The 126034-nt window shown below is 49.3% G+C and overlaps 1 protein-coding gene across 3 annotated transcripts; it reads left to right on the top strand.

The window, feature by feature from the left end:
* Positions 1–13592: 13592 nt before the first annotated feature.
* GFRA2 (GDNF family receptor alpha 2) lies at positions 13593–111594 on the top strand. 3 transcript variants are annotated; one of them, XM_073325052.1, is made up of 9 exons: positions 13593–14440; positions 28002–28301; positions 40141–40224; positions 55648–55996; positions 90349–90458; positions 91920–92060; positions 98006–98181; positions 108343–108396; positions 110118–111594. In XM_073325052.1, the coding sequence occupies exons 1-9, from the start codon at positions 14401–14403 to the stop codon at positions 110244–110246; spliced, it is 1383 nt and encodes a 460-aa protein (XP_073181153.1). In that variant the 5' UTR covers positions 13593–14400; the 3' UTR covers positions 110247–111594. The 3 variants fall into 3 exon arrangements, with proteins under 3 accessions (XP_073181153.1, XP_073181156.1, XP_073181155.1); XM_073325055.1 differs by lacking the exon at positions 40141–40224; XM_073325054.1 differs by lacking the exon at positions 108343–108396.
* Positions 111595–126034: the final 14440 nt, after the last annotated feature.

The following is a 126034-nucleotide window of genomic DNA, read 5'->3' as shown; positions in this document are numbered from 1 at the left end:
ATAGCTCTGAGTGTGCTGCCGCCAAGCAGCCCTTGTTAGTTCTCCACACAATGAGAAAGGAACAAGTGTAAAAGAACTAGCGCTCTCGTCTTCCTCTCATCCCTGGTGTCTGCAAGGTGCTGGGTACAGGGCCTGAAGCATCTTGCCCTTGCTGCTGCTTTCCGATTCCTCGGCCCCTGCCCTGAGTAGAGGGGATGGAGGCCAGGCTGTGCCCTGTCCCATCAATCCCATCCGCTCTGAGGAGGGTGTGAACGACTGTCACGGGATAGCATTACTTAAATTGAGCTGGGAACTCGGTAGTGGGAGGAACAAGGGGAGTTCCCCTCCGGGACGAGCCATAAGTCAGGCTGAATTACCCACGGGGAGCAGAATAGCTTCCTGGCGGGGAAGCCTTGAGGTAGGGCCTCAGAGGCAAACTATTGCAGTCCCTGGCAAGGGAAGCAGTGGGAGAAGCCTGGTGGGGAAGAAAGCGAGAAAAGCTCTGGAGGGGCCCAGAAGCAGAAGATTTCAGGGCTGCCAGAGGGGGCAGAACTATTAGTTTATGCATTTGGTTTGGACTTTAAGTTGGACCTTTTTACCCAGGAAGGGGAGTGAATTGTTACATGGCTTGACTGAGGGAGCTGAGCTATGGAAAGATGTTGATGTTGACTGGGCTTGGCCTTGTGTCCAAGGAGGTGGCTACTGGGGGGTGCAGGTGTAAGAGGTGAAGTCCCCTGCAATGCTGCATCCAGGCATAAGGGGGTGCCCTTGAGGTAAGGATGCATGCCTACCCCCAACTTATTCATGCGCAGCTAGACCCATGCAGCCTCGGTAAGGGATTTGTGCTCCACTGTGTGGGTCTATGGTGCAAATCATGGTATAGCCCTCTGGGATCAATGACTTGTTATGATTATTTGCGTTGTGGTAGTGGCAAGGAGCCCCTGTCATAGACCAGCGCCCCGATGTACTAGGTGCTGTACAAACAAGAACAAACCGATGGTCCCTGCCCCAAGGAGCTTCCAATCTCCACATAAGACAAGAGGCAAAAGGTGGAGCCAGCCAGCCTGCTGGGGAATGGAAGGAAAGGATGAGACAATGGTGACAGTTGAACTGATTTTGTGTGTTGGGGAGAGACATTGTCCCACTTGTGATTTGGGGGTTCTTTTTATAAACACTGGGAGACTGTGTGGTCCAGTGGATGAGGCACTGACTTAGGACACCTGGGTTCTATTCCTGGTTCTGCTACTGACCCCCTCTGTGACCGTGGGGAAGTTCCTTCCTCTCTCTGCATTTGTCTGTTTAGAAAGTAAATTCTCTGGGACAAGGGCCACATAATACTGTGCGTCTGTACTGCACAGAGTGCAATGGGCCTCAAGCTGCTGCCATAATGTCGATAACTGGTTAGTTGTAGAGCACTTGGTTCCAGCCAAGCACATTGTTACAAAGAACGTATATTTGCGAAACTTTCTGAAGTGAACTATTTTGAACTTACAAGCCCTTAATACCAGAGGTGGGTTTGAGTGGCAAAACTTGGAACCAGATCTGGATTTTGGACACCCAGCTCTAGTGTGTGGGTTTAGTCCGTTGGTAATGCTCCTGTGGCTCTTGATGTTCAAAGCACTTCACCGACATTACTTAATCACTCCTCACAAAGTTCCTCAGAGGGGGGCCGGGGTTATAACTGCCATTGTATGGGGAAACTAAGGCACGGATATGTGACTTGACAAGGTCAATCAGTAGCTTGGTGGCAGGGCCAGGAATTGAACCCTGATGTTCTGACTCATGCTCTGATTTCTAGACTATGCTGGTCTCATTTCTAAAATTCAGATCCAGCTGTGGGTTTGGATTTCAAACACCTGTGATGCTCAGGTTTGATGTCAAACCCCCGCATCCAAATGCCCTCACCTCTAGAAGAGGTGAGAGGTTTGTGTGTGTGTGTGTGAGAGAGAGAGAGAGAAGGCAAAGGGCTAGATTGTGCTGAGCTTAACCTCAATTGGAGTCAATGAGAGCTGCTGGCTGAAAACTAGCCTCGGTCCGAGAAGGACAGGAGATGCTCTGAGGGCAAGTCTATGGGTGCAGTTGTGCACACTATGCTGAAAGGTGAGCGCTCTCCCGTTGGCGCAATTACTCCATCTTGGCCAGAAGCGGAAGCTATGTCAGCGGGGAGGCTTTTTCACATTCCTGAGTGACGTAAATTATATTGACTTAGGCTGTAGTGTAGATCTGCCTAAGTATACTCAATCCTGCCTCAGTGTGAAGAGATGGATTGGATGACTTCTTGAGGTTCCTTCGAGACTCATGTTTCTATGAGTCTGACATGATTGTTTCAAGTTTTGTGTGTGTGTGCGCACGCCCACTGCATGGGAGGTTTGGAAAGGAAAGCAGGAGAAGGGAAAGCAAAGGAGAATGACAGGAGTGACCTTGAAAGAATCTCGTCTCATAGACAGCGAGGGAATGACGGGTTCACGAGCAGCATCAGAGCTGAATTACTTTGCCTTAATTACTATCAGTCCGAGAGAATACAAAGCTGCTGGCTTGCTTAATGGAAACTTGTCCTGGTCAGATGTCTCTCTCTGAGCAAATTCTCCAGACAAGGACATTACCAAGCTGGCAGACACTGTTCCATCAACTTCATATGCAGGAGGTTTAACGTTTGACAAATAGAGGAGTGTTGACTCAAAGGGGTCAGACCAAGCAGGAGATTCTATATTTGCCTGTCTCCTCTGCTTGCCTTTTTTTTTTTTTTTTTTTTAAACCCGCTGCTCTTATCAAGCATCTTTTTCCACACTAACAATTACATCTGTAGAAAGACCTCAATTGTGTGAGGGAAGGCAGCAAGGTGGGGGGCATTCCCCCACAGCAGTTGAAGAGGGAGAGCTGGCTTGGAAAACATCAGTGGGGGTAGAAATAGCACATGCCCCTGTACAGCAAGACACCTTGCCAACCACTCCCAAGATCAGGCTATCTGCTGGCCACCACAGTTCCGCTGCCGTCAGCGGGACTGCAAACTCAAAGGGCTGCGGGGTCATGAAAGAGGCTAGAGCTCAAAACCTTCTGATCCAGCAACCATGGAAATCCATAGAAAAACTCCCATGGACTCTGGAATGGGCCCTGCAAGGACAGTCTCTTTCCACTCACCCTGAAGCAGAAAGGTTCACTGCCACAAAGATATTTAGGCTCCTAACTTTTATTGATTTCAGTGGAAGTTAGAGGCTAAATACCTTTGTAGACCTGGGTCTAAGTCCATTAGCTGCTCTAGGCTTAAAGGACAGGGCTTGAATCCTCTGTGGGCTGTAACTATTAGTAGCTGACAACCACCCATCCTGGAGCAACCCAGTATTTTATCTGACACAGGGACGTGTGCTCACCCCCCTCCAGCTGGCCTATCACAACACACAGGCCTTTGCACAAGCAGGTTGTAGGGTTGTAGAACATCCATGCCATAGGCCACCAATGAGATGGGCTTTGAGAACTTTGAGCCAAAGAGCAGCTCTGTGGGCTGGCAGCTGTAGTAGACTCTCTCTCTCTCTTTTTTCTTTTTCCCCCCTCAGACCAACCACTAGAAGTGGACAAAGACTCACCTTCCTCGAGAGAATTATATTGGCTAGTGCACTTTTAGTGCAAGTGGTGTCTCTGCAGGGCTTAATGCAATGGGGACTTGGCCCATGCCCGGGGGCTCCTAGGTATTGCTGCAATGTAAACCCTTAAAAGTAAAGACATAGCAATGGTCTCTTTCCAGCTGCCCTTTGCACATGCTTATTAATTGTACCCCTACCCCCACAACACACTTTAACTACATCACTGCCCTAGGATGTATGTTGCCAGCCTAACAAAGTGGCACCCATGTGGACGTAGATCTGATGTGCTTGTGAGCAATTTAAAATGAACCTCTCTCCACCTCTTGCGGTGTCCCCTGTGGTTTTTGTCCTGGCTCAGAGTTCCAGTTGGCAAGGAAAGCCAAGACTCCATCTGGTGGCTGCTTGGAAGGAGGGCTGTCACAGCCTCTTGCACCCAGGAATCCATACTGCAGTGCTCGAACTGGCCCAGGAGCTTCAGTGTAGGTGGGAAGGGCAACAAGACATAGAGTGAGCAGACCCCTAGTGACCACAGAGAGGAATGGATGGCTCCGGGCACCACCGACTCAGGGAGGGTGGAAGCTGAAAGCTGAACTGGTTGAATCCTGCTTGCTTTCCCATCAGCACAGTAAAGCTGTAAGGCCCTGCTCCCTGTGAAGTCAGTGGCCACACTCAATGGTGCCACATCCAGCAGGGTGCAATGAGAGGCTGTCCCCACGGCCAGGTGCCCTTTGGCAGTCGGAGTCAGCTAGATCTGATCCCTCTGCTTGCTAGGCTGCAATCACCATCCTGCGCGGGGCTCTGTGTACAGCGGCACCCTGGCAAACACTAGGCTTTATGCAGAACTCCCAGCCCCAGCCAGGCTCTGGGAGGGAGAGATGGAGACAGAGCACTGCTGCTCAGAGCTCCTCTTGTCTCCCCAGCCTCTGCCTAGGTCTGCCTGGCACTCACGTACCATTTCAGTGTCTCATGTATTGATCACTGGAGGCTATTCCGCAGGGCTGTAAGTAATGGGGGGCCGGCCCTGTGCCGTGCCAGGAAATGCAAGTAAGTTATGGCAGGGCAGCTGCGCAGGTAATGCTAGCAGAGGGTCTATTACCTCCTTGGCCTTGGGATTTTGTTCATTTGTTTTCCCTTCTGTCAGGCGCTTTTATTAACACGATGAAAAGGCACTTGTGTCAGGGACTGGAGCAAAGTCCTGGCTGGGAGCACTGACCCTGGCTCAGCAATGAGCTAGACTGAGACCACCAATAGTCACAGTTCCAAGATAACATGCTTCTCCGGTAAGGCTGCCAATTTTGGTTGGACATATTCCTGGAGGTTTCATCATGTGACAATCTTTAATTAAAGATTCATTTTTAATTTTTGGTGATTCCAGGTCAGTCCTGGAGGGTTGGCAACCCTACTCTCTGGGCAACCAGAGGCCAGGCGGACTCTGCATTCTCCTTTTTCAGGAGATCAAGGGCTAGGGAATGCCCCAGGGGTGACCTAGTCTAGCTCGAATGAGAGTCCAGAGCCTAAGGACCTTTGAGAATCTGGGCCCAGTCCCCTGGTAGGAATAGGAAGAACCAGGAGAAGAGAGCTAAGCCCTGTTCCTTCCTTGGTCTGGCTCTCATTGCCCGGAGCGTGAGATCCTCAGCTGGGAAAGTCTATCCTAGATGGTCAGCTGAGGAGCAACAGCTCTGCCCCCACCACAGGCCAGAGTCCAAACCTCAGTGGCAACTCATGTTGAAACCCAGCTGGTTCAGGTCTTGGCAGCAGCCAGCACTCACTGCAGATACTGGCTCCTGAAGGCTCTGCCTTACTGCTGTTGTGCAGAGCAGGTACAAGAATACTGCAAACTCCCAGGCATTAGGCACTTGGTGTACAGACAGAGTGCATTTCCATTAGCCTGAGAGAAGCAGTATGTCCTTTACTATAATAAATAATACAGTCCATTGTCCTTCTCTAACACCTTTCATCTGAGCATCTCCATCACTTTACACCCTCACAACAGCTCAGGGTGAGAGGCATTGTTCCAGGTCTTTTACAGAAAGGGAAACCGAGCCACAGAGCACTGAAGAGACTTGCCTAAGGCCACACAGAGGGTCCGCTGCAGAGGAGGAATGAGAATCCAGTTGCCTGCTCTAACCACGTGGCCAAGTTTCCCCCCCCCCCCCCCCAGAGCCAGGAGATGGAACGCAGGTGTCCTGAATGTCACTCCCCTGCTTTCATGAGTAAATCATCCTCCCATCAGAGCTGGGAGTAGAACCTGGGAAGCCTGGCTCTCCACCCCTTTGCTCTGACTACTAGGTACTGCCCCCCCAACATCAAAAGAAATATAGTGGTAGTAAAATTAAGCCACATCTTTGCCTCCTTATTCCTGTAACAGAAGGCCACCTGAACCTCTGCACTTCCAGCTACTCTCTTCACCAAGGCAGATGGGGATTGCTGGCTGTTCATCAGATTTGTAATTAACAAGTAATTCATTTGGTGGCTAATGAACAAATGATCAACCTGGCAAGGCATGTCCAGCATTCTGACTGGTGAGAGATGAAGTTGTTGTTAACCACTTGGGAGCATCTGTTTTCCAAAGGTAGTTGCTTCAGCGACAGCCGCTAAGGCCAAGAACTATGGCAGCCATCCACAGAGCAGAGCCGATGGATGGATGGAGGACAGCCATGCATCTCGGGGAGCTCATTAAAGCAAAGCAAAGAATGGATGAATCCACTCCATATCTCCTTGGTGGTCCATTGATGGTATCTATATGGCCCCGTGCTGGGCTGTATAGCCAATCCTGGCTCGGAAAGGGTTAATGGGATCTGAGAGGCCAATTAACATGTGCTGGAGCATAGGTGAGCCCCCCAGTGGGGGAAGAACTCACTGATGACTATGAAGGAAGGAAGCCCAGAGTAGAAGGGGGTTGGAGGGAGAAGCTCTGAGGTCATTCTCCAGGACTACAGAGTGGTGAGAAGCTGGGAAGTGTTCAGTGTAGGAACAGGCCAAGGGGACCTGGAGGTGGCAGTTGGTTTAATTTTATATTTTTGGCTTAGGGATTCGAAGGGCCAGCCCAGGTACTGTGAGGAGGGTGACCTTGGAGATCTTGCGGGAGAGGCCTGCTGACAGGCTATGTCACGAAGACGTTTAGGGAGGCAGCCAGGCCTGGAGTGGTCATTCCATTAGCTCATGCTTTTCCACTCCAACAGCCCTGTCTTGGGGCAAGATCATTGGGTGGACTGAGGTTTCTTTTGCATTGTGCTTCAGGGTTGGCTGACCATCCCATGGCCATACAGGGCCCAGAGCATCATCCATCACACTGGGAATGGCAGTCGCAGCCTTCCCGAGTTGTTCACAGTTGGTACCACTGAGGAGGTGTCTAGGGGCCCGACCTGAGATCAGAGCCCCTGCGGCTGAGATGCTGCACAAACAGTCCCTGCCTCAGGAAGTTCACTGAATGAACTGATGACAAAAAGACTAGGAAGGGAAACAGAGGCCGAGGCTCAGCCCCAGCCCTCAGAACGCTGCTGGAGGTGTTCTTAGCATTCCAGTAGCCCATTGAGCTGCCAGCACAGAGCTGGAACTCGTTGTGCTAGGTGCTGTATGTACATGGCTTCTGGCCTGAAGCGTTTACCCTCAAAACAGACAAGGCAGACCCTGGGTGGAAGGATGCTGGAATCAGCGCTGAAGCTTTGGGGTTTGGACAGTGCTCAGACCGGTCCCACCCGCCCGAGGATTACAGTGTTAATGAGTAATCCATCACTTTAACAACCTTGACGCTAGCTAATGTGGTAATTCCTTACAGAATTAGACTCCAAAGGCGAGAAAGTAAGCAAATTCAGCATGTATTAAAGGGACTTAAATGGAAATGGGGGGAGGGAGGGGAATCCTTTGGTCACATTTATCAGTTTATTCAAGAAATAAAGTGAGACCCAAGAAGAACAGTCCCTTCCAATTAGCATGGACTCCAGCATGGGGCTTGCCTATAGGACCATTAGAAGGCTGGGCCGGTTACACAAGGAGAGTAAAGGAACTGCATCCTGTGATCCTAAATATCAACTTCCAAATGGGGCCAAGCATCAAGTACTGCCCTGAATTTTGGGCTTCGTCAGTGGTATCTCTGAGGCACAGGAGGAGACTGGATGGAATATCCCAAAAGCAACGCCAGCATTCTGCCAGCCTGTGTTCGCTCTGAATTCGGCTTGTGTGATTAGTGTTGTCATTGCACAAAGGGATTGAAGTTGCCTGGCACACCTACAGAATAGTGTTACAAACATGTATAAATAGTTGTGGGGAAATGCATTGTCAGACGATAATGCCACCTACTGCAGGCAGGCACAGTGTGAGGTCCTATTGCACAGCAACACTTGCCAGTATGCATCACAGCACCCCAGCTATTCCAGCCCTGGGACCCTCCCTACGGCTCTGACCGTGCACCTCAATCCTGAACCCTTAAACCTCCAGCTATTGCAGGCCTGGGACTGCTACACAGTTCTGTAGATGCCTCTCAGTCCTGACCCATTTCACCCCTTCCTGGTCCAATCCCTCCTTTCTCAGCTCTGCCTGGCATCACAAAAGCAGGAATGCTTGGATCTAGGTTTTCAGTTCAGCCCATAGTAAAGAAAGGGCCCTGTTTGCACAAACTGCCCCAAGGTTCACAGGAAGTCATAGCTGCTTTTTGGTTCTGTCCATCTTTTTACATGATGAAAGCAGCTGGCGTCGGCTGGCACCCAGGCATACTAGCTCTTACCAGCAGGGTTGTGTAATGTAAAATGTTCCTCATCTGAAAGGCATGTTTTAGTCTATGCAGCACTGCTAATAAAGAAGATGGTCTGTTGATGTGCAAATGGTTATTTTTGGAATTAATCACATTACTTGCACTGTATGGTGCAGATACCTTAGTACAATTGCACTGTCAGCCCGTATCTGGTCATGCTGTGCTATTAATGTTCATCTTGCCTGTAAATTCAGCACATGATTTAGGCTTTGTGTATACAATTAGGGCCACAGTTGCAAATGCATCTTCTAAAGTTGCATATGCAAGATTCACTAACAGCAGGACCATATTTGGATGTACCCATAATCTCAGTGATGACCTGGGGACATCCCATTCCTGACGTCTTGCTAGGATTTTGGAATAATCGAAGAAGAGATTGGCCTTTACCTTGACCCCACTGGGTCAGGACCCTAGGAGATTAGGCAATGCTGTGCAGACAGCCAGGCAGTGCAGACGTGGTGCCTTATTTATGGATGTCCCTTTCAAGACTCAGTGCCTTGATTTAAAGAGCTCTCACTACATTGTTTTTGAAGTAAATTACAAATCAAAGTGCAGATTGCTGGATGCTCCATGTTAAATCGAAGGCAACGGAATCAGTGTTCTGTAATGCAAGTGCAGTTCATGTTCACCAGGATTTTGTGTTGCTACCTAGTAGTTGCTGTGCCTGCAGCAGGGTGGTCACTTAATGAGCTGGGTCCTTTAGCTCAGGCAGTGGACGCTTATATTTTTTTAAATATAGATCCTGAAGTCCCAGGTTCAATTCCTGCAGATGACCCAAGGGGAAAGGCATTGTTGTTCAAGCTAGCTGTGTTTTGGCACTAAAATCACACAGCGCCCCCTTAGCAGAAGTCCATCCCATTGGGAAAGCACTTTACAGCTAACAGGACTGTGAACCAACCTCTTGTCAACAACAGGTCACAACACTGCACTGATGCTCACAATATGCCCCGTGTTTTCCAAATTCAGAGAAGGAGGGCTTAGGGCCTGATTTGCAAAGGTACGTAGATGCCTAAAGATGAAGATGGGTGCCTAATGGGATTTGCAAAAACACACAGGCATCTAACTGCCTTTGAAATCTCCGGTTTTAACTGATAAAATCACCAGCTCTGGCTAGAACACTTGTTGCAACAATGTAATTGGGTTTTTTAAAATCTGTGCCCACAATAGACTAAGGAGCAAAGAGACTTGTCCTAGGTCAGCAGTAGGGGCTCCTGAGTTACAGTACAATGCCCCAGGCTCTTAACCAGTGTCTTTTCTTTTAATGTCTTCCACACATCATTGTACAATCCTGGAGGGCGCTGAGTGCTTTCAATCCCAGAAATGAACAGTACTCAGCAGCTGGCAGGATGGGTGCTCTTTGTGAAGGCTCACTTAGAATCATAGAATCATAGAAGGTTAGGGTTGGAAGGGACCTCAGGAGGTCATCTAGTCCAACCCCCTGCTTGAAAGCAGGACCAATCCCCAATTTTTGCCCCAGATCCCTAAATGGCCCCCTCAAGGATTGAACTCACAACCCTGGGTTTAGCAGGCCAATGCTCAAACCACTGAGCTATCCCTCCCCCCTCACCTGTGATAGATCTGATTGCAAGCACGCTGAGCCTGTCACCTCTGAACAAATGCAAGAAATGATCAGCCAAGGACTTAGTTCTCTGTGGCTAAAGGGCGATTTAGAGTTTCCAACTTTGCTCTGTCTTCACCCAGGCCCTGGTAACTGCAGATTTTAATAGGTTCTCTGAAATGCTCTTCTGGAGGGACCGAGTGTAGCTATCAGAACAGCTGGTAGAACATGACATTCTACAGGGCTTTTAATCCACACCCCTTCCTGACCAATGGAGAAGAGGAATCATATGGCATTAAAGAGCAGGGAAATGAGACCCAGCAGCCAGCCCTTCCAAGTCCTTCCACATGTGACAGGGGAGTGCCTGGCCGTGACAGGGAGCATGCAGCTTTCAAGGCAGCCTGCAGCACTCCCAGTCAGCGAGTGCCAAAGCCCAATGGAAAAGCCAAAGCTGCCTCTGCTGAGAGAAGCAGCAGCCACTTTGGGGGGGGGGGGGGCATATGTTAATTGCTCTGCACGCTAAAGAAACAAAAAAGCAGGAAGTGTGTGCTCCCGAGCCATGCCACCCGCTCCGGGGAACAAGCAGTGCGGAAGGAAGGACTTCAAGATTTAAACCCACAGGTGGCTTGGCTCCTGGGTCCTGCTGGTGCTGATGCCGATAAACACCCTTCAGTGGTGGCTATGAGAAGGCTCCTGAGTGGCCTGTCTGGACCTCACAACCATCTGTCCTGCTGGATTTTGGGTGCGTGTCACCTTTTAGGCCTCCATCATCACCCAGTACAGAACAGAAGCTAATGCTGCCCGCTGCACGGGGCAGCGGGTGAGCTGGACGCTTGCTCCTTAAGGGTCAAGGTGGAATTTTCCTAAGCAGACAGCTCATAATGACAGCCAGACTAACCCCCCTGCAAAGCGGCTGAATCTCTGCTCTAGGAGTCCCAGGCCTTCTGATTGCACCAGGGCTCATGCCACCTTGACCTCTGCATATCCATTATTATGTGGCGATAGAAAATCACCTCCCCTTGCCCCAGTCTGGAACACAGTGGGTTAATGCACTGGCCACCTGTCTTTGGAGACCCTGGGTCAGAGTTTGGTTAGGCTGGTGAAGAGGGATCTTTAGTGTTGCTATTGGACCACATCTCAGAACCCACTGCGTATTTCAGCATGATTGGCAGTCTCTGCTCAGGACTGGAGTAGGGGGGAGGATGGCAGTGGCAGGTCAGGATTGAAGGGCAGTGGCAGAGCTGTGTGTAGTAGCCAGAGGTGCTGTGTGTCAGGACTGTGTGTCAGTGTTGATAACTGCAAAGTACTGGGCATTGGAAAACATAATCCCAACTCTACGTCTAAAATGATGGGGTGTAAATTAGCTGTGACCACTCAAGAAAGAGATTTTGGAGTCATTGTGAATAGTTCTCTGAAAACATCCACTCAGTGTGCAGCAGCAGTGAAAAAAGTGAACACAATGTTGGGAATCATTAAAAAAGGGATAGATAAGAAAATATCATATTGCCTCTATATAAAGCCATGGTACACCCACATCTGGAATACTGCATGTAGATGTGGTCACCCCGTCTCAAAAAAGATATATTGGAGTTGGAAAAGGTTCAGAAAAGGGCAACCAAAATGATTAGGGGTATGGAACAACTTCTGTACGAGGAGAGATTAATAAGTCTGGGCAGCTTCGAAAAGAGACGACTAAAGGGGGATATGATAGACATCTATAAAATCATGACTGGTGTGGAGAGAGTAAATAAGAAAGTGTTATTTCCTCCTTCTCATAACACAAGAACTATGGGTCACCTAATGAAATGAATAGGCAGCAGATTTAAAACAAACAAAAGGAAGCATTTCTTCACACAATGCATAGTAAACCTGTGGAACTCCTTGCCAGAGGATGTCATGAAGGCCAGACTATAATAGGGTTCAAAAAAGAGCTAGATAAGTTCATGGAGGATAGGTCTATCAATGGCTATTAGCCAGGATGGGCAGGGATGGTGTCCCTAGCCTCTGTTTGCCAGAAGCTGGGAATGGGCGACAGGGGACGAATCACTTGATGATTCCCTGTTCTGTTCATTCCCTCTGGGGCACCTGGTATTGGCCACTGTCAGAGGACAGGAGGATATTGGGCTAGATGGACCTTTGGTCTGACCCAGTGTGACCGTTCTTATGACTGAAGGGCAGCAGCAGAGCTGTGAGTGGGGAGCCCAGGAGTGACACAAGAGAAGGGGTGCTGGCTTCAGGTCGCTACTGAGGGACATTGGCAGAGCTGCTGAGAGAGGAACAGGAGCAGAAGAGCAGGGGCTGCTCCAGGTGAGCAGAGAGGCATGCAGGGGGGCTGGCGCAGCACCTTCCTCTGCACTGCCTGCTCTGGACAGTCTCCTGGACTTCCCACCCAGCAGCTTTCACCGGTGCTCAATTCACCTGGGATCTCCCAGCTCTTGGCCGTTTGGGTCACAACCTCAGCGTGACTCAGACACACAAGTTGGTAACGGCTTCCGCCTTCGTACGCCTCTGCAGCCTTCGGCCCCCTGCCACAGATAGCAAGGCTCTTCCCCAGCCCCCATGTCTGGGCCACAGGGAGAGTCCAGGGCACCCTCCACATGGACATTCCCCTAGTGCAGAAACGGGGGCTGGTCACCAAGAGAGCAATGCAGAGCCAAGAACCATCAGGCACTGGAGCCTAGGCCACAGGCTCTCTCCAGACCAGAGGTACCCCAGGATCTGGTCCCCACAGCAAGGAAGAGGGCAGTAAAGCCAGCAGATCCAGAGCAGGAAAGTTGATTGCCTGTGTGCGCACCGGGAACGTTTCGGTGTCTTTCAGGAGGCTTGGGAGAATGGTAGGGGACATTTGGGGGAGGTACTCTTGCTTTGCAGGACCATTAAAAAAAAAAAGCCTTTTGTCCGTCTGTAAAAGGAGAAGAGAAGTAAAAGCCCAGGGCGAGGTCTGAGTTTGGCATTGGCTGGAGCTCGGGAAGATCGCACTGGCTGTGGGCGCTCAGACGTGTTTGTGACATTCCTCCTACACACACAGGCTGAGATCAGCTGGCACCTCTCTTCATTTCCCCCCTCCCCCAAGGAATCGGATCCTAATTAATTAATTTATTTAATGTTTAAAATTCCGATTACATGCAAATGTATAGTTCATGTCGCACCCTTCCCCCCCCCCCCAAAAAGAGGGGCAAGGCAATGCACTTTGCAGGGTGCATTGCGCATCTGCCTTGGGACAAACTGCCCCTCCGCCCCATGCCTTTCCTCCCTCCCTGGTTTCCTCTCTCTGCGTTCATCAAAGGCGCTCCGCGGGAGCCTGCACATTCAGGATCCCCGGGACTGCTGGCGCAGGAGAGGGCTGCTTCTCCCGTGCCGGGTTGGATGCAGCCACATCCCCTGCTGCCTGGGGGGGAGGGAAGCCCCATCCCAAAGCCCAGCGTTGCAGCTATGTAGCTCTCCTCGGGGGTCTCCCACTGTGGCACGGAAGGGCGAGAAAAGTGCTTAAGAGCCCAGCCGATGGGGACGCGGCTCCCAGCAAGGGTTGGAGCCAGCCAGCGCCTGCGTCTTTGTGCGGTGGCAAAGTTTTCTGGCTTCTTCCTTGGAGCGGGAGGGCTGCGTCTTGCCTGAGACCAAGGGGACCCTCCGCCTCTTTAAATAGTGTGTGTGTGTGGTGGTGGTGGGGGGAGCCTGCCTTATCTGTACACCCCCTCTCCGCCTCCCCAAGCAAAGGCACAGCCTCGACCCGCCCGCTGCGCTTTGCGAGGAGGCTGCTGGTCATCGCGGGCTGCCCTTTGTCTTCTCCCATCACCCGGCTTTGCCTCCCCACCCCACCGACCCCGGCCTCTCCGGATTGCTGCTGGCGGGGGGTGAGGAGCGGAGAATCAGCTGAGACAGGGAGGCGAAGTTGAGGGGAAGGGGCCGTTCTGGGCTGGCGCGTTTCACTCCAGGCTCTGGTCAGTTCCCGTCCCAGAGGCCAGCTGGTCAGTGGCCGGGCTGGAGGAAGCTGCCGCCGCTGCTCCCCGGTTGACGCTGCTGCTTTCCACCGCCGGGGATATCAGAGTCAGCCCCTTCTCTCCACCCTCCCCCAGAAGGCAGAGAGAGAGACACGCAAACATCCCCAGTTTGCAGAAATTTCCATCAGCAAACTGTGCGAGCCAAGGGGGGGAAGCAGGAGTCGTGAGCGCCCCACATTCCCAGCTGTCTCAAGGACCCCGCCGGATTGTGTCTACTCAGATCACGCTGTGGATATTCGTCTGTTCCCCCCCCCCCCTTTCCACCTCCTCTCGGCTACCCTTTCGCCCCCGAAAGATGCTTGGGAGGAATAGAACCAGAATTGTTCATCACTGGAAGAGCTAAAGAGAGAGAGAGAGAGGCTAGCTGGCTGGCTGGCTGCAGAGCTGGGGTGTATTTTTTTGGGGGGGGGGGTGGGCGCTGAAAGAAACCATTTTTTTGTAAGTTCATCAGAGAAATCTCAGGATTTCTTTTTGCCTGGATTTGGGAGAGAGATATAAATATATATTTACACGTGGGGAGCTATTGGATTTACTAACATGATTTTAGCAAACGTTTTCTGCATCCTCCTCTTTTTAGGTGAGTAATCCTGATTAGGATGCAAATCATTACTCTCTGGTTTGTTTGGTGGTTGTGAGTCCTTTGTCAAACCCCAGAAGCTCTGGTGCTTGGACAGCGTTTAAGAGCGGACATGTTTTATATTAAAAGACAAACCCAACACACAACGGCAAAGCTTGGCACAGACCCTCGCTTTAAAGTGGGCTACAGTCCGGAATGAAATACAGAGATTGAGAGACGCTTATAGGTTTCAATTCAGCTAATCGTCTCTGCAACGATTCCTACTGAGAAGGAATTGGGGTCCAGGGAAGGGAGGGGGATGAGCAGAAATCAGGCTCTTATCTAGGGGGCAACTTTTTAAACTATCAGATTTACGATGACACCCCCCCCCCTCGAAAGCCTCTCCTGTCCGCACAGCCTCACCTCTCCAAGTTGTGGAGGAATTGAGTCAGATATTCTGATCCTTCCGTCCGAAGAGGAGTATTACTGGTGAATTGGTAGGCAGCATGTTGCAGATAGCTGCCCGGCTGCGTGTTAATTCCCCTCTATCCCAGCCCTTATGGTAGCGGCTTTTTTGTATTATTATTTTTAAAAGAACCCCCGTGATTCAATCCCTTTCCAAAACCCTGTGATTCAAAGCTGATGTGAGGCAAGTCTCACGGGTTTTGCTGGCTGATTTTAAAGTGTGCATGGAGAACTGATTTAGAAAGTGAATTGTGTGTCGGGGGGGTGGGTGGGGGGGGAGGAATTGCCATCACTGTTGCAATCCAAGTGCCTGTTGTTTTAGATCATGTGTGACTTATTTAGCAGGCTATTTTGCCAAGTGGAAAGCTTGTATTTCTGGAGCAGCCTCATCCAGAGATGGGGAAGGTGCAGCCCTGGCAAGGGAGGAGTTGCAATGTATTTTAGGTGAAATAAAAGCAAAAAAGCTCCCCTTTCCCCCAAAGCACGTTATCACCTTGGCGAATTATCATCTGGGTTCTTCTCAGTATTCTCATCTGGCAGGTAATGTCCCTTGTGTTACAATTCCACTCGCGCATGGAGATACAGTTACAGACAGTACCTGCAGCTCTGTCTCTGGGTCTCACACACAACCCTGCAGCACTGGAGGGTTAGCACTGAACTCCTGGGGAACTCTGCTGAAATCCCCTTGGCTTTCGGAACTTAACCCTGCATGGAGTGGACTAGGGTTGGAAGACGAGAGAGGCAATGGGCAGAAAGATGTTCAGGGTCATGGGGGCGAAGAGGGATGAGGGAGACTTGGAGGTTGGCCATGGCACAAGTGGGAGTTCAGGAGAACACATCTGCTCCAGGAGCCTTCCCCCGGACTTTAGTTTTGACTGGGGGAGGTGGGGGGTACAGCATGGGAAGCCCCCAGCAAGAGATCTGTGTCTAGGTTTAATATTTCCACAATAAGTTCCTGTGTCCTTGGCTAGTAGGAGAATAAACCGTCTGCTCTTGGTCTCTATTGCTGCTGGGCACAGGTTTGCAAACACTTCAGTGACAAGAGCATGGCTTTTGAAAGGCTATTTTTGTTGATTGCCAGGGAAGGGTGTCGGGGAAGGATGTCATTTTGGACCCAGGCGGATGGGAGGATATTTTCTCATCTGCCGTAGGAGAGTCTGAATGGTTCCCTTGGGCAGGGGGTGACAGTCTCCTTTGCAATCAGTGTATTACACATCAAAGTGTCTTTGTAGCAGGGTCTTTGGGATAAGCTTGGGTATGAGGCGACATAGCTTGCTGCCTGGTTCTCTTTTGACAGCGAATGGGAGTGCCTGACTCCATAGAGGGTGTGTGTGTGGGGGGGAGGGGGGGATGACATGGCTCTGGGCTGAGGATGATGGAAGATGGAGTTGCCACTTATAGGGCATGTTGTCATTCCCAATGGCTTGAGGGCTTTGCGGGCAGCAAGAATGGGAGAGCGGGAGGTAGGAAGGGGTCAGAGAGTGAATGCACAGACCCCTCTGATGCACTGGCTCTGGCTGAGAGCAGGGGGTGTGGTGTGGACGCAGGCTCTGCTCACAGAAGAGGCTGGGGTGGGGGAAACATCAACCACCAAATTATTTTAGTTGTTAGGCATTAACTCCTTGTTTATTTGCATGCACATTTGGCTGGTTGGGAAGCTAAACATGAGAGTCTTGGGACGGAGGGAACAGTCCTAGAATCCGACCCCCAGCCCTGCCAACCCAGGACACTCCAGCTAAGCAGCAGGCTGTGATACTGAACAGCCACAAGCCCACTTCATTTCACCCCCACGAGGAGGCTGTTTAGAAACAGGATCTTTCTCCTTTGGGTCCTTATTTCTTTGTAAGGGTCCCAATCTTCTGTGGCTCAGCTGGGCCAGGAGAATTGCCTGGAGAGGAATCAGGGAGAGGTGCAAATTGAAGGACTAACAGACTCATTGCAGGCAAAGCTTACTCATGGTTCTAGACAGTGGGGCCAGAATTGCCATGCTGCATGTACACTAGGTGCTGAGCAGAGCCTTAGTTAGCTACCTAAAAGGGAGCTGAGTTCTTGTGAAAGCCTGGCTCCAGCTGCAGGTATTGAGCCCTTGATAATCTGTCCCCTCGATCCAGTGAGCAAAGAAAGCCATTGCTGTTGGGGCGAAACGAATGCCACCACCACGATGGAGCGCAGGGGTTGAATGTGTAGCAAGAGGAGAGAGCAGTACTGCTGAGTTAAGTTAGGGCAGTGAATATTTGCTTATAAAGCACCCCATGTCCAATGGGCTCTGCCAAGACCTTAGACCCATATTACAGGTGATGTGACCGAGGAAGCTGGGGGCAGCGAGGGGTATTCTGACTGAGGCCCGTGCTCCCATTGGAATATTTGCTGGCTCTATGACTGAGGTTTGTGCATCCAGCTACAAATCCTCCCCGTGCTCTGATGCCACGGAGATTGCTGGGGATTAGATGTAAATTCTCTGCAGATGTTTTATTGATATAAATTCAGTGTGTGCGTATGCGCCGGGTGCAGGAAAACACTAACCCTGCCCCTCCATGCAAACTCGCTCCTGGGGGCTCTGAGGAGCATTTCAATGCTATGAATGGGAGAGGAGCGCAAGGCACCATCAGATAACTTCAGGCTTCCTGATACAACAGCTGGGCCTGGGCTGCGGATGGTGGAGGGCAGGGCCCAATGTGTCACTGGAGTCAATGGAGTGAACTTGGCCTCATGTGTTTGGTCTGTGATTGTCCCAGACCTCCTCCTCCCTGGCAGGATGGGCTGAGCAGGGAGGGTTTAATCTGTGCTGGGGGCACAGAGCAGAGAAGCAGGCACCGTTGATGCTTGTGATGCAGATTCAGGTCGGCACTGGGATGACAAGTGGCACATTCTAAAGAAGGAGCTCATAATCTGGGGTGGAAGTAAGGGGGGCATGCAGGGATACCCAGCTTCCAGTCTTCTTCTGAAAGCAGAGGGAGGCTCCCTCTTGTCCAGCAGGCTTGGGGAACAGTGGTCCCCCATAGCTCCCCCTCCTGTTTCCGACCCCTGCTTGTAATGAGCTAAATGCACAAGCTCCATGGGATTTAAGAAGCAGGAGCTGGGTCATTATCTGTGTAGGGGCTATTTCAGAGGTGCCCACAACGGGAGCTCAGGGTGCTTGGTGCTTTGCTGGATTGGGCCCCAACATGGTGCCTCACTGGCTACCGGACCAGGACAGTCCCAGCAAATATGCCAGCCAAGAAGCCAGGCTGGGGTAGTATCTGGCTTGGGATGGTTGTGCCAGATGGAAAAATTCTGGCCCTAGCACTAGAGGGTGGGCAGACCAGGTAGCAGAGATAGGGCCACCGGAACATGCCCATGTCCAGCTCTCCATCTCTCCATTGGTAGATTTGCGGTTGCATTTCCCTTCATTGCCACTGGTGGGCATCTCTGCTCATGCCAGGGTCAGTGCAGGAGCAATGCCTTTCCATATGCACACTGGACCTCCCTCCCCATGGGCTCTTTCTGCAATCCCAGGCTCTCTTTTCATTACATCAGAACAAGGCTTTTTGTCTTTCTCATCTGCCTTGGCAGCATTTTCTGGAGCAGCGTGGCCTCCGGACCTGGCTCCCCCTTTGCCATGCCTGCCCTTCAGCCCCTGATGTAAACCAATCCCGTGCATTCACGCGTGCAGCTCAGGAGTCAAGCTGGAGGCTGGGCTGGGGTGTGAGGAGCATGGCTGAAGGGAATCCAGTGAGGATGGCAGGATGGAGAAGGCACTTCAGACTGAGCTGTGGAACCTTGTTGGGAAAGATTGGAGCATGGATTTCCCTTTGTCTCCTGAGAAAGGGGAGACCTGGGTCTGGATCTAGGCCTACTGGGGCTTAACTCAGCAGCGAGACCATGAGAAACTAAGGGCCAACGTCATCCCTGATGTAAATCTGAGTGTGTGCAGAGATGGGGCACTGGGAGGAAGAGCTAGCTTTGGGGAGATGGGCAGATCCCTCCCTCCAGCAGCCCTTTCTGGAGTTTTTGGTTGCCTGGGCAAAGCGTTTAGCTTTCCATATGTGAGGGGCTGGCTCAGAGTGGCTGCGGTTCTGGAATGGGGAGAACAAGCCCGCTCAGCTCTGAGATTGTGCATGGAACCGGAGGTCTGACAGCAATATTCCAGTGCCGTTCTGCCTCATGAATCCCTCATCCAGCCCACCTGGAGTATAGTATCAGCAGGACGAGAAGAACTTCCAGCAGGGCAAGGGTAAATTTGCTCCTCATCGCTCGGCTGGATGCGGTCTCGAGCTACGGTCTCTTACACCGACAGTGCCAGTTACCGGGACACCTTTCATGTCTGCCCAAATGGAACAAGATTCAGTGATGGCCCAAAAGGTCAGAGATCTGCTGAAATGAGAAGTAAATCTACTCTCTGCTCTTTGGCCTGAGGGCAAGTGATGGACACATTTCCAGTGAACAGCTCTGCAAAGGCATCTCGATTCAGACCTGGAATGCCCGCTGCTATTTCAGTCCCGGGCTCCCTCCCCAAGCTATGCCAGTGCCCCTCAGTTCTGACCTCCACCATCCCCTGTCCAGTCCTCTCCCCACACACAGCTCTGCCATGGCACCTCGCTCCTGACCTGCAGCACCCCCTGCTATTCTAGTTCTGGCTACTGCCTCACCCTCTAGCTCTGCCAATGCCCCTCCGTCTTGACCTGCAATCCCTCCTGCTATTTCAGTCCTGGACTGCACAATTCCCCTTCAAGGCTGGTTATTCCCAGTCCTTAGCTTTTTGTTCTCTCTGCCTGTGCACTGAATGGTGTACTAATATTCTCAAAGGACGCGCAGGATAAATCACTAACTTGCAACGTAAGTGAAGGTTTGATCTCAGGTCCACACATGAAAAGCTTGTGTTAGGTGCCGAACCTAGGGCAGCACTCAGCTTCCAGGACGGCACGTGTCTGAGAGTGGCAGAGAAGAAGAGCAAACCATGAACATAATAGCGAATGAAAAGGTCATCATCAGCCGCTATGCAGGTCGGTAGGAAAGCAGTGAGCACGGCTAAAGACACTCACAACAAAGCCAAGCGACCCTCACTGTCCTTGCTGCAGGTGGAATCGGATCTGCTCTCAGAATGAAGCTAGCATGGGCCTCCCAGCTGCCTCTAGGTGTCACTGTCTCACTTCCATACCTGGCCAGAGTGACCCTCCGCGGGGGATAAGATGAAATTGGTACACTGAGGCTAGACCCAGCCGGACATTTTCTGTTTATATCTAGTGTTTTTCGTTATCAGAGCACACGGCGGGAAAGAATCACTTCCATGGCGCAGTAGGCAGGGCTGTAAAATCAGGAGTTCACCTTTGAAGGCTGGGTGGGAGCAGGCCCATGGGCATTAGCAAGGACTGAAGTGTGTGTGTGGGGGGGTACAATCTGTCACACCCCAGGCACAGAGAAGAAGGGAGCCTTTCTGGCTGGGTATTTAAAGAGGCATTTTTCTTCCACCGTCACCTGTATGTTAGGCTCCAGCGTATGGAATCTTCGCCGCCAGTCCATGGGCCCTGCGGGTTTCATTTCCAACCTGTTGGTGAAAGGCCTGGTTTTAAATTCGGTGGAATATTGTTCAGTATAAAGAAATACTCCCTTCCCCCCCGAATAAATCCAGTGAAGCCCCTGCTTAGAAATGGAATGATTATGTCTGGATCCAATTATACTGGTTGGAGAAGGAGGAAAAGAGAGAGAGAGAGAGAGACGGGGGAGGCAGGGAGCCCAGGCATGACTCTGCTCAGGGGCAGGAGCTAAGTGGAAGGGAAAGACACACCGTTTTTAGTAGATCTCCTGCCAGCTCATGTGAAGGTCAGCGCTAGCTGTGTGTAAGCTGAGTATCTAGTATACCCTGCATGGCTGTATCCAATCTACAGCATCGCCAACTCCAAGTGTTCAAGAATCCTGAGTCCGATGCCCCAAAACTCATGAGGTTAAAAAAAAATCCCATTTGGGATTTGTTTCTTTGCCTTTGGTTTTTGAGCCTTTCCACATCACATCTTGAAGCTTTTTCTCCCAACCAGTAGGGCTAGCATCAAGCTTTTTCTTTTTATGGAAGCTGACATTCTTCTGTATTCACCTGACTCCAGAAGCTGGGGCTTTAAGAAAATAAAGCAATTATTGTGAGACTCCTGATAAAATCACAGGAGCTGGCCACATTGGCTAGGGATTACATTCCCTTCCCCTCAAATTCATTTGCTCACTTCAGTAACATTTTCCAGGACGAGGCCTATGGAGAGCCAATAAACCTCAGGGCTGCTCTAGCTTATGTTCTCCTTCCCATGAAAGCAGAGAATGGCCACAGTGCAATATGCAAGCCCTGCCCCTTCCCCGCCACTGTCCCATCCCCACCTTCCTGGGGAGCTGGGCTAGTATATTGCTTTTATGCTGCTCTACAGCACTACACCAACCGGGGGCTGTTTCCTGGCCCTTTACGCTGCCCCAACAGCATAACTAAGAATCAGGTCCTATACCTCCAAAGCTCGTTTAGTGGCCCAATGTAGACCTCCAGCATACTCCACTGATCAGCCGCGAGCCCTCAACATGGTTCAGCCGTGGCTTACAGCACCCCTGCTATTCCCACACTGCTAGTGCCCATTCCTGCCAACCCATAGCCCCCTTCCTCGCTGCTATTCCAGCTCTAGACTCCCCCACAGCTGTGCTGATGCCCCTCATTCCTGGCCTGCAGCCCTCTCTGCTATTCCAGTACTGGCAGCTGACATTTCCAGTGGCATGTTTTGGCACAAGGGGGACAAACTTTCACCTGGGCTAAAAATTAAACCTGCCAGACTCAATGCACTGGGGACCTGAACTAGAACTGGTCCCGAACTCTGCAGGGGTGAAAGGCTGGTGCTCTGCAGCTGCTGAATTTCTGGAATGGCTTGGTGGAGGACGGACTGTTTCCCATCTTTGGATCTGTGCTTTAGAAAGACTGCAGAGATGCTGGTCCAAGGAGATATATCCCTGAACACCAAAGGGAAGGAGCCATGTCCTGCACAATCTTCCCTAACAGAGCAAACCCTGCAGCCAAACTGGCCAGCATGACCTTGCTGTACAGTGAGCAACAGATGCAATACAGCTGCGAGACCCTTTAAAAACCTGCTGGAGGCTTGAGGTATTTAATGCCTGCACAGTCTGGAAGGAGGACCGGTCAGGGATGAAGCATGTGTGTGAATGTTTCAGTGAGGTCTGCTGGAATCGTACAGGGGAAACTACTTTGGGAGAGAGCTGCGACAGGGAGCACCAGATAGTTCAGCTGACTGATGGCCTATCTTGAATCCAGTTTGCACAACAAACCAGAACTTGGGCTGCTGGGGAATACATCTGGGAGCTGGCTGGATGAAGGGGAGGCTGGGGCAGGGAAAGGAGGTAGTGCTGAGCTCTGGACAGTGTTCAGTCATGGGGAAAGGGATGGAGGAAATGTCCCTAGTGATTCCCTTTTGTGCAAATATTTCCTTTGGTTACTGTCTGCTTGAGTTTTGCAGAGTCTTTACTGGTTTTTATTAGAGCCCCAAATAAGCTGTATCAGACCACTAGTCTTATTGGATAATTACATATCTCCTTACCTTCCAAGTTCCTGTGAATGTAATCACTATAAAAGCAGCTGGGCGCTTCAGGATTGCTCGTTGAAACAGGCGAGTTTTGTTCTCTCTCTTTTTTTTTTGGAAACCAGAGGGGAATTTCATGTAATTTTGATGTGAAACAGTTGCACATTCACTCGGCTATGTCTATACTGCAGCTGAGAGGTGTAATTCCCAGGTTAAGTAGACGTACATATGCTAGCTCCAGCCAGCCCACAAAAAATAGCGGTGTGACTCCGGCAGCACGGGTGGCAGCCTGGGTTAGCCGCCTGCGTATAACTCCATCTGATTTCCTAGGTGCATACTCTGACAGCTGGCTCGAGCCACTGCCTGAGCTGCCATGGCCAAACTGCTATTTTTAGCATGCTAGCTCAAGCAGAGCTAGCATGGGTATGTCTGCCAGAGCTGGGAATTACATCTCCCAGCTGCAGTGTACATATACTCTCAGAGGCTGCCTGAGCCTTAGTGAACTTGGCTGGGAGCTCCATGTTTGTGCTTTGATCCAAACAGAATAACCCAGTGCCCAGATTCCCAGCAGGGTTTTAACTTGCAATGTTCAGCACAGACTGCTACTGCTTGAGTGGTAGGTGCAACTCACTAGCTGGCAGCAGGAGTAGACTCTTATTTTCTATGTGGACCAGCCACTAGAGGGTGATTGGACGCACGCTTAGCCAGCGGGTTACCCAACCCTTTGCCTGTCTCTGGTTTAAGCAGAGACAGGGCTGAGCTGCAGGATTTGGAAGCAGAGCCAGGTTCCGAACCCCTTCAAAGCTAGAGGGTGTTGAATGCTTTCACCCACCAGTGACGTGCGGCTGAGAAAGCTCAGGGCATTACTCAGCCAGGCAAGAAGAGAAGCCAGGACTCATGTCCATCAGGGCCCGTTGGGTGGCCTGCATTTGAAGGAGATGGGTCATGTGAGATATGCTGTGTTCCATGCTCCAGAAGGTGAGAAGAGCCCCTGCGTGTTCTGGGTGTGGGGAGAGGAGCTGCTCCTTACTCCCAAATCGACTCATCAGTTACAACCAGTCAGCTTGAGCAAAAGTAGTTCTATATTTGGTACCACTGATACTCTGAGCTGCCCACCACAGCCGACTCCTACTGGGAACTCCAGCAGCTCCTGATTCCCTCCGGGGTGAGTGGGAGGAGAACCAGGCCCTGCATATTAACTGTTCCTCTTACCCCAGCACCCTGGGGAAGGTGGAATCTGCCAGCAGCTCCTGGGGCAGATTGCTCCAGACATCGGCTTCCCTCTAGAAACAGCATTAGGGTTTGCAGGAAGAGGGGCACTGCCTTCTGGGCTGTGGTCCAGTTCTTAGCACAGGGGGACTGCTCAGGGCCCTCTCTGTTGTTTGCACAAAAACTGCCAGGTCAAGACCTTCCATGAGCACAGAATACTCCAGCTTTATTTATTTCTTTTGGAATTTGCTACTTTTCGAGGCATTTCTTTTGGCGAGCTGGACTCTTCCCTCTTCTGCTTGCCCCTATCTGGTGCAGCCAGGCCACCGTCTGCTCAAGGATACAGTGCTACAAATCCAGAGTCACTTCAGCAGACTCATTCCAGATTCACAGAACAGGATGTTGGGCTCTCTCTGTGCGAGGGCTGGTTTACAAACAACTGGTCAGGACCCCTGTTGACTTTGGAATTAAACAGTGAGATACAGGAAGTTCTCAGCCACCACCCTGCATTAAAGTCACTGGGGATTTGCAGCAAGGACGGAATACAGGATCAGAGCTTAAATGGAAAAGAGGTGTGATCTAGTGGGTTGAACTCAGACTGGGGAGTCAGGAATCCTGGGTTCTGTCTCACAGTGACTCCCTGCAGGGGCTGGAATGTGTCATTTCACTTTGCTGACCCTCAGTTTCCTCCTCTGTCAGGGTGGGCCTATTACATGTGCCTGTCTAGCTCCTGGACAAGTTCATGAGCTATGTAAAGGCCACGTATGGGCTTTGGGAGTTATTGCACCTCTAGAGATCTGGCCACAGGAGAGAGGAGCCTGGTGGTTTCAACCTAGAAGATGAGAAATAAACTCCCACCGTATTCATAGGGTTTGCTTATCTTGCCTTCCCAGTATGCCTAAGTTGCAGGCTGTTCCATACTGGGGGACGTCGTAATAAGCAGCAATAGGATAGATTATTTATTACTATTATTTGCATTATGGCAGCACTTAGAAGTCTCAGTCAAGATTTGGACCGCATTGTGCTCGGTGCTGTATATACCTACAGTAAGAGACAGTCCCTAAGAGCTAACAATTTAGAAGACAGACAAAAAGCAGGAGGGGAAACTGAGGCACAGGGCAGTGATGTGCCTTGCCCATGGTCCCACATAAGCGCTGTGGTAGAGCTGGGAATAGAGTAAAGCTCTCCTGAGTCCCAGTCTGGCAGACCATCCACTAGTCCATAACCCGACGCTGGTGGGAAAGGGGGGGTCATCCCAATGAAGTCATTGCAGTCACCAGTGGGGGACTAAACCTCAACAAACCCATTGAGTTGGGAACCAGCGGATGTGTAATGGACACTGAGCTCTGTTGAAAATCTGGCCCTTAACTTGAATAGAGGTTACACATAATCAGGTGACAACATGGACCTTCCTTGACATATCAGTGCAGCCTGGGACAGGAGGGGCAGAGAGACCTGGAAGTGGAGTGTGACCAGATTTACAAGGATCCCCGTCCCGCCCTTATTTCAATGGGTGGCTGCAAGCTGAGAAGAAGATCCTTTTAGGTGGAACATCCTGGGTTCTGTGAACCTGACATTGGGACACACCTGGAGCGGAGTGCAATGGAGTCAGTGGGCTTTGTTTTATCCTGTGGATTGACAGCACATGATCCACTGAGACGGCCTTCATTTTTTGAGCTGTGTTGCGATCGGTTGCATAAGTCACATGGTATTTTTCTCCCCCCCCCCCGCCCCCAAGGTGGAAGAGTAAAACCCTTATAACCAGGAGGAGGGTGTTGAAGAGTCCAGTAGGAGTTTGACTCTTGCGAGTGAGTTCTGCTGTAGTGTCTACTGAGGGATGACTTACTGCAGGTTTGTGAGCTGATCTTTTCTTTCAGCGGGAGAGACTAGGCCTGCACCACCTCTTCTCTAAGCTCTAATAAGGCTAGTCAGTGACAAACATCGCAGCCCTGGAAAAGAGCTCTCTGTAGCTGATCAGTGATCCTGAGGACCTGCTAATGCTTCCCAATGTCTCATGCTAGCACAGTGCATGCTGCCTTCCCCTGTAGTGGCTGCTCCCCTGGAGGATAACAGTTTACTACGGCTGCCAGCTACTGGACGTACTCATCTAGCTCAAATGGCAGAGGTTGGTGTTGAAGGCAGGGAGTTCAAACCCTGATGATGGCCTCCATGGAAGGTTGTTGTCTAGGTCCTTCAGAGAGTGAAAAATTAACCCTTCTGTGACTGTCATCATAAGAGCTAAGCCAGATTTATTGCATGGTACATCTTTTCATTGCCTCTCATATTTTTAATATGCAGGATTTTCATTATATTGTAAGGATACTTCAGACTGAAAAGCAATGAAACTCATATTGATGTGATCACTGACTACAAATATACGGCTTTATATGTGCAGTGCAATGTTCTCTAGTGGCTAGAGCAACTGACTGACAGCAATGATTTCAGGCTTCTATTCCCCTCTCTGCTCCTAATTTGCTATGTGATGTTGCTTGAGTTGCTTCATGGTGTGGTGCCTCAGTTTCCCCACCTGGAAAATGTGGCTAACGGAGGGTTGTAAGGACCAATCTACTAGTGCTATGAGAGGTAGTGAACTCTGGGAACCTGGCCGCAGGAGAAATGAGGCTATGGCACCACTTAGTCTCTTATGAGCTAGGCATGACAGACAGCTTCTGCTCAAGAGAATCCCAGGTCTGAAAGAGCAGGTGGGCTGCAGAGCTGAACTGGGGTCATAGAAGATTAGGGTTGGAAGAGACCTCAGGAGGTCATCTAGTCCAACCCCCTGCTCAAAGCAGGACCGATCCCCAACTAAATCATCCCAGCCAGGGCTTTGTCAAGTCGGGCCTTAAAACCCTCTAAGGATGGAGATTCCACCACCTCTCTAGGTAACCCATTCCAGTGCTTCATCACCCTCCTAGTGAAATAGTGTTTCCTAATATCCAACCTAAACCTCCCCCACTGCAACTTGAGTTCTGTCATCTGCCACCACTAAGAACAGCTGAGCTCCATCCTCTTTGGAACCCCCCTTCAGGTATTTGAAGACTGCTATCAAATCCCCCCTCACTCTTCTCTTCTGAAGATTAAATAATCCCAGTTTCCTCAGCCTCTCCTTGTAAGTCATGTGCCCCAGCCCCTGAATGATTTTCTTTGTCCTCCGCTGGACTCTTTCCAATTTGTCCACATCCTTTCTATAGTGGAGGGCCCCAAACTGGACGCAATACTCAAGATGTGGCCTTACCAGTGCCTAATAGAGGGGAATAATCACTTCACTCGATCTGCTGGCAATGCTCCTACTAATGCAGCCCAATATGCCAGGAGCCTTCCCGGCTACAAGGGCACACTGTTGACTCATATCCAGCTTCTCGTCCACTGTAATCCTTGGGTCCTTTTCTGTAGAACTGCCGCCTAGCCAGTCAGTCCCCAGCCTGTAGCCATGCATGAGATTCTTCAATCCTAAATGCAGGACTCTGCACTTGTCGTTGTTGAACCGCATCAGATTTGGCCCAATTTTCCAATGTGTCTAGGTCACTCTGGACCCTATCCCTACCCTCCAGCATATCTACCTCTCCCCACAGCTTAGTGTCATCCGTGAACTTGCTGAGGGTGCAATCCATCCAATCATCCATTAATGAAGATGTTGAACAAAACCGGCCCCAGGACCAACGCCTGGGGAACTCCGCTTGATACCGTCTGCCAACTAGACATTGAGCCGTTGATCACTACCCATTGAGCCCGACAATCTAGCCAGCTTTCTGTCCACCGTATAGTCCATTTATCCAATCCATACATTTTTAACTTGCTGGCAAGAATACTGTGGGAGACCATATCAAAAGCTTTGCTAAAGTCAAGATATATCACATCCATCGCTTTCCCCATATCCATACAGCCAGTTATCTCATCATAGAAGGCAGTCAGGTTAGTCAAGCATGACTTGCTCGTGGTGAATCCAGGTTGACTGTTCCTCATCACCTTCCTTCCTCCAAGTGCTTCAAAATGGATTCCTTGGTCCAGGACTGGTATAGCTGAGAGTGTAGCAGAGCAGCACCGAGGGGAGTGGGGAACCCAGGGCTAATATAGGAGGAGGGGGGAGGGATTGCAGGTCAGGATGCAGCTGAAGAGGCAGAGCTCGGGGGGGTGCGGACCTGGCTGGTGGAGCAGTAGGAACTATGGGTCAGGATCATGTTGCATCAGCAGGATTGGGAGAGGGGGACCCAGGTCTAGCGGAGGCTGGCTGGGCGGGGGGCTATATGTCAGTATGAGGGGCTGTGAAAGGGCAGTGCATTGCTTTGCTGCAGGGCTCTCGTCCCTGCCCTGTGGCTATCATCACTCACCTCGCTCTGGTCTTTCTTTTCTTCCCCTCCCCGTCCCTTGTCCAGACAAGATCCTCCATTCCCTGGCATCTGGCCAAGACCCTCATGGCTGGCGTACCCCAGTGGACTGTGTCCGGGCCAATGAGCTGTGCGCTGCTGAGTCGAGCTGCAGCTCCCGTTACCGCACCCTGCGCCAGTGCCTGGCTGGCCGGGACAGGAACACTATGCTGGCCAACAAGGAGTGCCAGGCGGCTCTCGAGGTGCTGCAGGAGAGCTCACTCTACGACTGCCACTGCAAGCGGGGCATGAAGAAGGAGCTGCAGTGCCTTCAGATCTACTGGAGTATACACCTCGGGCTGACGGAGGGTAAGCGTCCTGCGTGGGGCGGGCTTGGTCCTCGGGGAGGGGGGTGCCCCATATGCAGTTGTTCTGATGGATTAGCCCCGTCGGAGCTATGTGAGGGTGAGGGCTGATCCCACGGGCCAGCGGTAAAGGGGCCCTTCTGCACCATTATGCGATGGTCCAGTCTGTTTGCTCAGGAGTAGCTGGGGGCTGTTCTGCTTCTGATCCATTTGATATGGCTGGAGGGGTGGTTTCGGCCCATTGGATTGTTGGTAGGTGGGTGGGTTCTGATCCGCTAGCTCAGTAGTGGTGTGTGTGGCTGGGGGTGGGTGGAGAGGGAACAGTTCTCATCCACTAGCTGTTCTGATCCACTCTGGCAAGGCCAGGAACCCCATGTGGCTAGTCCTGGAAGCTGATGAAGCAGGCGTGAGTTAGGAGATGTGTTCAGAGCCTGATTCTCTCTCTCTCTCTCTCATTGCCATTTACACCTGTGCAAAGGGGAAGTAAAACATTCCCGCTGGTGTCCTGATTTGGGAGCGATTCGTACCTGTTCTGCACAGGTGAGATAACGGGTGACACAAGTGCCAGGCAGCGAAGAATCAGATTCTTCATTAGTGTATTTGGGAGGAGGGTTTACTACGAGAGTGGCAGGGGGCCAGCCGGTCTGGAGTGAAGAGCATTAGTGGAGCAGTGTGTGTGTAGGGAGAGTCCAGGACTGGAACAGCAGGAAAGGACTGAGGGGCATTTTCAGAGCTGTGAGGGGAGTCCAGGACTGGAATAGCAGGGGGTGTTCTTCAGGTCAGGAATATGGGGCATTAGTGGAATTACATGGAGAATGTTCAAGGTTATTCTGCAGCACGGGCTGGTGTAAGCCTGGGTAGAGCTGGAGTGGTATCAGTAGGGCTGTCTTGGACTGGCATGTCTCAGCTTTCAACCCCCAAGGTTTCAGTGTTTAGATCCCTGGTAGATCTCTCACCTTGTTCATTATCAAACAGAAGCCAAATCGATGGGTGGGGATGGGGAAGAAAGAACCAAACTCGCCCCTTCCCCTCCAGACTCTTCTCCCTTTTCTCCACTCTCCCCCTCTAGATTCTTTCTCGCCATCCCCTTTTCCCAGACTCTCTCTTCCTCTAGACTCGGGCACATCCCATCCCTGCCTTGGGAATTTGCCAGACTTGGAGAGCCCATGAGGCTTCCTAGTGCCTGCACACACCCCCACCGCCATCGCCAATGGCAGGGGCTGAGAGCTCGGTGAGCTGCACCAACGCAGAGGGCAGTCCCAGGCTGACCGGCTTTGGGACTGCCTCTCTCTCCATGTTAAACAGCTGATTAGTATTCTGGAAGGAGCATCCTCACAAGAACCACACTGAGCTGGAACAGGGGCTGATGGGAGTGAGAGGAGTGTGGGGCTGGGCTCTTCTCTGGTGCGGCTGCCTTTTCATAACCAAGCTGTGAATGCCAGGCTGATCCTAGGCAGCCTCACCCCGGAAGGGGCTGCGCACGGTGGAGCAGTTTGGGCTGTAATGAGAAGACACGTCGGGGCATCGAGACAGGTCACGGAGAGGGGAGCTCAGCGCGCAGGGAGCGGGGAGTTAATTTCCAGTTTGCGTTAGTGGGGTCAAAGGGCCAGGTCTCCAGTTGGTGCCTGTGCATGGGCTGTTTGCCTGCCCCCCTCTCAGAGCAGGCTCCGGGCTGTCAATCTAGTCTCGTGTATCTATATGAGTGTCCCCCAGGCCTTGCTTGCGGAGCATTTCCCTCTCCTGCACTGTATTGGCTCCTGCTGTCTGTGTCCAGTGGAAGCCCAGGCTCACCAGGTGGGAATGGCACCTCATCCCCTTACTCGCTGTCTCTGGGAATTCTCATCTGCCAGGCAGGGTGGGCTCGTGGCTGGTGAAGCAGACTCCTAGTTGTCTTCTGCTCTGTTCCAGCCTGGATTATGGCAACTGCACTGGAGTTAGTGGAGTTGCTTCAGACTTATGCTGGCATCAGTGCGAGCAAACTATGGCCCTGGCTCCTGTTCTTGGCTCTGCCACTGATTCAATGAGTGACCTTGGGCAAGTTCCTTCCCCTTCTCTGTAAAGTGTCTTGAGATCCTCGGGTACAAGAGTCTATATAAGTGCAGAAAGGATTGTTCTAACAGTGCTATGTGCCAGTTCTGGTGGGTGGTGTTGGAACTGCGCAGTCATGTGCCACAGGCCCTGCACTGCTTGCAGCTTATGCAGACTCTCCTTTAGCTCAAGCAGCAGGGGCCTGTGCTCAGGGAGCAAGAGGGCTGGGGTTTGATCCCCGTTCTGGACAAGAAGCTTTCAGTGGTCCTGTATCTGTTACAATATGATTCCGGCTTCAAACCCTGTGAGTGCAGAACTCTTGCTTGAGTTCAGGATGGGACTGATCATCTGCTCCCCGTGCCTCAGTTTCCCCCAAAAGAAGAGTGAGGAAGGGGACTACAACTCAGGAGTTCCTGGCTTCCAAGCTACTGCTTTGGCCATTAGGTGTCATTGACTCTTTACAGGCCTTTGACGCTGCGTGCATGCCATAGAGGGGCATGTGCTGGGAACAGGCTGTAGGCTGTACTAAAGCCCCATGTGCAGTCTGTCAGCTGCCCTAAGTCTGCTCTCTAGGAGAAAACCAGGCACCTTCTTAATACTGGCCATTCTCTGGCAAGGGTGGGGTTTGAGCGAGAGCAGTGGAAAGGGCACGAGGGGATCTCGGAGCTGGCTGTTTCCATAGATGAACTGCCTCGAGATGCACCAGAGGCAGCTGTGATTGCAGGCCAGTGAGGGTGTAAATCAGAGAGGGGAGCGGTGCAGGTAATTGAAATTGGATTTTGTCAGCGCTGGGCCAGTTTGTTTATTGGAGAGAGGATTATCTACTCTCTCCTCCTCATCAAAGGGATGGGGGAGGAAGCTGTCTCTTCCCATCCCTCCCCTCCCTACATCAGCAAGTCGGGGGCCCTCCCCTCCCCCTTGCTATATATCACAATCAGTGGCTCAGCTGACTGGCTGTGCTAGGATGTGGAATTGGGGACCCCCCAGACCTGAGGGGCTGGGAGTGCTGGCTGGAATTTGGTGTATTGTGGGCAGGTGCTGGCAAGATTCCTTCTCGCAGCTCTGCCCATACCCCTCAATCCTGAGTCTGTAGCTGCCCCCCTGGTCATTTCCATCCTCTGTCTGCATGGAGCAGAGGCCGTAGTCATTTCTGACTATCCCCCAGTGGGTTGCTCTGTGATATGGGAAAATGTATCATTGGTGACTAGAATGAGCCTGAGTCTCTGCCTCAATCCCAGCTGCCACTGGGCTGCTATTTGTAGTGAGCAAATTGCCTCCCTCCCATTTCCCTTGCACCTGTGCTGCCCCTTGGACGATCTTTTCCAGCCAGAGGTGCATCATCCATCCTTGCTGTCCCACAACGATGAGCCAGCCAAGATACGTCCAGCCCTATCCGTACCGATCTCTGTAGCTTTTCCTTAATACGTTTGCCCACAATGCGGATTGCAGACCATTGGGTGCCTGGGAATGCTCCCGGTACATGCAGATGAAATGGTGGATGTTGCTTCCTTGTAAGAGAGAGGTGAAAAGTGGGTTATGTGTACTGGGGTGTCTCGCACACAAAAAGCAGGTGCTAGAGAGTGACTACATTCTAGTGCCCAGGGTCAGGTAGCATGTAGAGAACTCAGAAGAGCCCTGGGGAAATAATAATTGCCAGTTGCAAAGGACATTGGATCTGCAAGTGTTTTACAAAGTGGGGTGAGTTTCACTATCCCATTTTAAAGATTGGTGGGGAAATAGAATCAGCGAACATTAAATGACTTGCCCAGGGTTACACAGCAAGTCAGTGTCAGAGCTAGGATATACCGCATGTCTCTTGACTCCTAGTCAGATGCATCAGCCGCTGGACCATGCTGCCTCATTAAAGATTCAGGGCCAGGTTTTTCAAAGAGCTCTGTACCCGAAGGCTCCTGCTTGGGCACCTGAATGGAGCGACCAGCAGATTCAGTACACAGCAGGCCCCATGAAAAACTCAGCCCTTATTTAGGTGCCTCAGTGGGAACTGATTGTGGGGTGGAGGGAGGAAAAATTGGGGGAAGGAAGGATAAAGCAGAGAGGGTAGAACAGGAGAGAGAGGATGAAAGGAGCTGGGGAGAGAGAGCATCATAGGAGTGCATCCTGCAAGTGAAAGCAATTCATTTTTTCCTCTCATGTAATTAAGAGCCAAGGGAGTGTGGTGGGGAGTGAAAGGGGAATAGTTCCTCTTTCTAACCATGCGGCGCAACCAAAACTGTAACCCTCCTCTTTTCCTTACACGGGTCTCTCCTCCATCGGTGACTTCCTGGCGGCTCCAGGCTGGAGATAGAATAGAACGCGGCCTACCCACAAAGTGGCACCTGTTCAACTATCAGTGTGATTTTTAAACTAGTTTAGTTCAGTCAGTGAAACTTTGTGTGTGGACACTGTTCAGTGAGGTTAAACCGGGCTTGTGTCGTTTTAGAGTGTGTTGGTAAACGTACAGGGGTAAGCTCAACCAATAGAACCAGTTTTTAAACTGGAATAAGAGTGTCCGCCCAGAGGTTTGCACTCATTTAATTAAAGTGTTGTAAGTTTGTGTGCAGTCAACATTGGGACCAGGTTTCCAAAAGCACTCAGCACCCAACGTGCTGAAAATCTGGCCCTGACTGTGGGTGCTGAGTACCTCTGAAACCTTTGGCCCCTGGTGACTCCCTTAGACCTTCACCCATGCTTGGTTAAAACACACTTTTTTCTGATGTTAAATTGCAAGCGAAGATGAGGCAAGTTGTAGTTTTAACACGTGTCAGCTGGTGGAAGTAAACCCTAGCCTCTAGGTCAGCTCTGCTGCTGGATGGCCAGAAAGTCAGGCGGGAAGCAGGAATCTCTACTTAATGGTGATTTGCCCCTCAGCACCGTGCAGTCAGCAATTTCAAAGGGCTTTGCACACATGAATGAATTTAGCCTAACAACAACTTCAGGAGGGAGGGAAGAATACTAGCCCCATTTCACAGAGCAGAAAACTGAGGCACAGAAAGAAACTAAGAAACAGAAGGGAAAAAAAGGGTGTGTTCTTACCATGTGTTGGCTAACATGGGGTAAAATCCTAGTGAAGACAAGGAAGGCTGTAGCTTTCACACAGGTTAGCAGGGTGAGATGGCAACTCTGGCCAGGATCCTAGGTTTACCTCAACTTGTTAACTCACATGAGAATGGCACAGCTTTGCCTTCACTCAGATTTTACCTTGTCTTACCACATATTAGCTAACGGGGTAAGAACACACCTTTTCCCATCGTGATGACAAGGCCAAAGGGCCCAAATTCATGCACAGAGTCGGCGGGGAAGCCAGGAGTAGAACCCAGGAAGACTCCTGACTCCTCTCCTGTGGTCTAACCAGTAGGTAACAGACCAGCTGTAGAAGGTTGTGCTGATGCCCAGCAAGGAGGGGCATTGGCACAGCTATGTGGGGAACCCAGGACTAGGATAGCAGGGAGCTGCTGCAGGACCATCCAAAGCCATCATACAAAATCCCATCTTGTTTCAGAGACCTCGTTATGCAGGTAGACTCACTGTAGTGCAGCAGACCTTTGGACAATCTGTTCAGGTATCCCATCTCCTTCCATAACTAGATCTCTCAATGCAGTGATCCCCCACCTATCTCACTGGATCAGAGTGGTCTATCTAGCCAGTATCCTGGCTCTGACACTGTCAATATGTGATGCTTCAGAGAGGCTAATTCTCCCACAATGCATCTGGCCAATAGCCTGCTCTTCGCTCACCTTTCTCAAGTGAGCAAGTTTTGCATTCTCCTGGTGCATGGCAGCTTAGTTCCCTGCATTAAGCCTGGCTGGTTTCACCCCAGTGCCTTTCCCAGCGGTTAATTGCATCTCAGCCAGCTTAGGGGAAGTTCGATGCCCTTTTAATACTGGGTAATTTTCCTAGCGAGCAGCAAGGTTCAGCCGGTGTTTAATTATTTATTGCATTGGCAAAGCAATATAGAGAGAGGTTAGTGTTTCCTAAACACACTTTAATAAAGGTGCCATTTGTCATCAGAGCATTAGCAAACCCAGCATGGCGAACGTGTTGGCAGGATTTAAACGAGGGACTCTTACAGAATGATCGTAAGTGTTTCCTTTCCTTTTAACAGCCTTTCAATTTCACCAGCCCGTGGTAACAGGCCAAAATAACACAAGAGGAGGGTGGGGTTGTTGTTGTTTTCAATATTCGTTTGTAGTACTCTAGCAGAGGCTTCAACCGAGATAGTCAGAGACAGCCTCTGCCCTAAAGCTCTCACAATCTAGCTCGAGCAGACACGGGAAGGGAAGCACAGAGAGAAGTGGCTCCTCCGTGGACACAAAGCAGGGTCTGGGGCAGAGCCAGGAATAGCATTTTGGTCTCGTGATTCCCCAGTCCAGTGCTCTGTGCACTAGATGACACTGCCGTCTTGTAGCTTGCCTTTTCTCTGTGTTCCTTCTGCTCTTCTCCTTTCCAGCCTGGAGGCTGGAATTCTGTTCTCTCACATCACTGAGGCTCCTCTCAGTCTGCTTTGATCACCTCCAGGAGGTCAGTCCGTGGTCTCTAATTCCAGCAGGCGCCTTCTAGTTTCTCTTGTGGGCCTGCAGTGCTGCTGCCCCCTCCCAAAAGGCGATTGGCACCTTCCTCCTGGCTGCTGGGTACCCGATCGCGGGACTCCTCACGAGGCCCATTCAGCGGGCAGGGCAGGAGTCCATTGCCAAAAGGAGCCGGTCGCCATGGGAACAGCTTGGAACTGGGGCTGGCGTGTCTGTGCTGTGTAATGTGTATTCCTGGCGGCTTCGGCCGGGTTGGTCCCTGGGCCGTGGAGGTGAGGTAGGTGGACAGAGAGTGAGGCCATGGGACAGCCTGTGGGAGACTGGCTGTACTGTGTCTGAGCTGAGGTGATCTGGGCTCAGTTGAGATGGGGCGGTCTGGAGTGGCCAGCGTGAGCACGACACCGTCTGGAGGCTTGTGTTCCAGCTCACGGCGCGATAGCCGTGCTGTTGTCGCTCATGCTCGCTAAGCGTGAGTTACTCCTCCAGCTCCTTCGTGCCATGAAGACACCTGGCCAGGGGGAAGTGGACTGAGACCCACCAATTCATTTCTCAGAGGCCACCGAATGGCGGTGGAAGCTATTGGAGCCAGGTGGGAGCCTCTCTCTCTGTCCTCTTGCTGATCTCCCCACTATCCAGGTCCCATCCTGGTCTTGCTTCTGCTCTGCAGCAGGGAAGGAGGGTGGCTCAATCCCAGCTCCCTGGCAGCCAGTTTTGCCTCACGATCTTTTTGAACATTTCCTGTTGCGAAATGCATTTATAACCGTCCGTGGAGGAGCTGCTGGAAGGGGAGCCGGCCCTGCCTGATTGCTTCCTGCCTATTAATAGGCCTCTTTTCCAGCAGAAGGTTTTGAGTGGCTTCTTAATTATGGGGGACAAAAGCAGCCTTGCTCAGGCTAATAATATCCTGAATGATCCAGAAGAGCCTGGAAGAGCGGGCATGGGCCACAGTCTGTTAGGAGGCTTGTAAATCTTTTTAGAAACAGAAGCCTCTTGTCTCCTGTTCTGGCTGAGCATCTTCCCTGTCAAGGGAACTAACAGCTGGGTCACCGTGTGAGACCTCTGTTCATCCACAGAGTAGGTGCATCATCTGTGGGCCAGAGCAAGCTCACTTCATGTTCCCCTTCACTCGAGAGAGAGACACCCTCCTACCCCCAGGGCAACCGAGTCTGAGATAGGACAATTAGCATGATGAGTGTTCTTGTGGCGGCAAGGTCTGGAGAGATGGTTTAACAGCCAACAGTTGGAGAGATGGTTGAGGCTCTGGACTAGGAGCCCGGAGGTTTGGGTTCTATTTCCGGTTCTGCCACAGACTCCCTCTGTGACTTGGGCAAGTCACTTCGTCTCTCTGTGCCTTGTCCCCACCCTACAGATGGGAACAAATTCTGTGTTGTTTTACCTAGTGACACTGTAAGCTCTCTGGGGAAGGAAGTATCTTTTCCTTTGTATTTGTACAGCATCTAGTGCAATGGAACCCTGAGCTTGGTGCGGGATTGTAAATACTGTCGTACCAACAATTTAAAACACTAGGAATGAAATTGAATCCCACTCAAGTCACGTCACATACATCTCATGGGAGCGATTGCTTTTGGTCGCTATGGACCTAGGTTGGATTTGAATCCATGACCTGGTGGTAAAGGGCGGTATCCCAGCACTTCTCTCATGAGGAGAGGGCCCCCTTTTTTCTGCAGGTAGCCTTACTTTAGATCAGCCTTGCAAATTTGAATTTGAAGCAAGAGAAAGAAAAAGCAGATCCGAGAGTGTGGATATCGGTGTGTGTTGATGTTGGGGAGCAAGCGCGGAACCCCATATTGGAACTCCTGGGTTCTGATTTTGGCTCTGCCTTTGAGAATAGTGGGCAAATCACTTGAACTATCTGAGCAAAATCAGCTCTGGCACAAGAGGATGGAACTTCCATTGATTTCAAAGAGTTGCAGCTGCTTAGATCAGGGCTGATTTGAATCCTCCATGCCTCTCTTTCACCATCTGCATGGTCTACCAAAATTGACAGATTGCGAGGTTTGTTTTGCGAAAAAAAAATTGTGAAAAATCTCGATGTTTGTGTTTTGCTTTGAAGCGACTGTTTCAAAATTCTTTATTTTATTATCAAAGCAGTTTAAAGATGGTAAAGTCAAAACTCAAACGTTTCAAAATCAAGCTGTGTTTTGATTTGCTCAAAGTTTTGGTTCAGCTCAAAACAAACATTTTGGAATCACCAGCGAACTGAAAAGAGTTGGTTCTCTTCACATCTGTAGACCTGAAACCCAGGCGGAAGGTGGAATTTGGAGGTCCCCTGTTACTCCTGACACCCACTTGTCATCCCAACCCCAAGGCTTGGTCTGCTGTAGAGTCGCCCGTCCATACCCATCGCTTCATGCTTCACTTCCCCCTCTGTAAGCTCTGCCAAATCATGTTGTGTTTTCATGCTAGTGGCTGGCCCACCTAGGGGATAAGAGCCTGTTATTGCGGCTAGTTAATAGTGATTCCTTTAGCTCTAGTGATTGAGGCTTGTGCTTGCCATTGGAGGTGGTGGAGTCAGTCCCTGCTGACTGCACGTGGTGCGGGGTAATGTAGAATAGAGATGAATAATACCTACTTTCCTGGCAAGGACTGGGGAGGCTAAATCCAGCACTGATTCAAGTGTTTGGAGATCCCCATGATTATTTCTGGGGTCTGTTGTGGCGGGTGCAAGCCGAAGCCAACAGTGAAAAGTAGCTAGCTGTAATTTGTGTTACAGCAGTGCCCTCAGGGCCCAGTTGAGATCAGGGCCCTATTGTGGCAGGGGCTGCGTATACACATAGCAAGAGACAGTCGCGCCTCAGGAGCTTACAGTCTAAACAGCCGAAAGAAGAATGGTCATCCCTGCTTTACAGACATGGAGAGATTAAGGCTCATATTCTTAAAGGTATTTGGGCACCTAACTCTCCTTGACTGCAATGGGAGTTAGACAGCTAAATACCTTTAAGAATCAGGTCTTCAGTGTCTTGCTCCAGGTCATACAAGGAGTCTATGGCCAAGCCAGGAATTGAACCAGCTCCCCAGAGTTCTGGTACCATGCCTTACCCACAAGACACCCTCCCACTCTAGCATCACAGTTCCTAGTACTGGTTTGGGCAGACAGGACCAGATTCTCCTCTCCGCTATGCCGGCGTCAATGCCGCCGAAGACAATGGTCTATACTGATATAACCCCGAGCAGGCTCTGGGCCTGGCTGCTGGGTTTGGAAAAAGGCTGCTCTGTTTAATTATCTGCCCCTTTCCTGGAGAATCCCCTTTGCTGATCAGCAGAGAGCTAGCTTGGAAAGGAGCCATCCCCAGCCCAGCCTCCACCTCCAGAGAGCCGGTGTGGGCAGTGTGGTTAGACCCAGTGTCCTCCTTGGTTTATGGGTCCATGTGTGGCGTGGCAGTTCATCTGCTCCTAATCCCTCCACTGCAACCCCAACTCACTTATCACCAGGATGGGCACTTCAGCGTCTGCCAACCCTTCCTCTGGGCAGGAAATGTCTTCGGACAGGCCCTCTCCACAAGCCCTGGCTCTCTCCCAATCCACAGAGATGTGCTGGGAGCTCACTGAAAGCATGGCTAGGTACAATGGAAATCGATGCACAAGGCTGTTGGTCAGTCTTCTGCTGGGAGCTTGGAGTGGCCTTCCATTGATTTTTTTCTTTTTCTCTCTCTAGCAAGAGCCCCTGCACAATGGGAGCATTCAGGGGCCACGACTAATATTAATGGTCCTTTCACGAATCTCTCCTTAAGAGGGACAGATGCTCTCATGACCTATTCTGCTTGTCATCCCACCCTTAACTTTTGCTGACGGCTGCTCTTTGGGGTGCAGTTTGGTTTAGGAATTTGTGTGTGTGCGTGCAAGAGAGATCATCACCTGCAACTAATTTTAGTATCGCTCCTGGAGATGCTTGAAGGCAATTTAGTAATGGGCTCATTGCCCTGGAGAGAAATTCTCCAAATTCTGACACTATTAAAGTCAATGGGAGTGGTCCCAAGGTTTGGCCCCTAGTGTGGTGCTTTATGTATACTGGTCATACTGGCAGCTTTGCTCAGTTCCACAGAGTTGTGAAGCCGCCCTGGAGAAAAGCCACAAGCTCTTTAGCTCTCTGCATACCAATGCTCCAAGGGTTAATATGCCATGATCTTTGGCAGAGTTATGGTCCGTGGTTGGGGTTGTTAGCAAGGGGCTGCTGCGTTCTGCTGAGCCTGTTTAGGGTCTGTAGATGTGGGTTATTAAACCCCAATTAAGGTCTTGGAAGCAAAAAATTTGGATTTGTAATTAAAATACTCAAATTTCCCCCTTCCCCTGAATATACACCTTTCTGCTATGTGCAAAAGTGTTTGTGAGAAGATGGATTTGGAGTTAAGAGACTTGGGTTCTGTTCTGAGCTCTGCTACAAGATGACTTTGTTCAGTTCACACAAACCTCTCTGTGCCTCAGTTTCCCCATCTGTACAATGAGGATGACATCAGATTTATAGTGGGGCTCTGAAGGTAAAGTCATTAATGTTTGGGAGGAGCTATGATATGATGGTGCTGAAGGCTGCAAAATTATTTAGATAGGGACCCAATGATACCAGGAACTGTAGGGGGCTGCTTATCAATACAAATCAAGGTTGGAAATGCCCTTTCTTCCCCACCAAATCGGCCATAATTCTAACAAAGGCTAAGCCCTGAACGAGAGCTGTTCGGGGGTGAGAGGAGAATTCTGACATGTTGAAATAACTTTCTGTTCTGATTGGAAGGTACTGTCAAAATACTGACACTTTCTGCAAAGCAGGGGAGAAAAATCCCCCGAAGTTTTGAATCTGGGAAAACGTCAACAGGTTTGAGCGACATGGCAAAATGAGATTTTTTTGAACTGAAAAAAAAATTTTGTTTAGTTTTGAAGTGTCCATTTGCAATGAACATTTGTTTCAATTCTCCTGAAACAGGAAATCAAAAAGCTTTGGTGAAATTGACATTTTCCTGTGGGGAAAGTCTCAATTTTGACAATTACATTTTCCTATGGGCAAATTTTTATGGTCAAATTTTTTTGACCAGCTCTGCAGAAATGAATCATCAGAACATTCCAGGATGAATAGGATTTGTAGAGGAGTCAAAGGAATTTCCGTGGCTGGATCCTGCTGAAATTCAATGGGATTTAGCACCTATTCCCCTTCGTGTTTTATGACTGGCTTCCCCCACAGTGGCTGGGGGAGGCAGCTCAGTAATAGCATGGGTGGTTGTTGGGTTTATTCAGTGCGGGGTTTCAATCTCTTTTATTTTATTTTTTCCCCTACTCCAGGAGAAGAATTTTATGAAGCTTCCCCTTACGAGCCGGTCACCTCTCGTCTCTCTGATATATTCAGACTCGCTTCAATTTTCTCAGGTAATAAAAGCAAAACAAAACATGCTTTCACTGTTTTATATTCTCTTCCTCTCGCCTGTGAATAGACCTTCTGCCAACCTCCAGGGGAATGATAAAACATTAGCTCCCGTTCCCATTCCTCAATCCCTTCCTCTCCAGCCTATCTCCCACCCCATAATATCTCATATTGTGCCCCCCTTCCCCTGGCTGCCTTGCAATCATAATTCTGTGACTAAGATGTTGCAGCCTGGAGCTATGGATAACGGTGACATCTCTAGCGCTGCTACTGAGAATGCTTTGGGCCTCATTCTCAATTGCCCTGCACCTCACGCTGTTATTTCCACCCGTGCAAAGCAGGCGTGAAACACTACAGGGCAGATGCTCTTCACATAAAGCAGCAAGCAAGTAAAAGTGCAAATCGAGAGTAGCTCCAGTCAGGAGAGATTTCGATTGTGCTGGTGTGACTGAGAGCAGAATTGAGCCTTACTCTTCTCATTCGGTAGTGGTTCACACCGTGCACTGGTGATGCCATGAAATACGGGGCACCAGAAGCAGGCTCTTGGGGTTAGCGTGTATAGATATATAATTAACGCTTGTTGCAGCAGAGTCTAATCTCAGTGATGTTGGTGCCAATCTGGTGGCACTGCACTGATTTTTGTGGAGTTACTTGGAGTTTAAAACAGTGGAACTGAGAGCAGAGTGCTGGACCAACATGAGTTAACTAATAACACTTTGCTGCAGACTCCAATAGGAGGCAAATGCAGAGAGTAGTGCAGGGGTGACCCTACGTTGGGTCTCCTGGGTCTTTGTCCTGCTAATTTCTCTGAGCTGTGAGGAGTATTCTTTGCAACCACACAGTGGCTTTGGTAACTAACCGTTGTGGTGAGGGGGATTAGAAATGGCGAATGGCATTGTGCAGTTGTTGGAGCTGGTTACGTACCACCACCTGAGATCCCAGGGCTGGGTGAGACTTGGAGAGTTTGTAACTGGATCTTCTGGGGAGTGCTCTAGTCCTGAGAGACCTTGCAGAGATGGTGTCTGGGTGCAGTACGGGACCTCTGGGTGTTATTCTCTTCCTTTGGGTATTCAGGGTAGTTCTAATTTTGCAGCTCGACATTGCCTTCTCTCCTGGCCCTCAAGGGCTCCCTCTATCTCTGTGTCTCCTTTCTTCTTCCCTCTCTCTGCCCCCTCTGTATTGTCTCCAGGCCTGTGGGATCCTTTCCCAAGCCAGATGACCCATGTGCACGTGTGCATTCTGTGCTGCACCGTTTCTTCCTCTCTATTTGAAATGCATTCCTTGATTTATGCACCTCCAAGGGGCTCCAGGCTGCAGCTGTTCCTAGGAACTCAGTAACTGTGAGGCATCGCTTGCAGCTCCTCCCCTTTCTTATCTAGCTCCATTCCATTCAGACATTCAAGATTCCCATTTCAGAGTAACAGCCGTGTTAGTCTGTATTCGCAAAAAGAAAAGGAGTACTTGTGGCACCTTAGAGACTTCCTTTTCTTTTTTCAAGATTCCCATTGGCTTCCGTGAGAGCAGGGGTCTATAGCTGTGTCTGGTGCCTCCCATTTCCTGACATTGGAATCCATCTGCCAAATGCATCCAGCAAAGCAACATGTTCCTGCTTTCGCTGAAGTCAATGGATGACTAACAGATACTGACAGGTTTCAGGAGAGTGATCACTTTAGACCCACTTTAGTGCAGGGGTGACCCAATGTAGGGTCACCCCTGCACTACTCTCTGCATTTGCCTCCTATTGGACTCTGCAGCAAAGTGTTATTAGTTAACTCATGTTGGTCCAGTGTAAGGAGAGTGATCACTTTAGATAAGCTATTACCAGCAGGAGAGTGGGGTGGGGGGAGAGAAAACCTTTTGAAGTGATAAACACCCATTTTTTCATGGTCTGTGTGTATAAAAAATCCTCACTGCATTTTCCACTTTATGCATCCGATGAAGTGAGCTGTAGCTCACGAAAGCTTATGCTCAAATAAATTGGTTAGTCTCTAAGGTGCCACAAGTCCTCCTTTTCTTTTAACAGATACTGAGGAATCCTGGGAGAGGACAACTTGGGGAAATAGCCAGAAAGGTGCAATGAATCCAGGGCCAAATTCCCTGCTGATGGAAATCGCCAGGGCTCCATTAACTTCAGTGGAGATGTGCCAGTTTCCAGCAGCACAGAATTTTCCTGGTCTGTCTCTGTTAGTCTCTTACCTAGGGTCATGTCTAAGCTATGGGTGCCAGGAGCACAGATACGGTGGTGCTGCTGTGCTCTTGTAGTGCGGATGCTACCTACACCAATGGAAGGGGTTTTTCCACTGATGGAGGTAATCCATCTCCCTGAGTGGTGGTAGCTAGCCACATCAGCACCAGGGGTTAGGTTGGCTTAACTATGGCACTAGGGTGTGAAACATTTTACACCCCTGAGTGATGTAGCTAGGTCAATCTAAATTTTAAGCAGATGAGGAGAAATTGGCAAGACGGAACTGAAACTGGAACGTGCTACCTTCTCATCTTTTGTGGCATGACCATCAGCGTGAGGAGCGCAGGCTCTTCCTTGGAGTGGATTTCTTTCTTTCTTTCTTTCTTTCTTTCTTTCTTTCTTTCTTTCTTTCTTTCTTTCTTTCTTTCTTTCTTTCTTTCTTTCTTTCACAAAGCTGTTGTGGTTTGGTGTTTGACTTTTTTTTTCCCTTTGGACCTAGCTGCCTCCAAGCATCAGATAATAAGGAATTGATAAAGTGGGCTGGAGATCTTGTAATTTGCTCATTTGTCTCGTAGACACACAAAACGTGTTCCCTCGCCCAGCGGAGTGTCAAGTCCATTAAGCAAAGATTTTCCCAGAGGGAAACACTTAGACACAGCTCCCCTCTCTCTTGGGGGGGGGCTGACACCCTGCTGCCACTCCCATTCTTTGGGCAGGGGGGTCAGCAGCGAGGGGAACAGGAATGGGAATGAGTGACTGGGTAATGGGGCGACTGTGCTGGAGTTCCAGGAGGCTGTTTGACCAGGTGCCAGGCCTGGGTGGAGAGGGCAGATGGCCATTTGTGTCACCTGCATTTGTGTCAGTCTGGACACGCTGTGATTTATGAAAGAGTCCAGAGGTGGGGGCAGGTCCAGCTGGCAGGATTCAAAGCAAGAGGTCTGGAGAAAAAGCAGAGTTGATTTTTGGTTGGTTTGGTTGGGTTTTTTTTACCTGAGGGATCTTGATTTCCAGATGCCCAAAATAGACACGAAAGGACCTTATAGTGGTAGGGTTTGAAGAAGGGTACCAGTATGAACCCTAAGCCTTAAGTGTTATACTGGGAGAAAGGACTTCTTTTCTGCGGGCCAGCTTGTGCAGCCCTGTGTCCCACTGGTGAGCACTTGCCTATGGAAGGCTATAAGATCCCTTGTGGAGTTAGTGCTCACCTGTCTAAGGGTTGCCCAAATGCAGAGTAGGAGTGAGGAACATCCAGGCACATGCTAGTCCCATGGCAAAATCGTGAAAGAACAGGTTAAAGAACACTGGGGAGATGTATCTAGTGGGGTCCCACGGGGTCAGGCCTAGGTCTGGTACTAGCCAATATTTTCATTAATGATGTGGATCATGGAGTGGAGCACATGGGTATAAAATTTGCAGATGACACTACACTGGGAAGGGTTGCAAGCACTTTGGAGGGCACAATTAAAATTCAAAAGGACCTTAACAAATTGGAGAATTGGTCTGAAATCACCAAGATGAAATTCAATAAAGACAAGTGCAAAGTACTTCACTTAGGAAGGAAAAATCAAATGCACAGCTACACAATGGGGAATAACTGGCTAGATGGTAGGCCTGCTGGACAGGGTGTAGAGGTTATAGTGGATCACAAATTGGATATGAGTCAACAATGTGCTGCAGTTATGAAAAAGGCTAATATCCTTCTGGGGTGTATTAACAGAAGAATCATATGTAAGACCTGGGAGGTAATTGTCCCTCTCTAGTTTGCACCGATGAGGCTCTAGCTGGAGTAATGTGTCCAGTTCTGGGTGCCACACTTTAAGAAAGGTGTGGACAAACTGGAGAGAGAATCCAGAGGAGAGCAACAAAAGGTCTAGAACACCTGACCAATAAGGAAAGGGGAGAAAAACTGGGCGTGTTTAGAGAAAAGAAGGCTGAGGAGGGACCTGATGACAGCTTTGAATATGGTAAGGGCTGTTATAAAGAGGACTGTGATCAATTGTTCACCATGTCACTGAAGGTAGGACAAGAAGTAATGGGCTTCATCTGCAGCAAGGCAGATTTAGGTTAGATATTAGGGAAAACTTTGTAACTGTAATGGTAGTTAAACTCTGGAATAGGCTTTGAAGGGAGACTGTGTAATCACCATCACTGGAGGATTTTGAGAACAGGTTGATACATACCTGCCAGGTCCTGGTTTACTTCGTCCTGCCACAGCACAGGGAGCTGGACTTGATGACTTCTCGAGGTCCCTTCCAAGCCCAACATTTCTATGTTTCTATGAAAAAAACACGAATAGTGGAGCTGGTTGGGAATCTTCTGTTGAATGATTTTCCCAATAGAAAACAAAGTTTCTGCAAAATCAAAATTTTCTGCAGGCAATATTTCATTTCAGTTTCCCAGTGAGGACAATTAAAATGAAATATTTGTTGTGGATTAGTTTGACCCAGATCAGAATATTTTATTGAATTGATCCAAAATGTTTCATTTTGAATCAGTTAAACAATAACATTAAGCTGCATTTTTCTAGCTCATTGTCTTATGGGTGTTGAAATTTGGGTCCCTGTTGTCTCCTACGAGCAGGGCTCCCTGGAGGACTATATCTCACACAGTGCAATGCGGCTCCCTCAGGAATGTCAAAATGTTTTTCAAAAATGTCTAAATGAAAAGTTTCTACAATTTTTTTTGAATTTCCATTCCATCATTTTTTTTTTTAATTTCAACTTTTCATCCCATTTCGGGATGAAAGCAAATGTTGATGTGTTGGAATTTCCCAGGGAATGGAAATTCCACCTTTCGATCCGCTCCAGTCAATGGGTTTAAAAGCAAGACAGATCAGCTGTACACTCAGGATATAAACATCTGTATACACCTGGGTCTATCCTAGTGCTTAGTGGGAGCTCTCTGCCCTGACAGTGAGGGGAGAATGGACAAGAAGGACCAGGCACACAATTTTGTCTTGATTCCCAGGAGAAAAGCCCAATGCTGTATTTGGAACAGACTCTGGGTGCAACTGCTAAGAGGAGGGAAGACCCTTACCTGGGGTCAAGTCTGTCAGGACTCCTGGGTCTAGGTGTGCCAAAGAGATTAGTTGTAACTAGAGCTGTGTCAGTAACTAATTTTTCAGTTTGTGGCTGTCTTGTAAAATCGGGGTGGAAAAATAATTCTGGTCAACCTGAAACCAAAAAGTTGAAGAAAGAATGTATTTTCGGTTGAACAAAATGCTTCATTTTTGAGCTTTTTAAATGTATTTTTAAACTTTTAAAATATAAGATTGAAGTATATTTTGAAATGAAAAATTGTTTCAAATCAAAACACTTCAATTTTGGGGTGGTCTTTTTTCAGGTTTTTTTTTTTTTTTTTTTTACTGAAACAAGTCAGTGAATTTGACATGAATTTGTGAAGCATTTTGATGTCTCCTAATCTCCATTTTTTTCTTAATGAAAAAAGTTTTGGATGGATAAGTTCTCCTAGCTCTAGTTGTAACTCATGCTAACACCGTGGGGCTCTCTGCCTGTCACTGTGGGCCTGGAGTTAAGGTTGGCTGGGTGCTATAACTGTGCATTTCCAATCCTTAATAACCTTAACGCTGATTTCCTGAATATTTAATAGTTGGGTTTGGGATCACAACATCCTAGTAAGGATTTTTACTCTTAAGCTACTGATAGGAACTGTCATCTTACTTCCATCATAATGTAGGTCTCTGTCTTGAAAAATAGGTTTGAATTTGCTACTTGTTTCAGGTTTAGAGGTTCAGGCAGTAGCAGCTCATGGTTTTAGATACAGAGGTCCCAGGCTCAATGTCTACCGATAACCCAAACAAGGATGTTACATCTTTATTTTTTGGGGTGTTTGCAGTTTAAGACAACTTAAAGGGGCCTGACTTTTCAAACAAGGTTGAATGCCCTCCCTTGGAAAATCTTTAAACCCTTTAAAGAGTCTCAGGTTGGGACCCACAAGTCACTCATTAGCCCTGGCAACTGAAATCAAGTAAGAGCAGACTGGCTGTACAGAATTCAGTGGTCTGTCTGCCAAGGAGGAATCTGAGAACCTCAGATTTCTCTCTCTGTCTCGGTGTCTTTCCTTCAGTGCCACCCACTGAGCATCCTTTGGAACATCATCCCAGTCCATTTGTAACTTTTGGCCATCAGTTTTCATGACCACCCATCGGTGCTGCCTTTCCATTGGCTTCTCCCTCTTCTCAAGTCCCCTACATCTCCAGCCAGCTAAAACGAGGACTTGCAATGCCTTGACTTCTTTTCACCCATTCTCCTTTTAACCCTGGAGATGAACGCCAAGCCTGTACCATTTGCCTTCTCGCCAGCAGCCATGTCGCTATGGCTACGGAGTTCGGTTGTGGTAATATACGAGGCAGGAGAGGAGTGGAAGGGCCGGAACCTTATTACTCTTCAGAGGTACATTACATGGCTCATTGCACTGTCTGGAAGGTTAGGGCTTCTTTAAGAGTGTGTTCCTGCAATGGGGTAGGCTAATAGAAAAATGTCCCTTCAGACTCTTCCAAATAAAACCAGTTAAGGGCACAAGCGGCTGCTTTTGTCAGCAGTGAAGTGACATATTGCTCTGCTCCGGTGAGAGGTTAATGCTCTTAACTGCAGTGAAGTAGCTCGTGTGCCTATAATGGTTACACACTGTGCTGGCCATCTGAATGCTCCTGCCTTAGAGAGCTCACATGCCACAGCCAGGGCTGTAGCTCAGGGCATGGGTGAAGGAAAGGGGAGGCGTGAGCGCAGCCTGCCACCATTAGATTTTTGACTCTGCTGAACAGTGGGCAGATACTAACAAGTGACCGGTTACTCTGGGGTGTTGGTAATAGACCACAGAGCCTTATGCTTAGGGCCCTACCAAATTCACGGCCATGAAAATTGCGTCACAGACCATGAAATCTGGTCTTTTGTCTGCTTTTACCCTATACTATACAGATTTCACAGGGGAGAGCAGTGTTTCTCAAATTGGGGGCCCTGACCCAAAAGGGAGTTGCAGGGGGTTGCCAGGTTATTTTAGGGGGGTCGCGATATTGCCACCCTTTCTTCTGCGCGGCTGCCGGCCGCGGCTCTGCCTTCAGAGCTAGGCTCTCGGCCAGCAGCCACCGCTCTCCAGCTGCCCAGCTCTGAAGCCAGCCGCGCCATTGCCAGCAGCCGCGCAGAAGGAAGAGTAGCAGTAGTGCAACCCCCCATACAATAAACTTGTGACCCTCCCCCCCACATAACTCCTTTTTGGGTCAGGACCTTTACAATTACAACACCGTGAAATTTCAGATTTAAATAGCTGAAATCATGACATTTATGATTTTTAAAATCCTCTGACTGTGAAATTGACCAAAATGGACTGTGAATTTGGTGGGGCCCTATTTATGCTCTTTGGTCACAGGCTTAGAGAGATCAAGCTGTTATTGTCTGTCAGCTCAGTGGCCTGTGTGAAATGAGTTTGCCAGTTCTCAGTTTTATCCACCTCACAAAACATCCAGCATCATAACAGGGCAGGGGGAAGAGCTCAGCAGACAGGTCACAGATGAAGGGGATCATAGATCTCCTATCAGTGCCCTGCTCGGTTCAGCTCTGAAAGGGCTAACTGAAGGCAGTGGCTAGATTGTTTTCCCTGAAGTAATGCCCAGGCAGGATCAGGACCCCTATTGTGCTGGGTGCTGTACAAATGCCTTGGCTGACCTAATTCCTACCCTAAAGATTCCTCAGTCTAGTTGAGAGGTGGCTCAAAGGGAGGATCATATTATTGCTGAATCGAACTCCTGCTTTTAACTTCTGAAGCAAAGGTGCTCCAGGGAGCTCAGCCTTTGGGTTCCAGACAGCACAGCCATTTCTCCCCCCCCCACATTTTGGATTAAATTATCATCAAGGAAATATTTAGTTGGTGGAAAAATATGAAAAGTGAAGTGTCTGGAGTCAGGGATTATTAATTCATGGGCTGATCTATTCCGAAATCCAACCCCTGATTAACAGGAAATGTTTCTGGCAATTTGGTGGGGAGGGGGAGGAGTGACGCTTCTTATACCAAGGGGCGGCACTGCCAGCCAGAGGGGGAGGCTGGGATATAGGATGGGGAAATGCTCAGCAAAGGAGAGTGTTGCTTTCACGGCTGCATGGGGCATAATGTGATTATCCTCAGGTTGTCTCCCAAGCCAAATGCAGAAAACATGTTATTTAAATTTCAAAAAGATCCAATTCCTCGCCAAACAGCTGTCAGAGCTGCTAAGTGTCACGCAAAGCAGGTTAGAGCTGCTGCTTGGGCGTCTCTCCAAACTCCTGGAGGAATCACCGCTAGCTCCAGGGAACGTGAGCAGGAGGTGCCAGTTTGGGAACACGGGGAGTGGGTAGACATTTGTATGTTGGTCTTTTGCACCTCACTTATGCATAGCGTGGGATTCAGCCCTGGGTGGAGGAGCCTGGCTAGGCCTGTGTCCCAGTCAAGTCCCACTTTAGCCCTCTCTTGATGGATTAAGTGGTGCATATGTGACTGTCACCATCTTGGCCAACCCAGCGGGGATTGAACCAGGGACTGAAAAGCCTGAATCTCTAAAGCCTGAATGTCCTACACCCATCTGCCTGCACACATTCTTGCCTGCAGTTTCCTTTTCCCACCCCTTGCTCAGCTCCATCCCTTACCCTTCTGGTGCTCTTATTTTGTTATTGCAGATGATGCAACCATTCCTGCCCTGACTAGACTCCACCCCACCTGTCCTGCCTCAGACGCCACTCCATCACCATTCCTGCCCTGGTCCACCACCTTGTGTGCCCGTTTGCTGAGGGCTTCTCTCCTGTCCTGTCCTCCTGCCCAGGATGTTCCCTCTATCCTGCGCTCCTACAAGTTTCTTCTCCAGTGTCTTTTAAGAGCAGCTGAGGCTGTGGCTCAGTGCAGCTGCTTCTCCCAGCCCCTCCCTTTGTTCCTTCTGCCCTGCACCCTTGGTGCTGTGTCCATGCATGCATGGAAGTAATGAGGCTGCGAAGGGAGTGGGCGCTTCCCCCTGATCTGAAGCCGAAGCAACTGAAGCAAACTAGCTGTTACTGTTGTTTGTCGATAACGAGGCTGGGCCAGCCTGGCATTGATTGCCTGTGGGGATAGCCGTGGGATTACGGTAACCTTTTTAAAAGGGGCTGTGGAAGCAAAGAGGGAGATATTACATACGCCGCGCTTGCTGGCTGCAGAGCAGCTGACCTGATTGGGAACTCCTGAAATACCATCACCAATGGCTTCGGTGGTGTCTCCCTCTTCGCGTCTCCCTCTAGCCCCTTGTGTGTGTTTGTTTCCTGCATCAATAGAACCAGTGCCCAAGTTGGCACAATTAGCAGCCTGTGTTCTGAAGTGGAAGGGCAAGGGGGCTGCAGGGCGGGACTCAGAGGCCTCAGTAGAGCTGTTTGTGGAGAGCCCAGCAGGCCTGGAACAGCAGGGTGCTTGCAGAGCAGGTGAGAGGGCGTTGGCACAGCGATGTGGGGGAAGCTGCTAAATGCACTTCCATCATGGGGTCAATTTCAGCTCTGTTCTCCTCCATTTGTGCACACAGCTTCCCTTCTGGAGACCAGCTGGCTCCAGAGCTTTCTGTGTTTCTGGCTCTGGTATCCTTACTGTAGTGCCCAGTGGTCCCAACTTGGCTCAGAAGCCCCTTGCATTAAGCTCCGCAAGCACACATAGCGAGAGACAGTTCCTGTCCGAAAGAGCTCACAGTCTGAACAGATGAGGCAGACGCAGGGTGGGACAAAGGGAGGATTATTCTCCCCATTTTACAGATTGGGGTGGGGGAACTGAGGCCAGAAAGATGAACTGACTTGCCTGAGGCCACATAGGGGAGTCTGTAGCAGAGCCAGGAATTGCACCCACATTTTTTGAGTGCCCATCCAGTTCTTTAAGCACAAGACCAGCTTTCCTCTGTCTCTCTCTGTCCCAGATTCCATCTCTCCTCCCCTTTCATTAAAAGCTTGCTAGGTCTCCCTTGCAGTAGACACCATTACATTTTATTGGTACCCCTTTTGGCCTGAGCAGCTGCTTAAAATTTGGGACCCTGGCAGTTGTTCTAGTTGGGAGGAGAAATTGTTTCCCCAAACACAGGAGGAACAAAACAAACCCACAGACATTTTCTTTGTTGGTTGTCCCAGGCCTGCCTTTTCCAGTCAGCACTCTGTACCCAAAGAGCTTTGTCTCTTAGCTTTATCTCAGGACCACATTACTGTCCTTCCAGGCTAGGTCTACTTGGCTTTTTCTCTCTACTTCTGCCTTTTGTCTCCTTGTGTTGTGCCTCTTGCGTTTGCTCACAGACCAGAGAAACTGGTCCCCCAATCAAAGCCCTAGCCCTGCACTTGAAACCCCTCGAGCCACATGATTCAGCTTCTGCTCAGCCTTGCCATGTGCCTATGTTTTGGGTGCTGCTGCTGTAGCTTCAGTCACATGATCACAATGGATTCTTTACATTTATTCTGAATGAAAGGCAGTGCCCCTCTCTGACCCATAACAAGGCTTAGCTCAAGCCAGAACAGTGATCTACTGCCTGGTACTGTCTCTGCCCAATATTTGCAGTGAAGGGAACCCACGCTGGACAAGGTGGCGCTCTGAGCTCAGGCCGCAAGTTGGTGGTGAACGTTCATTCGTTTTGTGTGCTAGCAGCGTCTGGCTTTTGGCAAAAGTGTGAATAATGACACATCTGTCCCAAGAGCCAAAGGCAGACCCAGGGAGAGCAGGCATGGCTTCCGATGGCATTAAGGGACGTTAGCAGCGACTCATTCGAGACTCAGACTTTGTACCAGTATTTTGCCTCAAAATTCTCCTGGACCCCCCTGTCCTGGAGATTCTATGAAGCCTCTTTGTACAGGGGCTGATGGGGAGGGAGATGGATCTGGGGTACTGCTAAGCACCTAACTTCTGTCCTGGAGACCCTGATGCAGGCTCGAGCTCTTGTATCCCTGATCTGTGCACAGTGGGCAGCATACACAGGGGTTGCAGGTGCCCTGGAAGTCTCTGGATCATCTCCTGTCCCTGGAGGGCCCTGGGCCCTGTCCTACCTGTTGTGAGGGTTGGGATAAGCTCGGGGAGTTGGAGGGGACTGGAGTTGCCACTCTCCCAGAGCTCCCTCAGAAACCCCAGCTTCACAGACCCCATTGCCTTTCTGCCTCAGGAAATGTTAATGCTTCTACCTTATTAATGAGCTCCCCAGAAACTGTGCTTTTCCAAGTACAGGCTCTATTAAAATGCATCCAGGTCCCTGCAGGTCTCAGGCAGGACAGAAGCAGATGCTCACGAGGATTATACATTAAGCCAGCACTGTGCATCGATCCCACATGTATGCCAGTGCATCAGAATGCTGCACGCTCTGCTCTGTTAAGTATTCTGAGGGCTCTGAGGAGGGTCGGCCGGAGTCAGCATGATCCAGCTGCACCAGTGCCTTCTGGTCTAAACCAGATCTCAGATCAAATGCTCAGCGAGTGCGGGACAAGGTGAAAAAAGGCCCTGGGAGCTGGAGAGAAACAACTGCCATGTGTCTACCACCATACGTGCTGCCCCCAGGCATGTCTGCCTGCTTATCATCTGTCTATTGCTCCTCACTGTGGTATCTAGGGAAGGGGAAGTTGCAAGGTAGAACGTATGTAGCTTGGGAAGACAGGAATCTGGGCAAACTCTGTGCTCTGTAGTGTATTTTGCAGGGCAGGTTTTTAGCGTATATACTGTGTTAGTACTTAGCACTTGTCTAGAGCTTGGCAAGCAACTGTCCCAGCAGAGAACACTCCCCAAGCCACTGCTGGGGAAGGGTGTGGGATAAATAGCTGGCTGTGCATGCGTTGGGGGTGCGGGGATTGTAGCTGCTTCTGTCCCTTTCCTTTTCAAGGAGGGTGTGCGACATGGCACATCAGAGCCAGCTGCGAGTGCGATCACAGATACCCCAGTTCTAGCCTTCCTGAACAGGAGGCGCAGCAGGGAATGGTGCAGGTGGTCTGGCTGTCGGGAAACACCCAGTCATTCCAGTTTGGGCCTTTCTCAGCAGGCGGTGCTGCAGGGAGAGGTGTTGGAAGGCCTGAAATGCCTCAGTTGCAGAGATGGCTTTAGAAGCCGTCTGATTCTCTTAACAGCTGCTTCGGTAGGCTACAGCTTAGGAGGGCTGGCTGTGGGGGAGCTCTTGGTGGGGCCTGTGAGCACTGATGGAACAAAGCAGGGAGCGGAAAAAACAAAGCCAAGGTTTCCCACCTAGGTAGCTGCTTGCCATTTGCTAATTACCAGGGCTTTGCAAATATTTCTGTTAGGAAACCCTCCTGGGTGCTGCCGTCTGTCTCTGCCAGTGGAAACTGGGGAACAATGGGCGAATCCAGGATCCTGGCTGGTTTGCGGGGGAGGGGAAATTAGGGCAGAAATTACTGATGCAGTCAGATGACTTTAAAATAGCACCCCGCTCTCCTTGGGCAATTCATCCTTTTGACAAAAATTTCAGCCCATGTTCCTTCTCCAGGGTGTGTGTGTTTGTATATGTCTGTGTTTGGTTTTTGTTTTTGCTGATTGCTGGGATTTCGGGAGCAGATGCTGCACATCCAGCTGTGCACTTGGCAGGCCTGCATTTCCGCTTCTCCGGCAGCTCTCTTCACTTAACCGCTCCCCTTCTCCCTGGCCCTGCCGGGCTGCAAGCGGCCCTGCTGGGTCTCTAGCTCAGTGCTCTTGGCTTGGCTAGACTAGGGGCTGTCCGCGTCCATGGGACAATACTAGTGCAAGTGCCTAATGCAGGCAAAAAAAAAAAAAGAAAGGGCTGGTGCTGGAGTGGTTTACTCCAGATATGCCTCCCCAGAGCCAGCCCTGTCTTGCGCCAGGGCTGGGCACCCCTACTGGAGGGGTTGCACCCATGTAGCTGTTTCGCTGCAGAAGCACTGAGTATACACTGGGTCTATGGGCAGGGGTCACACGGCCCCCTGGGGGAACCAGAGGGGAAGGTGCTAGCTGGCCGGGACCGGGCCCATCACAGGAGGTGATTCTGTTCTAGAGCTGGGCAAATAATTAATCCCTATTCATTGAATAATGGACTGGAAAAATAGTGCAAATTCATGGCATAAATTATGCACTGAATATTATTTGATGAGTTCTGATCCCCCTGCTGCTTCTCGCCTGGCTCAGGTTAACCCCTTCCATGCCAGCTGCATACCTCTAGTCTGAGCAGACCTTAGGGAAATTCGTGGTGAATACAGGTCCTGTTCTGGCTGCAGATATACACACTGATCTGGTGGCAGCTGTCTGTGACCCTCCTAACAGGAATTGGTCATGCGAATCGCAGGGTGAATACGCCAAGGTCTCAGTTGGGTGACAGTGCCCATGTTTTCTGACTCAGATGCCTGAGAGCGCCTGGCTAAGGGGCTCTGAGCTCCTGTGACTCTCATTGAAGTCACTGGGGGAGTGGTGGTTGCTCTGGGTCTGGCCCTTTGTGATGCTGAGGGCTAGAGTTTGCCAGCAGATGGGGGCAGAGAGGGGTCCTGTGCCAAGTTGGCAAATATGTTTTCCTAAGTATTAACACACTTTAAAAAAAATGCCCCAACCTCCTGGTGTTTCCTCGGCAGAGAACAGGAAATGGCTCTGGGTTTGAGCTGCCCACAACAATGAACCCTGCAGCTGCTCATAGAATCATAGAAGCAGAGGTCTGGAAGGGACCACAAGAGGTCACCCGCTGCGCATGGGGCAGGACTTAGAATATAGTGTACCTAGTATACCTGTATCTTTGCCCTCAGTCTGGAGTTCCAGCGACAGGCTGGCTCGGAGGGTCTGGGTTAGGCCTCCAGGGTGCTGCCTTGGTGGATGGGTCTGTGAGGGGCAGATGGTTTGCTACAGTGCGTGACCAATCAGATGGACCATGCTCTCGTCTTCCCAAGCTCCATTTGCTCAACTGGGGCACCTTGCTGGTGGATGAAGGGTAAAATCTGTACCTGTTGGCAGACTTGTACCCTCCTAAGGGCTACCCTCTCTGGAGAAGTGGGTTCCAAGCATCTATTCATCCTTGGAAATCAGTTCTCTGTGCGAGACACCCTGACCTCGATGCTCCGCTGAGCCTGCCTTTGCATTCTTATTGACACGGCTTAGGCAGCGTAAAGGAGCCTGGGGCCTTAGTGTAAATAGGAACCAGGTTCCTCTTGTGATCAGTCACCAGTCCACTGTCTGTGCAAAATGCTACCAGTGTGGTAGCACTTTACACCCACGCTTTACTGGTGGGATTGACTGCGCCCAGTGCAGGGCACCGGATTGTCATCCCCTCTTCTTTGCATGAACGGTGCAATTCACCCCAAGGTAAATAACACAGGCGAGGTCCTTGCATCTCACTTCTGGCCGAAAGGGAGAATTTTGCCCTGTTACTTGAGGTGACCCCCTGCTAGTAGCAGCTGGCCCAGCACCTCTGGGTCAGGCTGCAGTGGCTTACACAGAGATCATAAAGTAGCACCAACTACCATGTCATTCACCACATGCCTCTCGCTGTGCAGCGATGCCAGCATCCCACACTCTCCCCGGGGGTTTATTTACCCAGTAGCTAGGCAGTGAGCCATTGCCACTGCTGCATTTTCACATGGTTTTTGTAGGAATTGTACCAATTTGTGCTATGCTCCTATGTCTATATACAGACACTTTTTTTTAAAAGCAAATATCTTCTGTGTTCAGGCTTTGATTGGGAATGAGCCAAGCTGTAATTACAGCGGCATTAGTGAAAGAATATGCTGGGAGAGGGGGGAGCAAAGCACCCAGGAAACCTAAAAACGGCCATAAATTCCTAGCTGGACCATTGTCTTCCCCACCCCTCACCCCTTATGGCACCCTAGCAGCTGCCCTCCTCTTGTCCTTGCCACAGGTACCTGCAATGCAGAGGTGTCTCTTCAAGGTATGGATTTTAAATGGAAGGAAGCGTTGCCAAATAACCAGCTCGGTGCCTCACCACATGCGGTTGCCACACTGCTGTGTGGCATCCCGGCTGGCAGGAACGTGGCTGATGACTGCTGCGTTGAATGAGTGGCTCAGCTGGGTTCTGGTGATGCCTATCCCATTCGTAGTGTAATAGGCACAGCGCGGTGTGTGCCTGGACACTGCAGCTGTGTCTTGGTGCGGGGGCAGGCCAGAATGCTGTAGCTGTGGCCACCCTGTTCTGGACCCCCTAGTTACATACACCCTCTCCTCTTCACCTCTAGTCTCGGGGGATGTCAGCAGCATCAGTCACTCTGCCATCCCTCTGAGTAACGCCCATCCCCTCTCCCTCTCCCTCTCTCTGCTTGGACAGGAATGGATCCTGCCACCAACTCCAAAAGTAACCACTGCCTAGATGCAGCCAAAGCCTGCAACCTGAATGACAACTGCAAGAGGCTGCGCTCAGCTTACATCTCCACCTGCAGCAAGGAGATCTCGGCCACCGAGCACTGCAACCGCCGCAAGTGCCACAAGGCCCTGCGCCAGTTCTTCGACCGGGTGCCCAGCGAATACACCTACCGGCTGCTCTTCTGCTCCTGCAAGGACCCGGCCTGTGCCGAGCGCCGCCGGCAGACCATAGTCCCCAGCTGCTCCTACGAGGACAAGGAGAAGCCCAACTGCCTGGATCTGCGGAACATGTGCCGGACGGACCATCTCTGCCGGTAAGAATTGTCCTCCCTCCCTCCCCCGCCATGTACACGTGCACGCTTTGTTCTTGGTTCTCCACCTGCATGGCATGATGGGGAGACTAGGACAGGGATGCCCCACAGACCCTCATGGGGCATTCCCTGCAGAGCTGGTGGGGTCCAAAGGCCTGATGGCAAATACTTTTCCATCTGCCTGGTCTCCTAACAAACCTGGATCCTTCCCGGTCCCTCCAAGGAGCCAGGATATTGGAGGCGGGGTAAGAGAAGCCTCCTCTTCCATTCACAACACTTCTCACCTCCCACCTGCACACGCCAAGCTAAGGAGTGGGCAGAGGGGATGTTGTGCTGGAGTGTGGAGGGAGGCAGAGAACAGTCACAGCACCGCATCAATACAATGATGCAGTGATTGTGTGGCCTCCTCTGGCTCCCTTGCAGTGCTGGGGTGTGCGGTTGGTCTGTGTACAGGTTTGCAGTGGTCTCTTCTGTACTATGCTCTGGCAGAGCTGGTTAGCTGCTGGCAGCTGGGTTTATGCTGGTTCTGGTTGTTTGGTTGTTCTATGGCTCCATGCTGCATTTGGCTGGTTGGCTCTCTTCTAGGTTTTTAAACTACTGAGTTTGGGTCAGATTGTGTGCTGGTGTGAATTGGTGCACGGTTCCATGGACTCAGTGACTCCAGGGACCCGGCATGCCCTTAGACCAGGGCGGTGCAACTCTAGTCTCTGACATGCTTGTCATGACATGGTGCTTCCATGTTCCACAGTAGCTACCTTGCTATGTAGTCCATCCGCTGTGGATTCCCTTTGCTGGTTTTAACTCACAGGAGCCTGTGATTTAAGAGATTAACTCAGATCCTTCTTGGTCACCCCTCTTGCTGTTGGATGAGTGTGTGGTGTTGTAAACAATCCCTGATGGCTGCAGCATTTCCGCTGATTGCTGATTGGTGTCTGGGGGATCCTGTACTGAGGTATAGCCACTCGGTATACAGTGGTACAGCCTGCGGACTGAGTGTTCCATTATACATTGGTGGGATACTAGAAGAACTCAGGCTTGATTGTGTAGTCCAGGCTCTGTCTGCTGCTGGAGAGGAGCTTTATTCCTTATCCAAAGACTTGGATGCTTAGAGGTGTCCCCTCTGCTGGTTCAATCATCGCCTTGGCAGTGATGTTCTGTCACAGCTGCTCAGATTCCTTCCTCTGTCTACTGGCATGTTTAATCTGTCTCTCTGTCTGCCTAGTCTACCCCGGCCTAACCTTTCTAGGTATTTACACCGGTCTCATCATCACGCCATCCGACCTTCCATGGGGAACGGCTACAACTGTACTTAGGAATTTGTCTTAAGTCTTTGTCTAATGTCATTGGCTTGTTGGAAGCGCCGGGGAATTTAGCGCCCAGAGCTAAAGAGGGTTTTACGGAATCTGCTCTATGCGGGGAGCTGATTGATGTATTTCTGTGTGTGACCGCCTTCCTCATTACATTTTGAATTTTGACAAACCAGGGAAAGACAGTTTTCCCTGTTGGTTTTTATTTCACTAGCACGACTAACAAGCCCAGTCTTGAGGGGAAGTACCGTCTAGACTCTAGCGGTTAAGGCCAGGGAGTGGGAGTCCAAAGATCTGGGTTCTATTCACCAGCTCAGCCAGTGACCTGCTGTGAGATCTTGGGCTGGTCACTTCCCCTCGCTGGGCCTCCCGTTCCCCTCCCACCCTTTCTCTGTCTTGTCTATATACACTGTGAGCATTTTGGGCCTGGGGCTGTCTCTGATTGTGTGTTTGTACAGTGCCTAGCATGCTGGGGCCTGGAGCTCTGTTCAGGCTCTTAGTCATTGCAGTAATATAAATAGTAAGACGTAGTAGGTAACAAGGGGTCCTCATTCGATGCTTTGTGCCTGGAGGATTGGGGTGTAGGGGAGCTGTCTTTCAGTGGCAGGTGGGTGTAGGGAGAAGGAAGACAGCCTGATGATTAGGGTGTTAGCTTGGGACCCTGGGCACCCGTGGTCAATTCCCTGCCCTGCCACTGACTTACCATAGACTTAGCCGGTCTGGGTATGTCTACACTGCATTTTAAAACCCGCGGCAGTGAGTCTTAGAGCCCAGGACTACAGACTCGGTCTCATGCTACGGCGCTAAATAGAGCTGTATAGCTTGGGCTCTGAAGCCCAGCCTGACTTCATTTTTAGTGTTGTAATGCGAACCAGAGTCTGTAGACCCAGGCTCTGAGACTCTCTGCGGCGGGTTTTAAAACGCAGGGTAGACGTGTCCACACGGCCTCAGTCTCCCAGCTGTAGAATGGGGATAAAGCACTACGTTGCCTCATGGGGGTGCTGTGGGGATAACCCCATGAAAACCTGTGTGGTGCTCACTGCTCAAATGCTACAGCAATGGGCACCATTTAAATACCACTCAGAGATGAGCTCTTGCTTTAAAAACCCACACCCATGTCTCCACTCTTAGTGAAGGCTCTTGGTTCCCCTGTGTACAAACCAAATCGAGAGTGCTCCGGACTTCCCTCTGAGCATTATTATTCATACAGCAAAAACTCCCCTTGCTCTCCCCAGTGGAAGATTGGCCCCGGAAAGAATTTGTTTAATATCGGAGGAGGGTCCACTTCCTGTCGCATGGCTGCAGGCTCTCGGTGGTTAGTGTCAAAATAGAATCATAGAACTGGAAGGGACCTTGAGAGGTCATCTAGTCCAATCCCTGCACTCGTAAAGCTGTATCTACTTCTCCTCTCCTTGCAAATGAGTCAGTTTGAAACTTCCGAATGTGGCTTTTAATCCACCAGTAATACAATACACCAGTGTCTATGAATAAATGATACGGGGCAGGCTCTATGCAGCGTCAAATTAACGGCAGTTCTTTGTCAGCAGGTCTGCAAGCCCGACACTTGTCAGAAGTTAAATGCTGTGGATGTGTCCGACTCGCAGAGGGAAATAACCTGCATTAGGAAAGAGTTGAGAGAGAGTGCCTGAGAGAATGTAGCTCTGTAGAGCACAAATTATAGACCCCTTCCAGCATGAAACAAAGTTTAGACTGAAAGGGGAGGGAGAGCAGCAGGAGTGCAGGAAAGTGTGCGACATTTGTCTTGTGTGTTTTCACTTTGAAATATGTTCCTGGCAAAGAAGAGAATGTACAATGGTGTGTCAGAGCCCTGGGGCTGGGGAAGCAAGACTTCTGGGTTCTAGCCTTAGCTCATGGAGGGCAGTGCAGGTCTAGTGCTTACAGCAGAGGACAGGGAGTCAGGACTGCAGGATGCTATGTCTGCCTCAGGGAGTGCAGTGGGGTCTAGTGGTTAGAGTAAGGGAGTGTGAAAGCAGGACTCCGAGGTTCCATTCCTGGCTCTGCCATGGGCTAGCTGGGTGGCCCTTAGGGCCAAATTTTCAAACTTGGGTAGCTAAACATGGGCACTTAAATTTTTATTTAGGTACCTATCTTTTGCCACTGAATTTGAAAAGTTTGGGCTTATCCTCTCTGCCTGTTTGTTCTTTTGGTAAAATGTAGATAGTGATAGCGGCCTACCTCACCAATAGCTGTGATTAATTAATTAAACACTTGGAGAACATTGCATGAACATGCTAGGAAAGTACAAAGTAGATGTTGAAGTCAGCCTGTACAGAACCCAGGAATTCTGGTTTCCGGTGCCCCTGCTCTATCTGCTAGACCCACACTGCCTTCCAGATCCTAGCATAGCACCTGGAGTTGTAACTCCCAGTCCCTTGCTCTAGCCCTGAGGGCACGTCATGCTTGTCTGCTTACTTAGACTCCTTATTGTCTGGTGGCCTTAGGAAGGGATAGCGCTGGTCTTGCACGGCAATGTCATGCCTTGCAAAGGGTTAATCTATCCAAGGCATCCCTAGCTACCAGTGAGGAGTAGCTGGTAGCCCTGTTCACATGCGATGGGATTCTGACATGCCTGGGCAGCTCACTTGACCTGCTTTTGTTTGCAGCTGTAAAGCTGTTTAAAAGCAGAGACCTGTCTGTGGACAAATGCGGCCCAACACCTGAGCTGTGTTTCCCTGCGGGATGCAGGCAGAAAAAAAACAAAGAATAATTTTCTTTTTAACTGTCAGGCTGAGAGCTAGAGAGGAGATTTCGTTCCTGGCGTTTGAAATGGAAATGGCTCGAGCAGATCCTCTGGCTGAGTTTATAGCTGGGGTGCGTGCATGGGTGGGTGTTTATGTGCACCACTCTGTGTCTGTGCACGACGTAACCTTTAATTAAAAATGAATCTTTAATTCCTGGAGACTTCAGGACCATGCTGGAGGGTTGGCAGCCCTAGAAAAGAAGAACTTTGTTTTGTGAAAAAAGTTGAGGTTTTGGCATTTGGCTTGATTCCACACTGGGACAAAACTGAGACCTTTAGAAAAACCAGAGAGAGAGAAACTTGTCTACACAGCAGTACCCACAGCAGCAAATTTCAGAGCCTGGGTCAACTGACTTGGACTCCCGGGGCCCATGCCCGAGGCTTAAATTAGCAATGTCAGCATTCCCACTTGGACTGTAGCCTGTCTCCCATCTTGCTGGGTTTCAGAGCCTGGGCTCCAGCCCGAACCTGAATGTCTACACTGCTATTTTTATCCTAGCAGTGCGAGCCTGAGTCAGTTGACCTGGACGCTGAAGTTTTTTAGCTGTGTAGACATAGCCAGAGTCCCACCCCAGAAAAGCAAGGTGGACAGGCACTCACCTGGGATGTGAGAGATCCAGGTTCAAGTCCCTACTCTCCCTGATTTGGTGCCCTTACCACTGGGCTATAGAGTCAGTCTTTCTGGCCCTGACCCAGTGCAACATGCAACAGCTCCAGCAGGAGAGACCCCCCCCCACCGCAGAATACCCTGGGGGTTAGGGCACCCACTTGAGATGGTGGAGACTCAGGGTTATCTCCCTGCTCCAAATCAGGAAGACAAAGGACCTGAACCTGGGTTCCCACATCCCTGCTGCATGCCCTGATCACTGGGGCTCTCTCATTTTGATGAGGAATTCCATCCTGGGCCCAAGAAACCTTCCAGGGAAAAGTTTTGTTGATCCTGCACCACTTCAGTGAAAAGTTTCGGTTTTGACAAATTGGCCTTTTTCAATTACAGTAAGTGTTGAAAAATTTCCTACCCGCCCGACTGCCCAGGTGCCTCAATCCCCATCAGCAGCACCCCTGGTTATTCTAGTTCTGGGGCCCTCCACAGCTCTGCCAGTGACCCTCAAACTGGCTCTGCTCCTCCCCCACCCCCGCCCAGCCTCGTAACTTGCTCTCCTATCCCGGGAACAAAGCTGGCGTTTGTGCCAAGCTGTGGAATTTGGTGATACTTGCTCTGGGGGCCTTTCTCGGGCCAGTTGGAGCCTGAGCATTAATGGTGCTGAGAGACTCTCTGTGGGTTCTGTGGTGCCAGCCATCAGTGTGGGATCTGAGCACTTTCCACTTAAAATCAATAGCAATAGTGAAGTCCCTGGTGGGTTTCCTGGAGTCTCTGGCACTTCTCCCCTTTTGGGATAAAAATCCCAACAATCTCTGCTTGGGGTTAGGGTGGTTGTTTCAAAACCGTTATTAATGTACTGGGCGGGAGGGAGTGTAGGTTGATTCGTTTCAGTGTTGTTTGTTTTGGGGGTGTTTTGGGGCTTAGGGCTAGAAGCAGGCGTCAATGTTGTGAGCGCCAGTCTTACGGTGGGAAGGCAGCAACCCAGCCAGTCCCACTGGGGACAAACAGCAGAGCAGAGCTGTTGGCAGTGTAATAAAAATCCCCTGATGGAGGCCAAGAGGCTTCTGGGTGTCAGGCACCATGAGTGCACAGGGCCAGCTGTGATGTGGGCATCAGATTACCAAAAGGAGGGCAAACCCTGCATTTACTGTCTCTCCCAGGGGTGTGTGTATGTTGGGGTGCATGTGTCTTAAGATAAATCTAGGTGCATATGTGTGGGTTAGGTGGTCTGTGTTGGGGTTATCTAGATGCTGGGGCCCTTTGGTGTGTTTGGGATGATTTGTGGGGGTTGGAGGATTTGGCGGGAATGCCATAAGGGGCACCTTGGGGTGAGCAATTTGGGGGTCGGGACAATGTGAGTGTTGTGTGACAGAGGCAGTTTGGGGAGGGGGTGTTTGGGGATGTGACCATTGAGGTTGGCACGTGGGGAGCTGAGTTGGTTTGGTCTGTGCGCTTTTGTTGTGTTGCGGGCTGGAGGAGAGTGTCATCTGAGATCAGAGAGAGGAAAATCTTGAGTGATGTTACAAGGATGCACGGAAGAACCGGCCAAGGAAAAACATCATTAGCGATAGACTTGTCCCAGTGTATCTGAGTCTCCCGCTGCCCCTGTCTATATGACTTTGTCTGTCTGTCTATCTAGCTGCTGAGACTCTCTGTCTATGGCATCTAACTACGGCGCTGTCCCTGCAGAAGGGTTAGGAACCTGCTGTTCCCATTGGAACGTGCACCCAGCCCTCTCTCTTTCTCTTTCTCACAGCTGTTGGAAAGGCTGACAAGTGAACACTTGCCTACAGGTTTGTTCCCAAAGCTATTAGCCTTTTGGTTGTGGTGGGCACTGGCTTATCCATTGCCAGCTAAGTCTTGAGCATCCAGGAATCTACTGGAGCTGCTCAGATGAGGTTTCTGCTCGCCGAGGGATGTCATTTGCATTTCCCACGATGGTGCAGTAAATTTGGAGCTGGGGAGAGCAGATTTCGGCATTCCTGGGGATACCACTTCTACTTCCCTATGCAATGCACTGAAGCTGGACAGAATCAATCTCTGCTCATATAGCACACATCTACATTGCAATTAAACACCTGCGGCTGGCCTGTGTCAGCTGCCTTGAGCTGCAGGGCTATAAAATTGCAGTGTAGACCTCTGGGTTTTGGGACCCTCCCTCCTTGTGGGGTTCCCCCAGAGTCCGGTCTGCAGCCCCAGCCCAGACATCTACACTACAATATTATAGCCCTGCAGCCCAAGCCCAAGTCAGCTGATATGGGCCAGCCATGGATATTTTATTGCAGTGTAGAGATACCCTATGGAGCTGGGGCAGCCCAAACTCCTTAAGGGACAGTCAGCTGTGCAGATATATAGTCCACATTTCCCTGGGTTTGCACTGAATTAAGAAGGTTCTGTGTGAGGGTTGTGCAGTCCATGTGATGGCCTTGTGTGGGCAGCTCCAGTGCGGCTGCCATTGATTCCTACATGCACAAGACGTAGCCAGCAACGGATGAACCAGTGCCCACTGCAGTTGTATGTCGCTAGCCTAGCTGTGCCAGCCTGTGAAACTAACTACAACTGTGAAACTGTTCCCAGCCCTCAGTGTAGGTGGAGCCATTTGATAAATATCAGCACTGACTTGTAAGGTCAGTCCGGGCTTCCCTGACCATCTCAGCAAGGCCATGCCCAATCTTTACAATCGTAACGAGTTGGCATCCAACCCAAATCAGACTCTTGTTAGCGATGGGCAGACAGGGTTCAGACACAGAATCTGCCCCGACCCTTTGCCCTAGAAGGCTGGACCCATCCTGGTTTTGAGATCTGAGAACATCTGCTTCATGTGGCTCCTACTAGTATGAGATGGACAGGGCAGTGGGAACACAGAGAGAGAGAAACTGCTTTTCCAGCTTGTGCTGGAGCCTGGGAGGCTCAGAAGGGAACCTCATGGGGCTGACTAAGCAGCCAGACTCTTATCTGAACGGAACCTCCCCAGTCACTTGCAGCCATTTCCCAGCAACCCATAGAGGATTAGAGCGTTATCAAGCTCTGGTGGGTTTGGTAGGGTAGCGAGATGCCATGCATGGTAACCTTTCCCCTGGTATCAGATGCATCCTCTTTGGCTCCAGGCAAGATGTGCTGGCAGGCAGGCTCTACACTCACTTGGGAGCATCAGAAAGAGCCTGATATTTGTTTGTAGTTCTGTTTGTTGCTGGAAAGGCGTCTCCTCTCCCTTGTTTGTCTCCAAGGCGCTGTACGTTTATAAATAACAAGGCATTGGCCGTGAGCCACCGCCAAGGCTGTAATTCCAACCTTAGCATGCTGGGAATGTGTATAAATAGAGCATGCCAGCTTTGCCCTCACTTGCTTTGCATCTCTCTCAATTGGGCTGCAGCCTCAGGCAGCCTGTATCAGCTCCCGGGTTACCCCTCCAAATGCAGTGATGGTGGCGTAGAATAGTCATGGCTCCAGAACCTCTGCCACAGTAACAAACTCTGATGACTTCCTTTGGAGGATGTCAACCTCATCGTTCCTCAGGACCAGCTGGCGTGGCTTCCTCTTAGATCCTCTGCGGGTAGCACAGAGGTGTCACTGTGGTGGCCAGACATTTGTGCTAGTTCTGGATACTCTAACAAACTGGGAGCTGCCCAAGACTTGACACAGATCTTCCTGCTTCAGAGGAAGCACAGAGCCCACCCTCTTGAGCTCAGAAAGAACCTCCGCCAGCTGTTTGCAGTACAGGGCTTGGGACACACAGTTGAGCAATTCAGATTCCATACAATAGAGGGCAGTGGTGCGCTTACACACTAGCCAGGCCAGTGTAAAGTAGTGCAAGTTAGTTTAGTGGAGCATCTTCTCTATGGGCTGTCTATTCCAAAACATGCTTTAAAGAGGTAATGAGATTGGAGGATGTGGGAAGAGGTTAAGAGGCACTACATAGGACTAGAGTGAAGGAAGGTGAAAAGAGACGGAGGGCAGTCAGAGAGGGTTCAGGGAGGCGGATGGCAGGAGCTGTAGAGGAGAAGGCCAGGAGGTGTCAGGGAAGGAGTCTGTAAGGAGTCTGTAAGGAGTCTTACAAAGAGGTCTGTAAGGTGGATACTCCTTCAGTATTATGAATAGATGCAGTCTTGGCCTAGTGATGTCTGGGTAGGTGCCTCTGTCCCTCTCCCTAATCCCCTTTTGGAAGTAGTGCAAGCTTTGGGTTATACCAAATAAAGTTGCACTGTCTTTTGGGACCAGAGCTCAGGGTCAGATTTCCAAGTGCTCAGCACCCACAACTGAGGCCAGATTTTCACAAGAGCTCAGCACATTGGGTGCTGGGTTTGGTTGAAAATCTGTCCATGAATGCGACAATGGGACTGCTGGGTGCTGGACCCTTTGGAGAACGTGACCTTTATTTAGATGTCCAAATGGAGCTACTGAGCACTTACCCCTTGTGAAAATGACCCAGCTAGGGTAGTGTGCAACACTACTTTCTGTACAGAATGGAATTAGAACCAGTTAACTGCCATTGAAAGTGGAGGGTAACTGGGCCACGTACAGTAAGTTCATTGACTGGACCGCTGAGAATCTGATCTGTGCATGTACTTACCAGTCCTGAGTCGTTGCATGATGCTCATCTTGTTAATCTTTACATGGGGCCAAGAGTGCTGATTGCACTCTGAAGCAAATCAACGAGCAGCAATGCTACCTAATAGCTACACAAGGAAGAGATAAAGCTTCTCTGCCAGGATGGGAGGTAATTAAGCCTCCAACTTCCACTGCTAATGCAAGGCAACATGAACTGTAATTGGAGAACCTTTAAGCAGAGATATCTCCTGTTATCTCACAGCAGTTGGTGCAAGAGGAAAAAGCCCAACAAACCAAAAAAAGCAGAGCCACCTGGAGAGACATGCTTTTCACGGAAGACTTTGGTGAATTTCATGCTGGGGAAGCCTCTCACCTTCTTGGACAGATGCTGTTCCCAAGTGACTAGGGCTTTTGAAGACCTCTGTTTTTTAAGATGATCAGCTCACCTGATTTTTTCAGCTCATGCTGAGCACCAGGCCTTGGGAAACCGGGCCCCTTTAAGCCAATTCCAGTTGGGGCCCCCCCCCAAATCAGATTTGAAAATCTTGGCCAGGAGGTCTGATCTAAAGCCCACTAGAAATCAGTGGAAAGTCTCCCACTGGCTTTAATGGGCTTTAGATCAGGCTCTGATGTCACGTTTTTACAGAACAAATCTAACATGGGCAACAGCAGGGCAAGATTCATCCTGGGCTTGGAGGGACTTTCTTCTAGGGTAAGAGCCAAGGGAGGAGTTCCCGCTCCAAGATCCATTCAGTCTTTGGCCTCTGCTGAGACTGCCCACAAAGGCATCCATTAAAATGTTTGGTTTTGTGACTTGTCCAGTTGAAACTGGTCTGGCTGAGACCCCTCAACTTATCACAGAGGCAACTCAACTGCTGTCAAGCAGTATTTATATCTGGCCTGGGCTAGATTCCAGTTGGCAGCTCAGTTTCGAAGGTCAGTCAGAATTTACAGCTCTGATGAGTTAGAATCAGAGTTCGGAGATTCAAAATGGCAACCGAGGGAATCCCACGTTCAGGATGGCCCAGTTCAAAACATCCCCAAGCCAGGAGAGTGGGATGTGCAGGTAAACACCCTCCAGTGTTTGGAGCAGGCCCTGATGCAACAGTTGGTGAAAGTGCTGCAACTCAGCTGATGAGAGAGGATTAGCGGCATTCAAAGAAATAGGCACACAGGAGCTGAACAGCTGGGAACCCAGTGCCGTTATTCAGTGTAGCCTGGGAAGCACTGGTGCTTCTCTATTCAGAACTCTAGTTTCATCTTTCACTGCCACTCAGGTCTCTGCAGACAGCAGGTCTCTGTTCCAGTCCCATCTTCCACCACAGCTCAGGCTGCCAAGAGTCAGCTCTGAGGTTTGTCACAGGGATTTAGATACTCGTCCCATGGAAATGAATGGAAGTTGTGCGTCTGAATCCCTTAGTCAGCTCTGAAAATCTCACTCCAATCCCTAGTCACTTGGGAACAGGCTGGGTTTTAGTGCTATGTGTGGCCCCAGTCCCTGAAAGGAGGGGCGTTTGCAGACTGAACGGGGTTGTGGTGGCAAAAGGCAGATGGGGCTGTTTGCTGCGGTGCCGGATGCCGTAGCCTGTGTTAGGAGATGAAGCATGTGTAAATTCTGTGCTAGTAGAAGGAGCGTACAGAATTAGATTACAGACACAAGCGGTGACCGCGAGCTGGTTATGGACACCGCTGTAGCTACAAAAAGGTTTCTGCCTATTCTCGGAGGGTTTGGTGCATAGCCACCAGCGAGAAAGCAGCTGCATGGAATCGCAGCGGAAGCTGTTCAGAGCCAATTGCTACAAAATAGTGAATGCATGCCTGCAGCATGGGTGGCCAGGAGTTCCTTATCCCAGAAATACCAGGCAGTCTGGCATGAGAGGCAGGCTCTGCTCAGGAAAGACCCAGGACTGTGGTTGCTGGGCAGGCTGGAAGGGCATTGGCAGACTTGTGTGCAGACCCCAGGAAAAGCTGTACTTCGGAACTGAGGGCAGAGTTTGGAAGAATCACATTGGGATGGTAGAGGATTCTGAGGGTCAGGATTGAGACCCATTGGTAGAGCTGTGTGGGAGGAGCCTTGAAATGGAGCATCAAGATAGATCAGGAGTGAGACGCTCGTGTGGGGGTGAACAGGTCAAGGGAACAGCAAACTGATTAGTTCTTGTGACCCACACTGAGACTTCTAGAGGTGATAAGTCTAGTGCACTGACTGGCTGTCTCCCAGCAGAAACTTGTCTCTCCAATTTGCTGGTTTTCTTAAATGTTGTGTTACATACTATTTGTGTCTAACATTATATATTGTAATACAAATTTAAAAATGTCAAAATCGAAACATTTTGATTGACCAGCAACAACAACAAAAATGGTTTGGAATTTTCTTTCCTTTGAAATTTTTACTCCAATTTAGAATGCAGCTAAACGTCCAAATCTCAAAATCCTGCAGAAAAATGAACTTCCGACCTATGCCCAGCAATACTTTTGGATTTGTTTTCTTTGCCGTCTGCTTTCTTACCCCCTAGGGTTACACTCACATTTTCCCAATTTTCTTCCCAACTGCTAAGGCTTGAAACTTAGTTTTTTAACCATAAAGTGAAATTTTCATGTAATGACATGAATCCAGGAACTGGAGCTTTAAGAAAAAACATCAAATGCTGCAAGCCTCATAATAAAACTGCAAAAGTGGGCAACTCTGAAGACTGAGCTGGGTGAGCCACTGGTCTGATTCAGTACAGCAATTCCGACTTTCTTAAACTCCCATCCTCCCCTTATGAAGCTTGGGCAGGCAGGATGGCTAACACCACGGGGCTGAGACTGACCTTGGAGAAGTAATGCTTGCAGAAGTCAATACTGGAATATTTTTTTTCTGATTCCCCTCCCCTGCCCCCAGATGGAAAGTTTTTCTTTTCTTTCTTTTTTTAGTTGCTTTGTTTACTGGATGTTGGTGCCATATGCTCAGCCAGACAATCATTCTGGAGATTTCACTGCTTTTTGCTGCTGCTCTCTGACTGCACAGGGCTGGCTTTTAAATGGTCGTCAGACACTGGCCTCTGTCCCATCAATAGTCATAAAGTTCGGGAGATAAAAGCTATCAGTTTTCCATTACAGCTGAAAGCAATACTGTAGACAGCTATTTTCTGAATGCTGGAGATGGAGGCATTTTAACTAGCAGGCAGTGTACCAGCCTGGAGGGCTGCAGCTCTTATAAACGGCCTTGTGGGTATGAGAGAAGGCGGTGAAATGAACGTGTTGCTTGCACTTTACCTCCAGTCTCCGCTAACGTTGCTCTATTGTGGGCTGGATTGCTGTTACCCAGAGACATCCACTGTGTTCAGTGGATGCCCCAGGCTGCCCCGAATGGGCAAGGGCAGGATTAGAAAAGTCCAAACTGTAGAGGGCCAAGAGGGCAGGGCCTCAAAACCAGTAACGGCTTCATCCCTGCACTGGTGAAGCCAAATACTGCCAGAGCAATAGGGATGCTGTTCACTCCCACCATGGCGTGATCAGCTATTCCCCTGCCTTAGACCATCGGAGGCTGTGCCAGCTGACGCAAACCTTGCCCAGGCAGTTAGCTCCCCCTCCATGGCTTTGCCCTTCACAGCTGCACTTCCTCCAGAGAGCTGCGGTAGGCTGCGCTCTCTACTGCTCTGCTAACCAGCCAGCTGGATGTAGGTCTGCGCCGGCAGTGAGTTTGCATACGCTACCATTGGTGTCTTGCCACAGCCACATACTCTACAAGAGCCACAGATTCCTGGCTGAGGGCTCAGGCAGCGCCAGAGGCATAACCAGCATCCATTCCTCTTGGGCACTAAAATCCACCCTGGGATTTACTTGCAACTGACGCAAGTGAAACATTGCGGCTGGATTTCTGTGCCCATCTGGAATTGGCTCTGGGTATAGTTTCCTGGTGGGAGGAGAAGGTTTGGAACTGATTTAGTTTGCCAGCTGGAATGGGCCTGCAAATGCAGCAGCCCCATTTTATAGTTGTGCTGCCCAGGGAGGCTGACATGGTGCACGGTCTTGGTGCTGGGGTGAATTGCAACCTGGTGGCCTGATCTTAAGAGGTGCTGAGCTGCATCTGCAGCCCCCGCTGACATCACAGAGCACTGCCTGGGTCCGGCTCAATGACCTAATTGTGATGGGTTTAGAAAGGGCACCCAGGCTGCAGAGCCTGGCCTGGATTTCCAAGCCCACCCCATTCTGGGAAGTTCTGATACGGGACTTGGCTTTAGACACAGGGCCTGCTGGACCATGTGCTTTAGCACCCCAGAGAACAGCTCACCTGGAAAATGAGTTTGGATTAAGCTAAAGCTTCCTGGGGCTCTATCTAAGCAAGAAGCCTCTCTGGGCCTGACTCTGCTCCCACACCTGTGCTGCCTGCACCCTGATATGACTCTGTGGATTTCAGGGGCGTTATGCCTGGTTTACACTAGGGTGAGCAACAAGGAGAATCGGTTCCGTTCATGCTACTTCTGGACACCGAACACCTGTAGACCGGCCTGAGTGCAGCCCCCAGGTACCGACACTGTTTCTGCATGTACAGCATGATTTTCAGAGGTGCTAAGCACCTCAAACTCCCATTGACTTCACTGGCAGCTGCAGGTCCTCAGCCCGTTTTAAAAAAAAATCCAGCCCCTTCATGTCCAATCCAAAGCCCATGGAACTCAGTGGAAAGGTTCCCAGGAACTCCACCAACTCAGGTACGTGGGGTCCTAGTTGTGTAACACCCTATTGCGTGAATGTTGACAGGGAAGTTTGCAGAAAGCTCCCAGGGCCCCTGGGTACAAGCCTAGGCTTTGGAATTAGCTGAAGCATGTTTATTTGCTTGCACTGTAACAGGGGCAATACAAACAGGTCACCTGTCTCCTGGAGTGCAATGGCCGTGCTACGTTTTTTTAGTTTACAGGCTGCAGATGTCTACTGAAATGCAAAATGCCCTCGGCATTATTATTAGCATTAATCCTGTTTATTACGGTAGTGCCTACGGACTCGCCAAGAATGGGGCCCCACTGTGCCAGGCGCTGCATGACACGGAGGAGCAGACAGCCCCTGCCCTGAAGAGCTGACAAACTAACTACGCAGGGCAGACTCAGGGCGAGGGAAGGGGCTGTAACACACAAGCAGAGGAAGCAATGGGATGGCAGCAGGTGCCATGATTTTTGGGCACTCCCTTGGTTCTGCCGCAATGACCTGATGCCAACACCTCTCGGATTGGTTATTCCTGAGGGTTGTCAATGGTTTGGGCAAGGGACTCTCCTGCCTGCTGTAGGGTAAAAGAAATCCTAAAGTCCCAGGATTCTGGGGTGGGGGAGAATGAGGCAAACGTGTCTCCCTAAGCCATGTGCTAGAACGGTTTCAAACTGCAGCTTCCAATGAAAGACCCGGAACAGCTGTGACCAATCCTAGCCAAATCCTAAAGGAGCAGGACTTTCTGCTAGCTGGGTCTCCAAGTTTCTGTAATTCACACACCACCTCTTCTTTAGTATGGGGCTCACAAACATAAAGGACTGTGACCTGGGCCAACGTAGATAAGTGCTGGGCAAGCTTCCTGCCCAAGCCCTCCACCTATCATTTCTGATGCCCTTCTCTCTGGAGTTGTAGCACCATCCTAGGCCTCGGCCCCTCACTCCTTCTCTGGCTCTGCCAGAGCCTTGATTTGCCGCCTGTCCTGGGTTGTTGTTCTGCTGATGTTGTGTAATCCTGACCTGCCTCCAGTGTGCTATCTGAGGCCCAACACTCCCAAATCCCTGTTCTGAGCACACAAACTATTGCACCGATTCTCAGCTGCAGCACCCCCTGGTAGTCTAGTCCTGGGCACTTCCACAGCTCTGCTAATGTACTTTAACACCAACCTGAAGCCACGCTGCTATTCCAGATCTGGGACCACCGCCTCTACCCGTCCAACTTTCCCAGTGCACTGTAATTGTGTTCTGCAGCCCCCTTGGCTATTCCAGCCCTGGTGCAATTTACCCAGTTTCTCAATGTGCCTTACTCTCATTTTCTAGCATCTATTGATTTTTCTAGTCTTCCTGCCCTGTCCCAGTAGCTCAGCCAATGCACCTTTTTCAACCTGAGCTGACCCCTGCTCCTCCAGTCTTGAGCTTCTCTCTCACTTCTAATGAGACACATCAGTCCTAGACTGCAGCATTCCTTACTAGTCTAGTCCTGGATCCCTCGCTGCAGTGTGGAGACCAGCAGTGCAAAGCTGGAATGCCTGGGCATGCACTAGGGTTACTACACTAACTGTTGCCCCCAGATACTTGGCTTGAAATGCTGGCCAGGGTACAGTGAAGTGAGCTGCACAATCTAAGCCCATTCCGTAAATCGACTCTGTTCAATCGACTCTGCCTCTTCATTGCTCAGTCTTATTGAAACTCTGTTCTTCCTCACCAGATGGTTGGATTCAAAGAAATTTGGGATGTGGAGAGGGGAGTTTGGAGAGGCCAGTTCTCTAGGTGCCTTAGCATGAAATCCTACTCCTCCTCCTCATTTATGTTATGATGCCTTTTGAAAGGCCCCTGAGAGACCCTCCAGTTCCCAAGCCCTGGCCCTCTCCCGTTCTCTGAGTGCTGAAGAGTGAGAGGAGGGAGCGTTATGATTTGCGAGGCTTTTTATGCCAGGAAGCCTTCCCCTCTGCCACTGAGAATTCTGACAAACTCCCTGTGCTGTGTGTCTGATTGCAATGGACAGGTTTTAGCTCCCAGAATATAAAAGCCTTTTGCAAAACAGTAACCTCAGCTAAGGGGAAAGGAAAGAGGGGGGAAAAAAGCTGATTTCAGCAGCTGCAGTTTGCTGTATTTTTCATCTTGCATCAGCAAGTCAAGACCACAAATAATCTGGTCTTATATGCTTCACTGATGCTGGTGCTTAAGAATTTCCCATCCTCTACAAACTGAATTTCCACAGCATCCAAAGGCAGGGAGGCTTTTAATTCTTCAGGTTCTTTCCCCTTTCCCAATCCTCTCCCCCTAAAACAATTGACTTATGGGATGGGGAGAAGGTGATTATTCGATTCTGGCACTGATTATAGTATTTAACCTGTGTCCCCAGCTTCATATCCTTTGCTAGTACAAGCAAAATGTCGTTTATAATGAATGTTTCCTTGATAAACAGCATCAGAGCAGCTCAACTTTTTCATTACAACATGTAATGAGAGTGGCTCAGTGCTGCTGTTTAGCTGTCAAGACATTCCCCCGGAAAGAAGAAGAAGGGAAAAAATATGTACATGGACTTACCTAGTGTTCTGAAAAATAAATGAAGAAATGAATAGAATAGATAAATCTCTCTATCTAGTGAGATGGGAAGCAGGCATTCCTGCTGACTGCCTGTTGGGGACTTTCTGGATTATGGCATGGTTTAACGTTATCATCTGAGCTTGACTAGATCTTATTGGGTTGCTTTCCCCACTCGGTAGGCTTGCATTTGGCTGAGTGTCTTTGGATGCTCATATCTGCATGGTGAAGGGGGAGGGAACTCCCCATTGCTCATTGTCATGCCACCAGGTTAGCACTCAGTTGTGCCTAGTTGCACTGTCGCTGAAATTCCGGTTGCCAAATGTTAGCCATTTCCTGTTGGCAACTAGAGTTCAGAATACTTGGGTCAGACTACTGGTTCCTCGGCCTTCTGCTTCATCAGTAGGGATCAGTAGAAACCAGTAGAAACCAGCTGACAGCAAGCCCACTGGAATTGCCACTACCGACGTGCTTTTCTGGTGGGCTGTACCTTTTGATCAAGGTCTCAAAGGGTGACTGTGAAGAGGGAATCCAAAGGGGTTCAGGCTGTTACCCAACCTGCTCTGTTTTACACCTGCACTGCTTTAGATGAAGGATGCTCCGACTGTCGTGTAAAATCTGTGTGTGATAAAGGAATCCTCCCTTTCCCGTTAAGGCCCCAGACTGAGGTTTAGATATCCCTGGGGGTGAGAGGGGGGCCTAGATGGTAGCTTCCTTCAGCATCACTCCCTGATTAGTCAGCCTGGTTTGGTACCAAGGGATGCTTGCTATGCTTGAAACCTCCAGCCTTCCTTTGGGCCTCACTCAATCCATCTGCAAGGATTGTTCCTTCCCTGCTGCAGATGGGTATATGGAAAACATGGAGGGCCAGATTCTCCATTGCCTTGCTCCTTGCCTTGCTGTTCCAAAGTAACTGGTCCCAAATGGGACAGGCCAAGGGGTCATTTATCCAGTCACCAGTTAAAATATTGCTCAATTTATATTTTCAGTTTACAGTCTTGTAGGGTGAATCTGGCACTGGGTTGACAGCTCTTGAGAGGGGGAAAAACCCCATTGCTCATCCACACAACAGACACAATGTGACATGCTTCCTTCATGCTTTGCCCCTACGAATGACTTCAGTCTCACTGGAGGGGTCTCTGCCATGGTGCACTGAGTCCTTGGCGTCTCAGCAGAGACTGCTAATGATTGCAGAGCTTTTTGCAATGCAGATGCCTGTGTGTTGGGAGCAGGACGGCATCCCACCACATGCACACTTCTGTACAACTGTCAGATGGCAGCAGAGTTGCACCAGTAATGACCTAGGCTGGGTTTGAATTCATGAGCTAGAGGTGAATGGTTCTACAGCCCATCATGCTCCTCTGAGCCAGCCAGTCACTCCTAAATGCAAATCTCCAATAGGAACCTAGGAATCTCCAGAGCAAAGCAGAGTAGAGCAGGGCTCCATCTAGACCAATATCCTGTCTCTGGTAGTGGTCAGCTCTAGCTGCTTCAGAGGGAGGTGCAAGGAACCCTGCAGTGATGGAATGACCTGCCCCTGGGGAAAATTCTCCTCCCAACTCACAGTAATTGATGATTTACCTAAATATGCTTTAGAAAAATGCAAAGTCCCTTCTTCACCCAGCATAGTGACTTCTGCATGGAGGTTGTTGGATCTGTCCTCCTGTGCAATGCTGAAGGGGAATAAAGAGAACCAAAGGAAGACGTGAGAGAGAGGAATAACAGAGACCTCTTCCCCTCCCCGCTAATTCATTCCTTTGCACAAGAGACGTGGCTGCACTAGTCGGAAAGATGATGATGATAAAAGACCTCAAATCTTCAGCAGAAACCAGATCAGCATTCAAAGAAAGTTTAAAGAAATCTTTCAGCTCAGTGGCTACCTTGCTTAAGGCTAACCACACTCTTAACACAATAATAAGTCAATTCTCACTGAATAATTAAATAGAGAACCTTCATAAGTATTGACTTAATGTGACAGCCAGTCTATACTGACTCAGGGTTTGCTTATGTAAACACAATCTCTTGTTCAGCTTAGTTAGCAGTTCAATGAAATAGAACATTCCTTCAATTAAAATCAAATGATGTGTGCATTTAATTCTTTCCGTCTCTTCCTGGGTAATAATAGGTTTTGAACATAGGTGAGTGGATAAAAAAATCTTTCAAGTGCACTTATCCGTGATGAATCAAAATGGAGTGTCCTTAAAAATATGGGTGACTTTATTTCCTAATTCAAAGAAGAAGTGGACTTATCTTTGCAGCCGACCTATTGGCTATCTGACCTAATTTATTTCTCTCTCTAATCTAATGTACCCAAAATCCTTAGTCCTCTAAATAATAACTTATCTTAAGTTTATCATCAAAGACACAGCTATTCACTGCAGCTAGGTTTAGCTGCTTTTACAGGGTCTAGTGTTTTTGTGCTCCTCTTCTTTCCCCTCCCCCTCTTTCCTTTTGTTCATCATCAGCTTCCATTATGACAGGAAGGTTTTTATAAAGTGGCAGGTGTGTGTACATTTGTTACAAGATATTCCCTGGTACAGATTCCAGAGCTAAGGTTCAGTTGAGATTTGCACTTAAAGCATGACTAAGATTCCTCTGTGTCACACTCTGAAACCTTAATGACTGACTTTAGTCTCCAAATCTGGGCCAATAGCTCTTCATGGGCCAAGTGAAATTTCCATATTACTTTTTTCAGTGACATAGTGATGAGGAAACATGTATAAATGCTCCTCTTGTGGATTTTTCTCCTGCTTCTCTCTCTTTTCCTTTGGACTCCTTTAGCTAACCAACCACAGTCCTAACAAACACCAAACTCTTCTGTGTCGCACACATGTTTTCACGGGCATGCATTCTTAACAACATCTCAGACATAAATCACTTCTGAACTTGAACAATTAAATGCAAAAAGAATCATCCTCCTTATTGGTCATACGTTTTGCCAGGGTCATCTGATGGAACTGCATCATCCATCTAGTGGTTTCTGTTTTCAATGGAAAACATATTTTTTGCCCTACAAATTTCATTTTTGTGTAAGTTATCCACCCAGCTCTGTTCCTATCTGTCTAGGGACTTATACTCACCCTGTTACAGTGTTATCTGAGGGCCTTGCACTCTTTATCCTCAACACACCTCTGTGAGGCAGGGTAGTACTGTTATCCCTGTTTTACAAAGGGGGAACTGAGGCATAGAGGGGCTAGGTGACTTACCCATGGTTACTTATCCAGTCTAAGTCCCGGGCTTGGGCCCTACCCAATCTGTCACCCTTCCTTTGACTCCCCACTTGTGCTCTGCGCACACACCCTGGTGGACCCAGGGTACAAACTGAGCATCATGGGCATGTGTCCTGGAGGACCTTGGAGAGGGGTGAGCAGAGGGGTGAGGGGTTGCTTGAGGAGCAGGCAGAATGAACATAAGGGAAGGGGATTGAGTGGCAATTTGAGGAGGCTATGCTGAAGGAACAGGCTAGTGAATGAGAGGGGCCGTTGCTGAGCTGGGGAAGGCAAGTGTCTGCATAGATACTGCATGGGAAGGTTTCCCCTGGCATGGCTTATTGGGCCCCAGGGCTCAGAGGGGGCAGCGTCTGAGGAGCCCGTTAAATGCTGCTGCAGAATCCCAGGGCTCCCAATACTCTCGGCCTCCCGTGCAGTCCTGCTCTTCCCGCTACAGATCCCTCCTGAAATCTCAGCCCAGCCTACCAGCTGCGAGTTTACTGTGTGCCCTGTTGGGTTTGTAAAGCTCTTGGTGAGCAGGGGCTTGTCTGTGTGAGGTGCACACTCCCGGGATGCTCTGACATAGCCCACCCTCCCCCTAACCAAACAAAGGCCGGGGGATGTGGCGCCAGAGGCCGAGCCGAGCGCGGAAGCTCTCTGGGTGCAGTGGGGGTATTGCTCTTTCTGGCACTTTCGTCCTGCCCACCCTATCAGGTCTCAGTTCCCCATCTGTACAATAGGGATAATAGCACTGCCCTGCCTCATGGGGTGCTGTGAGGATAAATATGTTACAAGATTGTGAGGGATCTTAGTTTTTAATAGGGGTAATTAGGAGCTTGGAGGTGCGGCAGGGTGGCCAATGGGAACAAGGATATGGAAGTAGAAATTACCATATCCGAGCTGGAAGCCAAATTCAAACAACTTAATGGGACCAAACGGTGCAGGGAGATAATCTTCATTCTTAAGGGAAATCTTCAATCTTAAGGGAACTGTTTTATGAAATTGCAAGCCCAAGAGCAAAGATTTTTAATGAATCTGTAAACTCAGGGGTCGTACCCTGTGACTGGAGAATTGCTAACAAAGTACCTATGTTTAAGAAAGGGGAAAAGAGTGAAAACTACAGACCTGTTAATTTGACCTCAATTGTATGCAAGGTCTTAGAACAAATTTTGAAAGAGAGTAATTATAGACATAGAGGTAAATGGTAATTGGGATAAAGTACAACATGGCTTTGCTAAAGGTGGATCATGCCAGACCAACCTGATCTCTTTCTTTGAGAAGGTAATTGATTTTCTAGACAAAGGAAATGAAGTAGATAGAATCTACCTGGATTTCAGTAAAGTTTTTGATACAGTTCCACATTATGGTCAGCGATGGATTACCAACACATGATGGTTAGAAACCTGCCTCTAATTTCAAGCCTAAACTTGTTGACGACCAGTTTATATTGATTTGTTCTTGTGCCAGAATTGGCCCTTATCTTAAATAACTCTTCCCCCTCCTTGGTATTTATCTCTCTGTTGTATTTATAGAGAACAATCATATCTCCCCGCAGCCTTTGTTTCGTTAGGTTAAACAAGCCTAGCTCCTTAAGTCTTCTCTCCTAAGGTAGATTCCCCATTCCTTTGATCATCCTGGTAGATGATCCCAGGTGTCTGGCTGATGGGTCTTGCCCACATGCTCTGGTTCTAATTGATCACCATATTTGGGGTCGGGAGGGAATTTTCTCCCAGGTCAGATTGGCAGTGGTTTGTTGTTACTACCTTGTCTCTGATATCAGTGACCGCAGGCCAAGATTTTCCAAAGTGACCAGTGATTTTGGGTGTCCAGGTTCAGATGTCTTAAAGGGACCTGAGTGCTCCATACTTTGACATTCAAGCCCCTTCAAGCTGTCCCATGTTGGTCATAATACAATGGAGGCACTCCAAATGACTAGTTACTTGGAAAATCTTGGCACTGCACCCTTCCCACTTCCCATGACTGGAACAGCTGCAGGTGACTTAGCTAACTTAATGTGGTCAAATTCAACAGCACTCTGCCTGTTTTCCTTTAAAGGGCACAAGGAAACCTTAGCCAGGGAATCCCGGCCAAATTGAATTGTCCTGGCCTTTTCGTCCAGAAGGAAAACACATTTCCGAGATGAATTCATCAAAGGAGAAACAAGCCGGAGAATTTTAACTTTGAAATTCAGCATTTGGGTTGGGCTCGTTTGTTCTTTTCTTTTAATCCTTTTTTGTTCCTTTTTTTCTTGGATGGATTTCAGGAAAAAAAACTTGACAGCCAAGATTTTTGGTGCACGCTCTCTCTCTCTCTCCCTCCTCCTCCTCCCTCTTTCATGGGATTTGACCTCAGCTGCCAGGGAAGCTGACTCCAAAGTAGATCTCAGATTTCTAGGCAAAGACTGGCCGGGCCCACCTGCTGCCTGGAGTTGTGAGCAGCAATTTGGCATGAGTTCCCCGCGTTGCTGCTAAAATGGACTTGGCTATGTCTCTATTCATCGAGGCACTTAAAGGCAGAAATCTGAGAAGCCATGGAACTATTCCAATAAGGTTTATTCCTGGCAGTTAGGATCTCATCCAATGACTGTGAACTCATTGTATATAATGGAAAGAGTGACATCTGGCTTGGATATTATGGAAAGATTACCAGCTGGCTTGTCATGTATTATGAAAAGAATAACATTTGCCTTAGAGGATTCTTCAAGCCAGGAGCAGGGCCCCGGGGAGTGGGCTGACAAATTTCCATCACGCTCGGTGATGAACTTGCCACAGTTTTTTAAGGGAATTGACATAACTTTGTCTCTAATTCTGGGAGAGGGAGATGCTGTCATGAACTTTATCTCCTGAGGAAGGGCAGGGGTGGGGGTGGGGGAAAGAAGGAGCTCAAGTACCTTCTTAGGACAAGGATGTTTAGAAAGCATCAGAGTTTTTCTGCAGTGGGGCAAGTCCCCCCTTGCCTGCAGATTGGCAAGAGATTATGTGGGCTTTTAAGGCCAGATCTAACCTCGCTGGTGTCAGTGGAAAGGGTCCCATTAACTTCAGTGGGAGCTGGATCAGGTCCTTAGCCCAGGACTACAGACTCCTAGGGTAGACTAGACTCTACGTTCTTAGTCTCCCTCCCTTCTCTCTGCCTTGTGCATGGGGAGGCATTGCTGCAGCCCCTAGAGACATACAACCTGCAGTGGGTATGAATGCCCTAGGAGGAGCATGCTCAGAAGTGGCCTCCTGTTCATGGGAACAGCACGCTTTCCAATGCATAGCGCAGTTGCACCAGCTGGTGTGAAAAAGAAGTGTGTGGGGGGGGCACACCTACTTTGGAGCATCTCACACCCCTGGCTGCACTAACACTCTCTCTGCTGCTTGCATTCATGCAGTCTGATTCTAAGCTTGCTTGCACTGGGTCCACACCAATGCAGCACCACTTCGGTGGTGTCACTCCTGATTTACACCAGCACATCTGCAAGGAGGATCAGACCCCCAGGGAGCTCAGGGACAGGGACTATTCCCTGCATCGGTGGGCAATGGGGTTAGAGCTTCTTACACCACCCCTTTGCCCATCCATTAGAGTCAGGACTCTGCAGCCCTCTGTCCCCTGCAGTCTAGCTGCAGCTTTGGCTGTCTCCTGCAGGGTGGTTCATTCCTTTGCAGCAGGGCAGGAATGTTTGGGATGGGCACCGAGGAAAGGGGTCAGGCAGAAGTAGAAGAGGCGCAGGCTGGACATCCATGGAGGTCAGTCTGGAGGTGGTAATAGCAACACCAAGGGCAATGGGTGCGAGAAGAGAGGTGGCAGTTGTGGGAGCTAGATCTCCCCTGCTCTGAATTCACATGGTCTGTGACTCATGTTGCATCATCAAAGATGGGCTCAAGCTGCCTTGATGCTGAATGGCCCAGAGCTGGGTGGCAACTGGGATTCAGGGATTTGGTCTGGCCCATTATGAAGCTAGGGCCCATTTGGGAAATCCAGATCTGGGTGCAGATTTTGCACAACGCCCGTAAGGCTGGTTTGGATCTAGATTTCTCTTCCAGGATCATCTCTAATAATAATTCTTTGCCCTTGTCTAGTCCCTGCCCTCTCTGGATCTCTAGGCACCTTGCAAGCATGCTATCTGTGCTTTTGCATTGGTGTCCATCACCATAGTACCTGAGCTCCACATTAATGAATTGACCCTCACAAATGCCCCCCATCCCACGCCAGGAGGTAGTAGTATCCCCATTTTGCAGATGGGCAGATTGAGGTGCAGAGAGGTGAAATGACTCGCCCAAGGTCACCCAGCAGATCAGTGGCATAGGGCAGGGAATAGAGCACAAGTCCTCTGAGTCACAGTCCCCCTGCTCTATTTATTAGACAGCACCCACTTAGCAGAGCGCACACTCCAGCTGTGAAATGTAAGTCCCACATGTAAGCGGTGAGTGGCACCCGGCCTTCTCAGGTGCCAGCAGCAGTGGCTTCCTGAGCAGCACCGTATTCTTTCCTCACCCTTGCCGATGCTCTTTCTCTGGGGAAGGCAGGCAGGGCTCTTCACACCCAGAGCTGACAAAACTCACAGCTGGTTGCATTCGATGTCTTCGACTCTGTGGGGTTGAGCAGATGCTCAGTAAGGTGGCTCAGCCACATCAGAATGATACAAACTGGTGTTCTCATTCCCCCCTGGGGTGCTGTATCCACAGGTTTCCATTCCATTCGTACTGGGCTTTGTTGCTTAACTTTCCCTTCAGCATCTATCCTGGCATCCCTTCTCCTTTCACATGCCACTTCTCAGCAGGAGCTGTTTCTGTTTGCAGCCTGCTTGCTGTTGTATCTCCAGTTGTACCACTAGCAAGAGCAAACCTTTCCTCCTGTTTCTCCACAGATGCTGCCTTTTCAGATTGATTTGTACCAAAATATGTATTCAGTGAGGGATAGAAACCCCCATGCTTCATGGCATTCACCAACCTCTAATTAATGGGGGTCAGGAAGAAACTTCTTGTCGGGGGAAGATTATCCCATAGTTGCCTGCTGCAGGGTTTCTTGCCCGTGCCTCAGAAGCAACTGGTCTTGGCCACTGAGAGAAATGGGGTACTGGGCTAGGTCGACCACAGTTCTGATCCAATCTGGCAATCCTTGTGTTCTTTCTTGTGAGTTTCCCTCTTACTTTTTTGTGTGTTTGTGAACAGACCCTTGTTCAACATTATTTGCAGAACAATTCTTGGTCTGTGGATTGTTGGTGAGCAGCTCTTCACGACCATTCCGTATTCAAACCTGAGGGTATGTCCACACTGCAGCTGAAGGGGTAACTTCCACCTCGGGTAGATGCACACACACTAGCGTTGATCAAGCTAGCATGCTAAAAACAGCAGTGTGGCTGGAATGGTGCTAGGCAGCAGAAGCAGCAGCTGGCCGCTCAAGTACAATCCCATCCAAGACCCTTGGTGTCTACTTGGGTGGTTAGTCCATGCCTCTGTCCACACCGTTAGTAGATGTGCATCCACCCAACCTGGAAATGACACCTGCAGCCGCAGCGTAGCCATAGCCGGAGATAGTGTTGTGCGCCCCTACGTCACATGGTGTTAACTCCATTCCCTGGTGGGAGGAGTGTCACCCTTTCAATCAGATTTCCAGCATGAATGGCTGTGTTTGCAAATTCAGTTTGCTTTATCCTCATCTGGGGCGAACTGGCGTCATCAATGGAGCTACAGTGGTTTACATCGGGGAGGTTCTGTCCCTCCACATTTGCTTCCTATGAATATTCTCCTAAATTTGGCTGTTTCCTTGAAAATACCTTCCTGCTAGGAAATTTGCAGAAAGGGTGAAATCTTTGCAGAGGGGTGGCACAACTTTCCTTCCCCTTTTAGGGTGTGTCTTCACTGCAGAGTTAGCCCAGTTGATCTGCATGGCTGTCTGAACACGTGTGTTACCTTCACTCGGGTGTGAGTACCCATGCTGCGCAAAGCCATATCTAAGCTACTGTGACCTCACTGTTTCTGCACCCACCGATGGTTCTTTGAGCAGAGATAGTCTGATTCTTTCCCAGCCAATTGTCAATTGTGGGAGAACTTGTCTGTCTTACCGAGGGAATTATGGGAAAATATTACAGGACTATCAGCACTCGCGTGATTTAGCCCGCATCCTCATTGCGAAGCAGGTGGGTTTTAGCCCAAGTGAAAGTGTAGCCTGGGTTCTACCCTGCACCCCCCAGCTGGGCCAGGTAGCCCAGGCTTGAAGCACCTCCAGACCTGGGTAAACGGTTTTTGGGTGTGGACGGGAGGGAGAGTTAGTCTAAAACATGGATAAGAGCCCGGATTAACTCCTCAGTGAAGACCCTGGGGGTACTCAATCCTGCAAGGTTCTGAGCGCTCCAAAGCCACTCCAGTAAAGCACTTCAACACGTGCTTGACTTTAAACACATGAGTTGACGTCATTGAGACTCTACAGGTGTGTAGGTGCTTTACTGGGTATGGGATGGAGTGCTCAGAGCCTTGTAGGCTGGAGCCCAGGGCGTCTGTCACTGTGTTGATTCTGCCGCAGGCTGTGGAAGAGTGTCTTTCCCTTTGGGAGCATAATATCACAGACCAGGGAAATAAACAAGCAGGTTTACTGAAGCCTAATCCGCTGCATTGTGAGGAGGAGTGGAGTGCTATCAGGGTAGCTTTGCCTTGGATTTACGAGTGGCACTAAAACAAAAGAGCTGAGCATGACAGGAAGGAGAGGTTTGTTTCCAGCAAGGAGTGGGAGCTGGCTCTGAACTGGGGGTGGGGGTGGGGGGGGCGGATGCATGCATTGACGTCCTTCCCTCCTGAGGGCTGACAACATGTACAGTTTGCATACTGAAGGGTGGGGGAGTTGGATCAGGGGCCAGGACGTTCCGATTTGCTTTTGTTCTCACATTTTCCACAAGAGAAGAGGGAATTAAAACCCACATTGGTGGCTCCTGAATAGAACACTCCTGCCACGCAAGCAGCAAGCACTCCTTTCTCTCAGAGTCTGTCCACACTGCAATCTGAAGTGTGATTGCTGCTTGGGTAGACATCCCTGCACTAGCTCTACACACGGTAGCATGGCTTAAAACAGCAACGTAGGTGTAGCGGCCCAGGCTGCAGTGTGGGCTGCACGAGCCCACCGGGAACGCTGGGTACTTATTCGCATTGCAAAGCCCATGCCGCCACATCTCCACTGCTAGTTTTAGTTATGCAGCTGTGGGTATGTCCACCCAAGCTGCAATCGCACCCCCAGTTGCAGTGTAGACATACCCTCGGTTGGTGTCTCTGCTTGCAGCATGTCGGGAGGCGTTAGCCAGGAGATGGAAGCCAGGGAATTGGTGGCTAAGGTGTAATAGAGAATCTCCTTTCCCTTTGCTGTTTCTCTCTCTCCCCTGCTGTCCTCTGTGCTGCCCATTCCCCCTTGCTCATTAAAGACAAATTTGTTATGCTGCTGGTTATTCAGAATACTTCTCTTGGGCAATCCCTTCAAACAGGAGAGAGGCACTTAGATCCTGTGGTGGCAAAGGCCATATAGGCACCTAGCTAGACAGAGGGCATAGGACAATTGAGTCTCAGAATAAAGCAAAGCTGAAATTTTGCATCCTGAATTCTTTACCATGCTTGCTGGCCCCCTGTAGGCCCTGGGAAGCAGAGAACAACTGTAATACACTGCTCTTTGGGGACACGTCCCTACCCAAGTGGGCTGGAAGCAGGCTCCATGTATGGACCTGATAAAACCAGCTATTCAACAGCCGGGGAAGACACTCTGCACAGAGGTTATTCTCATGGGGCCAGTTATTCCCACATTAAGTCTCCTTTCCACTCCCGAGCAGCACAGAACGGGCCTTAGCGACACTGAGAATCAGGACTGATCCATTTTTAAGTTCCTGCCTGAGCACTCGTGTCCTTTAGCGTCGCCTTGCCTGCTTAGGAGAATTGAAAACGCCAGGGGTGAGACATGCAGGAGGAAGTGATATCTGAGCTCATTAATTCTGGTGAGCTGTATCATACCTTGCTGTTTGTTTCCGGGCTGGTAATGAATCGAGGGAAACTATTGTTTTTACGCTGCCTAACTCCAGCGAGAGAATGTTGTATCCAGAGGAGGAGAAAGATTTCTTCATTGCCCTTTACCAGGGCTGCTCTGCAAATCCAGGAATCCCCTGGGACTTTTAGCTTTAGCAACTCCAGAATTCATGATCCAACTGGATAGTAGTGCATATCGTTAAGCCTAATGCTGAAGTCAGGGCTTCTCTACTCTCAGTACGGAATATCTGTGCCAGGCATGTTGGAAGCCACAAGAGTAGGGGTTCAGGATACCCAGTCCTGTAGTCTCCTGTGTTCTGCAGATAGAGATGTTCATGAGTTTATGGGAGACGTGGCAAATTGGGCCCAGGTTATGTAATTACAGTAGCAAAAGCCCAGAGCTAGGTGCTGTACAGACACAGTGAGAGACAATCTCTGCCCTGAAGATCTGACAGTCTAAATAGATGAGCAGTGGGAAGGAGGAAGATGAGTAACCCCATGTCACAGTGGGGAACTGAGGCACAGAGAGATTAAGAGTACGTCTGCCCTGCAGCTGGCAGCCTGCCTCCCAGCCCGGGTAGACAGAACTGTGCTATGAATAGCTGTGTGTATATTGCTGCCCTGGTGGAGATTTGGCCAAGCCATCGGAGCTCAGAGTTAGGGATTCAGGTGGATCTGAGCTGGGGTGGCTAGCCCAAGCCTCCACTAGTGCCACAGCATCCACACTGCTGTGGTTAGGGCACTAGCTCAGGCTGACCCTAGCCAGGCTGGGAGGCACACTCCCAGTTGCAGCGGAGGCGTTCCCTAAGTGACTTACCCAGGGTCACACAGGGAGTCTGTGGCAGAGCCAGCAATTGGGCCCCCTTCTCTCAGGTCCCAGTGTCTTAACCACAAGACCAGCTTTCTTCTCTGTCTAAAGGAGGTGCAGCTCCACTGCAGGTCTCTGGGCCAGATTTATCAGTGGACTAAATGGTGGTGTCCTCTGCATTATTATTATTACAGTTGTTATTATGTTATTATTTATTACTGTTAATTATTTATATTACCCTGGTGTCTAAAGGCCCCAATCCCATTAAGATTGGCACATCCCATTAACATAGCCCTGGAAAATGTAGTCTGTAGATAGGCAGTAAGTGGGTCAGCAAACTGGTGTAAGTGCTAACTCAGAGCCAAAATGACTGTAACTTACACATAAGGGCTTAATAAGCAGCAGGAGAAGGGTATAAGATACAGCACATGGGACGACTGTTTATCTTCCAGTTCCCTGGTGGCTGTTGCATGTTTCACTTCTAATCCTTTGGCATGTACAGCAGAGCCAGCCACACTTAGTTTTGGACACACATGGAATGCCAGACTGGCTCAAGTTACACCACTTTCCCTCTGACCCTTGTTTTCCAACCACTTGCATCCTGCCCTCAATTGTTATTGCTACGTGCTGGTAAACAACTGCTGTGTTCCACTCCAGGAGCGGCTGCATTTTGGCAGGGTCTGTCACTCATTCTGTAGAGGGCTTTGATATCTGTTGTGACGAAAAGCATTGTATAAATGGAGGGTATTACTGCAGATCCTTCCACTTCATTCAATCACGTCTTTGTTTGTTCCTCCATTTAATATGATCAAAAACCTGTGGAACCAAATCATTCGTATTTAAAAAATAACACAATTTCCGCCCTTTATTTTGATCCATTTGGATGGCTGTAGGCAGGTAGTATTGGATAATTCAATCACTGGTTGTAGAGAGCTGACATTTAATTAACAAGGAAGCAAAAAGAAAAAAATGGGAAAGAGGCAAGAAAAAATCGCTCAGGGGAGACTCCCCTGTAAAAGCCAAGGTCTTCTCTACACAGAGCAATATGATGTCAGGGGACCTGGCTACATTGACCCGGTTTGGCTGAGTCACAATTCAGTCCTCAATATGTTGCAAACCCTGATGAGGGAGATTCTGTTATTGTTTCTGAGTTCCACAATGTGGTGTTTTTTACAGTGCATATGGGGCACCTATTCCAGGTATTATGGTGAGACCGTATAATCTAGGTATTAGGGCACTGGACTGGGACTCAGGAGACTTAGGTTCTATTCCATGTTCTGCCTGTGACTGTGGGTCTGTCACATAGACTGCTTCCTCTGCTGGTCTTGTCTGTTTAGACTGTAAGCTCTTCAGGGCAGGAACTGTCTCTCACTAGGTGTATGCACAGTGGGGTATGCAGGTCTACTGCAATATACATAATGATAAGGCACCATGGGTTCGATGGTTGGAACTGACTAAACTGAATCGAGAAGAGTATTCATTTAGAGATGCCAAAGCTGTTCTATGCTTGGATTTATGTTTTTTTTCTGTTGACTCATCTCTTGTTCAACTATTACTTCTGTTCCTGGGAGGAAACCCCATTTCTTTCTTGGCCAGCTTTCCCAACTGTAGAAAATTCCCTGCCCAGCGCTGCCAGTTCAATTTTAGATTGAAATGATACGATTTGCAAGGCAGCTTTGATGTAACTGAGAAGAAAATCCCGATTGGCGGCAGCAAGCCTTACAGCTGTAAGGCTGTAATGTAAGCAAACTCCTTAACTCCATATGGAGCTCCTGGTTATTGGCCTTTCTGGAAATCTATCTATCTATCTATCTATCTATCTATCTATCTATCTATCTATCTATCTATCTATCTATCTATCTATCTATCTATCTATCTATCTATCCTCGTTCCTCTCACCTCCCTCTCTTCCTCCCTTTCTCTCCCTGTTTAGCCAACCCCAAGAAAACCCCATCCTCCAAAGGAAGGAAGACACCAATTGAAATGGTGGCACTAACGTGGCATTTGCAGACCATCACTGTGTTCGCTCTGCTTGTTTGTGCCATCCTTCCCCCCAGCCCTTGGTTCTGTCTTTGTAAGATCTATAGGGCAGGGACTGTCTCATTCTGTGTTTTTACAGCACCTCACGCAATGGTCTCAGTTGGGGTCCCTGGGTGCTACCATAACACACATAATAATAATAGCCATGCTCCCATGTGGCCATCATCACCTTGGTGTCTGAGAGCCTCCCATTACGTAACAAATATTCTGGTTGATGTCTCTCCCCTGCCACCGAGAAGCAAGAGAAGACAACAAGGGGTGTGAGGGAAAACAGAGGCAAAGTGACTTCTCCAGCAGTCTGAGGCCGGGCCAGGAATAGAACTGAAGTTGCCTGGCTTTCAATCCACTGACTTAGCCACTAGCCCCAGCAAAGGCACGGAAGAAAGGGAAGAGGCTTTATTTGCATCTTTATGTGATGCTCAGAAGCAGGATGTTCTGGTCCGTTCCCCCACTGCCCCTAGTCCCTGATACCGCTGTCATCCTTTCCCTTTCTTATGGCCTGTTTTTCACCTTCATTCTGCCTACCCTGTAGCTTAGAGCTACTGCCAGTGATGCATTGGGGTGAGCATGAGAGCCTAGAGGGGAGCTAATATGGGGAAGCGGAGCCTCTGGTTTCTTATTCCCTTTGTAAACCTGCAACTTTGTATTTCAATGTCATTGGCAAATCACAAAAACAACCCAACCCCAGGCACTTCAACTGCACGCCAACCTCTAACATTTCAGGGGCCGATAAGATACAGCAATGAAATTATACAATCCTGTAACGATGCTGGCAGCAGCATGGCCAAACAAGGATATGAAATTTACAGAGCACTCTGAATTTAGGCAGTACTTAAAGAGTGAGCAATGTCCCAGCACACCAGCTGCTGCTGGTAACTAGCTAAGCATATTAGGGCAGTATCTTGTATGCCATCCTTATAGTATTTACAGGGTAACTGGGAATCTGTGTGCAGTACATGGACACCAACATGAATGATGGCCCCAGCTCACCACTCCTTCCTTAGTGGAAGAACCCTGAGTAAGCAAGGACCAATAAGTATAGGGTTACTCACAGTACATGCAATGTAAATAATACTGCAACACGCATGGATACCAATGTAATTGTATAATGGTGTAGCTGCGGCTTTGCTATTCCTAGTATTTCTAGTGTAGCTACTATGGCCCAGGGTAACATACACAGCTAGCCATGTAACTCGCTGACTGTAGCAGTGTGGTGTAAACCAGCAAAGGGTGATTTAGATCCAGGTTTTATTGAATCCAAAGCGTCAAACACAAGAAAGGGTAGCCTTGTGATTTGGGCATTGGCCAGGGATGTAGGAGATCTGAGTTCAGTTCTTGGTGCTTCTGAAAACTTCCTTGGGTGACCCTTAGTCTCTCTGCATCTCTGTGAAACAGGGGGACGGCACTGCCCTCGTTTGTCTAATTTGCTTCGGTTTGTAAGCTCTCCAGGGCAGAGATTTTCTCTCGCTCTATGGGGTCACAGCACCTGGCACAATGGGAGCCCTTGTTTTGGCTGCAGCCATTAGTTGTGACTGCTGGGGCGGGGATGTTCCCAGAAGGAGCTATTGCTTCGGCCCATCCGTAATGCTAACACGTCTCAGTGTATGTGGACCCAGACACTAATGGCATGAAACTTGTGGCAATGTGAGAGCACAGCGATAGCGGGGAGAGTCGGCCCCTTGCAACAGGGCTGCTCTCACCATCCCCTGAGTGGGTCAGAGAGGAGCTTGCAGGTCAGGCTGTTGAGAGAGCGAAGAGAGGGAGTTTTTCCTGCTGTTCTGGCTGGCGAGGCTCTGACGCCTTCTGTTTCTGTCACCCCCCGGGGGGTGGAGGGATGGCAGGACCCAGCCACTCGGAACGAGCCGGACAGGCACATCAGCCTCGTCTGTGCTCAGAAGCCACATCTCTCTGAGATCAAGCAAGCACGAGCCATTCAGGCGGGGAGCGTTTGCACTCAGAGGAGCGGGAAGGGGCTCTGATGTGCCTGTCACTCAACCCCCTCAATGGTTGTCCAGCCCTTCAGGCTTTGAAAGTGTTAAGGCTTGATCCTGCGAGGTGCTGGGCACTCTCTGCTCCCTCTAGAGCCGGGGTGTGCTGATTGCACTCTGCACCTCTCAGAATTAGTCCCTTAGTTCCTGTTCCCATCCTGACTTAGGAACAAACTGTAAACAGCTCAGAAATCCCTACCCCGTCAATTGTCAGGGAAAGCATGCCAGGCTCTCGCTGACTTCAGTGGGCCTTAGGGCAGTGTGTCATCCATCCCTAGGAGCAGCAGGGAAGGGAGACCCCAAGGACAGCTGCCAAGTGAGCTGCAGAAAAAGTAGGCCATGAAGGAGAGCTTTGATCTGTGTCTCTCCTTGCGAGCAAGGTTGCAAGAGGCCTGATGTGAATTCTCCTGGTTTTTGCTGTGTGCGCAGTGCATAGTACAGTGGCTGGGTGCCGGGCAGGAGAGAATGGGTCACTGATGTTTCATAGAATCTTTTCCCCAGACCTTCCTGCTCCAAACCAGCATCTCTTACTGGCAGGGGAAGTGGTGGCCTTTGTGCCTGGGTTTCCCTGGGTTTGTGAGAGCCTGTTTAAAACAACAATGGGGAAACAAGGTGAAATATTTCCCTTTTGGTTTCCCAATGTGGGTGTGTGTAAAAAGAAGGGCTTTGTCTCATTCTGTCCCCAGTGAGCTGCTGAGTAGCTGAGGGATATAAATCCTCCTGCTTCAGGGCACAAACCAGCCACTACCTGATGAGGATCAGGAAGAATCTTCCCCTGTGTGCAGATTATTCCTTAATTGTCCACTGGGGTTTCTCGCTGCTTCCTCTGAAACAGCTGATGCTGGCCACTGTCAGAGCCAGGTCTGATCTGCTATGGCAATTGTTATGTTCCTATGAGAAGCTATATGAAATTTGCATGGGTCTGCTTGGGTTAGGCACTCTGATTTTCTCTCCATATGTGTATAGCCATATCATTTCCTCACTGTAAATCCAGCCTTACAAAAGCCCAATGGAAATGTACTAGCCCAGGCTTTGAATCTACTCACCCAACCTTTGGCATGATCCTGAAAAACAACACTCCCCACCCCCCAAACAACCCAACCCCTATAAATAGCTCATTTGCCCTTCAGGAAATCTTACTCCCTGTGAGGAGTGGAATTTTGTAAGGTTGCGGTGATCAGCATGGCCGTAATCAGCAAAGAGATCTGGGAACCTGCTCGTTCTTGAGGGGCAGGCCTGGGACCTCAGCCCACCCTGTCCCCTTCGTGGTTTCTGTGCATTCTGATTCTTGCTTCTGAGGGCTTGTGTCTTTAGTGCAAAGTTAACTCGAGTTCTACACAAGTGTTGCCCCTAATCAGAGTCCCATCCATGCACAGAAACCTCTCACTTGAGTCTGCTGGTGCTTTTCACACAAGTTGGCCCGTCTAAGGGGGTGGGGGGGCAATTGATCCTCAGAGCATCCTCATGTTCTGGGTGTGAGCTATGTTCAAAACCTACCCTGGTCTACTCTACAAAGTTAGGTTGATGTAAGTCACCATGTGTCAACGTATTTGTGCGTGTTTGCACTCAAATCTGTCTCCCAATCACATAAATGCCCTGTTACGGTGATGCAGTAACACCATCTCCCTGAATGGTGTTGAGCCATGGTTGATATACCATGGTAAATGCTGCATGAGTGTGATCGATGACAGAATGAGATCATATACATGAAAATATTGCTGGCAGATCCTAGCCATTATTCTCCTGTAGCTCTCTTCTCTAATACTTTCTCCTCACCTCTTTTTCTCTCTGCTTTAAAACCACTGAATTTACTAGTTCTGAGGGAGAAAAAAAAAACCAGACAAACCAACCAAACCCTGTTCTCTCTCTTGTGTTTTGTAATCAGGTCGAGACTGGCAGATTTTCACACAAATTGTCAAGTCTCTTTCCAGTCACTTACCAGCTGCCCTGGGGATAATTACCAGGCGTGTCTGGGCGCCTACGCAGGGATGATAGGTGAGTCTGTCTTGTTCATCATGCAGAGCACAGTGGGGTTGCCTTTCTCAATCAGTGTCTGGGTTTGGGGGGACTGGTTTATGGATTGTGGCTTGGGGGACTTGACACTTTAGAGACAGAATAAGTTAGTGCTGGGGCGTATTGGAGGGATGGTAGTGGATGCAGATGTTGGAAGTTTAGCAAAGCTGCTGCAGCCAGCAAGAACAACCACTTGTATCCACAGGAGCCTTCCACTTTGCTCACAAGAGCAAAGGCGCCAAACCCAATTGTGCATTGGCTGCGGGGTGGGGTTATGGAGGTGCTGTGGCCCAGCAGATAGGCCCAGGTTGGAGAGCTGGGCTCTATTCCTTGCTCTACCTACTGCGTGGGCTTGGGTAAGTCTCGAGGTTCCTTCTGTTAACGGGGGACAGCGATGCTGGCCTTGCTATGTACAGCAAGCTCTGTTGCTAAAGGAGGATGTATTATTACTGGAGACAAATCCGGTTCTAGAGGCGCAACTGGGAGAAAACAACTGAAGGTGGCAGAGGTGTTTGCCATGCTCAGCCCATGCCGATTGGCCTGTCCCCAGAGGGGTGCTCCCTCGGTCTTTGGCAGTAGGTTAGATCCTAGGGTGCAGGTTGCAGGAGAGAGAGCTGTGAGTTTCAGGGATAGCAAATCCGGCCACCTTGTCACTCCAACTCAGTTTCACTCTTCAGTCCAGGGTTTCGCTTTGCTCGGCTTCGCTCTGACCCGGAGCGCCTCTCCCGCCCCACAATTAACGCGCAGTGTTGCAGGGGCCGCAGAGGCCAGCCGGGAAGTGTTGTTATGATCCTGACACCAGGACTTAAAGGCATCCTGACACCAGGAACGGAGAGGGGATGATGGGTGGGCCCGGTCCCCGTGTGAAGCTGTCAGGGCAGCTCTGCTCATTGGGCCTGAAGAGGGACACAGGGGCAGGTTCAGCAGGCAAGCAGCATGTCTGAGTCAGACGAGATTCCCACAGAGAGAAGGAAGGAGCAGGGGACCAGGCCAGCTCAGAGGGACCAAGAGCCATGTGTCTGCTTAGACAGGACAATACCAGGGGCTAGTTATGGGACACGGAGCCTTTCGCCCACCACCAAATTGTTACCCTCCCTTCATCTCCCACTGAGTTACCTACTTCCCCTTTTCTCCTGTGGATCTGACCCTGAGCTGGTTCCTGAGTGAGCTGCTGGAGGGAGAGTCCCTGGTAGTGGGGGTCTCTCAGAGCCATTTGGGTTGAGGAGAGCTGGGGGCCAGAATGGGCCATCTTCAGTTCCCTTTAGATCTGCCTGGATCATGGGGAATCCACTGGGCATGGAAGACGAGAGCCAAGCTGGTGCAAAGCCCACCCTGCTGTGAGGGGAGGCTGTCAGGGCAGGAGGGAGTGCAGAGCTGTTTCTCTCCGTCAGACTTTGCTCTACTGGCCCCTGATTCCCTTTCCCTTTCCTTCCTCCTGAGCAGGGTTTGATATGACGCCCAACTACATTGACTCGAGCATCGCCAGCATCACGGTGTCACCCTGGTGCTCCTGCAGAGGGAGTGGCAACATGGAGGAGGAGTGTGAGAAGTTCCTGAGAGACTTCACGGAAAATCCATGTCTCCGTAAGGCACCGCTCTTCACTCTTCGTTTGTCTGCAAGGGCTTTGGCCTTGCCCAGGGAGCAGGGCAGGAGCTCTGGCTGTGGGGGAGCTCCCAGCTATTCCAGTCCCAGCCTCTCCCAGCAGGAGAAGCTGTGGGAAGCAGTCTAAGAGTACTGATGCAAAAGACTCCAAGGAGTGCTGTATGCTATGCTGCAGAAGCACTCATTTTTGTGTTGGTGGGAGCTGACAACGTCTGTATTGCACGCTTCTTTCAGCAGTGGTGCTGCAGGTGTCTGTAACCTCCTAGCTATTCTGGCCTCTCCACGAGACCTTGTCAGAGCTCCTGCTCCATGTCTCTGAACAGGAAGGAGATGTAGGACATTCCTTCTGGCTTGGGCTTGCTTTCTGTGGAGTTTTGGGAAACGTTACAACCTTCCAGATTGCTATTGACAAGGTCCCTTTGATGAAGGAGGCTCTGGTGTGCTGAGCTCCGGGAGCGTCATTCTCTCCGTTACTTATTATAATGGTATCCATTTAATTAGTTGTTATTCAATTTAATCATCTGAAAATGTTACCGTCAAGCTCTCTCGCCTTAGTGCTAACAGCATTCCCATCCCTGCTTAATGGCCAAGCTAATTTCATCTGTTTTGGGGATAACAACAGGGTGCAAGCAGGCCTGGATTATTCTGCCATTGCAGTTTAGCCCTGCCCTGCAGGATTAGCCTAGCACACTAGGAGGCACTGTAGAGAAGGAAGGAGACAGGACAATACCAGGAGGCACTGTAGAGAAGGAAGTAGGAGCCCTGGTTCCCTTGGTACTCTATAATAGTAAATAAAGAAATAATATAATAATAATTATTATTAATGCACCTCAAACCTGACTAGCAGCACCCCTGTTTTTCCAGTTCTGGATTCCCCAAATGCAGCTCCGCCAGTTCCCCTCACTCTTGACCATTAGCGCACCACCTGTTATTCCAGTAATGGGGCCCCATTCCCCACCCCACTCCAATGTTTCCACTGCCCCATAATCCTGGCCTACAGACCCCACCCTCCTGCTATTCCTGCCTGCTCACCCTATGCAGCTGTACCAGTCCATCCAGATTTGCACAGTTGCCACACTTTGTACAGCCCCATGTAGGACATACTATGCAAATGGGCATATTCACCGATAGTTTGCATTTACTCTTTAACTTCTCCTTTAAAATATCATGAGGATTTCATGCTGATGAAAGGTATTGGGCAGATAAATAAACAGATAAACAGATAAATAAACAGATAAACAGCCCCCTTATGCATGTTCATTAGGACCCAGTGTTTAATTATACCATTACATGCTGTTTTTCCCCACATGAGTTATCAGGATTTGAACCCAGGGCCTTTAGTGCCACAGCATACACCTCAGCCATCTAAGACGAGCTGTTGCGCTAAGCAGGCTGTTATTCTCTACATGGACTAGCCCATACAGGGAGACACACTTCATCAGCGGGTTATAGTACTTTTTGTGAGGCAGCACTGGAATGCTGGGTGTCAGGCTTCCTAGCCCCGGGACCAGAGTGTGGCCTAGTGGTCGGTGACACCACAGCCAACCCACAAAGTGAATGACACTTGCTATGTCACGTTTGAGAGTGGCATGGCATTTTACAAGCTACGGAGGCAGGCACAACAGAGCTGCCAAATCTCATTGTGTGAGATGTGTGACGCATGGGACTTTTGGACTGGCTTCATCCTCCACTGTTCCAGACTCCAGGTTCTCCGGAGAGCTTACCAGTCCCATCAAAAGTGTGTGTCCGTTTTGTTGTATGGCTCAATGGCTGCCAGGGTTTAGACTGAGATCTGCCAAAGCTCATTTCACTTGTGAGTGCTAGAGATGTTGGAGTCCAGAGGTAGGTAACAAATGTGTTATTGCCTTGTCCCACCAACACCCGTTCCCCACCTCATCATGTAGCTCAGTTAAGTCACTGCAGTTGCAACATGCCATTGATATGCTAGATAGACTCAGGTCTGTTTCCACCTACATACAATCATAGAAGATTAGGATTGGAAGAGACCTCAGGAGGTCATCTGGTCCAACCCCTTGCTCAAAGCAGGACCAACCCCAACTAAATCATCCCAGTCAGGGCTTTGTCAAGCCGTGCCTTAAAAACCTCTAAGGATGGAGATTCCACCACCTCCCTAGGTAACCCATTCCAGTACTTCACCACCCGACTAGGGAAATAGTTTTTCCTAATATCCAACCTAGACCTCCCCCACTGCAACTTGAGACCATTGCTCCTTGTTCTGTCATCTGCCACCACTGAGAACAGCCTAGCTCCATCCTCTGTGGAACCCCACTTCAGGTAGTTGAAGGCTGTTATCAAATCCTCCCTCACTTTTCTCTTCTGCAGACTAAATAAGCCCAGTTCCCTCAGCCTTGCCTCATAAATCATGTGCCACAGACCCCTAATAATTTTTGTTGCCCTCCACTGGACTCTTTCCAATTTGTCCACATCCTTTCTATGGTGGGGGGCCCAAAACTGGGCACAATACTCCAGATATGGCATCACTAGTGCTGAATAGAGGGGAATAATCACTTCCCTCGATCTGCTGGCAATGCTCCTACCAATACAGCCCAATATGCCCTTAGCCTTCTTGTCTACAAGGGCACACTGTTGACTCATATCCAGCTTCTCATCCACTGTAACCCCCAGGTCCTTTTCTGTAGAACTGCTGCTTAGCCAGTCAGTCCCCAGCCTGTAGCAATGCATGGGATTCTTCCATCCTGAGTGCAGGACTCTGCACTTGTCCTTGTTGAACCTCATCAGATTTATTTTGGCCCAATCCTCCAATTTGTCTAGATCACTCTGGACTCTATCCCTACCCTCCAGGATATCTACCTCTCCCCCCAGCTTAGTGTCATCCACAAACTTGCTGAGGGTGCAATCCATCCCATTATCCAAATCATTAATGAAGATGTTGAACAAAATGGGCCCCAGGACCAACCCCTGGGGCACTCCACTTGATACCGGCTGCCAGCTAGACATTGAGCTGTTGATCAATACCCATTGAGCCCGATGATCTCGCCAGCTTTCTATTCACTTTATAGTCTGTTCATCCAGTCCATACTTCTTTAACTTGCTAGCCTTCCTGTACCCTGTGTCCTTAAGCCCCAATCCCTGTCTCCACTCCAAGTATAATTCCTTCCAGGTTTGTGAACTCCGAGTTCCTCAGCTCTTCTCAATTTCTCCTATTATCAGTACTGCCAACCCCAACCCCCGAGTCAGGGCCGCAATATAATGAAATAAGTTTAATATGCATAAGATTAACCCCCATACTCCCACAACTTTGGGGCTTTTTTTTTCTTTGCCTTCTAGTTTCTGAACCTTTAAGGAACACTTGGGTCATGTTTTTAAGCTTTTCTCTGTAACCAGGTGTGACAGATGCTGTAGATACATGGAATATTCAAAGACTACTACACTAACTTTATAAATGTTATATGTATCTTGATGGGCTGACTAGTGATTGTCACACCAGGAAGGTTGGAATCTTAGCTTTCGTTTCAAAAGAACTGAGATTCTCATGCAGTCACTTACATTAGATCCTGGGTTCTAAGTAAAACACAGACTATCATGAAACTCACAATCAAACCATATACCCTGGCAATGCTACCTAACTCTTCTACCCCCTTGCTCATTTGGTATTTCTTTTTCCTTTGCAATGAGCAATAGGGTCTCAGGGCGCAGAAGGTGGAGAGAGGAAAGATTAAGGTGTGTCGGGGGGAAGGGCAGCACCTTGAACTCAGTGGCTTTGAACCATGTGGTTGGCAGCTGATCTCTTCCAGCTTTCTGGCTCCTGTGCATTGTCCCTGTCTGGGGGAGCTGGAAACCTTTGCCTCTGGTGTGCTTTGCCCATGGTGCATCTAGGGCCGATGAGAATGCCTATGGGCGGGAAGAGAAGCCTAGTGAAGGGAGCAGGGATGCTGAAATTGGGGGATGAGGGTGAGTGTAGCAAGGGGCAGAGAGGGATGAAGGATGAGAAGGAAGTAGAGGAGGATGGGAGGTGATGGGGAAGGAAGATAGGGAGAGGGTGGAGGTGGAAGATCCTCTACCAGACGGTATTTTTAGTTCTGCTTTCCAATCACTCCCATCCCATCGCTCTCTCCTTTTCTCTGTCTTCCCTAAACGCTGCCGCCGCACCCCCGAGATGTCTCTCCTGCATGCAGACCTGGAGAGGAATCGGGGGCTCAACGGAAAAGACGTAATTGGTGCCACTTCCGTCAGCATTTGCCATATGCTCTGTGATGGCGCCGCAGGGGGGGAGCGGGGCTGGAGGCAGTGCACCTGAGCATTTATCTCTGCGCTGGGCACGGGGCCTAGTTGCCCCTTCCCCTGCCGACCCCCTTTGGAAGCTTTGCTTGCACCGTTGGGTAGAATTGCCCCAAGCTGCCACCTTGAAACAGGCTCGGGCCTCGTGTGCGTGTGTGTGAGAGACAGAGACGGGGAAGGAGGAGCTACTGTTGGACCAGCAGAACTGCTGCCAGCCCGATCTTCTGCATGGGAGAGCCACTTGGCAACCTCTGCACAGCAACGGGCTGGAGTGGGGAGGACTCCAGGGCCGTCCTGGGGGATCCGTGGGAAGTGTAAATGCTCGACACAGAGTCCCCTTGATCAGGGGTGGTGGTGCTGATGATGGAAACCATGCGTTTGGTGTTTGTTATTACTGCTTCAAGCCAAGGGGTGTGGGCAACACCCCGAGTTCCAGCACTGCTGCCCTCAACCCCCTTCCGTGGGCTCAGGGAGAGGGTGGGGTCCCTGCTGAAGATGAGAGTTCGTAAGACATATCCCCTCTGTGGTGGGATTTAGTGATAGTTGAGAAACGGGCTTGGGGCTGGGGGGGAGAAGGGGTTAAGGAGAGGAAAACACTTTGATCTGCAGGGGCTGTGTCAGAACTAATGAAGCAGAACCTCAAAGCAACAGGCCCCAGAGCAATGAGGTCTGGGCAGGAAGGAGGGCTGGAATTAGAAGCGGGAGAGAGGAGCAGGGAATTGGAAGAATAGGTGGATAGACAGCGTGTGTGAGAGAGAGAGAAGGTGCGAGGCCAGGAAGAAAGAAGCATATGAATGAGTGATGACAGCCTGACAGGAAGAGAAATAACTTGCCCACATTGTTTGATGCCAGCTCACTCCCACCCCCGGCCCTGGCATCCCACTGCCAGCTAGGGGCTCCTGGCTTTCTCTGCCATGGCATGCTTCTCAAAGTGGGATGTGTGCAACTAAAGCTTGAGGGCTTTTGCTTCTGCAGCTGCCTCGAAGCAAGCAGACCCCTTCCCGAGGAAGAGGCTGTCCGGCTGGTCCAACAGAGCCCCAGCAACTGTCTCCTCTCACAGTCTGCTGGTGTGAGAGTCTGGGCATGAGGTGGTACTGGCTGCCTCTCAGTCATTATCTAAGTCAGTTTCTGGCCCCGATCCCTGATGACCATGAAGCTTGATACAACCAGCTGGGAGCAACCCTAAAACACAGCAAGCAATATTTCTAGTGGTTAGAGCAGGGAATTGACTGTCAGGACTCCTGGGTTCTACTCCTTGCCTTGGGAAGGGATTATGGTCTAGTGATTAGCACAGTGGCCTGGGAGTCAGGACTCCTGGGTTCCATTCCCAGTCTAAGGAAGTAATGCTGTATAGTGATTGGATGTCACGTCCACCATGGCCTCTGAGCTGGGCTCTACCACCCGCTTGCTGTGTGGCCTCGGGCAAGCTGCAGCCCCTCTGTGTGCCTCAGTTTCCCCATCTATAAAATGGTGATTATGCTGACCTGTTTCATGAGGAGGGGGAGTTTGTGAGCGTTAATCCATTCCTATGTTTGTAAAGTGTTTTCAGATCCATGGGGAAGCACAGCATGTTCAGTATTTATTGTTGTGTGCCCTGTGAGTTGTCTGCATAGAAGCTGATAGGGCTTTGGGGATGTGGTTTCACTGTCTCTCTTCCTACTCGCAGGAAATGCCATTCAGGCCTTCGGCAATGGTACGGATGTCAACCTGTCCCCCAAAAACCCCTCACTGCCTGTCACCCTGCCACCTGAGACAGAAAAGAGCCCTGCGTTGCCAGATGACATCAATGACAGCAACACCATCTATGACACAAGTGTGATCACAACTTGCACCTCTGTTCAGGTAGGACCTCAGCTCCAGCCCCTGCTCCCTCTTTACAGAAGATGCATGTTAATTGGATGCATGGACCTACCTTGGCCAAAGCCTTCCACACATCGATGTGCCTGCCGGGGCTTAGCCTACAGCCTTGGAAAGTGAGGGTTGTCTATTGAAGGCTGCTGTTTGCAAGTGTACCTCTTGAGTTATTACAGCGCCAAATTCTCTGTTACCCAAAATCCTCTTGACCCCTGCCCAGTACTGTATTCTCTGTTACCCAGAATCTCCCTGGGCTCTGCCCACCCCGATACATGTCTATTACCCAGAATCCCCCAGGGCTCCTGAACAGTCCCAGTGCTGTGCTCACTGTTATGTGTATAAGATGGTTTGATTTCTTTTAGCCTTCTCTTGCTTGGGCTGGATATCTCATAGGCTAATGCTTTCCCATGCAGTGGCCCACTGGCTACCAGTTTTTGCCCAGGTTGGCTTTACACACAGGCTAGTCTTGAGCACTGGGAGCTGAAAGTGCCCCTCAGTCCATGGATATACGGCACGCATGTACGCTCCTTTGTGCATACACTGCTATGTAATCCTGCTGGTGATGGGCTGGGGAGGAGGTGGTTGGATCTGGATCAAGATTAAGGTTATGTCAGAGGCTGAATCAGGGCCAGTCCTCAGATTCCAGGGCACTGAAACCTTGGCAAGTGGTTCTGTTAAGATGTTGACCCCAAATAGCTAATCTCTTAGGACTATAGCTGATTTTGTGGGATTTACCTTCTGAGCTGCCCTCCTGAGATTTCAGCCATAATCAAACAGGAACCAGAACTGGAAAATAAGGTCCCTTCTGCTTTTGAATCGAATCCAGAAGCAACAACAAACCCAGATGGGCTGGTAAGGGTCTTAGAATTTAAACCTCAAACCACAGTTCACGGCTCCATCCTTGGCCTCCTCAAATTCCTCTGGCCCTGCAGACTTCCAGTTGCTTGGGAATTATTCTCATCCTGCAGCAGGAGCTGGCCACGCCCATTTGGCATTCTCCTTCACAGCTTTGCCTAGAGGAGTGATCTGTTTACACGGTGGTCACGGGGTGTGATTGCAGTTTGTGGAGACACACCTGGGCTAGCTTTAATCTAGCTGACTCGGGTACTGAGAGCAGTGAAATGGCAGCAGCATGTGCTTCAGCAGGGGCTACCCACCCAGGTGGACTTGTCCAACTTGGGTGCTGCTGCACTATTCAGGTACTTGAGCTCGCTAGTTTAAAGCCAGCTCGAGTAGGTCTACTCTGCCCAATGATTCTAGTATAGCTATACCTAGGACTGAAAGATGTGTTGTTAGCTAGCTCGAAACAATGCTTTCTAAAACTCTAGTGAAGACAAGGCAAGTTGCACTATAGCAAGGCTTTAACTCAGCTAGTTTAGCACGTGCTTTAGTACAATTTACCTCATCTGGTCTAGAGTTTTAGAAGGTGTTGGAATCGAGATAGCTAACTCAGTCCAATAACCTTCAATCCTAGTCTAGATGAAGCCTCAGACCCATATGGAAATTACTGCTCCCCTCATCCCTGCACCTGAAGCTGCATTGCTGAAGGCAGGGGAAGCATCAAGCTACCACACCTATTGGGGTGATGTACAGAGAGATAATGGAATCGCTCTGCAGGCCCCCCGTCTTTTAATGTTTATCAGATGGTAATGCCCAGAGGCCCTGATCTGCTCTAGGAAGTGTACAAACACATAGAAAGACACAGTCCCTGCCCCAAAGAGCTAGCTAGATAGACGGGCATCTCCTACTCACAGTCCCAACTGGAGGATGATTCTCCATCCACCTCTGCAGAAACAAAGTAAGTCTCGTCTTCTCCTTCAGGCTGTCGAGCACATGTGAAGGCAGCAATGTCACCCTTGGGCAGCCTCTAATTAGATCCGGCATGCTTGAGTAATTACATCTTATGTTTTCTAGTTACCAATCTGTGAGACAATCAGCAGCTCAATTTCATGCTAGAATTGCGGCACATCAGGGCCCCGCCGCTGCCTTGGTGGGCACTCGGTTCAGTTTTCATTGTGAGACACGCTTGGCAGAATTGTTCTCCTTCTAAGTGGGAAGAAAGGGAAAAACAACGCTGTTATCAGCGTTACTGCATCTTCTGCTCCATTTGCCACCCGATGACGGAAGGGCTGGTGGTGGTGCTGTGGCGGTATATTGCTCGAGTCAATTACTAGTGGACTAGTTTTGCTTGTAGTAAACCCAGTGAACTCCACTAGGTCAGACCCTGAGCTCAGTTGCTACTCAAGGAGAACTCAGTGGGAAGAGAGCTGGGTAAAATATTTTCGCCATAACTCTTGTTCAGTGAGGAATGCAGATTTGGTTGGGAATTGGAGTCAGATCCAACCAAGTTTTTGGTTGAAAAACACCTTAAAAAATCGGAAAAAATCAAAATGTTTCATTTTGACATTTTATGAAACAAAATGTTTCGATTTTTTTTGGGGGGTGGGGTGTGTTAAGAACAACTTTGTGCTTTGAAATGTCCTGTAATTTTATTGGAAAAAGCCTCCAGATATTTCAAAATGGTCCAGAACCCCAAACATTGTGATTTTGTCAAGACAAAACATTTAATTCGACCTGACATTTATTTATTTCTTTTTGGTTTTCGACATGCTGACATTTTTTTTAAAAAAAGTCATTTTCGGTTTGCCCTGGAACAATTTTTCCCTGATTTTTTCAGAATTGCCAGAGAACCAAAACACCCATTATTAGCTCAACTCTAATAGGAGTGATACCTGAGTAACACACAGGGCCTGATTCTGATTCTCTATACAATGAGGAGGGTTGTGTTCTCTACTTGTGAAAACAGGCACAGCTCCATTGGCTTTAGCCAAGCTGCCCCAAATATACCAACAGAGGACTTGGCCTGTGTTACTCCACTGATTTCAGTGGTGTGACACTGGATTTACTCAAAAATCAGGCTCAGTCGCTCCTTTGTAAATCAGGAATAACTCCATGAAAGTCAGTGGAGTTGCTCCTGATGTACACTTGTGTGAGATCAGAATCTGACCCCGAGTGAGCACTGATCCACTGGGTACATCAGGAATAGTGTAAATCAGGAGTATCTCCATTAATGTCATTAGGCCTAATTCTCCTATCAGGCCAGCTAGTTTTTGCCGCCCCAAGCAGTGAAAAAAACTGCCGTGGACAGCAAAAGGGAGAAGCTGCCGCCAAATTGCCGCAGCGGCGGAAACACTGCTGCTCCTTTCTAACCGGTGCCCCACGCACCTGCTTGGAACGCTGGGGCCTGGAGCCGGCCCGGTCTCCTATTATGTGCACTGGTGTGACTCCATTGACCTCACCAGAGCTACTGCAGATTTACACTAATGCAAGTGAGAGAAGAACTAAGCCCAGTGCAGTGACACCAACATTGACCTTAGTGGGGTTACTCACATTTACACCAGGGCCGCTGAGAAGAGAACTATGCACTTAGCTTTTCAGTTTGTACCCCTTTGTCAAGAATTAAGGGTGTGCTCTGTCGGTGAGAGCCAGGGGACTAGAAAACACTCCTGGGATTCACGTCTCGGTCTGCTTCTGACTCACTATCTGACGTTGGGCAAGAAAATGAAAAGAAAAAGTTAGCTTGTATTTTTTGAACTTCCGTAAATGTTTTTCTTGGAAGAGCAGCAATAGCCCCATGTGTGTGTCCACGTGTGTATTTGTGTGTGTGCGTGCCCTTGACCGTTGTGCATCTGTGGCCTCCCCAGGTGCACTGTGGGCTCTGAAGTGTGAATGAAAATCCCGTGCCCCAGCAACTCTCTCAGACACTGTAAATCTCACTTTCCTGAGTCTACCCATTTCCCCTTTAACTGTTGGAACCGCAAAAGGATGAAAGGAAGAGATAAGTCTAATGGCCCCATCTCACTTCACAGAGAGAGACTTCAGTGCTTTTATGGCCATCTCCGGCACTAAAAGCCCTATTGCAGCGAGACTGGGAGAGCCTCTTGTTAGTGCTTTTGTTCTTGAACTGTACCTGCTCCTTTCAGAGACTTATTCCCCTCCCTCAGCTTACCTTTCTCAGCTCTCTCTCACAAGGGTTTCATGGGAGAGCATGGCTTGGGTATGACTGGCCAGTCCGCTGGCTTAGAACCAGTGGTTGGAATGGGGCAAAACCCACAGCCCCTTTCAGACTGACACACACTGAAAGGATATTTAGGCTCGTGTACACTCCGGAGTAGCCCTGATGGCCCGAAGTCGGAGTAGCTGCCCCGCTGCCAAACCCAAATGCAGCACAAGCAGCGGCTGTGGCCCCTCGGCACTTGTGCTCCAGTTTTTAGCTCAGCCCTCAGAAGCCCTGGAAACTTGTAAGTGAAATCACCTCCAGCTAGCTCAGTTCATGCAAACCCCAGCTTGCCCTTGTCTATGCTTGTGCTGGCCCATATGGCTGTTACTGGTGGGAGACAAGTCACAAAATTGTCTGTAGGGGCAACCCACCTGATAGAGGTTTCAGAGTAACAGCCGTGTTAGTCTGTATTCGCAAAAAGAAAAGGAGGACTTGTGGCACCTTAGAGACTAACCAATTTATTTGAGCATAAGCTTTCGTGAGCTACAGCTCACTTCATCGGATGCATACTGTGGAAACTGCAGAAGACATTATATACACAGAGACCATGAAACAATACCTCCTCCCACCCCACTCTCCTGCTGGTAATAGCTTATCTAAAGTGATCACTCTCCTTACAATGTGTATGATAATCAAGTTGGGCCATTTCCAGCACAAATCCAGGTTTTCTCACCCTCTGCCCCCCCCCCACACACAAACTCACTCTCCTGCTGCTAATAGCCCATCCAAAGTGACCACTCTCTTTACAATGTGTATGATAATCAAGGTGGGCCATTTCCAGCACAAATCCAGGTTTTCTCACCCCCCCCCCCCAACCACATACACACAAACTCACTCTCCTGCTGGTAATAGCTTATCCAAAGTGACCACTCTCCCTACAATGACAGGTTTCAGAGTAACAGCCGTGTTAGTCTGTATTCGCAAAAAGAAAAGGAGTACTTGTGGCACCTTAGAGACTAACCAATTTATTTGAGCATGAGCTTTCGTGAGCTACAGTAGCTCACGAAAGCTCATGCTCAAATAAATTGGTTAGTCTCTAAGGTGCCACAAGTACTCCTTTTCTTTCTCCCTACAATGTGCATGATAATCAAGGTGGGCCATTTCCAGCACAAATCCAGGTCTTCTCATCCCCCCCACCCCCACACACAAACTCACTCTCCTGCTGGTAATAGCTCATCCAAACTGACCACTCTCCTTACAATGTGTATGATAATCAAGGTGGGCCATTTCCAGCATAAATCCAAGTTTAACCAGAACGTCTGGGGGGAGGGGGGGATAGGAAAAAACAAGGGGAAATAGGCTACCTTGCATAATGACTTAGCCACTCCCAGTCTCTATTTAAGCCTAAATTAATAGTATCCAATTTGCAAATGAATTCCAATTCAGCAGTTTCTCGCTGGAGTCTGGATTTGAAGTTTTTTTGTTGTAAAATAGCGACCTTCATTTCTGTAATTGTGTGACCAGAGAGATTGAAGTGTTCTCCGACTGGTTTATGAATGTTATAATTCTTGACATCTGATTTGTGTCCATTTATTCTTTTACATAGAGACTGTCCAGTTTGACCAATGTACACGGCAGAGGGGCATTGCTGGCACATGATGGCATATATCACATTGGTGGATGTGCAGGTGAACGAGCCTCTGATAGTGTGGCTGATGTTATTAGGCCCTGTGATGGTGTCCCCTGAATAGATATGTGGGCACAGTTGGCAACGGGCTTTGTTGCAAGGATAGGTTCCTGGGTTAGTGGTTCTGTTGTGTGGTATGTGGTTGTTGGTGAGTATTTGCTTCAGGTTGGGGGGCTGTCTGTAGGCAAGGACTGGCCTGTCTCCCAAGATTTGTGAGAGTGTTGGGTCATCCTTCAGGATAGGTTGTAGATCCTTAATAATGCGTTGGAGGGGTTTTAGTTGGGGGCTGAAGGTGACGGCTAGTGGCGTTCTGTTATTTTCTTTGTTAGACCTGTCCTGTAGCAAGTGACTTCTGGGAACTCTTCTGGCTCTATCAATCTGTTTCTTCACTTCCGCAGGTGGGTATTGTAGTTGTAAGAATGCTTGATAGAGATCTTGTAGGTGTTTGTCTCTGTCTGAGGGGTTGGAGCAAATGTGGTTGTATCGCAGAGCTTGGCTGTAGACGATGGATCATGTGGTGTGGTCAGGGTGAAAGCTGGAGACATGTAGGTAGGAATAGCGGTCAGTAGGTTTCCAGTATAGGGTGGTGTTTATGTGACCATTGTTTATTAGCACTGTAGTGTCCAGGAAGTGGATCTCTTGTGTGGACTGGACCAGGCTGAGGTTGATGGTGGGATGGAAATTGTTGAAATCATGGTGGAATTCCTCAAGGGCTTCTTTTCCATGGGTCCAGATGATGAAGATGTCATCAATATAGTGCAAGTAGAGTAGGGGCGTTAGAGGACGAGAGCTGAGGAAGCGTTGTTCTAAGTCAGCCATAAAAATGTTGGCATACTGTGGGGCCATGCGGGTACCCATAGCAGTGCCGCTGATCTGAAGGTATACATTGTCCCCAAATGTAAACTAGTTATGGGTAAGGACAAAGTCACAAAGTTCTGCCACCAGGTTAGCCGTGACATTATCGGGGATACTACAGGACAGGCCTAACAAAGAAAATAACAGAACGCCACTAGCCGTCACCTTCAGCCCCCAACTAAAACCCCTCCAACGCATTATTAAGGATCTACAACCTATCCTGAAGGATGACCCAACACTCTCACAAATCTTGGGAGACAGGCCAGTCCTTGCCTACAGACAGCCCCCCAACCTGAAGCAAATACTCACCAACAACCACATACCACACAACAGAACCACTAACCCAGGAACCTATCCTTGCAACAAAGCCTGTTGCCAACTGTGCCCACATATCTATTCAGGGGACACCATCACAGGGCCTAATAACATCAGCCACACTATCAGAGGCTCGTTCACCTGCACATCCACCAATGTGATATATGCCATCATGTGCCAGCAATGCCCCTCTGCCGTGTACATTGGTCAAACTGGACAGTCTCTACGTAAAAGAATAAATGGACACAAATCAGATGTCAAGAATTATAACATTCATAAACCAGTCGGAGAACACTTCAATCTCTCTGGTCACGCAATTACAGAAATGAAGGTCGCTATCTTACAACAAAAAACTTCAAATCCAGACTCCAGCGAGAAACTGCTGAATTGGAATTCATTTGCAAATTGGATACTATTAATTTAGGCTTAAATAGAGACTGGGAGTGGCTAAGTCATTATGCAAGGTAGCCTATTTCCCCTTGTTTTTTCCTATTCCCCCCCACCCCCCCCAATGTTCTAATTAAACTTGGATTTATGCTGGAAATGGCCCACCTTGATTATCATACACATTGTAAGGAGAGTGGTCAGTTTGGATGAGCTATTACCAGCAGGAGAGTGAGTTTGTGTGTGTATGGGGGTGGGAGGGTGAGAAAACCTGGATTTGTGCTGGAAATGGCCCACCTTGATTATCATGCACATTGTAGGGAAAGTGGTCACTTTGGATAAGCTATTACCAGCAGGAGAGTGAGTTTGTGTGTATGTGGTTTGGGGAGGGGTGAGAAAACCTGGATTTGTGCTGGAAATGGCCCACCTTGATTATCATACACATTGTAAAGAGAGTGGTCACTTTGGATAAGCTATTACCAGCAGGAGAGTGGGGTGGGAGGAGGTATTGTTTCATGGTCTCTGTGTATATATAATGTCTTCTGCAGTTTCCACAGTATGCATCCGATGAAGTGAGCTATAGCTCACGAAAGCTCATGCTCAAATAAATTGGTTAGTCTCTAAGGTGCCACAAGTACTCCTTTTCTTTCCACCTGATACAGACTCTGAACTCTTCTGAGGACTGTTTCCACATCCCCACGGTCCCTCCGCTGCAGCACGCAACAAGCGCCATTTGCTGCCTAAGCTACATTGAACTGCTTCTGCTCCCTGGCTGGATTCTGATGTGGGGCTTGTCTTCCCTAGAAATGTAGGTGATGTTAGAACACAGCCATCAGGAGTCCCGTTAACCAACACAATGTTAAAAATCACATCTTGTGTCACGGTCCACAGGGGCCTCCGTGTTTAATACCATGCCAGGGGTTGAGCCTATATATAGATCCAAAAGGGTTTGCCTACAACGCAATGCTCAAAGCAACAGTCCCAGCAAAGTCGTGTTTGACAGCATGTCAGTTAACATAACTCGTCAAGGATGTGTTCTAACACAACCTGGCATTCCAGTGAAGGCAAGCTTTCCAGGTTTGTCTTCACAGCAGGGTTAGCGTGAGTTATTGACACTTGAGTTAACGCCTCTCGCGTGCGAGTGGTCGCACAGCAAACAACGCTCGAGTTGCACAGAGTCGCCGTATCCCCACTGCATCTGCCGTGCTTGACCTCCGGCCCCTACCCAACAAGCCAGCTAGCCTCAGTTGAAAGCACTACTTATCTTAAGCTAGAGATGCGTGTGTGTGGAAGGAAATTGGTTTAGGGGAAACACTTGAGTTATACCTCAAGATAACACTGCTGGGAAGACAGGGCCTTAGATAACAAGCCCATCCTGATGCAGATTCAGAATTTCCTCTCAAAGGTTATGTCTACACTGCAATTAGACCCACGGCTGGCCTGTGCCAGCTGACTCGGGCTTGCAGGGCTTGGTGTGGGGGTCTGTTTAATTGAGGTGTAGATGATTCAGCGTGGGCTGCAGCTGAGCTCTGTGACCCTCCCACCTTGCAGGGTCCTAGAGCCCGAGCCCCATCCCGAGCCTGGACATCTACACTGCAATTAAACAGACCCATAGCCTGAGTCTTGCAAACCTGTCAGCTGGCACAGGCCAGGCACAGGTTTTTAATTGCAGTGTGGACGTATCCTGCATGTGAAATTTTACATTGTGAGTGTTTGTGCCGTGAGTTCCTCAGAGCAGGGACTGTCTCTTGCTATATGTTTGTATGGCACTGAACGCAGTGGGGCCGCCAACCTGGGTGGGGCCTGCGAGCAGTATTGCCATATAAAAATAAGAATGATATCTGGATTCATCTGCTGGAAGACTTTCAGACAAGGAACACAAGAGATGTGAATGTAGTCAATCGGAGTTTGCAGAAGTTGAATGGATATTTGCAGATTTATTTTGTTTGCACTATCTGCCCAGATCTAGGCAGGAGTCCAGCAGAGAGGCTAAGCAGCCCAGGGAGTGAGGGATGAGAATTTTCTTTCTTCTCTCCTTCTCAAAGCTTTTCTGGCAGCCCCAGCGTACGCAGAGCACACCGAGAGACTTAATGTTTCAATACCAGACACACACTCTGAACTGCCTTCAAATGCCCCATGCAAATGTGGAAGCCTGGTAATTGCAGGCCTGTGATCAGAATAAAAACAGTTTGGGATGCCCTTGCAGGCCGGCTCTGCAAGGACAGTGGAAAATGACAAAAGTTCAGCTCCCATGAAATTGGGCTTAGTGTGCTCCGGAGGGAGAGCGTGTTTGAGCAGGGCTGGTGGAATGAGTCAGGCCTTTAGAACCGAGGGCACGGAACAGCCAGCACATTCCTTTCTTACCAGCTAAAGGGAATGATTTGTCTCATCCACAACGTAACACCGGAGGTAGATCTTACTGCTTTTTTTGGAGATTAAAGAGAAGTGACAGGAAGGAGGAAGCCTGGTCTGGAATTGCCCGACAAAGATGCTTCCTTGCACCCCCTTTAGTCTGTCGCAGACTGTGAGGAGTGACCAGTGATGTTCCATGGCTGTTACGGGTGTTAATCTCTGACCAAGCACAGTCTGTCCACGATGCAGCATGGATGGCCTATTACTTAAAGCAAGTGCCTGGGAGTCAGGACTCCTGGGTTCTGTTCCCAGCTCCGTGAAGGAATGTAATATAGTGGCTAGAGAAGGTGGCTGGGAGTTAGGGCTCCTGCGCTCTGTTCCCCTCTGCCACAAACTTCATGTGTGATCCTGGGCAAGTCACTTTAGCTCTTTCTGCCTCTGTTTCCCCATCTATAAAATGGGGGTAATGATAGTTGGCTACCAGGTCTGATTTCAGGTTGCATGAAACCCTAAGACATTTGGCAAGACCTCCTGGCTTGTTCTCTCTCCTCCACAGGAACATGGACCGAAGCTAAACAAATCCAAAGAGCACAGTCTCTGCTTCTCGGAGGTATGTGTCAGGGGCATCTCCTGGGAAGAGAGAAAGGGGCAGGCTGGAGAGCATGGAAGTGTGAGCATAGGGGTGCTTTGTGCCATGCATACATGCCAATAGAGGCAAGAGATGGAGCCAGATTCAGTTACAAATGAGGCTCAGCATATCTACTGGGACTGTAAGGTTTCTCTAAGCTGAGCTGGTCTTCAACTGCTGTATCTACAGGGCTACCCTTTAAGGAATTAAAGAAAAAAGCCAGGCTTTTAAAATCCCATGAGCCTGTTCCTACTCCGTTTCCACATCTCAGTGGTACTGTATGTGTGTATCCCTAACACCTACTCACCCCTGTTGTGTTTTGCTGGCTCTAGAATATGTGCTAACCCTAATTACGGCCCGATTCTGCAATGTTCTATGTGTTCAATCTTAAGTGTTCCTATAGGGCTCCAGCCTGAGCCTGAGTGTCTACGCTGCAATTTTACAGCCTGCGAGCCCAAGTCAGCTGACCCAGGCCAGCCACTGGTGCTTATTTGCTGTGTAGACCTATCTATAGCCCCTGTCACCTTGGAATCTAGGCGTTGTCCAGGCAATGAAGCAATGGGAAGTTGAAGGGGCCAATCATCTTGCCAGAGAGTGCTTAGCATCTTAGGCCTTGTCTCCACGAGAGAACGGAACCATTTCTATTCAGCTGGATTAAGCACAAACCGTTTAGTATGTCCACATTAGCCAGGCTGAATCGGTTTAAGGACCCCTTGAAGGTTTGCTTCTCATCCGCACTAAAGCAATTCATTTGCAATGCCCTCTGGGTATCTCTCCCACAGTACTCAGCTCAGCTTCCATATGCAGTGCATTCTGGGAGATTTCACAAGGCCACTGGTGCACCGTAGGATAGTGGGAGGCATAGCATTACTGTTCAGCTAGGTGTGTTCATACTGGCACCATAACGACTGAGACTCAAAGTGTTCTGTTTACATCTGCTGTAGCAGAGTTGGCTTGGCACAGCTGTGACCCGGCAGCTTTGTGAGGAGCTGGTTGACATGATGTTTTTTTTCTTCAGCTCTTGAAATGTTGACGACATTTTTAAATACCTAAAAAGGGGAGATTTTGGATGAAATTTTCACACACAAAAAATTCACCTGTTTTTTTAACAAATGACAGAGCAGGCTTGACATTTTCAAAAAAAAATCAAAATTTTGAAATGAAAAATTCAGTTTTGAAAATAATCAAAAATGTGGAAAAAAAATTCCGATATCTGAGAAAAATGCAAGCTCTTTGATTTCTTTAAATCCCTTCCCAAATTCAGAAGGAAAACAAAAGCTGTTTCCCAAAGATCCCCACCCTACCCTAGTAGCCAACCAGATCTGGCTAGAGTTGGTAGCATGATTTTTCAACGCTGAGGGAAAAAGCCACTGAAACAAGCTACCAAGGGAAGTGGTAGATTACCCATCTCTTGATGTCTTCAAGTCAATATTGGATCCCTTGCTGGAAGATATGCTGTAGACAGACACAAGTTACTGGGCACAGTACAGAGATAACTGGCTGTTATTCTCTGGCCTGAGTTATGCAGGAGTCAAACTAGAAGATGTATTGGTCCCTCCTGGTCTTAAAATCTATGAGCAGGTAGAAACAGTGTTTATTACAGCAGATACATTATTCCAAGATAAGATCAGATGCTTTCCCTTATGCAAACACAGAGCTCTGCCACTGTACTAAACTCCTGTTTTCCATTCCTCTGCTCACAGACACTGCTGACCACAGACATTATGCCAGACCAGAAGACTTTTGTGGACCAGAAGGCATCTGGCAGCCGACATTCAGCCAGGGGTATCCTCTCTGGTCTCCCATTCCTTCTTGTGAAACTGGCGTTATAAAGGAGAGAGGAACCGCATTGTGAAGGAAATACCAACTAAACCCACACTCGCGCGCACACACACCCAAAAACTCTTGCAAGAATTCTCTCTCTCTCAACTTGTTTTCTCCCAGGGTTTCTGCTTTTGAGAAATTAAATAAAAGAGAATCCTTGTGTCAGACACTTAATGTGCAAGAATAGAGTTAACGCCGGCCCTGGGAGCACCGACCTCTGCGTGGACATGCATCCCAGCGGATGAACTTTGATCATTTTCTTTTATAGGTACTTATGTTTTTTTTCCTTTCTGAAGCAAGAGCCTGAGACTCACAACAAACTTACACGTGTGCACACACAAACAATGGATCCAAAGCTGTGAACAGAACTAGGGGGAACAGGCAGTGACCTACTGAAGCTTTGGTGAAGGCCAAGGGACAGAGAATGACCTGCCACTTCCTGGATGGACTCTGGCAGTGCCAGGATCACTATAGCTGTTTGCAGGAGGCTGGTGGGAGGATGGAGCGAAGGACAGAAACTTTTTTTCCTTCCCATGTTCAGTTTCTCTTTGCTGCTTGAGAATTCTGTATGTTTAATTCCCACCCCAGATGAAGTCTGGTATTCTGTATCCTGGGAAATCCACATGCTAGTGTTTTACGTCCCCCCACTCAAACCACGGTGGGGAAGGTGTGTGTGTGGGGGAACAATGAACGTTTCACATGCGGACCCCAATCTCCCCTTTGAGGCTGCATCCCTGACTGGATGGGCAAACACTGGATCAGGATGCAGGCTGCTCGGAACCCCGGGGATTCTTTTGCCAGTTCCAAGGTGGGGTGGGCGTCTCTTTAAATCTTTTCCTTTCCTGGGATTGGTGAAAATTTTAAAATCAAAGACAAAAACCTCCACCGTTAAAAGGTTGTCTCGATGTTTCCAAATTGCTCTTTCGATGGGGATCTTTTCCTTTATCCTGTTGGGTTTGGGTTGGACAGGAGAGGCCATCCATGGATGGGGGGGGGCCTCTGTATGTTATTCTCTTTCCGTTTTCTTTTGTTTTATATATACATATATAGTGTATGTATATAGAGACCACCTATATCAACATATATGTATGTATATACATAACCATATACATATACTGTGTGGCTTTTTTTTGTAATTCCTTTCTTTCCTTTTTTTAAAATGATCAACCAACAACAACAACAAAATGTATTATTGTAAAATTTATTTTTTTTAATAATGTCTATAATGGAAAAAATAAAATAAAACCAAGAACAAAAACAAAACCTTAATTCTCCCAGCCACTGATAGGGCTTTGGGAACAGGAGAGCGACCAATAAGTTTAACCAATGGCTAAAATAAACATCATAGGAAGCAAATGGCGTCCTGTTTAGTTCAAAGCGCCTGGTCCCTGCTGCTCTGTTGATGTCCTCGTGCTGGCATGGACAGTGCCCCCGCCAAGTGCAGCAGCAGTCAAAGTGTGTGGCTTCTAAACGGTCATTTTTGACCCAGTCCATGGAAACTGGGGAAGCAGAGGGATGACTGGGCTGGGAGAAGGCATTTGTCCACACTGGGTAGTCAGGTATCTTATGTTCCATGTGAGATCAGGTAATCTCTCTATTTTAGGTACTTATATGGCCCCATTACCACAGTGTCTGTGCACCTCACAGAGTCTATGCATTTATTCTCACCACACCCCTATAAGGCCGGGCACTGCTGTTGTCCCTGGGAACTGAGGCCCAGAGAGGCTAAGGGGGAGATTTTCAAACACATCTAAGTGACTCAGGAGTCTGTCTCATGTTCAAACCTGACTGAGGTACCGAGAGCCTTAGTTCTATTGGCTTTCAATGTGGTTAGGCTCCAAAGTGCCCGAGTCCCTTCTGCAAATGAGACATGGGCTCCTAAGGCTGTTAGGTACCTAGGGCCAGATTTTTAAAGAGATCTAGGCCTTGAATGAAGCAGCTAGGCGCCTCATGGGATTTTCAAAGGTGCCCAACTCCCACTGAGTAGGTGCTAGCTGCATCCATAGGCACCTAAACACCTTTAAAAATCTGGCCCCCAGTGACTTCGTCAGGTTATCTGTGACAGAGCAGGGAAGTGAATCCAGGTCTCCTGAGTCCTGTCGCCTAAATGCTGCCCCATCCTTTCCTATAACCTTCAGCTATACTGGCCCATCCATTCTGGAATCTCACCCCACTCCTCGAGGTTCCCCATCAGGATTCGTTGTTTGGAGGGGTCTGGGCTTTCCTTGTGGACCTCCCCTGTAGAACTACTCCTGCACAATTGGCTTGTATATCCGTCAAGCTCCTCTCCCTGCATCTCTTTGTGTTTACTGTTTAGAGATGCTTCTCAATGCCTGTGTGAGTAGCTTCAGGTGTTTCCCACTGGGGATGATGAGCTACTCGCACACCTGCCTACTTATTTGCTGTACATGAAGGATCCCTAGCGTGCTCTGGAAACAACACCTTTTACTAATGGCATTAACATTACCCTCAGCAGTGCCTGTCTTAGGGAGAGAGCTCGGTGCCTGCTCTCTTCAACTGCTGGGCTTGACTCAGTGGAGCTGTGTGATACAGATTCGGCAGAATGAAGCATGGTTTGGGGCTTGCGTAACACAGTTGATCAGATCTGAGGTTTTTTCCAAAGCCAGATCTGTGCCCTGTTTATCAGATTCCCTTGGAGTTTGCAGGGTGAGGCAAGACTGAACCTCCTTCTGCTTTGGGCCTCCCCCTGCTACCTTACAGCTCTGAGAGAGAAGGCTCCCTGCAGAATGAGAGAGTTGCATTATGGGAGGAAGAGCCCTGCTATGGCCATGTGTGCTCTTTACTCCGCAGAAGTGGGCCCCCTTCACTGGAGGGGAAATAGCTCCTTCCTTATGAAACACAGAACTGTGTGATTCAATGGAGTGGGGCAGAAAATCACAGAAATCTTCCCCGAATCCTGCCACACACATGCAAGCCCCCACCCTCGGCACGGACACATTCGACAAAGGCCCTCAAAGAGGAGAATCCCCAAGGTTGTCCCCAAGGCTACTTGAAATTTGCCAGGGGAGGAGTTTTGTGAAGAGCGGTGAAATAAGCCCTCTCAGAGCCTGCACTGAACACCAGATGCCCTGTTGTTTAGCCACAAGTCCTCAGCCTCCTGCAGGAATTGGAGTCCTGCACAATCACAATTCTACAGTCTTCTTTTCATCACCATGTTGTACATCCTCTGAGACCAATTTGGGCTGCACTCCTGCTTTCCATAACTCCTTATGGGCCAAGGGAGGCTCAACTGATCAAGCTTTCTTGTAAGCAAAGTTGCCGTTAAGACAGGGGATCTCTTGTACACATAGATGGGACTGGACACTGGATGGATGGGGTGGAGTGGTGCTCTGAGGTGGTACTGAGATTCTCTTTCTCAGGTGCTTTGCTGGCTGATTCTAGCTCACAGGCTCAGAGTCCAACTGATCACCAGATTCAGGGTCAGGAAGGAATTTCACCGCAGGTCAGCTTGTCGGTGGCCTTGGAGTTTTTTTGTCTTGCTCTGCAGTGTGGGCTGGTGTTCGCCTGCAGGGATCATCTGGGTATAGCTCACTAAAGTAATTCACCGCCATTGCAGAGGCATGCACCTTGGTCCCTCTAGTTCTCTGCATGTGGCACACTACAGTTTATTCTTTTGAGGACTGTAATACTTCGTCTAATTCTGGCTGTTGGGCTTGGTGTAGCGATGGTGTTTAGTGGCTTGATAGACAGTCAGAGTAGGTGATCCGGTGGTCCCGTCTGGCCTTAAACCCTAGGACTCTGTGACAAGGAGCAAATGGCTGCTCTCAGCTCTGTGCTCAGAGCTCCCATTGCAGGAGTGGGAGGTGAAATTCATTCTGGGGTATAGGACCAGCATCACGCTACGAAGTGGGACTTTGCTGATGCCCGGGCTTTGCACTGGCCCTCCGCACAGGGTGAATTTCACCCCTTACAATGCCTTGAGCACCTGCATTGCAAGTTGACTTCAAGGGACATTGCAGCTGCTCAGCATCAGTTCCTCAACACCGAATGCTGGGTTTAATGCTCTGCATGGAATGAAGCCAGGTGGCAGGATCCTCTTGTGAACAGTAACCATCAAGCACTGCACGGCCCCTCCTCCGAGAAACAAAAAGTGAAACTGTTCATTTCTTGGGTGCCAGTACCAATGTTACAGATCAGGGCTCCCCTGTGCTGGGAGATGCACATACACATGGTATCCCTGCACTACAGCAGGGAGGTGTAATTCCCAGCTCGGGTACATGGCGACATGCCAACTCAGCCGCCTGGCCACGTTGGCACAGATGGCAGCTCAAGCAAGCTGCCAGAGTAAAAGCCCATCTGGAATCCTAGGTATGTACTCCAGTAGATGGCCTGAGCAGCCACTGCCAGGTTGCTATTGTTAGCATGCTAACCTGAGCAGAGCTAAAGCATGTGCATCTACCCAAACTAGGAATTACACCTCCAGCTGCAGCATAGATGCACCCCTATAGTGAGAGAAAGCACTGCCTGCCCCCAAAGCACTTACAGTCTAAATAAACAGAACAAAGTGTGTGTGTGTGGGGGGGGCGGGGAATAAAACGACTCACCCAAGGTCATGCAACAAGCCAGTGGCGGAGCCAGAAACAGATCGTTATTTCTGACTCTCCGACCAGTGCCCAACTCTTTGGACTACACCCTCTCACCGTTTGAGCCGTATGTGTCACATATGCTTCCTTTACTGACAAAACCAGTAGCTACTACTCTCAGCCCAGCAGAGGAAGCAGGATTCAGTTGCATTAACCCAGTTACCTGCTAAATTCTGATTCTCTTCCCCCACCCTCATCTTCATGATCAGGGATGATGCAGAGAGCAGAGCAAGAAGAGCACAGCTCAGTTTTCCAGGAGTGAGTTGGAGCCAGAAAATTTAGTGGGGAGAAATAAATGTCCCCGCTGAAATTTGTAAAACTAAACAGATTTGATGTGGAAGTTGCCAAGGGGAAGATAAATATGTCACGTCTCTTGCAGGAGTCACTTTGCAAACCCAGACTGCTCTTTAATACATTCACTCCTATAACAGCTAAGGGAATGACAGGCACTGTAAACAGAAAGCCAGATGTGCAAAGCAGTTTGGTGCTGAAAAATATCAACAGCTATCCAGGACTCCAGAGGATGGGGCAGAGGGAGTAACTGGATGCCTGGCATGTGGGGTATTTAGGGCCAAAGTTTGTGTGCCTTATGCTGGCTAAATGCCAAAGAAATCAGCTGATCTCGGGCCTCAGAAAGGACTGAAGGATTTTGCCCTTAAAGCTGATTTTCAAAAGGAAAAACAACTTGGACTGGGTCTTCTTTTTGGGGGGGAGGGAGGGGGGTCTGCATTTTTTCCCTGCTTGTTTTTTTTAACCCTAGAAATATCAGGAATGTCAAACCTTGTTAAAAATAATATTCAAATTTTGGAAGGGAATATCAACCCTGCTGCTTCCGGACATGAATTTATTAATCTCTAAGGTGCCTCAAAGACTCCTCGTTGTTTTTGCTGATACAGACTAACATGGCTACCCCTGTCACCCCTAATGGAGGTGAGGGTCAGGAAGAAACTTCTCTTAGAGGCAGGTTCATAGAATATCAGAGTTGGAAGGGACCTCAGGAGGTCATCTAGTCCAACCCCCTGCTCAAAGCAGGACCAATCCCCAGTTTTTGCCCCAGATCCCTAAATGGCCCCCTCAAGGACTGAGCTCACAACCCTGGGTTTAGCAGGCCAATGCTCAAACCACTGAGCTATCCCTCCTCCCCATATGCCATATCTGCCTACTGCAGAGCTGCTTGCACCTTCTTGGTCTGAGCCAGTATGGTAATCTCGATCTGTGGTGGGGTGTATTTCCTATCCAGGTGATGAAAGGGTTAAAGTGAGCCTGAGAGGCCAACTAACACACAGCTGCTTAACTGAAGATGAAGCCCAGCTGGGAAGGGGCTGAGAGAAAGAGTGGCCCAGAAATGGGGTTGGAGGGAAAGAGAGAGGAACCTTGCAAGCACTGTTGGGGATTAGAGTGGGTCAAGGAGAAACACTGGGAGACAGACGGAGAGCTAGCTAGTCATGGGGTCCTTGCCGGAGTAGAGAAGGCTGGCAAGCAGCCAGGGTGTAGTGGTGTCATTTACGATGGAACAAGGGGGGCAGTTGCCCAACCCAGACTTTTCATAGGGCTATCTACTCCATTATGTCTTCCATATTTTGGGTGTCTCCCACCTGACCTTGTAAGATACAATATAATCACATATAATATTCTCTATGCTAATGCAACTTTGATCTGTGCCCTGCCCCTGTGCCCCCCCCCCCACACACCCAAATTTTTCTGAAATGATGCTAGGGTGGAGCAGGCTCTGGTGATTTTTTCCTGAAAGGAGAGCAGGAGCGGATCTGCTAGGAAGAATCCCAGGAGGTTTTTAACTGGGGAATAGAGGAGGGAAGCTAGAGAAGGATGCAAGGTCAAGTGCAAGGAGGGTGGCAGTAGGTTTAAATACACTTATTGGTTTGTGATTTTATTGGGAGATTCCAGGGGATGACTCTGTGAGTCCCAATGCTGACAGTTGGATGAACCTAGAGCGGTTGTGGCGGAGAGGGCTTGAGAAAAGCCTGGTAGGAAGAAGTCTGGTGGCATGAACCTTGGCTGCCTGTCTTGGGGTCCTTGGATTGGAGCCCAGTGGAGGGGGTGGGGGCTGGGTTCCCCTATTAGCTGGTGGTGTGGGGCCCTGGGAGGAGGGAAAAGATGACTCAGAGCCCTTAGAGGAGGGTGTGATGGCCGTGGGGCCCAGAATCAGGGCTGAAGCCCATTTTAAAAGGAACATTTGGACTTTTAGTTGTGAGCCTTGGGGTGGGATTGAATCGTGACTCTGCCAGAGGGCTGAGTTACGGGAAGAGAGACCACTGCAGGTCAGGAGAGGTTGTCAGCAGAGGGAGCCAGATGGAGAAAAGCCTACTACACCCACGCCCCGCCACAAGGGAGCATGCCAGCAGCGAGAGCGCTATCTTTTGCGGGGGGTCTTAGCTGAAAACATGGAAATATGGACTGAGAGCTCTCTCAACCCCTATCCACATCTTTAACAAGGATATCTTTACCCTATGAGTCTCTCAGGCATCAGCGTTAAAGAGATAATTACCAGGAAACGCAAGGTTTAAAGGACCCGGAGTCAAAAATCACTCCCTCTCTCGGTTAATTGAATTTCACTTGCATGGCTTCTCTGATGTTATAACCCTATCGAATTTGGTCCTCCATAGAGTCTTGTTTTCTAATAGAAAAAACCCAGACCCATCCCTGACTTTTTGTGGCCTTCTCCATCCAACATGAAGAAGTACAAAAGGCACAAATCATGACTTCTCCGGACCCCACTTCCTCTGCTCAGCGGTCACGTTCCAACCACCCCAGAACCTCTAGTCTCTGTTCCATCTAGTTCTTCTGGGGCACAGAGATGATTGAGCCTAGTCATATTTTAAACAATAAAAAGCTCCCAATTATGCCTCACGCTGATTCAACAGCTTGTCTAGGCTTCAGAGAGACATCCTGGAATCTTATTTTATAGACAGTGGTAGAACCTAGGAGCCCCAGTCATGAACAACCTCAGAGCTGTACAACCTCAGAGCGAAGGGATGGTTCCTGCCCCAAGAGATTGCAATCACTTGGGCTGAGGCAGCGTTCCTGGGAACTCTGACCCCACTTCCAACAGGTGATGAACACCCTTGATTTTCAGTGAAGTCATTGGACACTGCAGTACTTGGCTCCTCTCCTTTCTCATGCACCCAGGGATAAAGTGATCTTGGGCTTGTTTTCTCCTGAGACAGCATTGCTGCAGAGAGAGGCTTGTTCCCACAGGGCTGTATTTCTCACTTCAAAGTAGTTCAGGAGATTGCAAACTCACCGAGTTTTTTTCTAAACAGAGAGCACAGCCTTAGGTTGCTAAACAAAGATATCAAGCCAGGGTGCTAATTGTCTGAGTGGCGCTGCCCTCCTTGTGTTAGAGCCCAGCTCAGAGTGCAGCCCCTGAGATCTGGCAAACACATCTCCTGTACTTGGCAGGTTCCTCCTCAACATAGTGACTCCCATGGCCCCCCGTTAGCAACTCTCTGAGCTGCACTATTTCAATTACTCTGGCAGCATGGTAGTAGCTTCCCGGCAGGGGTTGGTAGGTGCCATGTTGGAACGTGCTTGTAACTCAAAGGCACAACGTGCTGGGGTTTTTGTATAGCACATCAAAGGCAGTACTTGCAGCTAGTGTGGAAGGGAAGCCGAGGAAGTAAACTGGTGTTGACGTTATGGACCATCCATACAGCTGTTCAACTCCTCTCACAAGGGGCTGCCCGACTGAGCCATGGTGAGGCTTTCCCCTTCCCTTTTGTCCTTCCAGATGAATGTCAAAGGTTTTATGCAGCTTTCTGAACAAAAAAGAATGTGCCCCCTTCAGATAACCCTGCAACTCTCATAACATTAGATACCACCCTATCCTTTCAAAGCACCAGGCAAGATGTTAAAATCTTCATTGTTCCAAAAGAAAGACACGAGGCCAAGGAAGCCAATGTCCCTGGGTTTTTAGTCTTGACTGACTGGCTGCTGCAAACATTCCATGTGCCCGAGCGCAGGAGAAATATGGCATTAAAGAATTGATTAGCTTAAGTTTGGTGCTATGTGTTGTAAATAAAGACCCTGATTAGCAAGTGAAGGAAGGCCTTGAAAATAATGAGTGATCAAGCCAGAAGGGATGGAGTAGGGAGGATGCCTGGCTCACATAATTGAGATAAGGGGAAGTTTTGAAAAAGAAGGTCTCTGCGGTGTCTTTAGGTCTTTTTAAGTAAGACAAAAGGAGCCAACATGGACCTTCCCACCCCACCTACCAACGTTCTCTTAAAAGTAAAGCCTATGTGAACCCAAGTACAACGGAAACCCTGTTGGACAGCAACAAGGAGGGGAGGAAAGGCCTTGTGAAGGAAGGAGGCTGTGGTTTTTATCTGGATTAAGATGGAAACTAGGGGTGAATTGTCTTAAATTGGTTTGCAGCTGAAGTCAGTAATTAGCAATGACATCATTCATTTGTTAAAGGCCATAATGAGTTATGAATTTGAGGGTGCTTTGTCAAACCCTATCTGATCATACTGCCGCACACCAGGGTGATCAGTTTTTCCCCAGATCTGGCCTATTTGTAAGTATACTGATCACACGCTTAGGAACACTGTATCCCTGTACTGGGTGCAGTGACTGCTTATTTTAAGCCGTTAGGTGTGTTTAGAGCTGCTGTATAACAAGCCTTTGGACTTAAAGGAATTTATGGTTACATTAGTGTCTGGCCTCCCATCTTAATATTTTCTAATATTAATAGTTCCAACACCAAGTGGCTTGTACCCACTGTGCTGTCTGAATGCTCCAGTTGGCAGACACCTCTGTGATGGCAAACCTTCTAGGGTATCGAAGTCATGCACCCCCTCTGTGCTGCTGGCTATTCCAGGTACCACTAGATACTATCCGCCAGCAGTGCTGCCAAACATTCCCCATTCAGCGAGGTTGAGTGTGTCTCTTGTGCATCTGAACGCCCCCAATGCGTGTAGGTGTAATTATACCTTCTCTGAGTCAGTTCCAGCCACGCAGGTTGTACAGGCGCTACTAAATATTTATATCCAAGATAAGACTGATCTGCTGTACTGATGAATGTGCCGGTTCCACTCAGGTAGCTCACACCTACTGTGCTGCTGAATGCATTGTAGCTTCTAGGCGAAACATATTTGTTGTGGGGCTGACGGCAGCAAGTTTAGGATGAAAAATCCTGGCAATATCCCCCGAAGCCTTGCTAAACCTCTCCTCTTAAACTGCTTTTTGTCAAAGCAGGGAGTCGGCATGAGGAACAAAATGCTGACTGTCTGATGCAGCTGAGATAAACGGAAGGAAGGGAGTGCCCCACTGATGTCACAAAGAGCAGGGTTGGAAGGCACCCATTCTAGCTGCCAGGGAAGCATTGGAATATAGGGTCAGACCCCTGGCCCATCTAGTCCAGTGTCCTCTCTCTGACAGCAGCCACATACAAGAAACAAAGCAGATGTGGGGTAATCTGCCCCCACAGAGGTCTCATAGTGATCTCTCATAGTTAGAAGTTGGCTTCAGCCCTGAAGCATGAGTTTTAATATCCTTGCTGACATTTTTGTTATCAATCATGATAACTCTGGATATTCTTTTCCACAGAAATGTCCAATTCCTCTTTGACTCTTAAGTTCTTGGCTTCAGTGACTTCTTGTGGCAGTGAGTTCCACAGTTTAATGCACTGTGTGGAAAAAGTGTGTTTTTTAAATCTGTTTTGGGTATGCCACCTTTTAATTTCATTCAGTGACCCCTTGTCTTGTGTAATGAGCCTGGTGACAACTTGACCATCATAACCCCCTTTGTGAAACTTTGCAGTTTCCCTTTTGTTAAAAGAAGGGGGGAAATATAACACCCCCTTCTCTGTCCTTTGCCACCCCTGATGCAACAGGAGACAAAGTAAGTGATTTTTTTACTGTGTGGATGTCATGCTGCCATGGGACTTCAACACTGCTTTATTTCAATGACAAAGACATCAGATCATATGGAGGCAGTAAGATGGAGTTTGGGCAAGGGACATATGCTTATCAGTCCCTTTAGAAGAACACTTTAGTGGCTGTATTTCAGCTATTCATGGAACACCGTGAAGCCATCCTGGCAAAGATGGTGAGTCTTAAGCCAAACTCTTGCAATAAATTCCTGATGTGTGTTTTGGTGATTGGTAGGTGCAACCACAGCCCCTTCCTTTGGTGATGTGAAGGTTACAAGGTTTTACAGAGCATGGATCTTATCACAGTTAGATTATTTTCTTTTAATTGGCAGCACTGATTTCATTAGATTGATCGGACAAAGAGCATGTGATGTGAGAGGAAGGGATGTCTGCTCCCATGTCACAGGAAGACAAGTGATGTTACAGGAAAGGCAGTGATATCAGCCAGCATATTAAGAAGGGAAGTGATGTTGCAAGGAAGAATGAGGTTGGACTGTATGTCACATGAAGGGATGGGAAGTTGACCTGTCTCAGGAAGGAAAAAGGAGGTGGGAAATTGTTCTGAATAACTGACACACACCTGTAAATCACAGGTACTCCAGCTACACTGAAGACGCCTTATCTGATGGACAAAATAATTGTATTTGCATAACATTTTCTGGAACAGTCCTTTCTGTTGGAAGGAATTCAAGGTGTGTGGAGCAGCTCTTCCTTCCACCTGAGCCCTGGCCAAGACTCATCTCCTAGGGAACTGGAAGAAGACTAAATGGGGGTTAGATTAGATGACACTTGGGGGTCCCTTCTGACCCTATGATTCTATGATAAGACTCCCACATCTTGGGCTAATGTTTAGGCAGCTTTTAAAATCTCTCCCTCTGGTGATGGTCTACTGAGAATCTCCCTCATAATTTCTCTCACTCTTTCTCTCATATTCAAATTGTCACAGCTTGAGCCAGGCCCTGCAGTTCAGAGAAACCCTCAAAGGGAAGGGAAAATGCTCTGGTGTTTTTCAGCCAGTTTCAGCTTCAGCTCAGCTGGAAGAACAGAAACCTTCCTTCACCATTCATGTTTGGATACAACTCTTAAAAGGCAGGGAAAAGAGAGAGAACAGAAGTCTTCTCTTCTAGTCTTCTTTATGAGCACAGCATGCATTTCCACCCCAATGCTTATCGTTATGCATTTGTATTCCAGTAGCACCTTCCTCACAACTGAGATCTGGGCCCCATTGTGCTGGATACTGCACAGACATATTAGAAGACATAGTCCCTGCTCTGAACAGTTTATAATCGAAATAGACAAGACAAAGGGTGGGAGGAAGCATTATTAGCCCCATTTCACAGCTGGAGAACTGAGGCCACAGGGAGAGATCACATATCATTTTGGCACTTGAAAAAGATGGCCAGCCCTTCCAAAAAGTTTGACATGTGTACCCATCAGGTGCTGGGCTTTATGGAGAATCTGGCCATAAAGGTCACCATGGGAGCTGCCAGGTGCTGAATGTTTCTAAAAATCTGGCCCTTATTTAGGTACCTAAATGGGAACTGTGCTCCTCTGAAAACACAGCTCCAAATGTGGGTTCTGAGCCTTTGACATCTGGACCTTGAGTTCTTCAAAATCTGATGCATGTGACTTGCCTGTGCCCAGGTTTCTTGAGTGCCCATGAAAAGCCTGACACACCGAACAGTCTGTTGTCTCTTTTGGTGGCCATATCACACCCATCGCTGTAGTACCAGGGGCCGACACCCCTTCTTTTCAATGGGCTCTGCTATCCCTTTGTTATGGCTGCCCTGGATGCAGCTGCTCTTGCAGGTGAGAAGGGGAAATATCAATTCCTCTTCCTGCAAACGAAGGCAGGTCCTTCGATCAAATAAACAAAATCCAACCAGTGATTATTTCATCCGCCACGGAGAGCGCTTAGCGTTGGCCTGACTCAGACACTGAGGGCAATGCCAGTGACAACCGACGACCTTTGCAACATGCAGAGGTACTTAAAATAGATGGAATGGCACCTTTGCCCCCTTCTAATTAACTTGATGTTATCATTTAGACTTTAATAAGCACCCCAGAGCCAGCATGCTGAGGCAGGTGCCCTCTTTCCCCCCTGTTCTTAATTCTCTATTAAATAAGTTATCACCTCGGGGCTCTCTTGACACTTCCAGAGTTCCTGTGAGCAGATACTTTTGCCTCATTAACAATTCCAAGCTACTTCACTTCACAGGAACTGGTTTCCATTGTGCTGTGTTTAATTTTAAAGACACAATAATAGCCTTTTGCCTGGGCATGATGTTTCTCCAGCCCCAGGCCTCAGACTGCTTTGCAGAAAGAGAAATACCACTAATGTTCCAGAAGGGGAGAAACTGAGGCCTACAGAAGGGGAAGTAACTGGCCCAAGCTGTGCAGCAAGCCAATGATAGAGTTGGGGCTCTAAGCCATGAATCCTAACTCACAGGTCTCAACATGGTGGCACAGGCTAGTGCCAGGTACTGCAGAGATGGAATTCCCAAAGGCCTTTGAGGGTGATGCCCAATGAGCATATGTCATATCTATTTCTTTGGCTGACACGGGATTCTGGTGCCCACTGGAGAGAGCCCAGGGATGGACATGGGGATTTCAGGGTGTTGAATGGGCTTTCAGAGGGAGTTCCTGGGAGGCAACCTGAGCTGAAGTGACTAGGCAGAGCTGAGCCTAGTTGGGCCCAGGCCCTTCAAAAGGGGGCTGGGACACATGCCGCTGGCATTGCTTGCCTTGCAATGGTAGCTGGAGGCCTCAGCCAAGATCAGAGACCTGTTCCGCCAGGTGCTGCAGTAAGAGACAGTCCTTGCTCTGGGAAACTCGTTGTCTATATACAGAAGAGACAAAGGGGGTGGGGAGGACAGACTGTTCTCCCCATTTTTATGCACAAGAAACTGAGGCACAGAATTGTGGGCTTGATTCTGCGAAGTGCTGGTTAGCCTCCCAGGAATAAGAACCCCCGCAAGAGCCTGATTTCCAGTTGTTCCGCACACTGGGAACTGAGCAGAGCTGGTCAGGAAATGGGGTTTTTCCCCGCAGAAAATTTCACCAGCAATTTCTAACTTTTCATCACCTCTTTCCCCCCACCAAAAATAAAATGAAATAAAATAAAATAAATCCAATATCTTTTTGACTGAAAACATCACCCCGCACATTCTTGTCCTGTTTTGGTTTTACAGTGAATAACCAGAAACTTTCAGGCAAACAGGCCCTTTCCCTGGAACTGGTCATTTTGTCCAAAAAAAAAAAAAAAAAAAATCCATTGAAGAATTTGTGAGGAAGGCGTTTCCATCAGTCCTACAGCTGAGCTCTTTTTGGCAGGGGGAAGTGGGGACATGACTCCACTTGATCTGGCCACACTAGTGCAGGGAACTGATGGCAGATCTGGGAGCAGAACACAGCTCTCCTGAGCCCCAGTCCAGCTCCTGAATTACAAAACCATCCTTGGTCACATATGCTTGCAGCTTACTTTATGTTCCCTGTGTAAGTCCAGCAGCAGCAGGGTTAAAGAGACCAAATGGAAGAAGTAGATCATTTTGTTTAAGAGGAAAATTAAAAACAAACAGTGCTCACTTCTTTAGGTAGGTAATCGCAAAAGGGCTTCACAGGCCGGGCTGCAGTGCTTGTTAGAAATCACCATGCCCATTACACGTGAGCTCAACAGCTGCCTCTCCAAATGAGGAAGGAAATAGATCCAATCTCAGGAGGACGATGAAACTGAAGGATTCTAACGTGCGCAGAGAACAAACAGAACTTCATAAAATAGCTTATTGCACCAAACTGCTTCCCTTATGGTAATTGTCTCTCAGCCTCCACCATCTGTGGGCAGGAGGGGAAGCAGTGGGAAAGGAAGGGAGAGATGGCAAACCTTGAAGAGATTTAAAGAGAAAGCAAGACTCATGGCTATTTGTAAACAGCAGCTCCGCGCAGATGCCATGATGATGGGTATGGCATATAGAATAAGTAGAACTTATGTAGGGGCAAATTCTGTCACTCTTACTTATGCTATTATTTGTTACAGTAGCACCCAGAGACTTCAACCAGCAACAGGGCCCCATTGTGCTTGGTGCTGCATGGACACACAGTAAAAGGCAGGCCCTGCCCCAAAGAGCTTTATAATTTAAATAGATGAGACAAAGGGTGAGAGAAGGGAAGAATTGTTATCCTCATTTTACAGAGAGGGGGGGAAGGGAGAGATTAAATGACTTGCCCAAGGTGTCACAGGGAAGCTGTGGCAGAGCTGGGAACTGGACTCAGATCGTGTACCTTAACTCCCAGGCCAACCTCTCTCCAATGTAGCCCACACTTCAGTGATCTGCAGTGCTTCCCTGAGATATTTTAGTTACAAGGTGGAAGAGCAGCTCCATCTCCTGGGGCTGGTATGAACGATATTTCACATCACGGCTGCACCTGGACAACTGATGTCCACAGCAAGCCCATTCCCTTTTTTTCTGGATCTCTTGCACACGTCTCCAGCTGTGGCTAGCTCAGATATTAACTGATAACTTCTTTTCCATGATCCGCCTGCATCTGGTGGCCAGCCCTGCTTGGCACTGGCCAACTTGCTTTCCCACAAAGAGACAGGTGTGCTGCAACTGCTAAGTCCCCAGTCGCCTTATTTGGGTTGCACTCCTTGGGCCTGTGCCAGCCAGCGCTACACCCCTAGGGAGGTTGTACAGGCTGTGCCCTCCGGCCATGTGAACACGCTCCCACATGAGGCAGCGAAAGGTGTAAAGGCACGATGCAGAGACACCAACTGGGCTCCACACACCCCTTCGGCAATCGGGTGCAGCACGTTGGTTGGGAGCAGAATTGGGGTCAGAGAGCTCCCAGGGGTTTGCGGAGTCGGTGCCACCTGTGGGACTTGTTGGCTGTGCGCGATGGAGTGTCTGGGTGTTCACACCGCAGGGGGAACAGCAGCAGTGTAGACTACTGCTCTGTGTAGACCAGCTCTAATGGAGAACCTGGACCCGATTCACCACTGACCTATGGCTCCTGGGTGCTGTGCCAGCAGCCTGCAAGTTGGTGGATCAGTCACTAAGGAATGCCCCCAGCAGGGAGGAGTCTCCTTTGAATCATAGCACCTGTGTGGTGTCCCTCACAGTCCCCGATGTAAGAGGCATGGCTGGACAATGGCCACAGGACAGCAACTCCTTTGTGCTCTGGCTATTTTTGTCTGCTGGAATGGTGCCTTACCATGGTGGTCAGTTGAGTGTAAGCTACAGCTGCTGTGAGGATGCTCTAACTTGAGTCAGGCGGTGGCGAGACCCCCCCAGCCACTTCCAGG

Source organism: Lepidochelys kempii, chromosome 26, assembly GCF_965140265.1.
Source record: "Lepidochelys kempii isolate rLepKem1 chromosome 26, rLepKem1.hap2, whole genome shotgun sequence".
NCBI lineage: Eukaryota > Metazoa > Chordata > Testudines > Cheloniidae > Lepidochelys > Lepidochelys kempii.
This window is presented reverse-complemented; position numbering and strand designations above follow the sequence as displayed.

Excerpts from the sequence above, each read along its gene's own strand:
- GFRA2 (XM_073325052.1), top strand. The coding sequence starts at position 14,401 with ATGATTTTAGCAAACGTTTTCTGCATCCTCCTCTTTTTAG. Across the intron at positions 14,441-28,001 it reads CTGCATCCTCCTCTTTTTAG|ACAAGATCCTCCATTCCCTG; the intron begins GTGAGTAATCCT and ends TCCCTTGTCCAG. Across the intron at positions 28,302-40,140 it reads ACACCTCGGGCTGACGGAGG|GAGAAGAATTTTATGAAGCT; the intron begins GTAAGCGTCCTG and ends CCCCTACTCCAG.